This window comes from Odontesthes bonariensis, chromosome 8 (genome assembly GCF_027942865.1).
Source record: "Odontesthes bonariensis isolate fOdoBon6 chromosome 8, fOdoBon6.hap1, whole genome shotgun sequence".
Taxonomy (NCBI): Eukaryota; Metazoa; Chordata; class Actinopteri; order Atheriniformes; family Atherinopsidae; genus Odontesthes; species Odontesthes bonariensis.
The window spans coordinates 30004838-30144914 of NC_134513.1; the positions used below are offsets into that span (position 1 = coordinate 30004838).

At 41.6% G+C, this 140077-nt stretch overlaps 2 protein-coding genes across 8 annotated transcripts; one reads left to right on the forward strand and one right to left on the reverse strand.

Annotated features, from left to right (window-relative positions):
* Window positions 1-7087: 7087 nt before the first annotated feature.
* Window positions 7088-31750, forward strand: LOC142385544 (NLR family CARD domain-containing protein 3-like). 5 transcript variants are annotated; one of them, XM_075472168.1, is made up of 11 exons: window positions 7088-7150; window positions 7342-7529; window positions 13229-13348; window positions 19372-19494; window positions 20198-20433; window positions 20714-22667; window positions 24340-24513; window positions 26772-26945; window positions 29116-29289; window positions 29433-29606; window positions 29751-31750. In XM_075472168.1, the coding sequence occupies exons 3-11, from the start codon at window positions 13248-13250 to the stop codon at window positions 29779-29781; spliced, it is 3141 nt and encodes a 1046-aa protein (XP_075328283.1). In that variant the 5' UTR covers window positions 7088-7150; window positions 7342-7529; window positions 13229-13247; the 3' UTR covers window positions 29782-31750. The 5 variants fall into 5 exon arrangements, with proteins under 5 accessions (XP_075328283.1, XP_075328285.1, XP_075328286.1 ...); XM_075472170.1 differs by having other exon boundaries at window positions 7089-7150; window positions 20717-22667; XM_075472171.1 differs by lacking the exon at window positions 26772-26945 and having other exon boundaries at window positions 7089-7150.
* A 5487-nt stretch (window positions 31751-37237) lies between these two features.
* Window positions 37238-117361, reverse strand: LOC142385542 (NACHT, LRR and PYD domains-containing protein 12-like). 3 transcript variants are annotated; one of them, XM_075472164.1, is made up of 19 exons: window positions 117258-117361; window positions 109026-109139; window positions 107323-107436; window positions 97879-97998; window positions 93500-93619; window positions 90254-90402; window positions 87697-89530; window positions 72930-73103; window positions 61972-62145; window positions 61527-61703; window positions 61146-61319; window positions 58219-58392; window positions 56223-56396; window positions 51924-52097; window positions 46901-47074; window positions 41833-42006; window positions 39849-40022; window positions 37864-38037; window positions 37238-37710 (listed from the first exon to the last, which is right to left on the reverse strand). In XM_075472164.1, exons 2-19 carry the CDS (start codon window positions 109136-109138, stop codon window positions 37698-37700), a joined length of 4380 nt encoding a protein of 1459 aa, XP_075328279.1. In that variant the 5' UTR covers window position 109139; window positions 117258-117361; the 3' UTR covers window positions 37238-37697. The 3 variants fall into 3 exon arrangements, with proteins under 3 accessions (XP_075328279.1, XP_075328278.1, XP_075328280.1); XM_075472163.1 differs by lacking the exon at window positions 107323-107436 and adding an exon at window positions 102775-102894 and having other exon boundaries at window positions 117258-117360; XM_075472165.1 differs by lacking the exon at window positions 107323-107436 and adding an exon at window positions 102775-102894 and having other exon boundaries at window positions 87697-89527; window positions 117258-117359.
* Between the last annotated feature and the right edge of the window lie 22716 nt (window positions 117362-140077).

Consider the following 140077-nt stretch of genomic DNA (forward strand, 5'->3'; position numbering starts at 1 on the left):
ACATCTTATATCCAGGTATAGCAAGAAGCTCATTCATTCTTAGAGATTATAACAAATCTGAAAAATCAACTATTCAGACAAAATACTTAAAATTCCCCCAAAATGTAAAGAAGTTCATTTCAAAAATATAAACAACATCTATCCCTCAAATGAATTTTTAAAAAGAAGATTTAAATTTGTTGTAGAAAACTGTTATAATTGCAAAACAAATCTGGAAACAACAGAACACCTATTTTATGAATGTGAGACTGTCCAAAATCTGTGGAAATCTCTCCGTGATTTATCATCGTCCAGTTCCATAAACACGGATTTCTGGTCTTTTCAAAACATCCAAGTAGGTGTAATCCTTAAAGATAAAATAACAGAGTTCTTGGTAAATAACCTCATCATAATCACTAAATATTATATTCACAAACTCGATATGCCAAATCCCCACCTTCATGGCTTGCATTAAAAAATGATATATTCTCGTTCCAAAAATGTCTGAAACATGTAAATAATCCCCATGCAGATAAATTATACACACTCATAGCAAATCTTAACCTGTCCTAACCCCCCTGTAACTGTTTAGAATGGACTTACCTTTTCTTTTCTCCTTGTTTTTTTTATTATTTATTATCCCCTTTTTTAACTTGGGCATTTAAGATCTTTCAATATTTATTTTTCTATAAGAGATAGCCCACACTACAATAATTTATTTTCTTTCAATTTTTACTATATGTGGAGGTGTGAACATGTGAAGTTAAAATAACACAAACTGTTTACTTTTGAGTATGTCATTGTTCTGTCTATGTGACATGTTTAAATAAATAAATACAATTTAAAAATTAAATAAAAAAACTTTGTCAGTTTGAATGTTTTACTGACAGCATTGTTGTCCCGTTGTGTCTGAAATGGAGGGAAATCTGTTCCAAAGTCATTTTGTTCATATGATGAAGGCAGCCAGCTGCAGTCTGCAGGTTCAGTCTTTATGCTGTGAGCAGGGCGTTTCTGCCCTCTAGTGGCCACAGGTGGTATCTACAGAAAAGGTAAAGCTGGAGATGTTACAAATGACTGACACTTCCGGTGAGACCTCTCACAATAAAACGCCACTAACGCTGTGCTGCACTTCACAGACGTAATAGGGCTCGGGCACACGCGTTGCATTCTGGGATATGGTCGCCATATTGGATGCACAATCTATCGTAAACAAACCGAGGCAAGACAGAGCTCAAGGAACAAACAGTGAGAGAAAAGTGAGAGAAAAGCATGTTAAAATCAAAGAAAGGATGTTGGATATACTGGGATACATTATAGAAGGAAGCCAGAGATCGGTACATACAGAAGATTGGCGTTATAAACGGACTGGACCCTTATGAAATACCGAGCAAGGAATGGAGTGTCGACGAAGATTTACTGCCGAAGTTCACCCTTTCGGACATAATTGCGTATATAGTATGTGGTGTCAGTGCTTATACTTTGCAACAGTTTCAATTCTAATGACACTTTACACTTTTGTCATGTTACTCTACTTGTAAATAAATAATGAAACACACACACTTGGCTGTATCTCAAAGCATATTTATTTCAGACGACTTCAACTTTGCACAACAGTCCTGCTCATGGTGGTCAGAGTACAACATACAGACACAATCTTGTCAAAGAATGTTTTGTCTTCACCTTCGCATGGCAAAACTATGTTGCTTTTGCTGACAAAAAGGTGTATTTGTTTCTGACAGTTCCAATCGCCCTTTCCACGTGAATTCGGAGATGGGCAATTTTCCTTGTATTTTCCACATCCCTTGCTTCCAACCGACAGTGTCCTCTTGTGAAGGCGGGGATCTTTACCTCAGCACACAAAAGTCTGTAACTTACCAGAATGAAAATGCAGAGAACACACTCTCATCGACACCGGGATTGAGTGGAAAGTTATGCTTGGTCGTCTTACAGCAGCGATCCATGATAGTCGACGACGCTTTGTTATCTCGGACACTTGGTCTCCGTGGGTGCTCCTCCAAGCAGGAAACCGGTAAAAAGATAAACCATTTACGATCCCCCCCCCATTCCTGTCACGGCTTTCGCTATTGCACCCCACGACACAGCAACGTGCGACCATAGACAATAAGTAAGATAGATAAACCAACGAAGAAAGTTCCAAGGCCAGGCGGGAGTACGTCCTGCGCAGTGGAAAAGAATGTAAACAAAACAGTTCTGAGCCTCCAGTATGGCCGCCGCTCATGTAGTGACGTCACATGCCCGAGCCCTATATAAAGCTGTTTGATCTGTTAACAGCGGAAACTTGTTTTACTCAGGAGTGACTGAATGTAAATAAGTTGGTGGCCTCTTTGTGTAAAAGGCGCAGGTTTTTTCTTCAAGTGTATAAAAAGCTACAGTTAACCCTAGCTGGTTAGCAGCAGTTAGCTAGCATCTTTGTTAGCTCCGGTTCTATTTAGTTTAAAGGTTAAGTAGAGAATGAGTGAATGTGGTGCTAAAACGTGGCTACTTCATGTGACAGTAAATTTAAACAGAGCAGACTTTATAGTTCTCGCTGTACCGTGGTACTGGTGATCTGACTTCTGGTTAAATCATGAAGCATTGATTGATGTAGCTGTGCGGTTTAACCGCTAGAGGGCAGTAATAACGGCCGTTTCATTTCCCAGCGCTTCTTCATGGCAGATGTGAATGAATAAACACACACAATAAGGTCTGTGGAACACAAACATGATGCATGATGAACTTCTCGACTGTAACACGTGTTTAGGTAGAATTAAGACTCTTCTGAGGCTCCAACAACTTTCTGCTTTCAGCCTTTCTGCTGCACAGGATGCAGAAGCTGCAAACTCTCCTGAAAAACCTTGTTTTTAAAATGGAATTATTATGTTTCAGTGCTTTTGACAGTTTGGACTCTTTGAATACAAGGTGACTCAGACATATTGCATCATAATCAGACCTCTACGTGATGAAGGACACTGCTTGGCCACAGAGTTGGAAACATGGCTGCTGATGGAAACTGAAGTCTCAGCTTTTAACTCAACATGACACTTTTCTTTGGACACATTTCCCCTCCTGTGGGCTCATTCACTCCTTCAGGCATTAAGCTGCTGTGCTGCCAACATTTGGACACAATATAGATGCAGATGACTCTGAGAGCGTGTCCGATGGCACAAATGAAAAGTTGATCTGTATGGATGGGGAATATTTTGCTCAGTTTAACTGAATGCTCACATGTAAAGTAGAAACACACAGTCTCATGTGAGGGAAAGTCAATAAGTGTCCCAGTTAGAATTCATTTGGACAAATAAAAATCATGGTATGAATGAATAAGCACTAAAGGCGTTGATCTGATACGTGATTGATAACAGTCGAGACTGATGGACAATCCCTGCACTTACACACATCTCAAGTAGTTTGTAAAAGGGGGAATAAAAGGAACTTTAATCCTTTTCAATTCTCATATTGTTATGTTTTCATGTTGTTGTAGTGGCTCAGGTTTCTAGCATCTAATAATTACGCTTTGATTTAACTTTATTTCTCCCTGTCTCCAGCCTGTGAGCTTGTATTTGGGCCCTTCATTTCTCTTCCTTCACTCCTGAGTAAAACAAGTTTCCGCTGTTATCAGATCAAACAGCTTTATATTACATCTGTCAGGTGCAGCACCATACATTCCTCCAGAACCACTTCCGCTACACCGGCTTCAGGAGCCAATAGGAACTTTGTCCGTCTCTGGCGTCACATATAATGACCAATGGGAGAGCAGCTGAGAGTCTGGAACAAGCCCCGCCCCCTCACTGGCTGCATCTGCCGGGGCGAAGCACAGAGATCGTTCCCTCCGTTAAAGACACCGTTATTATGCCCACTAAATACAGTCTGAGGAACTGAGGAGGACTCTGAAATGTTTCAGCTCACAGGAAAGTTGTCCACAAGAACAAACACAAGAGGCTCCATGTTTTTAAGTGTTAGCTACAGCAGAAGGTTTTCAGCCGTTTGGAGGAGCAGACAGGAGTCCAGCAGCTGAGGAGTGAACCCCAAAAAACTGATTCAACACGCCTAAAAAGACAACATATAGAAACTAGTGTCTGCGACATTTGGGATGTTTTCTCTGCTGTACTTGGCTTCAGCAGCCGTTTAAAGCAGCAACTGACGCCTTCGCTCTCACAGCCACCAGACAAAAAAGCAGCCGGCGCAGAGGCGAGGGCCAAGGGACCGTCTACAAAGTGCAACACCTGCTACAGAAATATTCAATAACTCCGCTCTAACGAGTCTTAATGTCACTAAACTCACCGCAGACATCAACAGCCTCCTGTTGGTTCCACAAACACAACTTGTGCTTAATTTGGTGCGTGTGTGTGTGAGTATGTTGTTCTGAACAATTGACCAACATCTGTATTACAGTCTGCGGTGTCACCTCAGGAGACTCTGATATCCTGCTGGTTATCCTACAACAGGTGTGTGCAGCAGGAACAGGAAAAGGATGGATGGGATAACTCTATATATTTCCACATTTATTTTCTTCACGGAGTTTCTGCATCATGAAACTGACATCATGCAGTTTATCTTTACACCACAAGAGGGCAAAAGAGTCCCCTTCCTTCACAGTTCCAGCAGATATTAGTTACATTAGAGCTGAACTGAACATGGATCATTGACATTTATTCAGTCCTGATCATCAGAGTTTGTCCAGTTATGGTAACAAAGACAAACTGGTCACATGTGGCACCATTAAAGATGATTGACAGCCCTTAAATGCTGTAAATTGCTTTCAGTCTCTTCTGTAACTGATGACTTCAACATGTTGAAGAGCTGTTTGATCCAACCCTAAACTCATTCATTCATTCATTCATATATATCGTCTCACACTGATTCTCCACACTTTGATGAAAATGTGTCCTACAAAGAAAAGTGATCATTCATTTCTTTAGATCTAAAATAGAGGAAGCTGGGAACAGAGGGACAGCAAGACCCGCCAAGATACAACTCATGCATGTTATGGAAACAAGAAAACGAAAAGAATGCTCAGTGAGAGCAGCCAGACGACATTTTTTCACAGAGAAGAGATGAAGGTGTGGCTGCACACACGGATGAAGATGATGAAGATGAAGCTGGAACTAAAGTCTCTCTTTACTCAGAAAGATACAGAATTAAGAAGGTTAAAGAAAAAGTTGTTAGAGGACCTCTTGATAGATCTTCATCATTAAGGGACATCTTTTTCATCTTTGTTTCTGATCAAACCTTTACTCTGAATGTTTTATACTTTGGAGGGGTTGATAGATTTCTTCATGAGCTGGTTGAAAACAGCCGTTTCAAACAGGAATCTCAGCTTGTAAATTCAGACATGCAAAGATGGCCGATCCTCATCACATTCACAGCTCAGATGCTCCTGCTTTAATGTGTGAGAGCAGGAAAAGAAAGTCTGAAGTGTCAGATTACTGAAGATGTCAGAGTCCAGAAGAAGCTCTGTGACTGACATGAACGTTCGGAGTCAGGAACCATCAGCCATTCATCCAGAACCGCTTCCACCACACCGCCTCCTGGATTCAGGAGCCAGTAGAAATGTGTCCCCTGCTGAAATCATAGATGGTAACCAATGGGAGACCAGCTGAGAGTTTGGAATAAACCCCGCCCCTTCACTGTCTGCTTCTGCTCTTTCATGGCAACCTGCTCAGATACTTCCACTTTATTCATTTCACTCAGTTTGGAGCCTTCCTGAATAAGAAAGAATGTTGGACCCTTAGCAAAAAGTAGTACTTGAAGTTCATTTTATTAAGCATGCTTGAGTATAAGTATAGCAAGTATACTACGTACCATGTACTTGTAGTGTACTAGAAAGTATACTAATTTAATACTTCTTCAGACTAAATATGAACATTTTTCAGTTTATAAAAGTTTACTTTAAGTATACATTATAAGGTCATTTTAAGTTTACAAAAGTACACTCATCTATATACTACTGATGTACTAGGTATATACTTCCAGTCCACATTTTAGTTTTTTCAAGTATACTTTAACTATACATTTCTAAAACTAAAAAAATAATAATACTAAAAATAATACTTGTTGTATAACTTAAGTGTACTTGTAAGTTTGCTGTAGCATACTGGATATGTTTATGTATTTGTCAGACGCTTTTATCCAAAGTGACTTACACTGGTAGGCGGGTACGGTGAGGGGGTCTCGCCTAAGGACCCCTACTGCAGGTAGTGCCTTTCATGCAGGGGTTTAAACCCAGGTCACCCACATTAGATGTGACAGTCACTATCCATTCAAATATTTAAATACCGGAAATATACTTCTTAAAGCATTCTTAAAGTTAACTCATACTGTCTGTATACTGTAATGTATTTACAAAATCACAAGACAGAATTTTGAGAACAAGTTTGATATATATATATATATATATATATATATATATATATATATATATATATATATATATGTATATGACATTTTAAAATATACCATACAGTGTATTTACAGATACCTGCTGTTTAAATCATTAAAGATGTGCATTTAAAAAACAAAGAGCCTCAATGAAATAAAGTCTTTCTTCGCTGAGTCAATGACTTGACCTTATTCTGTACTTGGATCAAGATAAACTAAGTATTAGTACTTTGTGGCAGAAAGAAGTCAAAAGTATACTAAAGTACAATTATAAGCTTTAATACTAAAGTCTTAAGTCTTAGTATAAATGTTCTTAGTCTTAGACTTTTCTTAATACTTTTCAGTATTAGCCAAGTATACTTCACTATACTATTCTTAAGTATATAAAATATAGTATATAAAAAGTAAACTTCAAGTATACTGCCTCAGTTTTGATATAAAATAAGTATATTCATGGTACACTTGAATAAAGTACTTTTTGCTAAGGGAGCAGAGTGTGAGGTGGGTGGATGCAGCGTGACAGAAGGCAGAGGGAAGGGCGGCTTCAGACCAGAACCTACAGTGGTTCTGACAAAGTGAGGATGAGTATTATCCATAAGCACTGATCAGCTGACTTCCTTTACCTAAAGCCAAGCAGCTCCCTCATGACGGGTCACATGACATGTCAACAGGAATGAGAGGAAGCTGAGCTGTGAGCCTCTGCTGGTAGATGAGGTGGTGACAGAAATCTGACAACATTTCAGCTGACAGCAGCAGTTCACCTGCAACAATGTCAGGAAGCCTCAGTGTTCAGGTGGGAGTCGCACAGACTCACACACACACTGATGTGTTTGTTCAAAGCTTCCACCTGGTGAAGTGACCCACAGTTAAAGTTCTGACAGGACTGCTGCAGAACAGATGTTCACACATCTGTCAGAGTCTGTCTGTCTGTCTGTCTGTCTGTTTCTGTGTGTGACTTCTGCTGTTTTATCTTTCCTCCATTAGGAAACTCAGCGTTCCAGAGAACTGAACCTTCAGGTTTTACAGGAAGCTGGAACAGAGAAGAGGCATCTTAAAGGAGTGTGAGTCCGTCAGTGTTTCCAGCTCAGCTCGGATGAAATCCTCCGTCTGTCAGCGCTCTGCAGCTCCAACCACCCAACGCCTCCATCTGTGAGGAAAAGCAGGACTCTGCGGTGAGTCTCTTTCATGTTTCAGCCTCTTTTGTCTGTCAAAGTGTTGCTGCTTCAGCAGGAAACAGCTGATCAGAATGACTGCAGAAACCTTATTGATCCTGCAGGGAAACAGCTCTGTTACAACACTCAGTTAAGAAAGGAGGAAACAGGGGAGTGGAAATAGATCAGAATGTGAAGAAGGCAGAAAGTGTGAAAACATGATGAGACGTGTTTAGATGTTGGCTTGTGGGCTGGATATTAGTTTTTAAATGTGGGAATATGGAGCGTCCCGGCCTTCACAGGAGTGAACGTCAGACTTCAGCTCAGAGTCACAGACCCATCCCACCTGTTTACTGCCTCTGAGGCCCCATCCACAAGTAGCCGGGTATCTGCTAAAACTAATATATTTTTCTACGTTTGGACCTGTCATCCACATGAAAACGCATAAAAACGCATCGTAAACGAATGTTTTTAAAAACTCCGGGCAAAGTGAAGATTTTTGAAAACTCCGTTTATGCAGCTGCGTGTAGACAGAGACAACCGGAGATTTGCGTTTTCGAACGTCACAATATGCGCCAAAACAACAACAAATCTGCTTTAAAGTCTAAAGTGCGACCTTTGTTTACTGAAGAAGCATGGATGCCTTGAGAACTGTGGTGGTTATTATTGTGCAGGCGCTGTTTACTGCCTTGATTTTACACGCCCAAGTCGTACTCCCAGAGGAATGGCGTGACAATTTTGCATGTCCCGGTCCTCACTCCTGTCGCTGTCGGAATTATTACGTCCTCATATCGAGGGGCAGTCCACTGTCATGCGATCACCTGTCAGTGTGCTCAAAAAAGTTGCGTGCACACTTTATTATTTAGCTGACGAGGGCAGATTGCGCAAAACAGCAAATGCATTTGGGTTGTCAAGACAGGTGAAAACGCAGCTGTTCGGTTATGTGTGGAAGGTGTTTTTTTCGAAAACGAGGTAATATGGATACAAATTATTTTATAAACGGAGGGGGGTAAATATTCGGTTTTAAAAATATCCGGCTACGTGTGTACATAGCCTGAGTCTGTTCAGAAGCAGCTGGAGACAAATGGAGGAAGTTTTTAGACCAACAGCTGACAGTATGCAGCCAGTTGTTCTGTCTTCATCGGTGTGCCAGCAGCAGCTGTTTGCACATGCTCAGATCTGTTGTTGTGGCTGTTCAGACAGGGTGTGGTGTGGAGGAGGAGGAGGGCATTGTTCATAACGCCCAGTTCATGAAACACCTGCTGGCTTTATCAATGATCTCTCTGGAATGCAGTTTCAGTCAATATAGAGAAAGAAATACTTTCAGAATAATGTCAGTAAGAGAAATGAATAAACCTCTGAAAAGAAATCCTGAAATAAATACATCACATAAATATAAAGAAAGGATGAAGTTAAAGAAATAAAAGATTTATCGATATAAATCTCTGAATGTACATCACTTATTTATTTTGGGTGTCTGATTGACTAATATCATCAATATTTCAAAGCTGTTTCTGTCTCCATGTTTTAATTCCTTATGAGGATTTCAAAGAAGAAATCCACGTAGGGGCGTAAGTAGGGGCATAAGTAGGGGCGTGAGTAGGGGCGTAAGTAGGGGCGTGAGTAGGGGCGTGAGTAGGGGCGTAAGTAGGGGCGTGGACAGGGAGGAGTCGGGTACTCCGACATGTGCGCTCAATTCCACGTTGATTGGGATGTACAAACGAAATGTGCTTGGATTGATGCGTGCGCACAGATTCGTACATCCGACGTTGGAGGGCATTTGGGTTTGAGCGTACGCCATGTTTCAGTAGGAAATCCACACAAGTCTTTGTACATGAGGCCCCAGGTCTCTGCTGCTTCCAACACACCCACCACAGAAAATCTGCTGTTGTTAGAGGAGCAGTCAGAGGTCTCTGCTGCTGCTGGGACTCCTTACTCAGAGGATGTCCAGCTTGTGCAGAATCATCCCCAGGCCTCTGCAGCTCAACACGGCAAGAGGAAGGTTACAGATTCAGGAAGCTGTCCCACTCCCTCTGTGGGCAGCACTCAGAGGGAGTTTTGTTGTCGGCTCAGAGAGCTGGACTGGACAGAAACAGTCTAAATACAGATCAGGTTTCTACACGTACTTCTGCAGCTGCCACTGAGCACTGATGTTGAAGATGATCGTCCTGTGGTGACCAGTTGTGGGTTAGACTAAATACAGAGCACCTTGAACTAATACATATCATCCCTTTCTTCAGTAAAGCATAAAGTATGTGCTTTTATAAAGTCCTCAACCTTTTGGAAGATGCAGATTAGATAAAGTACTGTGGTCAAAAGTCTTAAAACACACCTCATTCCTTTATGTTTTGCCAGGAAAAATGGAAAAAAAGATGGAGCAATTTATTGTAAGACATGCAAGCATGAATGGAAATACAGCAGAGAAGATAATATATTTTTATATTTCCAACAAGACTGAATGTGGACGTTTGCTTTGAGCTCCTTTATTCTCCAACACAGCCTGAACCCTCTAAGATGAGCTTTCTGTCATTTCTTTAAGGAGTCTTCAGGAATAGTTCTCCAGGCTTCTTGAAGGACATCCCAAAGCTCTTCTTTGGATGTGGGCTGCCTTTTGTTCCGTTCTCTGCCAACATGATCCCACACTGCTTCAATAATGTTGAGGTTCGGTCTCTGTGGAGGATTCATCCCTCCATCAGACCTGCTGCCACTGATTTTCAGCCCACTTCTTGTGTCATTTGGCACAGCTCAGCCTTTTCTCCCTGTTTCCCTTCCTTAAGAACGGCTTCTTGACAGTCACCCTTCCATGGAGCCCATTTCTGATGAGGCTTGGGCCAACAGCAGATGGATCAGCTGAAGGTCCAGATGCATCTCTCAGCTCCTGTGTCAGGTCTATGCTGGATTTGTTCCTCTTTCTTAATACCAACACTTTAGAGACGGATGACAGGTAAGAAGCAAACCTACCGGGCACAATCCAGAAGAGAACAGGAGGAAGCCCCATCGCGAGCTGATCTGAGGGTAATTAAATGCTTAAAATAAGCAAATATTACAGAGTCACAACAATAACTAAACATCAGGGACACTCATACCTGCAGGAGCAGCGGAGCTCAGATAACAGGGCATGCACTCAACACCGGAGGAGAGCTCAAAGCGTGACAGGTACTCAAACTGCCATCGAGCAGTTTATAAACTGCAAGAAGACCCGATTGGTCAGTGATTGCAGCAATCAGGAAACTCAATAAAGTTCCTGCCACAGACTGTTTGGCTTTTCAAAGATCTGCAGGTTTCTACCTCTCAGAAAGTCAGAGCCGTCTCTCTGTGACATGAATGTGATGATCATACAGGGTGTAGAGTCTGAGCTGTCAGAGCAGACTGTCAGAGATGAAGTGAGACACTTTGAATGACGACTGGAGGAAGCTGCAGCAACAGCTGTTGTTTCTCTCTGAGCTGGTGAGAAAGAAAAGTCTCTGCTGGACTTTTTTGTTGCTGCAGCTCAAACTCTGAGTGTGATTTTGCTGTGTGTGAGGACACTTAGTTTAATGTGTGAGATGTGAATGGGAGTGTCAGTGTTGGGTTGGGCCCTAAAAAGGTATTTGTGAGCATCACAAACACACAGATATGAGCTCACCTGATTTCCTGTAGAGGAAAAGGGGCGGAGCCTCAGACCAGGCAAACCAGTTGTATCAGATTATGAAGGAACACAGACACATTCAGACGGTTCAGGCTCCATTTTGAGTCGACAGCCATAGGATGAAACCTGAAGTCAGAGTCAGGGTGAGTGTTAACAACATTATTCTGTCAGAGTCTCTGAGTGGGTTTTCTCTCTGTGGACTGCAGAGGAAGAAGAAGCAGAACTCAGCAGTTTGTGTCCGGTGTTAAAACCAAGCTGCTCAGACTGCTCTGAGACAAAGAACTGACCCAACTCAGGCGTAAAATCATCAAGTTCAGATTGTTTCAGCTTTCTGATTCACTCTTTAGTTCAGATTGTTTCAGCTTTCTGATTTACTGTTTAGTTCAGATTGTTTCAGCTTTCTGATTCACTGCTTAGTTCAGATTGTTTCAGCTTTCTGATTCACTTTTAAGTTCAGATTGTTTCAGCTTTCTGATTCACTCTTTAGTTCAGATTGTTTCAGCTTTCTGATTCACTGTTTAGTTCAGATTGTTTCAGCTTTCTGATTCACTCTTTAGTTCAGATTGTTTCAGCTTTCTGATTCACTCTTTAGTTCAGATTGTTTCAGCTTTCTGATTCACTGTTTAGTTCAGATTGTTTCAGCTTTCTGATTCACTGCTTAGTTCAGATTGTTTCAGCTTTCTGATTCACTCTTTAGTTCAGATTGTTTCAGCTTTCTGATTCACTGTTTAGTTCAGATTGTTTCAGCTTTCTGATTCACTCTTTAGTTCAGATTGTTTCAGCTTTCTCATTAACTGCTTAGTTCAGATTGTTTCAGCTTCCTGATTCACTGCTTAGTTCAGAGTGTTTCAGCTTTCTGATTCACTCTTCAGTTCAGATTGTTTCAGCTTTCTGATTCACTGCTTAGTTCAGAGTGTTTCAGCTTTCTGATTCACTCTTTAGTTCAGATTGTTTCAGCTTTCTGATTTACTGCTTAGTTCCGATTGTTTCAGCTCTCTGATTCACTGCTTAGTTCAGATTATTTCAGCTTTCTGACTCACTGCTTAGTTCAGATTGTTTCAGCTCTCTGATTCACTGCTTAGTTCAGATTGTTTCAGCTTTCTGATTCACTCTTTAGTTCAGATTGTTTCAGCTTTCTGATTCACTGTTTAGTTCAGATTGTTTCAGCTTTCTCATTAACTGCTTAGTTCAGATTGTTTCAGCTTCCTGATTCACTGCTTAGTTCAGAGTGTTTCAGCTTTCTGATTCACTCTTCAGTTCAGATTGTTTCAGCTTTCTGATTCACTGCTTAGTTCAGAGTGTTTCAGCTTTCTGATTCACTCTTTAGTTCAGATTGTTTCAGCTTTCTGATTTACTGCTTAGTTCCGATTGTTTCAGCTCTCTGATTCACTGCTTAGTTCAGATTATTTCAGCTTTCTGACTCACTGCTTAGTTCAGATTGTTTCAGCTCTCTGATTCACTGCTTAGTTCAGATTGTTTCAGCTTTCTGATTCACTCTTTAGTTCAGAATGTTGGGTGTGAGGTAGCTGTTGGTCTGACTAATGAAGAAGGCAACCACTTTCATCCTCCAGCAAAGATTTTCTTTCCTTTGGTGGCCATTTTCTCTTCTGAAGCTGTGTCACTGCTGGGGAACGCGTTGCTATGATCACCACTTTCAGAACATTTTTGTTCCTGAATCATTTCCACAGATTGTGAGACGTCTCATCAGAACCTGGATCATTACTGAAGGAGTTTACTGACAGAATGAGTGTATGAACATCTAAATAACACACAGATAAATACTGATGTGTGTTGTTCAGCAGGTTTTTAATCAGTCTTCTTTGATGTTGGAGGACTTCAGAGCAGCTTTGGCAGCAGTAACTCATCTTTAAATACAAACTCCACTCAAAGCTGCAGACTGACAGCTAATCAGCTGATCAGCTGGGTCAGCACAAACTGAGTCTGACAGCTCGGAGGAAAGAAATTATGTCTAATTTCTGTAAAGGTTCCTTCTGACATGGAACAGAAAGAAAAGCAGGAGGTAAAAAGCTTGTTTCAGTTTGGCTGTGAGACTTGAACAGACGTGTTTGTCTTCATTCTTTTCTTCTCTCAGACTGACTGAAGTCCAGAAGATGGACAGAGCAGAGTCTGCAGCGTGCAGCGGTCGCTCTATGAACAGGAACCCATCCAGACCTCCAGAACTCAGTGATGGACCTGGACCATCAGACACAAAGTAAGAGAACTGCTCCTGAAGGGGGGTCAGCTTATTATCTGGGACATCACCATGGCAACATATACTGGTAACCCAAACAGGGTGTGAAGCAGGTTGAACATATTCAGGGTGACAAGCTGACTTTAACCTTATTTTTAGGTGGTCTGGCTTAACTAACCGTAACAATGGAGATCTTGTTAAGCTGTAGTAGGATGCTGGTTATCAACCCAGGTTTTCTGACTCTGAATATGAGCGTGTTCATGTTCATGAGGAGGTGGCGTCAGCTGACCAATCAGAACACACAATTCTATCAGAGTGAAAGCTGGAAGGAAAGAAGACAAAAAGGAAAAAGAATGCCAGCAGTCATCAAAGCAGGAGGAGATGTGATCTGTTTGTGATGGTGTATTCTATTAAAGCATGTGAGAAGGTTTCACACTTATTCTGTCAGACTGAATTCTGCCTGTTTTAAATGATCTTTGCACAAAATAAAGAACAAACAGAAAAGAGATTGAAACAGCCAGAGGGCTTTCTGTAAATGTCTGAGTTCATTTTCTGTCTTCCAGCCTCTAAAATGCTTTTGAGTCGTTAAATGACTGTAGTTAGGTTTTCAACCCCTTTGTAAGATGTATGTGGATATGAATATGAACATACAGACATCAGCTGATTTAGCTTCAGGAATTTAATACCCTGCACACCAGCTGCGGCTATTCAGAGACAACAGGGGAAGCCGGGCAGCCTCTCCCATTCTCTGGCGAAATTGTTAAATTGACGATAAAACAGTTATTCACAAAACACAAGATATGCCCAATACTGCATTTACTTTCATAACTACAACATGTTGTCCTGTAGCTTAATGAAGTGATTTGTTCTGAAATCGCCGCCGTTCACTGAGGAAATCATGTTATGAAGCCGCCACTAACAGCCAGGCTTCCGAGCCGAGGGCTGCCCGGCTTCAGGAGGGGACGGGAGGGTCAAGTTTTTTTCTACAATTCTAGGTCATCATTGGCTAAATCCACAAAACCTCATCACTTCCGAGGCTGCTTGGCGTCTCTGGGGGTAGATTAAACGTGGGCGTGTCAATATGAGGGGCTGTGTCGTGATGATTGGAGTTAGTGTTTGTCCATCATGAGAGATTCTGTGGCAGCCAAATTTTTAAGCGGGGAGAAGCACGCTGGAACTTCAGTACCAAAGCGGATACGAAAGAGAATGGTTGTCTGTGAAAGTGCTGTCGGAGTTTCACTCATTTCCCATCGTTTCCATTTCCATTAAAGGTGCACTGTGTAATACTTTTAGTTGTTTCTTTCCAGAATTCATGCTGCCCATTCACAAATGTTAATTCAATTCAATTCAATTCATTTTTATTTATATAGCGCCAAATACAACAAATGTCATCTCAAGGCACTTAGATAGTAAGTCCAATTCAAGCTAATTGGAATTCAATTAATTAATAATAATCATAATTCATAAAATAATCCAATTCGTTCATATAGAGCCAATTCAAAAACAATTTCCTAGCTAAGAAAACCAACAGATTACACTGAAAACTTTTTGTTTTTCGGTCCAATCTCCCGTCCTGAGCGTGCCTGAGGCGACTGTGGAGAGAAACGACTCCCTTTTAACAGGAAGAAACCTCTGGCAGAACCAGAGTCAGGAAGGGTGGCCATCCGCCTCGACCAGCTGGGGTTTGAGAAGACAGAAAGGGGGGGGGGCAGCACTGTAACACCATTCAAAGGATATCTGTTGGAACAGGGAAACACAAGTTAATGACCACAATAATATCACATATACATAAAGAGAGTAAAGTGAGGAAAGGTGTGACAGATGAGGCCCCCCAGCAGTCTAGGCCTATAGCAGCTTAACTATGGGATGTTTCAGGATTACCTGAGCCATCCCTATTCAAGGTAAACACAAGAAACTTGTGCTAACGAAAAAATAAATAAATAAATAAATAAAGGACCGGACTCAGTGAGTAATTCCCTATACTCCCTATATAGATCTGCTCCTCACACCACAACAACCATCTTTTTACAGCCACAAGCTACCTCAGCCTCTCACCAACTGCACACCAGTCACAGCGGGGTGGGGATGCAAACCCTGGTTCGGGTAGGGGGAGAAATAAAAGAGGTAAGATAAGCGGGAATGGGATGCAAACCCTGGTTCGGGTAGGGGGTAATGAAAGTATAGAGGGTGCCAGAGGTGGAGGCAGAACAAGACACACTAGCAGATACACTATCAGATTCAACAGACCTAACTATAAGCTTTATAAAAAAGGAAAGTTTTAAGCCTGGTCTTAAAAGTGGAAAGGGTGTCTGCTTCCCGGACATTTACTGGCAGCTTATTCCACAATAGAGGGGCCTGATAACTGAAGGCTCTGCCTCCCATTCTACTTTTAGAAACTCTGGGAACCTCAAGTAAACCTGCAGTTTCGGAACGAAGTGATCTGTTAGGAAAATATCTTACAATGAGATCTTTAAGATATGATGGAGCTCGGTCATTAAGAGCTTTATATGTAAGGAGAAGAATCTTAAATTCTATTCTGAATTTAACAGGGAGCCAATGAAGAGAAGCTAAAACTGGAGAAATATGCTCTCCTGTTAGTTCTCATCAAAACTCTGGCTGCAGCATTTTGGATCAACTGAAGGCTTTTCAGAGAATATGTGGGACAGCCCAATAATAAAGAATTACAGTAGTCCAATCTTGAAGTAACAAATGCATGGACTAGTTTTTCTGCATCACTCTGAGACAAGATGTTCCTGATTTTAACAATATTACGAAGATGAAAGAAGGCAGTCCTAGAAACCTGTTTTATATGCGAGTCAAATGATAAGTTCTGGTCAAAAATAACTCCAAGGTTCCTCACTGTAGAACTAGAAGCCAAGGAAATACCATCTAGAGTAACTATATAGCTAGATAATTTCTCCCTGAAACGCTCAGGTCCAAAGATAACGACTTCAGTTTTGTCTGAATTTAGAAGCAGACAGTTCTGAGTCATCCAGGTCTTTATGTCTTTAAGACATGCTTGTAGTCTGACCAACCTATTGGGTTCATCTAGTTTTATAGATAAGTACAGCTGAGTATCATCAGCATAGCAATGGAAATTTATGCCATGCTGTCTAATAATGTTACCTAATGGAAGCATGTATAAAGTGAAAAGAATCGGTCCAAGCACAGAACCCTGGGGAACTCCATGACTTACTCTGGTGTGTGAGGACGATTCTTCATTTACAAGAACAAACTGAAATCTATCAGATAAATATGATTTAAACCAGCCTAATGCAGTTCCTTTAATCCCAATAACATGTTCAAGTCTGTGTAATAAGATACTGTGATCGACCGTATCAAATGCAGCACTGAGATCCAACAGGACAAGCACAGACACAAGTCCGCTATCAGAGGCTAAGAGGAGATCATTGGTAACTTTCAGCAGTGCAGTTTCTGTGCTATGATGCACTCTGAATCCTGACTGAAACTCTTCAAACAGATTATTTCTGTGTAAGTGATCACAAAGCTGAGCTGCAACTATTTTTTCAAGAACTTTAGACATAAAAGGGAGATTGGATATAGGTCTATAATGAGCCAACACTTCTGAATCAAGAGTAGGTTTTTTAAGTAAAGGTTTAATTACAGCAACCTTAAAAGTCTGAGGTACATATCCTGTCAACAAAGACAGATTGATCAAATCCAATATGGAAGTGTCAATTAATGGGAAAACCTCCTTGAACAGTCTGGTTGGGATTGGGTCTAAAATACAAGTTGATGGTTTAGAAGAGACTATTGCTGTTGTTAGTTCAGAGAGATCAACTGGGCAGAAGCCGTCTAAATATGAATCAGGTTCTAAAGATACTTCTAAAGCTGCTGTACTTGATGATACATCACTGATAATAGTGGGAAGGACTCCATCAATCTTCTCTCTGATAGAAACAATTTTATTAATAAAGAAGCTCATGAAGTCATCACTCCTGAGAGTTAAAGGAATAACTGGCTCAGCAGAGCTCGGACTCTTAGTCAGACTGGCTACAGTGCTGAAAAGAAACCTGGGATTATTCTTATTCTCTTCTATCAATGATGAATAATAAGCAGTTCTAGCTTTACGAAGGGCTTTCTTATACATTGTTAAACTATCTTTCCAGACTAACTGAGACTCTTCTAAATTAGAGGAACGCCACTGTCTCTCCAGCTTTCTTGCAGTCTGCTTTAAAGCACGCAGCTGTGAATTATACCAAGGAGCCAACCTCTTCTGACTGATTACCTTCCTTTTCAGAGGGGCAACATTGTCCAATGCTGTACGCATTGAAACTATAGTGCTGTCAACAAGAGAGTCAAGTGTTGCTGGAGTAAAGTTTAGGCAGTCGTCCTCTGTCATATCTGCACATGGCAGTGAAGAAAAGGATGATGGAATTAATTCTTTAAATCTGGTTACAGCATCCTCTGATAGACACCTTCTATATGTAAGTTTCTTCTCAGAAACTGTATAGTCAAGTAATGTAAACTCAAAGGTTATCAGAAAATGGTCAGATAAGACAGGGTTATGAGGGAACACTGTTAACTGTTCACTCTCAATACCATAAGTCAGAACAAGCTCAAGGGTGTGATTAAGGCAGTGAGTCGGTCCGTGAACACTCTGAGAAAATCCAATAGAGTCCAATATAGAATTAAAGTTCATATTCAGGCTGTCATTTTCAACATCTACATGAATATTAAAGTCACCCACTACAATGACTTTATCTGTACTCAGCACTAACTGGGATAAAAACTCTGAGAATTCAGACAGAAACTCAGAATAAGGGCCAGGTGGACGATACACAACAACAAACACAAGAGGTTTCTGGGATTTCCACTTTGCGTGGGAAAAACTGAGAATCACAGATTCAAAAGAGCTCAAACTATTCTTGGGTCTGGGACTGATTAGTAACCCTGATCTGAAGATAGCTGCCACTCCTCCTCCTCTGCCTGTGGTTCCAGGAACATGAACATTTAACAGTCAGAGGGAGTTGCTTCATTAATGCTAACATGATCCTCCTGCTGCAGCCAGGTTTCTGTAAGATAAAATATATCAATAGGATGATCACAAATCAACTCATTCACTAACAGAGACTTCGAAAGGAGAGATCTGATATTCAGCAAACCACATTTAATAGTTTGATGTTTTTGTTCAGTTAAAGTTTTTGTTTTAATAATTTCTTTTTGCACAAGAGGATTTGCTCCTTTTGTGTTAATTGATTGTGTGGGTAGCAGTAGGTGGGAAGCTGCAGAGAAGTGTGTAAGACTACAACTCTGCATCCTGGTCTGAGCCCTGGGTTGTCATGTTTTAGGGTGGCAAATAAATTCATCAATATTTCTAGAAATGAGAGCTGCTCCTTCCAAAGTTTTTAAGAATACTTACCACCACCATCAAACTCTAAGTATTTATTATGACAGGGAAAAATGCTCCACAGATTCTGATCCACCCACAGATCCAGCCATTTACAGGCCTTAGATTCCATCATACTTGATTTTGGCCTTGCTGTGTGAATTTTCAAAGTCTATACCTTCTTTCTGTGTATTTGCTGGGTATACTTGTCATACTAGACACAGCTATGTTATAACTAATTCTTTTTAACTTTGCTATCTTCTGCTTTGGGATGGCACGAGCCACTACAACCCTGAACACGTAATATGGGCACGTAATATGTTTTAAAAGTCAGCGGCCGCCACTACTGCACACTCATATAAGGTACAGGTGTAGGAAAAAGGCAGGGAAATCTTTTATATTTCAGAGATGATTCTGATTAAATGCTGGTTTTTAATCTTTAAAGGTAAACAGGAACAAGCTTAAGAGGAATCAATTCCTGTTTTACGCTCAGAAACATTCACTTTGGCTGACACGTTACTGATAAGGATGCTTCTGAGTCAAACAGAGAAATCTCTCTTTGTCTCCAGTCAGAGTCGGACAGAGACTCTCACCGTAAACGCACCGGCGGCCATTTTATTGCATCATTCTGTAAGTGAAGGGAATTTTTGTTATGTGTATGTGCATATGAATAACAGCATGTTTGTGTTTGCAGAGGTCAGCACCACAGACGGAGAGCAGAGTCTCCAACATCCGACTGTCTGTCTATGAAGAGTGACTGGTCCAAAGAAAGACCTCCTCCGAACCTCAGTGATGAAGCTGGACCCTCAGACACAAAGTAAGAGAACTGAAACACAGATTTTAGGATCTTTCATGATATATTTTACTTTTGTTAAACTCATCATTTACATCCAAACCAGCTAAATTTCCTGTTAACTAGGTTAGCACAGGCACTAACTTGCTTAAACCAAGGAGATGGTGGTGCACAATCTGATGTGGCAAACCCAAAACTCTGGCTACAGAGCTGAGTTTCTGATCATTTTGGTTTCTGTTGGAAATCTAAACTCTACTTCCAGTTCAGGAGCAACATGGACTCTGAACAGGACCACATGTCTGTCAGTGATGGTGTATTTTCTGCCTCCGACAGCTCAGGGGGTCACAGTGGATGGATGTGGGATGAAGTGTGATCATCTCAGAGTGAAGCTGCAGCCAGTGTTGTTAGAATCTATTTGATCAGCACACACTCTCAGCCCAGTTCTTTATCAGTACACTTATTTGTTATCTGTAATTACTACAGAGTTTTTTATTTCTTAATTCTAAAAGAGCAAATGTAGAATAGGATTAGGATTGATATGAAATGTTTTCTGTAGAGCAGCAGCAGTGATATTTACACAGTGAAGTCCCCACATAAACTGAAGATTGAACCAAATGTAAAATGTTGCTGCAGGAAGGGTTGAGTTTGTATTCACATCACACAGCAGAGTTAAGGCCAAACAGAGTTATTTTAAAGTGATTTTAGTGATGAAGACATGTGTTGACAGAGGGAGGAAGAGGAGTGGTGTTTGTGAGGAGGAGCAGCTGTCCTGCTGTGCTCTGTGTCAGGACGTCCTGAAGGATCCGGTCTCTGCCAGCTGTGGACACTGGTTCTGCAGACAGTGCATCACCTCATACTGGGACCAGTCTGCTCCCTCAGGAGGCTCCTCCTGTCCCCAGTGTGGAGAAAGATCCAGAACCAGAGCTGGACCACAGACAGCCAGTCAGAGCAGAATGGCACCAGGTCAGATATTCCTGTTAACCCGTTTAGATGCACACATCACATCAACATGTTCGAGATGCACAAACAATAATGTTTTACAAAAAATATGAATCACCATGACGACAAAGTCGGGGGTTTAAAAAAAGGAGGTTTGACTGCTGAAATGTGTCTGTTTTTATTTCATTTCATGTTTTAGTTTCTTCAGACGCTGAGAATAAAAGTTTCAGTGGACAGTTGTTAGTTTCAGACCCCCTCAAGTTTCAGAAGGACTTTAAACAAAACTCATTTGTTCTTTGGTCAGCAGATGTCGGTCTGCAGGAGGTTTTAGATGAACATAAGATGAGTCTGAGGAGGAGATGTGAATATGTGACTGAAGGAAGTGATGGAACAGGAGGTGGAACCCTCCTCAACAGGATCTACACTGAGCTCTACATCACAGAGGGACAGAGTGAAGAGGTTAATACCCAACATGAGGTGAGGCAGCTGGAGACGGCTTCCAAGACCCTCCATGACACTCCAATCAGGTGCCACGACATCTTCAAAGCCTTACCTGAGCAACAGGGAGCCATCAGAGTGGTTCTGACCAACGGCGTCGCTGGTGTTGGAAAAACCTTCTCAGTGCTGAAGTTCACTCTGGACTGGGCCGAGGGCCTGGAGAACCAGGATGTCAGTGTGGTGATCCTGCTTTCCTTCAGGGAGCTGAACCTGATCAGAGAGGAGCGGCACAGTCTTCTCACGCTGCTCTATGTTTTCCATCCAACATTACAGAAGCTCCCAGCAGAGCAGCTGGCCGGCTGCACACTTCTGTTCATCCTGGACGGCCTGGATGAAAGCAGACTGTCTCTGGAGTTCAGCAACAGGGAGGTTGTGTCTGAGGTCACACAGACGTCATCAGTCAGCGTGCTGCTGACAAACCTCATCAGGGGGAACCTGCTTCCCTCGGCTCGCGTCTGGATAACTTCCCGACCTGCAGCAGCCAATCGGATCCCTCCTACGTGTGTTGGCAGGGTAACAGAAGTACGAGGCTTCACCGATTCCCAGAAGGAGGAGTACTTCAGGAGGAGATTCAGAGATGAAGAGCAGTCCAGCAGAATCAGCTCCCACATCCAGGCATCCAGGAGCCTCCACATCATGTGTGGAATCCCAGTCTTCTGCTGGATCACTGCTTCAGTTCTGGAGCACATGTTGACCCCCGAGCAGAGAGCAGAGCTGCCCAAGACCACCAGTGACATGTACTCCCACTTCCTGCTGGTTCAGACACAGAGGAAGAAGAACAAGTACCACCAGGGACATGAGACGAGTCCACAGGAGCTGACGGAGGCTGACAGGGACGTTCTTCTGAAGCTGGGGAGGCTGGCGTTTGAACATCTGGAGAAAGGAAACATCATGTTCTACCAGGAAGACCTGGAGCAGTGTGGCCTGGATGTCACAGAGGCATCGCTGTATTCAGGAGTTTGTACAGAGATCTTCAAAAGAGAGTGTGTGATCTTCCAGAAACCAGTTTACTGCTTTGTTCATCTGAGTGTTCAGGAGTTTCTGGCTGCAGTCTACATGATGCACTGTTACACCAACAGCAAGGAAAAGGGGCCGAAGAGCTTCCTGGGATTCACCAAGAGGAAGGAAAAGGGGCCGAAGAGCTTCCTGGGATTCACCAACAGGAAGGAAAAGGGGCCGAAGAGCTTCCTGGGATTCACCAACAGGAAGGAAAAGGGGCCGAAGAGCTTCCTGGGATTCACCAACAGGAACACTGAGGTGCTGAAGAGCTTCCTGGGAGAAGACTACAGTGACTCATCTCTGGATGACTTCCTGAAGAGAGTGATGGAGAAATCCCTCAACAGTAAAAATGGCCACCTGGACCTGTTTGTTCGCTTCCTTCATGGCCTCTCTGTGGAGTCCAACCAGAGACTCTTAGCAGGCCTGCTGGGTCAGACAAAGAACAGTCCAGAAACCATCCAGAGAGTCATCAACAACCTGAAGGAGATGAACATGTCCAACATTTCTCCTGACAGAAGCATCAACATCTTCCACTGTCTGATGGAGATGAACCATCTCTCAGTTTATCAGGAGATCCAAAAGTTCCTGAAGTCAGAGAACAGATCAAAGAAGAAACTCTCTGAGATCCAGTGCTCAGCTCTGGCCTACATGCTGCAGACATCAGAGCAGGTTCTGGAGGAGTTGGACCTGGAGGAGTACAACACAACAGATGGGGGACGAAGGAGACTGATTCCAGCTGTGAGGAACTGCAGAAAGGCTCGGTGAGTTGATGTGTTCTTTGACTTCATGAGTCAGTGTAGATTAGTAGTTTAGTTCCCTAAAAGCCGTTTCTGCACATGAACACCAGAGATGTTCTGGAGATGTTTCCCACAGTTTCTGGTCACATGTGCTTCACAGCAGCAGACTTACTGTTGGAGGCAGAAAGCCAACATTAACCTGCTGGTTCTATTGTTTCCAATGTGGGCCGGCTTTACACCCACATGGCCGGTCCCCAACACAACCAGAAGCTAAGAAATCTGGCCAGTTTCTGAAGTCACCACAAAAAGAATGTTTCCATGCCAACCTGACTCACAGGAGAGAATATTTGACAGATTGGGCACAGCTCCCAGCTCACTGGAAATGATGCAACAGAAATCTGTGGGAATATGTTGAAAGAAGTATTTGGGGGGGTTTAAAGTTTTACTGAACTGGATCATTAAAATAAAGGTCAAAAGTTTTTGGTGGTAAAATTCTGATCATTGGATCAGCATAAGGTTTTATGTGTGAGCTGCCTCAGTCAGGTCATTTCATCGTTGGCTGTTGGAGGTATTGATTGTGAAAACTTTGGCTCAACAGTCTCTGCTGTCATATCTTTTACTTCATAATGTGCCGCATATTTTCAATGGGAGACAGGTGTGGACTGCAGGCGGGCCAGTTTAGTTCCTGCACTCTGTTACTATGAAGCCACGCTGCTGGCACACCTGCAGAATGTGGCCTGGCATCGTCTTGCTGAAATAAGCAGGGACGTCCCTGAAAAAGACGCTGCTTTGATGGCAGCATATGTTGCTCCTGTTTGGAGCTTTCAGCATTAATGGCGCCTTCACAGATGTGCAGGTTACCCACGCCATGGGCACAGCCCCACACTATCACAGATGCTGGCTTTGGAACTTCGCTCTGATAACAGTCTGGATGCTCCTTTTCCTCTTTAGCCTGGAGGACACGACGTCCATGATTTCCTTTTATATATACAGATTAGATATCTTAAGACATCGATCTGCAGTGAAATGTAGACGCCATCATCTAAGAAGACGGCATGAACTGTGGCCTTTGCACAGAATGTAAATGTACGAGTTGGAAGTTCAAAGCGTACAGCATACAGTGTTGGAACTGATATCTACGGAGACATAATGATGTTGCTCTGTGGCAGCTTTCACACCCACGGAGAAGCTAACTGGTGCTTAGAGGCTTCTTAGAGTGGATTCTTCCTGTATATGGGTGTGAACAGTCCCAGCTGACAGTGGTTAGCAAAGAGATAGTCTTTTAGCTATAAATGTTCACTAAGCTGAACTTTTTATAAAGATTGTGGAGCCATATAAAATATATAAGAATGTTAAAATGGTTTTCTGAACAAGACGTCCTTATTCTGACTTTAGGATCAGATCAAACATGTTTTCAGTCTAAATGTGATACCGCATTTCCTTCTTTATCTGCAGATTAGAGAAAATAATGAAGAACAGTCTGTTTAAAGGTGCTCAGGTTTGAGAAGAGATTAACGGTGTCGCGTCAAACACAGGAAGATGAGATGAGATCAATCACAGATGTGAAGAACAGATGTTCATGAGCGGACATTACATTCACATCACTGTGTTCAGTTAGAATATAAGTTCAGTTAGCGTTTATAGTGCAGATTGTCTGATTTTATTAGAACTGACTTTACATTTTCTCTCATCACAGACTTTATGCTTGTGAACTCTCAGAGTCTGACTGTGAAGTTGTGGCCTCTGCTTTAAAGTCCAACCCCTCCCATCTTAAACAACTGGACCTGAGTAAAAACAAGCTGTCGGATCCAGTAGTGGAACATCTGTCTGCTGGACTGGAAAGTCCAAACTGCAGACTGGAGACTCTGAGGTCAGTTCACTGCAGCTCTTTTAGTTCTTCTGTTTTAGTTGAAATGATTTAGTGATGTGTGGAAGTATCCAAATATTCAGTGTTTCCACATGTCTGAATTAATCTTCCCTTACATCTTTTTCACCTGCCAAAGCCATTCTTTCCTCACTTTCAGAGACTGAAGCAGAGCTGTTTCCACAGAGGCTGAATGAAGGAGACATTTGCACGCTCAGCAGTTTATCAGAGAGCAGAAACTCAGATTTAAGTTGAAGGAGAACAGATCTGTAGCTTCAGCTTTGTAGCTTCCTGCTGGAGATGGGGGAGGTCTCCCAACCATCAGCCTCAAACTCCACTGATTCTGATAGTTAGTCAAAGCGTCCATCAGCATCCATTAATCAGCCAAACTGATCAATCAGTCCACCTCTGGATGGTTCCAACACTTTTCTAAGGCTCTGTAATGTTTGCACTGACTGAAATAATCAAACACAACAAGTCACAGTAACAAGTTCTGCTGTGTCGACTCTTTAAAGAAGTTTGATTCCATGATTCCATTAAACATCACTGCACCATGTTTTTGTGCCTTTAACCTTCAATAAAACAGTGAACCTGGGGTCCGTTTCACAAAGCAGGTTCAACAAACTCTGAGTCTATTCCTGATCTCTGAGTTGATCTACTCTGAGATAGAAAACTCTGAGTTTTCGGTTCCAGAAACACTGATTTGAGTGAGGTTAATCAACTCTGAGTAGGTTCACCTTGAGTTTAGCGCGTGCACCACAACTTTAAAAAGCCAGCATCAATGGAGCCCCGATTCGACAAGTCACCATAGCAACGGGGAATAGGAGGGGCTACGTTTTTCACCAACCTCGAATTGGAAATCTTAATGCGCTCATACGGCGAGTTTCAATACGTTTTTAGAAATAAGTGCAACACCGTTGCAGCAGCAAAAGTGTAAGTTTAAATGTAGTCCTTTGCAATCACAATAATATTACAAGGAAACTGCTTGAATGGTAGCCCATTCATTTATTTCATTTAGGTGCAATCTCGCGGGGGAGAAGCGCACTTGGCAGCAGTTTAAGATGAAATATAAAAATATTGTTCAAACAGGTGAGACCTCGGCATGGAGGTACCTCATTTTGATCATGTTTTACACTGTAAAATAAATATTAAGTGGCTATTTGACTGTGCAGTTATTTTATTCCCAACATAATGCTGTTTTCACACACATAAACTGTCTTCTCATCTATATCATGTTCTGTTAAATAATTAAGCCTATTTAAACTAACACAGACTTCTACTGAGCCAACAGAAAGAAGGCAGATGCCCATAAAACAGGTGGTGGCCACCACCTCTAACAGGAGGGCAGTGGCTGAGGGAATCCACCCCCAAGACACGAGTGTCTTTATAAAATATAATAGGCCTATATATATTTTTTAAGCCTATTCATACAAATATTTATTTGTCTTTTATGTCTTTTTTTTCTTTTGTCCCAACAAAATTCTGATGCTGCCGCTCAAAAAGATAATTGTCTGTAAATCCAAAAATCTATGCGTGGTCTGATAACCATCTCCGACGAATATTTATTTCTCTGTGCAGTAATGCTGCACCTTCATCCACAGGATCGTTGTCAAAAGGACATGTTGGTGAAAAAAGTCGCCTCCTACTGTGCCTAAAGGACTTCTAGAAGTAGAAGAACTCGCTCTGCTGACTGAATGAATGAGGAAATCAAATGTCGTGTGTGGCTGAAAGAGGGCGGAGACAGAAAGAAACTCGAGGTTTCTTAAATAAAACCTGGTCCCGACCAGGTTAGGTTCAGAGAGTCTGTTACTACGGTAACTGACCGTGAGGTTAAGTTACCTCTCTTTGTGAAACAGGCTAGAGTTACCCCTCTTTCTCGGGGTTGAGTTACCTCCCTTTGTGAAACGGAAAACTCAGGGTTTCCCTCATTTCAGGGTTAATCAACTCGGAGTTTTCACTAAAACTGCTACGTGAAACGGACCTATGATCTCCATTTCAGTCAGTTTGTTCCCATTTGCTCCAAAGTTCCTCCTGACATGTTTGTTTTCTTTGAAACTTGAATCATTTGGCTGCACAACATGAGTTTGTATGGATGGAGCCACTGGTGGAGCTGGCAGAGTTTAAGAGCTGAAGTCACTCCGTCTTTATTGAAGCAGCAGCATGTTGTCATTAATATTAATGAGAGCTCTTTTTCACTTGTTCTGTTGGACTGTTTTAACCTGCATCCTGTTGGCTTCAGCTCACATGTTTTATTCTTTATTCAGATTGGAGCGCTGCGGTTTGTCAGAGATCAGCTGTGCTTCTGTGGTCTCTGCTCTGAAGTCCAACCCCTCCCATCTGAGAGAACTGGACCTGAGCTGGAACATCATCAGTGACTCTGCAGCGAAGGAGCTGTGCAGCTTTCTGCAGAGTCCTCACTGTGGACTGAAGACTCTGAGGTCAGACACCATGTTTTAGTTGTTTGTTCAGATTAATAATAATAATATATAAGTTTTATATAGCGCTTTTCCAGATGCTCAAAGACGCTTTACATAAGGAACAAACAGAAAGCAGAGACAAAAACAAGACATTATAAAGAAAAAGACAAGAGAAAAACACTGTTACAGACTTTAGGCACATAGGGTGGGGGTGGGGGGGGGGGGGTAGATGGCGGGGGAGAGGAACATCTTATCTGGTGTTGTAGGTGATTTGGAACAGGTGGGTTTTGAGCTGTCTTTTGAATGAGGGGAGTGTATCGGAGTTCCGGATGGCGGGGGGGAGGGAGTTCCAAAAGGTAGGGGCAGCGATGGAGAACGCTCTGTTCCCAAGGGTGCGGTACTTGGTCTTGGTGAATATGATGTGAAAGTTGTGCTGATCTTCATGGTAAAGTCTGTTTTCTTCTTCAGTGGTTTAGTTGATGAAATGATGATTCATTAAATAATGAGAAAACACAGTGAATCTGTCAGACAGAAACAAATCTAGAATCACTGGCTGATGCTTCTAGAGCTCCAGAGTTGGTGAATATTTCTGGCTGAAACAATAGCAACAGTTTGGAGCAGCAAAACTCCAAAAGCCCGTTAATCAGCTGATACTAACAAACTCCCCTCCAACACTGTTGGAAATGAACAATCTTTGACTTGGTTAGAAAACAGCTTTCATCACAGCAGCAGTTATCTTCAGTCAGATTCATTCATGATGACAAAATCCAGCCAAAAAGCTTCTCCCACTGATAACTGAAAGGAAATCACTTTCAGTTGAGCTTTATTTCATGAACTCTATCAATAATTCCCTCTGTTACACAATGTCAAGTCCAACTGAAAGTGATGCTGACATTTAGTGACTGGGAGGAAAACACAAAGAAGAGTTTATCAGAAGAAGAATAACATGATTGGACGATGGATGGAAGAAAAGCTGTGAGCTAACTTGTTGCTAGGTAACAGCAGATGGAAGGAGGCTGTGAGTGTGTGTGAGCAGCTTTCCATCAGGTGAGAAATGTGTGAAAACATGCAGCAGAGTCAGTGTTTGATAGCTGTGCAGCCAAAGAGAAGCTGAACAGGTGAAGTGCTGCGACCCTGTGCAGGTGAGCCCAACACAGACACAAAGGATGATCACTGAGCTGCCATGAAGGAGGGAGGCAGGGACTGCTGCATCACTGCAGATACATGCTGTTCTGTTCCCCTGCTGGCTGTATGGGAGCTGTTCCCACCTGTTTTATTCAGTAAGAGCTCAGAGTTGCTGTGAGCAGCATGTGAGTGAATGCAGGCTGAGAAACAGCAGATAAGAAACATGAAGCTTCATCAGTTTCTCTGAGGAACAAAAAAACAGATTCAAAGTGAAAAAAAGTGCAGCAGACGTTTATTTCAGTTTCAATGTAAAGTTCATTCTTCTTTCATAGTGTTTTATTTCCACTTTAGTCTCATTTCTTCATATTTGAGATGTTTTCTGTTTTCAGATTCAAACTTTCTGTCAGATTCTGAACTTTTTTCCACCTTCTTATCCATTTTTTCACTTTCAAACTTTTGCTGCTGACCTGCTTTGAGAGCCAGGACGTCAGCTGACAGGGGGGTTAAATCCTGACTGCCAGAATACCTGACTGATTCTGATAGTTGGTCAAAGCGTCCATCAGCATCCATTAATCAGCCAAACTGATCAATCAGTCCACCTCTGGATGGTTCCAACACTTTTCTAAGGCTCTGTAATGTTTGGACTGACTGAGATATTCAAACACAACAAGTCACAGTAACAAGTTCTGCTGCTGTCGACTCTTTAAAGAAGTTTGATTCCATGATTCCATTAAACATCACTGCACCATGTTTTTGTGCCTTTAACCTTCAATAAAACAGTGAACCTGATCTCCATTTCTATCAGTTTGTTCCCATTTGCTCCAAAGTTCCTCCTGACATGTTTGTTTTCTTTGAAACTTGAATCATTTGGCTGCACAACATGAGTTTGTATGGATGGAGCCACTGGTGGAGCTGGCAGAGTTTAAGAGCTGAAGTCACTCCGTCTTTATTGAAGCAGCAGCATGTTGTCATTAATATTAATGAGAGCTCTTTTTCACTTGTTCTGTTGGACTGTTTTAACCTGCATCCTGTTGGCTTCAGCTCACATGTTTTATTCTTTATTCAGATTGAGCGGCTGCAGGTTGTCAGAGATCAGCTGTGCTTCTGTGGTCTCTGCTCTGAAGTCCAACCCCTCCCATCTGACAGAACTGGACCTGAGCTACAACACCATCAGTGACTCTGCAGCGAAGGAGCTGTGCAGCTTTCTGCAGAGTCCTCACTGTGGACTGAAGACTCTGAGGTCAGACACCATGTTTTAGTTGTTTGTTCAGATTAATATGATGTGAAAGTTGTGCTGGTCTTCATGGTAAAGTCTGTTTTCTTCTTCAGTGGTTTAGTTGATGAAATGATGATTCATTAAATAATGTTTTATTCTTTATTCAGATTGACGTACTGCAGTTTGTCAGAGATCAGCTGTGCTTCTCTGGTCTCTGCTCTGAAGTCCAACCCCCCCCATCTGACAGAACTGGACCTGAGCTGGAACAAGCTGAAAGAATCAGCTGTGAAGGAGCTGTCTGATCTTGTGAAGAGTCCACACAACAAACTGCAGACTCTGATGTCAGTAGAGGGTTGGAGGTCCATGCAGCTCTCAGCTGTATTTTATTGGACTTTATTTATTATTTATTAAAGCTGATGGCAGCTGACAGCTGAGGATGCTCTGAAACACTCCTTTATCTCCTCTCTTCTTTCTTCTCTCTACAGATGGAAGCCATCTCTTCAGCAGTGGCGATGAACAGGACGATGTGAGCTGAGAGGATGAAGCAGCAGCAGCTTGTGTGCAGAGAGACTCTGACTGGATGATGATGTATATCATGCTGATATGTTTTTCTTCCTTTGGAATAATAAAGTTAAAGTTGTTAGAAATGATCAGTAATGAAATGATCCATAAATCCAGCTGCCATCACTACCTGCAGTTCCACCTGAATTTAAAGAAAAGCCAGCGTGTAAAATCTGTCACCTGTTGTATTCTCTTTGCTTCCAGCTTTACCTGGTTACATCTCACTTTGTTCGATTCTGATGGATTTGATAAACATCCATCAGTGGAAATGAGAAGCTGTCAGTGTGATTGCCTTCTTTTATGATTTTATTGCCTTCTTGTGATTTTATGTAGCTGTACAGCACTTTGAATTGTGCTCTAGAAATAAAATTGCCTTGCCTTGATTCAGTCAGAGACGAGCAGCTTTAGAGACAACTAAGCTGAATGAAATGTGGGGACCTGGAAGGAAGATCTTTCTCTCTTTTCACTTTGGATGTTTTCATCTGAAGGTTTTTGTACAGGCTGCAGGGATCATTTCTCCCTGTGGAGACCAGACTTCCAACACCTGCAGCAGTAGGTGGCTGAATGATGGAGTTTAACTTTCTGTATCTGCAACTCACAGCTGCTCTGTTTATTCACAGCTGAGAAATGATCTTCCTGGGGATGACCATAACCTTTATAAACATCACCACTATCTTTATTAATATCAAGAATCAGTCTGAATGTTTCTGGTTCTTTCTTCTGGTCCCAGAATACATCACCATTAATGACCAACTCTCCTGGTCAGTGTTAACTGGTCCTGAATCAGCTCTGCTGCCATGGCAACCAGCGCTGTAGAGACACAGACAGATGAAGTGACAGTGTTTGCTCCAGGTGGAGTTTGTTGGCTCCTGATTGGCTGGAAACAGTCACCTGAACACAGACAGCACAGAGCAGCGGCTGGGAGGAAAAGCATTTTGTGCAGCGCTGCTTCCTCTGGTGAACCTGGGGAGAAGTGACGCTCTGATGCAGCTCAGGCCAAACAAGGACGAGCTGTGAGATCAGAGCAGGGCCCCCCCCCCGTGCTTTCTAACAGCTCCTCAGAGCTCCCATCAGCCCCTGCGGCCCGCAGAGAAGTCCGCTGCTGCTGAGTGACAGCTCAGCTGAAGCTGCTGTGTGGTTTCATGGTCTTCATTTGAATCTGACGGCAGATGGAAAAAAAATCGGGGTCACATGATGCAGAAAGACTAAAAAACATTCATGTTCCCACAAACACATTCAGCTTGGTGGTGAATTTAGTAACACACTCTGTTATCTGTTATTTAACAGCTGGGATGAAAATGCACAACTACAAATCCACACAGCTCCTCAACTCTGATTGAACTCTTCAACGTGTTTGACTTCATTCAAACACATTGAACACATTATTTTTTTATTATTATTATTTTATTATATACTTATTATACCCTTATTTATCCAGTGTTTTTCCTCATGGGGATCTTCCACACCGGGGACTATGCCCACTCGGTCTGTGGGGTCATTACTGTGGGGATGGCCCTGGTTCGGTGTGGCTGGGGGATCCTGCACTGCAGCCCTGGCTGTGGTGTGGATGCCGGCCTGCCCTGATCTGGGCGGTTCCCCGTGGTGGCGGCCTCTGTGGTCATTGGTGGGCTGGCTCCCGGTGTGGACAGATCCCCAAGATACCGTTTCCTCACTTCAGCGTCAAGCCAGATTTTAATGTTGATTTTAATGATGATTTTAATGTTGATTGTTGTTGATATTGATGTTGCTCATGTTGGTGTGGTGGGGGGTGGTTTGTGTGCAGTGTGGTTGTCGGTGTGATGTCGTGTGTGAATTGATGCATGAATTTGATTATTGATTTTATTATGTAAAGCACTTTGTGCTGCTTTTTAGTATGAAAGGTGCTATATAAATAAAGTTTGATTTGATTTGATTCAATAATGGAGCTGAATTTCTATCGACTCATTCTTTTCCCACTCTGTCTTCTGACATGATGGATTTAGTCATGTTGTTCTTCATCGTGTTTCCATCATGCAAACAAAGTGCTGTCAGTGTTCAGCTCTCAGACAGTTCACCTTCAGTTCCACTGACACACTGATGCTGGGAATTCATTTTTATCAGTGCTGCAGTCTGTCCTTCACTCACATGGTGGGAACCTGAGATTTCCTCTGACTCCCAAACACAACTACATTGCTGTCACTGTGCTGCTTATTGGGCTGTGAATGTTGTCAGAGCAGCTTTTCAGCAACAAGCTGCAGATGTGGCTGTTGGGCTGCTTCTGATTCACAGTCAATTCATTTATTTTTATTTTATTCAATTAATTTTTATTTATATTGTGCCAAATACAACAAATGTCATCTCAAGGCACTTAGATAATAATGTCCAATTCAAGCCAATTGGAATTCAATTTATTGTAATCACAGTCAGTGTGGACAACATGGAATGTGGAGCTCAGGAGGAGCAGCTTCTGCTTCTGCTTCTTCCATCATTACTTAGAGAGATGACACTGGAATGACACTGAGATGCTTTGGTATTCAGAGCTTTTATGGATTCTTTAAGGGTGGCAGCTTCATGACACTTTCTCCAGTCTGACCCTCACTTGGAACACAATCAGACATACTGGGACATGTGGGAAAGGATCACAGTGTTCATAGTGTACATATCTGAGAACATCCACAGGAAGACACTTTATCATTTACATGTTGATTCTGTCTTTCAAAGTCAGATTTTTACTAGAATCCATGTTATACACTGTATGCTGACAGGTAGAAAAAATCCCATTCTGCTTGTAAGCAGCTCTTAATAGAAACCAGCATGACTACACTGTTATTACTGTATTATGTTGATGCATGAAAGCAGCTGAATGATTGTGCTGTAAACACTGAGAACAAGCTGAAGATGTGGCTGTTGTGTTACTTTTGCTTCACAGTCAGTGTAGACAACATACAAAACAGCTTCAAAGATACTTCCAGGTGAGGCGTGAAGAAAGCAGCTGTGAGCACCATAACATACAATAAGCACATTATTACTGTCCTGGACAATGATGCATTCAGGTTCAGTTACTGTTGTCCCATTTTTAATCACATATATATAAAGGATCCCTGCTTCTGTTTTCATTTACATCTCATACAGCATTCATACAACCCATGCCACCATTGCCTGGGCTCTATGAACATGTGTTGCATATTATTTACAGTTCAGATCATATAGCTGAAAAAGACAGCAAAACAGCACACGTGATGACTGCTGACTGAGAACAGAGCACCACTGCTTCTGAAATCACAACAAGTGATGTTATCACTGATTATGACTTCACAGTTTTGCATGACATCACAGTAGAAACATGTCATCAGAGGAGATGTATGGGATCAAATTAGGGTCAGAAAGATTTTGTACTTGTACAATGAAGTTTTGAAGTTGTAAAAATATTTTGTGTCTATGTAAAAACATTTTGTGCATGTGTAATAAAGTTTTGAAGTTGTAAAAACATTTTGTGCGTGTGTAATAAAGTTTTGAAGTTGTAAAAACATTTTGTGCATGTGTAACAAAGTTTTAAAGTTGTAAAAAAAAATTGTGTCTACGTAAAAACATTTTGTGCATGTGTAACAAAGTTTTGAAGTTGTAAAAATAGTTTGTGTATGTGTAACAAAGTTTTGAAGTTGTAAAAACATTTTGTGCATGTGTAAAACTAAATCCGACGGACACACAAATTTCCCACCTTCAAGTACGACCCAGAAGTTACAAGTTTACAAAAATCCAGTTACGAGTACGAATTTTGACCCGGTTTTGACGCCTGAGTGACTAGCTAATCAGCACGTTGCTTATTGACTTGCCAATCAACCCGGTGCCCACCCACGCGCCAACCAACCATCCAATCAAGGAGCAGCAATTTCTGCTGGCCGGGATCTGAGTGCCAACGACACTCAGTGGACACACGGAGGAAAAACAGGATGGAGTCAAACGCTTCTGCTCAGGTAAGTTAATTAAAGATATCGGCAATTTCACGATGTAGCAAAAGTTTCTCAATGTCGTCATATAAGCGGTCATATAGGCCTAACGTGAAATGACAGGTGCTGTGCCAAAAGTTGATTCCCGGTACGCGGGAGCGCGCACAGTCTGTTCAATTTGAAAAGCGTAGCTCATATCAGTGTTTCGATGTTTCCCTCCTCCACTCACCACACCCAGTGGTGGTCCGAACCCGGTGCTGGTGCCGTAAATGTTGCCGCGTCGAAATAACACAACGTTTCTTTGCGTAATTAATTATTTCCATCTACACGAAATGCCATCAAACATCCTGTTTTCTGTGTTTATTTGAAAGCCGCGCGCGTTCATCCCCCTCACTAAACATGTCCCGTTTCAGCAGTCAGGTTGCTGGGTGATTTCTACAACAGCTTCAGCCAATGATGGCCAGGCCCTGAGAGGCTTCCTTCAAGCCATGAGGAAAAGGCTCATATGTAGTTTTTCCTGTAGAATAATCTACAGTGATCGTTTAAGAAAAAGTGCAGTTTGCAGGCGTTCCTTCAGGCAAATCACCAGGAATGCTAAGGGGTTAAGGCAGTTATAATACTTTATTGTGTCATAATGATAATGATTACACTTGACACTTTTTTAGTTGTCACCCTGTGATTGAAATGAAAGGCTTGAAATCACAAATGACCGACCAAGGGGAAAGATACAATCAACAAAAGGAAAAAAAACATAATACAGTTTTTTCTGTTCGCTAAAGCACATTTTTTGTAACTTTGGCTGTTTAAGCTGAACTCTTCACACATATACACAAACATTTCACCAATGTAGCAAAACTGTGAGCACAAAAACTGATTTGCACTGAGTTTGAAATGTTAGAAAGCACAGTTTGCAAAATGTACCAAAGCAATCCATTGCACAACACTCTTTTTGCATAACTGTAAACACAACTCACTGCTTTACACACAATTTCCAAATGATGAACACACTCCTAGAAAAACTATACACATTAATGGATATTTTGTACACTATACTACTAATTATTAGACAACATGTGACAGGTGGACACAATTTTAGATAATCACTTCACCTCGCAACCAGCCTAGAAATAAGTCACAGGAAAGCTTTCTGTGTGGAGAACAATGGAAGGAGAAAGACTTGTCGGAAGAGTGAGGATCAGAGGAGGACGAGGCAGAGGACGTGAAGAAATAAGAGGGAGAGGACAACATGGACCGAGACAAGAAAATGAAGTCTTAGGAAGAGGACGAGGGGGGCAAGGAGCAAGAAGACGAGGAAGGAGAGGAAGGAGACAAACACACATAATTACAGATGACATAAGGGCCACATTGGTTGACCATGTCATCAACCATGGCATGAGCTACAGGGAAGCTGGAGAAAGGGTTCAACCCAATCTGAGACGCTACACTGTAACAAGCATAATCAGAACATTTTGCACTGAGAACCGGTATGTAGAGTCATTTCATACTTCATTTCAACATTGCAGTATAGGCCTACTTGCAATCTGTACATAGAAATACAGTGTACATGTTAGACAATATGTATACTTCTGTAATATGTAAAATACAGTAATGTACAAATGATGCCATTGCTACTTTACAGAATTGCTAGAATTCCGAGAGCTGGGGGCAGAGAAAGACTGTTCACACCTGAGCAGGAGATCCACATTGTGAATATGGTGATGGCGAACAATACCATAAGGCTGCGTGAAATTCAGCAGCGTGTAATTGAAGATGACACAACTTTTGCAAATGTAAATACTGTGAGCATCCCAGCAATATCACGCTTACTTGGCAGAAACAAAATTTGCATGAAGCAGGTCTACAGAGTGCCCTTTGAAAGGAATTCAGAACGAGTAAAGCAACTGCGTTGTGAATATGTGCAGGTAAGCAACAGTATTGGTGTTGAATTCAGAAGTGTATACATGATCCTTTTACATACTGAAGTGTATGTATTTTGTTTGTTTTTTCTTTTTCAGAGAGTAATGGCGCTAGAGGCAGATGCCATGGGCCATGAGCTCATATTTTTGGATGAGGCAGGGATCAACCTCACTAAAACAAGAAGACGGGGCAGGAATGTCATCGGATAGCGTGCCATTACAAATGTGCCAGGGCAGAGGGGGGGCAACATAACAATGTGTGCTGCGATCAGCCAGAACGGTGTCCTTCACCATCATGCCACACTGGGCCCGTACAACATAGACCTCATCATTGTATTCCTCAACCAGCTAAATGCCATCCTCACTAACGCACATCGAGCACACCAAACAAGATATGTCGTAATATGGGACAATGTTAGCCTTCACAGATCTGCTGCAGTCCGTAACTGGTGTCAGGATCATCCACATTTCACTATCCTCAACCTCCCACCTTACTCCCCTTTCCTCAATGCCATCGAGGAGTTCTTCTCTGCCTGGCGATGGAGGGTCTATGAGCGTAATCCCCAGCAGCGTATGGCCCTGCTACAGGCAATTGAGGAGGCATGTGGGGATATTGACCAGGCAGCATGTCAGGGCTGGATACGCCATGCAAGGCGATACTTTCCCCGCTGTCTTGCACTTGAAGACATAGCATGTGACGTTGATGAAATCTTGTGGCCAGATCCAGCAAGGCGTATGGATGTTCAGTAACTTCCTTTTGTTTTCAGTACACTTGTATTGCGTTTTCTTGTGTTTTTATTTACATGTAAAAAAATTATTTTTAGTTTGTTTTGGTGAATGTAAATAAACAGTCATGATTGAAGTGATTCCCTGTGTGTTTATATCAAACGTATTCATGATAAAAGTATGATTTACATTATGCAAAGAAAAGCATAAGCCAAATGTGTGTATCATTTCTACCATTTGTGTGTAGTTGCAGTGTGGGCGTGTTAATCAAAATGATAGGTTGTGTGAATGATTTGCCACAAAAATGCAATTTTTACAAAGGTGTATAATGTTTTTCAACCTTAGTTTGATTTTGCAATGTATCTACAATGCTTTGCTAGATTGGTGTGAAGTTCTTGTAGTTGCGTGTAGAGTTTTGAAAAAGCAGCCAAAGTTGCGAAAATCAGAAATAACTGTAACACTGAGCAGGAGAGTTGGTCATTAATGGTGATGTATTCTGGTACCAGAAGAAAGAACCAGAAACATTCAGACTGATTCTTGATATTAATAAAGATAGCGGTGATGTTTATAAAGGTTATGGTCATCCCCAGGAAGATGATTTCTCAGCTGTGAATAAACAGAGCAGCTGTGAGTTGCCGATACAGAAAGTTAAACTCCATCATTCAGCCACCTACTGCTGCAGGTGTTGGAAGTCTGGTCTCCACAGGGAGAAATGATCCCTGCAGCCTGTACAAAAACCTTCAGATGAAAACATCCAAAGTGAAAAGAGAGAAAGATCTTCCTTCCAGGTCCCCACATTTCATTCAGCTTAGTTGTCTCTAAAGCTGCACGTCTCTGACTGAATCAAGGCAAGGCAATTTTATTTCTAGAGCACAATTCGTACAGAAGGCAATACAAAGTGCTGTACAGCTACATAAAATCACAGGAAGGCAATAAAATCATAAAAGAAGGCAATCACACTGACAGCTTCTCATTTCCACTGATGGATGTTTATCAAATCCATCAGAATCGAACAAAGTGAGATGTAACCAGGTCAAGCTGGAAGCAAAGAGAATACAACAGGTGACAGATTTTACACGCTGGCTTTTCTTTAAATTCAGGTGGAACTGCAGGTAGTGATGGCAGCTGGGTTTATGGATCATTTCATTACTGATCATTTCTAACAACTTTAACTTTATTATTCCAAAGGAAGAAAAACACAGAATATAAACAGATCAACATGATATACATCATCATCCAGTCAGAGTCTCTCTGCACACAAGCTGCTGCTGCTTCATCCTCTCAGCTCACATCGTCCTGTTCATCACCACTCCCATCTGTAGAGAGAAGAAAGAAGAGAGGAGATAAAGGAGTGTTTCAGAACATCCTCAGCTGTCAGCTGCCATCAGCTTTAATAAATATAATAAATAATAAATAAAGTCTAATAAAATACAGCTGAGAGCTGCATGGACCTCCAACCCTCTACTGACCTCAGAGTCTGCAGTTTGTTGTGTGGACTCTTCACAAGATCAGACAGCTCCTTCACTGCTGATTCATTCAGGTAGTTCCTCCTCAGGTCCAGTTCTGTCAGATGGGAGGGGTTGGACTTAAGAGCAGAGACCAGAGAAGCACAGCTGATCTCTGACAACCTGGAGCCCCTCAATCTGAATAAAGAATAAAACATGTGAGCTGAAGCCAACAGGATGCAGGTTAAAACAGTCCAACAGAACAAGTGAAAAAGAGCTCTCATTAATATTAATGACAACATGCTGCTGCTTCAATAAAGACGAAGTGACTTCAGCTCTTAAACTCTGCCAGCTCCACCAGTGGCTCCATCCATACAAACTCATGTTGTGCAGCCAAATGATTCAAGTTTCAAAGAAAACAAACATGTCAGGAGGAACTTTGGAGCAAATGGGAACAAACTGATAGAAATGGAGATCAGGTTCACTGCTTTATTGAAGGTTAAAGGCACAAAAACATGGTGCAGTGATGTTTAATGGAATCATGGAATCAAACTTCTTTAAAGAGTCGACAGCAGCAGAACTTGTTACTGTGACTTGTTGTGTTTGAATATCTCAGTCAGTCCAAACATTACAGAGCCTTAGAAAAGTGTTGGAAGCATCCAGAGGTGGACTGATTGATCAGTTTGGCTGATTAATGGATGCTGATGGACGCTTTGACTAACTATCAGAATCAGTCAGGTATTCTGGCAGTCAGGATTTAACCCCCCTGTCAGCTGACGTCCTGGCTCTCAAAGCAGGTCAGCAGCAAAAGTTTGAAAGTGAAAAAACGGATCAGAAGGTGGAAAAAGTTCAGAATCTGACAGAAAGTTTGAATCTAAAAACAGAAAACATCTCAAATATGAAGAAATGAGACTAAAGTGGAAATAAAACATTATGAAAGAAGAATGAACTTTACATTCAAACTGAAATAAACGTCTGCTGCAGTTTTTTTCACTTTGAATCTCGTTTTGTGTTCGTCACAGAAACTGATGAAGCTTCATGTTTCTTATCTGCTGTTTCTCAGCCTGCATTCACTCACATGCTGCTCACAGCAACTCTGAGCTCTTACTGAATAAAACAGCTGGGAACAGCTCCCACACAGCCAGCAGGGGAACAGAACAGCATGTATCTGCAGTGATGAAGCAGTCCCTGCCTCCCTCCTTCATGGCAGCTCAGTGATCATCCTTTGTGTCTGTGTTGGGCTCACCTGCACAGGGTCGCAGCACTTCACCTGTTCAGCTTCTCTTTGGCTGCACAGCTATCAAACACTGACTCTGCTGCATGTTTTCACACATTTCTCACCTGATGGAAAGCTGCTCACACACACTCACAGCCTCCTTCCATCTGCTGTTACCTAGCAACAAGTTAGCTCACAGCTTTTCTTCCATCCATCGTCCAATCATGTTATTCTTCTTCTGATAAACTCTTCTTTGTGTTTTCCTCACAGTCACTAAATGTCAGCATCACTTTCAGTTGGACTTGACATTGTGTAACAGAGGGAATTATTGATAGAATTCATGAAATAAAGCTCAACTGAAAGTGATTTCCTTTCAGTTATCAGTGGGAGAAGCTTTTTGGCTGGATTTTGTCATCATGAATGAATCTGACTGAAGATAACTGCTGCTGTGATGAAAGCTGTTTTCTAACCAAGTCAAAGATTGTTCATTTCCAACAGTGTTGGAGGGGAGTTTGTTAGTATCAGCTGATTAACGGGCTTTTGGAGTTTTGCTGCTCCAAACTGTTGTTATTGTTTCAGCCAGAAATATTCACCAACTCTGGAGCTCTAGAAGCATCAGCCAGTGATTCTAGATTTGTTTCTGTCTGACAGATTCACTGTGTTTTCTCATTATTTAATGAATCATCATTTCATCAACTAAACCACAGAAGAAGAAAACAGACTTTACCATGAAGACCAGCACAACTTTCACATCATATTAATCTGGACAAACAACTAAAACATGGTGTCTGACCTCAGAGTCTTCAGTCCACAGTGAGGACTCTGCAGAAAGCTGCACAGCTCCTTCGCTGCAGAGTCACTGATGGTGTTCTCACTCAGGTCCAGTTCTGTCAGATGGGAGGGGTTAGACTTCAGAGCAGAGACCAGAGAAGCACAGCTGATCTCTGACAACCTGCAGTTCTTCAATCTGAATAAAGAATAAAACATGTGAGCTGATCCAACAGGATGCAGGTTAAAACAGTCCAACAGAACAAGTGAAAAAGAGCTCTCATTAATATTAATGACAACATGCTGCTGCTTCAATAAAGACGGAGTGACTTCAGCTCTTAAACTCTGCCAGCTCCACCAGTGGCTCCATTCATACAAACTCATGTTGTGCAGCCAAATGATTCAAGTTTCAAAGAAAACAAACATGTCAGGAGGAACTTTGGAGCAAATGGGAACAAACTGATAGAAATGGAGATCAGGTTCACTGTTTTATTGAAGGTTAAAGGCACAAAAACATGGTGCAGTGATGTTTAATGGAATCATGGAATCAAACTTCTTTAAAGAGTCGACAGCAGCAGAACTTGTTACTGTGACTTGTTGTGTTTGAATATCTCAGTCAGTCCAAACATTACAGAGCCTTAGAAAAGTGTTGGAAGCATCCAGAGGTGGACTGATTGATCAGTTTGGCTGATTAATGGATGCTGATGGACGCTTTGACTAACTATCAGAATCAGTCAGGTATTCTGGCAGTCAGGATTTAACCCCCCTGTCAGCTGACGTCCTGGCTCTCAAAGCAGGTCAGCAGCAAAAGTTTGAAAGTGAAAAAACGGATCAGAAGGTGGAAAAAAGTTCAGAATCTGACAGAAAGTTTGAATCTGAAAACAGAAAACATCTGAAATATGAAGAAATGAGACTAAAGTGGAAATAAAACACCATGAAAGAAGAATGAACTTTACATTAAACTGAAATAAACGTCTGCTGCACTTTTTTTCACTTTGAATCTGTTTTTTTGTTCCTCAGAGAAACTGATGAAGCTTCATGTTTCTTATCTGCTGTTTCTCAGCCTGCATTCACTCACATGCTGCTCACAGCAACTCTGAGCTCTTACTGAATAAAACAGGTGGGAACAGCTCCCACACAGCCACCAGGGGAACAGAACAGCATGTATCTGCAGTGATGAAGCAGTCCCTGCCTCCCTCCTTCATGGCAGCTCAGTGATCATCCTTTGTGTCTGTGTTGGGCTCACCTGCACAGGGTCGCAGCACTTCACCTGTTCAGCTTCTCTTTGGCTGCACAGCTATCAAACACTGACTCTGCTCCATGTTTTCACACATTTCTCACCTGATGGAAAGCTGCTCACACACACTCACAGCCTCCTTCCATCTGCTGTTACCTAGCAACAAGTTAGCTCACAGCTTTTCTTCCATCCATCGTCCAATCATGTTATTCTTCTTCTGATAAACTCTTCTTTGTGTTTTCCTCACAGTCACTAAATGTCAGCATCACTTTCAGTTGGACTTGACATTGTGTAACAGAGGGAATTATTGATAGAATTCATGAAATAAAGCTCAACTGAAAGTGATTTCCTTTCAGTTATTAGTGGGAGAAGGTTTTTGGCTGGATTTTGTCATCATGAATGAATCTGACTGAAGATAACTGCTGCTGTGATGAAAGCTGCTTTCTAACCAAGTCAAAGTTTGTTCATTTCCAACAGTGTTGGAGGGGAGTTTGTTAGTATCAGCTGATTAACGGGCTTTTGGAGTTTTGCTGCTCCAAACTGTTGTTATTGTTTCAGCCAGAAATATTCACCAACTCTGGAGCTCTAGAAGCATCAGCCAGTGATTCTAGATTTGTTTCTGTCTGACAGATTCACTGTGTTTTCTCATTATTTAATGAATCATCATTTCATCAACTAAACCACTGAAGAAGAAAACAGACTTTACCATGAAGACCAGCACAACTTTCACATCATATTAATCTGAACAAACAACTAAAACATGGTGTCTGACCTCAGAGTCTTCAGTCCACAGTGAGGACTCTGCAGAAAGCTGTAGAGCTCCTTTGCTGTAGAGTCACTGATGGTGTTCCAGCTCAGGTCCAGTTCTGTCAGATGGGAGGGGTTGGACTTCAGAGCAGAGACCAGAGAAGCACAACTGATCTCTGACAAACTGCAGTTCTCCAATCTGAATAAAGAATAAAACATGTGAGCTGAAGCCAACAGGATGCAGGTTAAAACAGTCAAACAGAACAAGTGAAAAAGAGCTCTCATTCATATTAATGACAACATGCTGCTGCTTCAATAAAGACGGAGTGACTTCAGCTCTTAAACTCTGCCAGCTCCACTAGTGGCTCCATCCATACAAACTCATGTTGTGCAGCCAAATAATTTAAGTTTCAAAGAAAACAAAAATGTCAGGAGGAACTTTGGAGCAAATGGGAACAAACTGATAGAAATGGAGATCAGGTTCACTGTTTTATTGAAGGTTAAAGGCCCAAAAACATGGTGCAGTGATGTTTAATGGAATCATGGAATCAAACTTCTTTAAAGAGTCGACAACAGCAGAACTTGTTACTGTGACTTGTTGTGTTTGAATATCTCAGTCAGTCCAAACATAACAGAGCCTTAGAAAAGTGTTGGAACCATCCAGAGGTGGACTGATTGATCAGTTTGGCTGATTAATGGATGCTGATGGACGCTTTGTCTAACTATCAGAATCAGTGGAGTTTGAGGCTGATGGTTGGAAGACCTCCCACATCTCCAGCAGGAAGCTACAAAGCTGAAGCTACAGATCTGTTCTCCTTCAACTTTAATCTGAGATTTCGCTCTCTGATAAACTGCTGAGCGTACAAATGTCTCCTTCATTCAGCCTCTGTGGAAACTGAGAAATGGATAAGGAGTTGGAGGAAAACATGAGAGAGAAGCACAACTGAACCGGATACAGACGTGAAGCAAGTTCTCCCAAATAAAATAGGAAGTAAAGCTAACAAGATACAGAAGAGGAGCTGATTTCATTAGAAACATGACTGGAATACAGAACATGGAAGTAGAGCAAAAACTGAGTCAACACAAAACAAAAACTTTACAAAAGTAAAAGAAAGACAAACCAAACAGACATTTTCCTTCTTTTCCTTTAAAATCATTAACCTGGAGGAAGCTAATGTGGTACAACATTTGCATCAGGGTGTTGCACATCCCCATATGTCCTATAGGTCTGTGGTGGAAAGTGTGACGTGCCTGGCAGCATCTGTTGGGGCAGCAGCATCAGAGCCAGAGAGACAAACAAACTGCTCTGGAGCCCCAGGAGCAGAGTATGGAAGGAAGAATGTTACTGAGGCTGCTCAGTAACCCGGAAAACACTTCACACCCTCAACATAACCCTGTGAACAAACCAGTTTTAATTGACTATGTGCATTTCCAAAAATCATATTTGAATCCAGCTCTGTCACTAGTGTGTCACTTACATCTGCCACTTGTACGGTCACTTTATATTTTTAAATAGTTTATGGTTGTATGAAACATTTTATTGTTATGTTTTGCTACTGGATTTAAGGTAAACACAAAGAAACTTGCGGCAAAGAAAAAATGAACCACTCAGTGAATAATTCCCTATACTCCCTATATAGATCAGTGATCTATCAATTCCTTAACCAATTTCTCCATCTCTTTTTGCCTTCTAGACTTAGCTAAATGTACCCTTTCAACTCTCTATCTTGCACCCCAAATCTTTCTACACCATAGGAGTAAATTATATATCCCATCTTCTCTAGCCTATCGCTTGTATTTCCTCTTAATCTATCTAATATTATCGATAAATCTTTATTGACTGCCTCCCATTCTTTGTTGCCATTTGCCCTAGGCCACAACTCTAGCTTTCCGCTCCATATTTCTCTCTATAACTGGCCTATTCACCTCAGTATCAGCTGCATCCCTTCTTAGAACCTCCTCCTCCACCATCAGGATGCTCTCTATGGTGGTCCTGTAGAGGTTAACCAGCAGGTGATGAGGGAGGTGGGCCTGGTTTAACGCCCTGAGGAAGTAAAGGCGCTGCCCTGCTTTCCACCTGCCAGGAGATGGTGGTGGACCAGGTCAGGTTAGCCCAGATGTGGACTCCGAGGAACTTAAAGCTCTCCACCCTCTTGACTTCTTCTCCCCTGATGGAGGGAGGGGAGCATGGACTTCTTGGATCTCCTAAAATCCACAATAAGTTCCTTATTCTTGGATGTGTTTAGGCCCAGATTGTTGTGGAGACACCGGTGGGTCAGGTGCTGGACCTCCTCCCTGTTGGCCGGCTCGTCATCGTTTGTCCTACAGCGGTGGTGTCGTCAGCTAACTGGGTGGGTGGGTTTACTTCAGAACTAGTTGCCACACAGTTAAAATGCAAAGAGGTCTATAACTCGGAGCTTTAGTCCCTGGGCTACAGTAAAGCACTGGGTTGAAAGTTGGACGAGCTTCCAGTGGCCTGATAGTGTAACCATGGCTTATGGTGAACATGCTTCTCTCCCTTTTCTGACTCTTTCTACATTAAAGTCCACATTTGAAGTTGGTCAGTGAAACACTGTCAAGTTATTTCTATCACATTTTAGAGAAAAAAAATCCAAACTTTTCTGGAAAATGAAATCTAATGAAAACATTATTCCATTCTGGTTAAATGTGATGATTAAAAAGGTCAAACTTCATCAGTACTGACTCAACTTGCTGCACTCTGACCTGTTATTGTGCAGCTGAATCATGGATTTTCTGTCAGTTATGGCTGACAATCTGACATTTTTAACATTGATCAGAACAATCTTTGAGTTTGGTTTTAATGTCAGAAATAAACAACAATGCATCACTTCTGCCTGACCACATTTAAATGATTTACTGTGTTTATCTTTTTAATCTGGGACATCTGGAAATTCATCAGTGAATGGGTGGAGCCTTTCTGTTGGGAACTTCAGATGAAATGTTGAACAGAACCTGCTTCAGAGCAGGTCATGTGATCACCACCTGTTACCACGGTGATCTGACACTGAAAACTCTGACTGACTTTAGGCCCAACAGTCCTCGGTAAGCCATAAATCTGTCCTTGTAGCACAGCCCTCTGAAGAGGTGGCACCATCTCTCTGTGCTGGCAGGGCTCTGCTGCACATCTGTTACTTCTGGATTTTTACATTTTTAAACACAAATCAAACAGCTTCTTCTTCTTTGGTGTAATTCTGAATTCCACTCTGGTTTCTGCACACTTTTTTATGGATTCTTTTAGTAGGTGATCCTCTCAACTTTGGTGATTTTTCATCCTTCATGTTTAGAATAAAGTGCTGAGTCAGTGCTTTGCCATTTCCTCCAGTCTGTCACTGATTACTGGGTGAAGGCTAAAACCCAAAGGAGACTGAGTCATTGTAGTTAAAGTGACTGAACTCTGCACATTTATCATGTTCAAATGAGCAGCAGAACCAGCAGATCTGTCAGTTTGGGTTGCAGTTTAATCTTCATCCAGCTTTCCAAACTTTACTGATCAAAGATCTCTCAGATGAACCCAGAAAGGTGAGACAAAGCTACATTTCAGCTGCTCCATTTTTACTTCTGATAAAGTGTTTTCTCTCCTTTTATGACTTAAGAAAAATGTTTTTTACCAGGGTGATTTTTCTAAGGAACAGCTCTGCTTCAGTCTCTGAAAGTGAGAAAAGAATTGCCTTTGCAGGTGAAAAAGATGTAAGGGAAGATTAATTCAGACATGTGGAATATGTCTCAATATTTGGATAGTTCCACGCATCACTAAATCATTTCAACTAAAACACAAGAACTAAAAGAGAGATGGTTTTAGTTTGAAGCTAACTTTGATTTGATATCAAATCTTCTCTTTTCTGTTATTCTTCATATTTTAGTGGCTGGCCTTCTCTTCTATGCCGTGGTGTGCTGGGAGGCAACTTTGAGATGAGAGATGTCAGCAGACTGGACAGGCTGCTGAGGAAAGCTGGCTCTGTGGCTTCTGCAGAGCTGGAGTCCTTAACATCAGATGCAGAGAAAAGGACTCTGAACAAGCTGCTGTCCATCATGGACGATGAGCAACTGATCTGTGCTGAGTGCTGACAGAAACAGCTGACATTAACAAAGTGTGTCAGTGCTGCAGGTTATTTTAACCAGCACTCATGGAAATATAGTGTAGAGGAAGTGTCCTATAAAGGATTGCAGTTCCCACAGTCCCTGAAGGCAGCATGATGGGGGTCCCTTCAGCCTCCTCTGTTATTCTGGCAGTCAGGATTTAACCCCCCTGTCAGCTGATGTCCTGGCTCTCAAAGCAGGTCAGCAGCAAAAGTTTGAAAGTGAAAAAACGGATCAGAAGGTGGAAAAAAGTTCAGAATCTGACAGAAAGTTTGGGAATCTGAAAACAGAAAACATCTCAAATATGAAGAAATGAGACTAAAGTGGAAATAAAAAAGCTGCTCACACACACTGACAACTTCCTTCCATCTGGTGTTACCTAGCAACAAGTTAGCTCACAGCTTTTCTTCCATCCATCGTCCAATCATGTTATTCTTCTTCTGATAAACTCTTCTTTGTGTTTTCCTCCCAGTCACTAAATGTCAGCATCACTTTCAGTTGGACTTGACATTGTGTAACAGAGGGAATTATTGATAGAATTCATGAAATAAAGCTCAACTGAAAGTGATTTCCTTTCAGTTATTAGTGGGAGAAGCTTTTTGGCTGGATTTTGTCATCATGAATGAATCTGACTGAAGATAACTGCTGCTGTGATGAAAGCTGCTTTCTAACCAAGTCAAAGATTGTTCATTTCCAACAGTGTTGGAGGGGAGTTTGTTAGTATCAGCTGATTAACGGGCTTTTGGAGTTCTGCTGCTCCAAACTGTTGTTATTGTTTCAGCCAGAAATATTCACCAACTCTGGAGCTCTAGAAGCATCAGCCAGTGATTCTAGATTTGTTTCTGACTGACAGATTCACTGTGTTTTCTCATTATTTAATGAATCATCATTTCATCAACTAAACCACTGAAGAAGAAAACAGACTTTACCATGAAGACCAGCACAACTTTCACATCATATTAATCTGAACAAACAACTAAAACATGGTGTCTGACCTCAGAGTCTTCAGTCCACAGTGAGGACTCTGCAGAAAGCTGCACAGCTTCTTCACTGCAGAGTCACTGATGATGTTCCAGCTCAGGTCCAGTTCTGTCAAATGGGAGGGGTTGGACTTCAGAGCAGAGACCAGAGAAGCACAGCTGATCTCTGACAAACTGCAGAGCTCCAATCTGAATAAAGAATAAAACATGTGAGCTGAAGCCAACAGGATGCAGGTTAAAACAGTCCAACAGAACAAGTGAAAAAGAGCTCTCATTAATATTAATGACAACATGCTGCTGCTTCAATAAAGACGGAGTGACTTCAGCTCTTAAACTCTGCCAGCTCCACCAGTGGCTCCATCCATACAAACTCATGTTGTGCAGCCAAATGATTCAGGTTTCAAAGAAAACAAACATGTCAGGAGGAACTTTGGAGCAAATGGGAACAAACTGATAGAAATGGAGATCAGGTTCACAGTTTTAATGAAGGTTAAAGGCACAAAAACATGGTGCAGTGATGTTTAATGGAATCATGGAATCAAACTTCTTTAAAGAGTCGACAGCAGCAGAACTTGTTACTGTGACTTGTTGTGTTTGAATATCTCAGTCAGTCCAAACATTACAGAGCCTTAGAAAAGTGTTGGAAGCATCCAGAGGTGGACTGATTGATCAGTTTGGCTGATTAATGGATGCTGATGGACGCTTTGACTAACTATCAGAATCAGTGGAGTTTGAGGCTGATGGTTGGGAGACCTCCCCCATCTCCAGCAGGAAGCTACAAAGCTGAAGTCAAGGAGGAGTTAGAGTGTTAAGTTCAGTGTTTCCATTCAGTCTTTAAACATTCCAGCTTCCATCAGAGTCACATAATTTAGAAGCAGACAGAAACACAGCAGGCAGCAGCTCAGCTTAGAGACTCATCTTCAGGAAATCCAAACACTGGACTAATGAGCAGATCAGTACAGATGCTCGCTACCAAAGCTGTTTCTCCATGGAGTTTAACTGGGCCGAAACATGAGTTTTTCCATCAGTTGAAACTGAAAGTCAAGTCTTATTCTTTAAAAAGAAATTTCATTCAAACTTAAAACAGATGATTTTACTTTGTTGTTATTTGATGCATGCTTTACAGCTACATAAAATCACAAGAAGGCAATAAAACCATTAAAAAGGAATAAAAAAATAAATAAAATAAAAGAAAGAAATTAAAAAAGAAAGAAATTTAAAACCCATTAAAATAATCATTAAGTAATTAAAAAGTGAAGAGTGCAGATAAAATACTTTCAGGTGTCATATGCACAGCTAAACAGAACTGTTTTCAGCCTGGATTTAAACATTGTCAGAGTTGAGGCCTGTCTCACATCTTCTGGAAGACTGTTCCAGATTTTAGGGGCATAAAACTGAAACGCAGCCTCACCTTGTTTAGTCCTGACTCTGGGCACCAGCAGGAGACCCCTCCTTGAGGTTCTCAGAGCCCGAGTTGGTTCATATGGCTCTAACATGTCAGAGATGTACTTTGGCGCTTGACCGTGAAGAGACTTGTACACAAGCAGAGCTGTTTTAAAGTCTATTCTCTGAGCGACAGGAAGCCAGTGCAGAGACCTGAGCACTGGACTAATATGGTCGTATTTCCTGGTTCTAGTCAGGACTCGAGCAGCAGCGTTCTGGATGTACTGCAGCTGTCTTACAGCCCGTTTAGAGAGCCCAGTGAGCAGGCTGTTACAGTAGTCTAACCTGCTGGAGACAAACGCATGGATCAGTCTCTCTAAGTCTGGTTTAGACACTATTCCTTTGATTCTGGCAATGTTTTTTAGATGGTAAAAAGCTGCTGATGTTACAGATTTAATGTGGCTGTTAAAGTTCAGGTCTGAGTCCAATATTACCCCGAGATTTCTAACTTGATAGTTAGGTTTTAGAGAGAGAGTCTCAAGGTGACTGATAACACTTTCTCTTTGTTTCTGTGGGCCACTGACAATGATTTCAGTTTTGTCTGAGTTTAGCTGGAGGAAATTGTTTTGCATCCACACACTGATCTGTTCGATGCAGCGACACAGTGTGGACTCCCAACACTCATGCTGCTTGATGTGTGTGCTGAGAGTTAACGCGGACTGGGTTTTAACAATGAACAACTTGTTTAACCCCTTGTGTTCGTCTCCATTTTATGTTCACGAGCCGGGCCGTAACAGTGAACATTAGAGACTATGGGTTAACGGTGTTATTGGAAAAAAAAGGTGATCACTTGTTACTTCTGGGCTCTCCTCTATGGAGGACTGAAACAGCCATAATCTGAAATATATACAAAATATATAAATAGTTTGATAAATAATTTTGTAAGATGATAAATTCAACTAAAATAATAAGAAAAAACAGAATTTGTGCCTAAACAAACATAAAGAATGTCATTTTTCTGCGTTAATTCTATTGTTTCCTGGTTTAATTGTGCTAATGTTTCCATTTATTTACTTTGTGACTCAGTTTTGAATTGAATACATTTTTACAATTAGAATATATTTATTTTTCTTATTTTGATTTATTATTCCTGTATTAGTTTCCTTTGCAATGTTGATCTATTTAATCCCTCCAAATCATTAATTTCTTCATTTATTTTGATTTCTCCATATTTTCTTTTTTTATTCAGTTTTTGTGTTTGTTTGAAGATATAAATGAAAAATATTACAATTAGAATGAATTTCTTTAACTTTTGTGGGAGTCTCTTATAGTTTCTGATAATGTTCTGTGCTTACGTGATGAAATGAATACTTAAAGATCTGGAAACTGTCTGAGATCTTCTGATTACATCTTTAAAAGTATGGAAATAAATTCAAGTTCACTTCTGAAAATCCAAGTAAGGTTCTATTTAGGGAACATTCTGGAAGCACTGAAACCACTTTAGCTGAAACCCCCAAAAATGAACCAACTCAACACGGTTAATGACAGTTTTATAAATTCTCTCATAATTTGATGCAGTTACATTTGGAATAATTAAGGTGGAATGAAAGTCAGTTCCCACTGAACCCCTCAGTTAAAGCTATGGTAGGTAATCCTAGAGAGCTAGCAAGAGAGCTAGCAAGATTCGAAAGTGTCCCCTCCTCTAAGCTCCAACCCCCCTCCCCATTCCGTCAGTGCTTCATCCAAAGCCGGTAGAACCGCGTGCGCACACGGAGCAGGGAGCCGACAGAGGGGGGCGTAGGCAGAAAGCAGAGGCATCTGATTGGTTTTTTGTAGGCGCTCCAATCCGAGATCAGCGGGACTGGTCAGCTTTTTCTCAGTCCTGCAGCTGCCACAGAGGTCTGATTATTTTCGTCCCTTTTTCTAAATACATCTTGTATAGATTTCTCTCAGGATAGACGGACCATTTCACCCAGTATTACACAATGTGTTTCTGAACAGGATTACCAACCATGTCTTTAAGTCCTGATGGACTGGAGAGGGTCAGAGGTAAAAATGGGTGCCTGATTATGTTGTAAAATGGGGGAACAAACAGCTCTATGACAATATTCTCAATCCAGAACCATCTTTAGAGGCCAGTTGTTGCCAGATTAAAATACACGTTGACTTGAAACTGCACAACACAATTGGCTGAACGGGTGTCACATTTTTATGAATAGTGAACTTTTAAAGTTTTCAATAAAGCTTTGTACAGCAAATATGTATCTATATCCATTAGAATTTGAGAGTTATGCAGAAAAAACAACATAAATAAGCTAGATGCCTTCAATGTGAACACCGAGGTGTTGAAACACTTAGTAATCTTCAGTTATAAACTGCCTCGATCTGGTGATACTAAATTCAGTTTTAAAGGAAATACGACAGCATTTTAAATGAATAAAGATCATTCTTTTCCCTGTTCTCTGTCCTCACCTCACACTCCTCTGGCCCACCCGTCTCTGCTCCTCCCTCTTAGGGTCATTGATGATAATGGGGAGGGTGTTACACCAGCTTTTGTGTCTTTAGTCAGTTACTTTGTATAAAAATACCTTGCACACTTACAGTTGTCTTCTTTTAAGACAAAAAAAGAAGGAATTATGCCTTTTCCCTCCTCCTGATACCTTGTTTTTCTTGGAATGTTCTGATACAAACCAGAGAGAAGAACACATTGTTCAATGTCAGTGGATGAAGAAGGATGATTTTGTGCTGAAAACAATCAGAATTTGGACTAAAGCGTTGCCTTAGAAACAGAAATATGTTGCTTTCATGAAACACTTTAAGTTTCTTATTATTAGATGTGAGGTTGAAGAGATTGATTTGAGAAAAGAAATTGAGAGGGACGGAGGGTGGGTGACTGGAGCCTGAAGGCCAACATCTGTGCTGCTCCACCACGTTCCACTGGAGACCCAGTGGGAGAAATCTCAATGTCTGCTACCAAAGCTGAATGCTATCATTTTCATTCAGCTTCACATTCAGTCCCACATGGAAACGGAATTTCTAATAAAGAATAAAAAGGAACTTGGTGGTTTGGTGGTAGCTTGGCATTCTCTCTGTGTGGCCTGTAAACTTGGTGTTGTTATAAATTTGGAGTTATGCAAAAAAACCTTTTTGCTGCAGGACTTTTCTACTTTTAGCTAATTTATCATTTGAATAAATTAAGTGGAGCAAAAAGGTCCAAACTGAAAATGATTTACTTTAAATTATTAGTGGGAGAAGCTTTTTGGCTGCATTTTGTCATCATGAATGAATCTGACTGAAGATAACTGCTGCTGTGATGAAAGCTGCTTTCTAACCAAGTCAAAGATTGTTCATTTGCAACAGTGTTGGAGGGGAGTTTGTTAGTATCAGCTGATTAACGGGCTTTTGGAGTTTTGCTGCTCCAAACTGTTGTTATTGTTTCAGACAGAAATATTCACCAACTCTGGAGCTCTAGAAGCATCAGCCAGTGATTCTAGATTTGTTTCTGTCTGACAGATTCACTGTGTTTTCTCATTATTTAATGAATCATCATTTCATCAACTGAACCACAGAAGAAGAAAACAGACTTTACCATGAAGACCAGCACAACTTTCACATCATATTAATCTGAACAAACAACTGAAACATGGTGTCTGACCTCAGAGTCTTCAGTCCACAGTGAGGACTCTGCAGAAAGCTGCACAGCTCCTTCGCTGCAGAGTCTCTGATGGTGTTGTTGCTCAGGTCCAGTTCTGTCAGATGGGAGGGGTTGGACTTCAGAGCAGAGACCACAGAAACACAGCTGATCTCTGACAAACTGCAGCCCCTCAATCTGAATAAAGAATAAAACATGTGAGCTGAAGCCAACAGGATGCAGGTTAAAACAGTCCAACAGAACAAGTGAAAAAGAGCTCTCATTAATATTAATGACAACATGCTGCTGCTTCAATAAAGACGGAGTGACTTCAGCTCTTAAACTCTGCCAGCTCCACCAGTGGCTCCATCCATACAAACTCATGTTTTGCAGCCAAATGATTCAAGTTTCAAAGAAAACAAACATGTCAGGAGGAACTTTGGAGCAAATGGGAACAAACTGATAGAAATGGAGATCAGGTTCACTGTTTTAATGAAGGTTAAAGGCACAAAGACATGGTGCAGTGATGTTTAATGGAATCATGGAATCAAACTTCTTTAAAGAGTCGACAGCAGCAGAACTTGTTACTGTGACTTGTTGTGTTTGAATATCTCAGTCAGTGCAAACATTACAGAGCCTTAGAAAAGTGTTGGAACCATCCAGAGGTGGACTGATTGATCAGTTTGGCTGATTAATGGATGCTGATGGACGCTTTGACTAACTATCAGAATCAGTGGAGTTTGAGGCTGATGGTTGGAAGACCTCCCACATCTCCAGCAGGAAGCTACAAAGCTGAAGTCAAGGAGGAGTTAGAGTGTTAAGTTCAGTGTTTCCATTCATTCTTTAAACATCCCAGCTTCCATCAGAGTCACATGATTTAGAAGCAGACAAAACACAGCAGGCAGCAGCTCAGCTTAGAGACTCATCTTCAGGAAATCCAAACACTGGACTAATGAGCAGATCAGTACAGATGCTCGCTACCAAAGCTGTTTGTACATGGAGTTTAACTGGGCCGAAATATTACTTTTTCCATCAGTTGAGACTGAAAGTCAAGTCTTATTCTTTAAAAAGAAATTTCATTCAAAGTTAAAACAGATGATTTTACTATGATGCAATTTGATTGTAGATTATTTGATGCATTTTCATTTCAAATCTTATTTTATGTGTTTTTTCGTGTTTGAATTCTTTTTCCTTCAGATTCAGATTTTAATTTTCAGATTTTTCTGATTTTCAAAATTGAAATTTTGGAAACAAAATAACATTTTATAGATTTGACATAGAAATGATACTTTATTTACAGGCAGGGAACTGACCCCAGAGTCTTCTGTTTACAGTGTGGACTCCCAACACTCATGCTGCTTGATGTGTGTGCTGAGAGTTAATGCGGGCTGGGTTTTAACAATGAACAACTTGTTTAACCCCTTGTGTTCGTCTCCATTTTATGTTCACGAGCCGGGCCGTAACAGTGAACATTAGAGACTATGGGTTAACGGTATTATTGGAAAAAAAAGGTGATCACTTGTTACTTCTGGGCTCTCCTCTATGGAGGACTGAAACAGCCATAATCTGAAATATATACAAAATATATAAATAGTTTGATAAATAATTTTGTAAGATGATAAATTCAACTAAAATAATAAGAAAAAAACAGAATTTGTGCCTAAACAAACAAAGAATGTCATTTTTCTGCTTTAATTCTATTGTTTCCTGGTTTAATTGTGCTAATGTTGCCATTTATTTACTTTGTGACTCAGTTTTGAATTGAATACATTTTTACAATTAGAATATATTTATTTTTCTTATTTTGATTTATTATTCCTGTATTAGTTTCCTTTGCAATGTTGATCTATTTAATCCCTCCAAATCATTAATTTCTTCATTTATTTTGATTTCTCCATACTTTCTTTTTTTATTCAGTTTTTGTGTTTGTTTGAAGAAATAAATGAAAAATATTACAATTAGAATGAATTTCTTTAACTTTTGTGGGAGTCTCTTATAGTTTTTGATAATGTTCTGTGCTTACGTGATGAAATGAATACTTAGAGATTTGCAAACTGTCTGAGATCTTCTGATTACATCTTTAAAAGTATGGAAATAAATTCAAGTTCACTTCTGAAAATCCAAGTAAGGTTTTATTTAGGGAACATTCTGGAAGCACTGAAACCACTTTAGCTGAAACCCCCAAAAATGAACCAACTCAACACGGTTAATGACAGTTTTATAAATTCTCTCATAATTTGATGCAGTTACATTTGGAATAATTAAGGTGGAATGAAAGTCAGTTCCCACTGAACCTCTCAGTTAAAGCTATGGTAGGTAATCCTAGAGAGCTAGCAAGAGAGCTAGCAAGATTCGAAAGTGTCCCCTCCTCTAAGCTCCACCCCCCCTCCCCATTCCGTCAGTGCTTCATCCAAAGCCGGTAGAACCGCGTGCGCACACGGAGCAGGGAGCCGACAGAGGGGGGCGTAGGCAGAAAGCAGAGGCATCTGATTGGTTTTTTGTAGGCGCTCCAATCCGAGATCAGCGGGACTGGTCAGCTTTTTCTCAGTCCTGCAGCTGCCACAGAGGTCTGATTATTTTCGTCCCTTTTTCTAAATACATCTTGTATAGATTTCTCTCAGGATAGACGGACCATTTCACCCAGTATTACACAATGTGTTTCTGAACAGGATTACCAACCATGTCTTTAAGTCCTGATGGACTGGAGAGGGTCAGAGGTAAAAATGGGTGCCTGATTATGTTGTAAAATGGGGGAACAAACAGCTCTATGACAATATTCTCAATCCAGAACCATCTTTAGAGGCCAGTTGTTGCCAGATTAAAATACACGTTGACTTGAAACTGCACAACACAATTGGCTGAACGGGTGTTACATTTTTATGAATAGTGAACTTTTAAAGTTTTCAATAAAGCTTTGTACAGCAAATATGTATCTATATCCATTAGAATTTGAGAGTTATGCAGAAAAAACAACATGAATAAGCTAGATGCCTTCAATGTGAACACCGAGGTGTTGAAACACTTAGTAATCTTCAGTTATAAACTGTCTCGATCTGGTGATACTAAATTCAGTTTTAAAGGAAATACGACAGCATTTTAAATGAATAAAGATCATTCTTTTCCCTGTTCTCTGTCCTCACCTCACACTCCTCTGGCCCACCCGTCTCTGCTCCTCTCTCTTAGGGTCATTGATGATAATGGGGAGGGTGTTACACCAGCTTTTGTGTCTTTAGTCAGTTACTTTGTATAAAAATACCTTGCACACTTACAGTTGTCTTCTTTTAAGACAAAAAAAGAAGGAATTATGCCTTTTCCCTCCTCCTGATACCTTGTTTTTCTTGGAATGTTCTGATACAAACCAGAGAGAAGAACACATTGTTCAATGTCAGTGGATGAAGAAGGATGATTTTGTGCTGAAAACAATCAGAATTTGGACTAAAGCGTTGCCTTAGAAACAGAAATATGTTGCTTTGATGAAACACTTTAAGTTTCTTATTATTAGATGTGAGGTTGAAGAGATTGATTTGAGAAAAGAAATTGAGAGGGACGGAGGGTGGGTGACTGGAGCCTGAAGGCCAACATCTGTGCTGCTCCACCACGTTCCACTGGAGACCCAGTGGGAGAAATCTCAATGTCTGCTACCAAAGCTGAATGCTATCATTTTCATTCAGCTTCACATTCAGTCCCACATGGAAACGGAATTTCTAATAAAGAATAAAAAGGAACTTGGTGGTTTGGTGGTAGCTTGGCATTCTCTCTGTCTGGCCTGTAAACTTGGTGTTGTTATAAATTTGGAGTTATGCAAAAAAACCTTTTTGCTGCAGGACTTTTCTACTTTTAGCTAATTTATCATTTGAATAAATTAAGTGGAGCAAAAAGGTCCAAACTGAAAATGATTTACTTTAAATTATTAGTGGGAGAAGCTTTTTGGCTGCATTTTGTCATCATGAATGAATCTGACTGAAGATAACTGCTGCTGTGATGAAAGCTGCTTTCTAACCAAGTCAAAGATTGTTCATTTCCAACAGTGTTGGAGGGGAGTTTGTTAGTATCAGCTGATTAACGGGCTTTTGGAGTTTTGCTGCTCCAAACTGTTGTTATTGTTTCAGCCAGAAATATTCACCAACTCTGGAGCTCTAGAAGCATCAGCCAGTGATTCTAGATTTGTTTCTGTCTGACAGATTCACTGTGTTTTCTCATTATTTAATGAATCATCATTTCATCAACTAAACCACTGAAGAAGAAAACAGACTTTACCATGAAGACCAGCACAACTTTCACATCATATTAATCTGAACAAACAACTAAAACATGGTGTCTGACCTCAGAGTCTTCAGTCCACAGTGAGGACTCTGCAGAAAGCTGCACAGCTCCTTCGCTGTAGAGTCACTGATGGTGTTGTAGCTCAGGTCCAGTTGTGTCAGATGGGAGGGGTTGGACTTCAGAGCAGAGACCACAGAAGCACAGCTGATCTCTGACAACCTGCAGTTCCTCAATCTGAATAAAGAATAAAACATGTGAGCTGAAGCCAACAGGATGCAGGTTAAAACAGTCCAACAGAACAAGTGAAAAAGAGCTCTCATTAATATTAATGACAACATGCTGCTGCTTCAATAAAGACGGAGTGACTTCAGCTCTTAAACTCTGCCAGCTTCACCAGTGGCTCCATCCATACAAACTCATGTTGTGCAGCCAAATGATTCAAGTTTCAAAGAAAACAAACATGTCAGGAGGAACTTTGGAGCAAATGGGAACAAACTGATAGAAATGGAGATCAGGTTCACTGTTTTATTGAAGGTTAAAGGCACAAAGACATGGTGCAGTGATGTTTAATGGAATCATGGAATCAAACTTCTTTAAAGAGTCGACAGCAGCAGAACTTGTTACTGTGACTTGTTGTGTTTGATTATCTCAGTCAGTCCAAACATTACAGAGCCTTAGAAAAGTGTTGGAACCATCCAGAGGTGGACTGATTGATCAGTTTGGCTGATTAATGGATGCTGATGGACGCTTTGACTAACTATCAGAATCAGTGGAGTTTGAGGCTGATGGTTGGAAGACCTCCCACATCTCCAGCAGGAAGCTACAAAGCTGAAGTCAAGGAGGAGTTAGAGTGTTAAGTTCAGTGTTTCCATTCATTCTTTAAACATCCCAGCTTCCATCAGAGTCACATGATTTAGAAGCAGACAAAACACAGCAGGCAGCAGCTCAGCTTAGAGACTCATCTTCAGGAAATCCAAACACTGGACTAATGAGCAGATCAGTACAGATGCTCGCTACCAAAGCTGTTTGTACATGGAGTTTAACTGGGCCGAAATATTACTTTTTCCATCAGTTGAGACTGAAAGTCAAGTCTTATTCTTTAAAAAGAAATTTCATTCAAAGTTAAAACAGATGATTTTACTATGATGCTTTTTAATTGTAGATTATTTGATGCATTTTTCATTTCAAATCTTATTTTATGTGTTTTTTCGTGTTTGAATTCTTTTTCCTTCAGATTCAGATTTTAATTTTCAGATTTTTCTGATTTTCAAAATTGAAAAAAGTTTTGAACTTGACAAAGTTTCTGCATGTGAAAACATCTGAAATATGAACAGATATACTAAAGTGGAAATAAAAAACTGTGAATGAAATTGACTTTGAAAGTGAAATAAAATCCTGCTGCACTTTTTTCATGTTGAAAACCTTTTTTTAGTTTCTCAAATAAACTGATGAAACTTCATGTTCCTGATCTGCTGTTTTTCAGTCTACATTCACACACGTTATTCACAGAAACTCAATGTTCTCCTCATAAATGAATGAAACAGATGAAAACAGCTCCAATAAAGCCAGCAGGTGAAGAGAACAGCATGTACCTACAGTGATGAAGCAGTTCCTGCCTCCCTCCTTCATGGCAGCTCAGTAATTATCAGTGAGATTATTAGTGGGAGAAGGTTTTTGGCTGGATTTAGTCATCATGAATGAATCTGACTGAAGATAACTGCTGCTGTGATGAAAGCTGCTTTCTAACCAAGTCAAAGATTGTTCATTTCCAACAGTGTTGGAGGGGAGTTTGTTAGTATCAGCTGATTAACGGGCTTTTGGAGTTTTGCTGCTCCAAACTGTTGTTATTGTTTCACCAACTCTGGAGCGCTAGAAGCATCAGCCAGTGATTCTAGATTTGTTTCTGTCTGACAGATTCACTGTGTTTTCTCATTATTTAATGAATCATCATTTCATCAACTAACCCACTGAAGAAGAAAACAGACTTTACCATGAAGACCAGCACAACTTTCACATCACATTAATCTGAACAAACAACTAAAACATGGTGTCTGACCTCAGAGTCTTCAGTCCACAGTGAGGACTCTGCAGAAAGCTGCACAGCTCCTTCGCTGCAGAGTCACTGATGGTGTTCCTGCTCAGGTCCAGTTCCGTCAGATGGGAGGGGTTGGACTTCAGAGCAGAGACCAGAGAAGCACAGCTGATCTCTGACAACCTGCAGTTCTCCAATCTGAATAAAGAATAAAACATGTGAGCTGAAGCCAACAGGATGCAGGTTAAAAAAGTCCAACAGAACAAGTGAAAAAGAGCTCTCATTAATATTAATGACAACATGCTGCTGCTTCAATAAAGACGGAGTGACTTCAGCTCTTAAACTCTGCCAGCTCCACCAGTGGCTCCATCCATACAAACTCATGTTGTGCAGCCAAATGATTCAGGTTTCAAAGAAAACAAACATGTCAGGAGGAACTTTGGAGCAAATGGGAACAAACTAATAGAAATAAAGATCAAATTGACTGTTTTATTGAATGTTGGCAGATTAAAGGATGCTGATGTATTATTAGTGGGATTTTGTCTAAAATGGTGGTGTCATTAAGTTTGCCAATGACACCACCATTTTAGGTCTCATCGCAGAGAAAGACGAGACCACCTACAGAGAGGCGGGAGCAGCACTTACCGCCTGGTGTCAGGTGAACAAACTCTCTCATAACATTAGCAAAACAAAAAAGAGATGGTGGACTTCAGAAGGAGACAGTGAGAGAGGGGACACTGAAAGCTCTACATCAGCAGTGCCATGGTTGAAACGGTCAGCAGAGGGCAGATCACAGAGGACCTATCCTGGACTCTGCTTGTGGATATGTTGTGCAGGAAAGCTCCCAGTGGCTCCTCCTCCTGAGGAAGCTGATGGAGTTTGGCATGAATCTCAACATCATCACCAGCTTCTACAGGAGCACAACCGAAAACCTGCTGACGGGCTGTGTTATGGTGTGATACTGTCTGCCTACAGCCGCAAAACACTGCAGAGAGTGGTGGAAGCAGCACAGCACAGGGGAAACTCTTCCTGCCATGCAGGACAAACCCCACAAGCGATGCTTTGGGAAGGCACGCAGTATCACCAAGGAGCCAACTGTTCTCCTTGATACCGGAAGGCAGGCAGTACAGGAGCCTGGCAGTACAGGAGCCTGGCAGTACAGGAGCCTGGCAGCACAGGAGCCTGGCAGCACAGGAGCCTGGCAGCACAGGAGCCTGGCAGCACAGGAGCCTGGCAGTACAGGAGCCTGGCAGTACAGGAGCCTGGCAGCACAGGAGCCTGGCAGTACAGGAGCCTGGCAGCACAGGAGCCTGGCAGTACAGGAGCCTGGCAGTACAGGAGCCTGGCAGCACAGGAGCCTGGCAGCACAGGAGCCTGGCAGTACAGGAGCCTGGCAGCACAGGAGCCTGGCAGCACAGGAGCCTGGCAGCACAGGAGCCTGGCAGCACAGGAGCCTGGCAGCACAGGAGCCTGGCAGCACAGGAGCCTGGCAGCACAGGAGCCTGGCAGGACAGGAGCCTGGCAGCACAGGAGCCTGGCAGTACAGGAGCCTGGCAGCACAGGAGCCCGGCAGCACAGGAGCCCGGCAGCACAGGAGCCCGGCAGCACAGGAGCCCGGCAGCACAGGAGCCCGGCAGCACAGGAGCCCGGCAGTACAGGAGCCTGGCAGTACAGGAGCCTGGCAGCACAGGAGCCTGGCAGCACAGGAGCCTGGCAGTACAGGAGCCTGGCAGCACAGGAGCCTGGCAGCACAGGAGCCTGGCAGCACAGGAGCCTGGCAGCACAGGAGCCTGGCAGCACAGGAGCCTGGCAGCACAGGAGCCTGGCAGCACAGGAGCCTGGCAGCACAGGAGCCTGGCAGCACAGGAGCCTGGCAGCACAGGAGCCTGGCAGTACAGGAGCCTGGCAGCACAGGAGCCTGGCAGCACAGGACCCTGGCAGCACAGGACCCTGGCAGTACAGGAGCCTGGCAGTACAGGAGCCCGGCAGCACAGGAACCTGGCAGCACAGGAACGTGGCAGCACAGGAGCCTGGCAGTACAGGAGCCTGGCAGCACAGGAGCCTGGCAGCACAGGAGCCTGGCAGTACAGGAGCCTGGCAGTACAGGAGCCTGGCAGCACAGGAGCCTGGCAGCACAGGAGCCTGGCAGCACAGGAGCCTGGCAGCACAGGACCCTGGCAGTACAGGAGCCTGGCAGCACAGGAGCCTGGCAGCACAGGAGCCTGGCAGCACAGGAGCCTGGCAGTACAGGACCCTGGCAGTACAGGAGCCTGGCAGTACAGGAGCCTGGCAGCACAGGAGCCTGGCAGCACAGGAGCCTGGCAGTACAGGAGCCTGGCAGCACAGGACCCTGGCAGTACAGGAGCCTGGCAGTACAGGAGCCTGGCAGCACAGGTGCCTGATTGATTAAAATATGTTCGGGATGGTATTTTGTAACGTTTGTCTAGCGTCCAAAGCATTTTCTGAAAGTTTGTGACGGTGTACACGGGCACCATGTGGTATGTTGCAGCATCTGTAATGTCTTTGTGCCTGGTGGACGTCGACTCGTATGGCGTAACGCTACTGAACGCATCAGCGACCAAACTTTGGTGACAATTTTTGGTGATGTTGTCAGAGAAGTAGGACTTTCTTGCATTCCTCAGTTGTAAATTATAAGAGTGAAGTTTCTCTTTATAGATGTTATAATGAACCTGGAGATTTGTTTTTCTCCATCTTTAGGACTGCAGGATGCTGAGACTTTGTTCCATCTTCTCATCCAACACATTTCATTATGATGCTGATCCCCTGCTGCACGTTCAGATGCTTATGAGAAAAAACACTGAAAAAACAGACTTACTGTGATGGTCCTCAGTGTGGATCAGTATAACATCAGTCTAATATGTAAAGTTTAGTGTCAACACAGCTTTCACATCACATTAATCTTGGAACACAACTAAAAGGTGGCGTCTGACCTCAGAGTCTTCAGTCTGCAAAGTGGACTTCCCAGAAAACCACACAGCTGTTTCACTTCTGAATCCTTCATGGTGTTCCAGCTCACGTCCAGTTCTGTCACGTTGGAGGGGTTGGACTTCAAAGCTGAGGCCAGAGAAGCACAGCTGATCTCTGACAAACTGCAGTGCTCAAATCTGAATGAAACACAAAAACATGTAGAAAAAATGGATTCAAATGTGCTTTTATATCTTTGCAGGCCTTAAATATTAGTGTCAGCATCAAATAATTATTCAATGTGTTTTCTTACATTTGATGAACTAGAAATTAAAAATGAAGATGCAGGAGAATTAATTGTGTCTGAAAACGTGAAGACCTCCAACAGTTCCATTCAGTGAACTGACCTCAGAGTCTTCAGTTTGTAGTCTGGACTCTCCACAAGATCAGACAGTTGCTTCGCTGCTGATTCCTGCAGGTTGTAGTTGTACCTCAGGTCCAGTTCTGTCAGGTGGGAGGGGTTGGACTTCAGAGCTGAGACCAGAGAAGCACAGCTGACGTCTGACAATCCACAGCACTGCAATCTGAATAAAGAATAAAACATGTGAGCTGAAGGCAACAGGATGCAGGTTAAAACAGTCAAACAGAACAAGTGAAAAAGAGCTCAAACGTTACAGTTTATGTGGGCAGTATTCAATTTAATCACCTAATTTGCACGTGATGAGTGAGAGTATGAGTAGTACTGTGTGGCAGCATCTATATGGATCTTTAAACGTCTTATATCTACCATTTAATGTCAGCACAGCTTACATCATATTAACGTGAACACACAACTAAAAGATGGTGTCTGACCTCAGAGTCTTCAGGCCACAGTGTGGACTCTGCAGAAAGCTGCACAGCTCCTTCACTCCTGAGTCCTGCATCATGTTCCAGCTCAGGTCCAGTTCTGTCAAATGGGAGGGGTTGGACTTCAGAGCAGAGACCAGAGAAGCACAGCTGATCTCTGACAACCCGCAGCCTTCCAATCTAAATGAAGAATATATTGTTATAAATTGGCTTTATTCTTAGACTTTATGTATTCATATTCTGTAGTTCACTAAATAATCTATGTTCCTAGTTTGTACGTGTACACTCTGCTCATACAAATGCAATGTATGTCCAAGACTTTAAGATGACGTAGCGGGATAAAATAACTGGGTCAGATAAAGCGTCTCTATTAGGTCAGATAGGTCTGGTACAGTAGATGCACGCCTGAAACAACACTCACACATCGCTTATCACATCCAAAGAACATGACGAAGATGGTGGATGGCCTGCTCAAATAACTAGTAAATGTTCAATGATACGTTGTCAAGTGTAAGTACAACCTCTGAGATAAAGGTGGACATAAATATGAAATGTTTCCGGATATCGGGACTTGGTCGGATGGATTTCATGCGAGAACTCTGTCTCTCCAAGTCCAGCGCTGATACTTGACCTGTGACCTCCAATAAATACTTTGTTTAAATTAAGACTTCTCCAGCTTGTTCTTGGGCTTCCAATAAAAGAATCGGGCTAACAATATCATGTTGATCAATTCTAATCAAATCTGTCTTCCATGTGTACTTTAAAATGTAGAAGAGGTTTCAAAAAGTCAGCGATTCTCACAGTGAAACAAACACTATGAGCAGAAAACAACTCCTCCTTTAAAATAGAATAATAGAATTTATTAAAGTTGGCACAATGATTAAATCAATGGCGCTTCTATCAATAAACACTATTGTGGACTAAGCTAGTCCTATGTACAAAATAAATAACTGAGAAAGCCAGCAGGTGAAACGCCATCTACTGGTGAAAGAAAGTAACGCAGCTGAACAGGTCAGGGCATGTTCAGCCACACAGACAGTGCGTTCACACCAGACTCACACCGCATTACTTGCGCGAGTGTTGCCGCGGGTGTAAATTGAATTCACTCGCCTCTTTCGCGTGAGTAAAAAACGAGTGAATAGCTCAAGGGGCTATCCATGGCTGATATAAGTACCATCGCGTCCTTGTATCTGCTGTGGCAGTCCGAGATTCGTCTGAAACGCACACGCCGTCGTGTCTGGGTCAGTGACATCATCCGGTGGTGCATTCAGCTCGGATAATTTCACCGCCTTCTCCAGGAGTTGCGTCTGGGTGGCGGCCGCTTCCAGCGGTGTTTCGGGCTCGCCGGGACCCAGTTTGGTGGCCTGCTCGGGAGGATCGGTGCCGTGGTCTCTCGGCGGGACGTCGGCTGCAGGCTGGGCCGCGGCTCCGTTTCAGCTGCGGGGCGCCTGTGGCTGGTGTCCTGCCGAGAGATCGCGGCGCCGGTCCTCCCGAGCGGGTCGTTGGGCTGGGTCCTGGTGGGCCTGGGGTGCTGCTGGAGGCGGCCGTCATCCAGACGGAACTCATGGAGGACCGGCGCCGCGATCTCTCGGCCCAGCTGCGGAGCGCCTGCAGCCCGCGTCCCGCCGAGAGATCGCGGCGCCGGTCCTCCCGAGCGGGTTGTCGGGCTGGGTCCTGGTGGGCCTGGGGTGCCGCTGGAGGGGGCCGTCATCCAGACGGAACTCCTGGAGAAGGCAGTGATTTCATTTTTTTATTTTATTTAGTCAGGGACCATGTGCAAAGTACATTAATTACAAAGTAAAGAGATGACCTGCACCAGATTGTAGTTTAGAAGCTAATTTCCATCTGCAGTCCCATCTGCATGTCACAGACACGATTCCATTTCAGGTGCGGAGCGCCTGTCCATCTGTCTCCACGTCACTGTCGTCCAGAATCTCAACGCTGATTGGCTGTCTGACGCAATATTCGCCAAAGTTGGATTTTTTTTAACTCACGTGGATCGCATATTTTCACTTGCGCGGCGGCAATCGCCTCACTGCGCCGCCGGCCCGAATCCGCATATATTTGCGTCTTTGCATTGACTTTGTATGTATATCTATCTATATATATATATATATATATATAGAGATATATATATATATATATAGTTAGCTGCAGCTCTCTGCCAGTCTAAAGCACTGGCACTGATCTGTTATAGGTCTGTTAGCGCATTAGGTCCAACCCCCTATGGGCGGTGTTGAAGGGTGGGAACTAGCGCTTGTAGTTTCAACAGAAATCCACCCCTCTTACTCTTCCGCCTACAATGACGCAAAATGACGATTTTTGCGTCATTGTAGGAGGAAGTGTAAAGAGGTGAATACGGATTTCTCCCGTCTCAGGGGGAAATGAGAGAGTGTTGCATGACCATTCAAAAGAATGACTGGGTTTGTAACAATGCAAAGCCTAATGCAAATGGGTGGAGTGTCCCTTTAACAGATTTATCAGGGCTGCTCTGGACATTCGAAAGTTCTCGCGCCATTCTTCGGCGACAACTTGGTCCACGAAATTGTCCCACCATGCGCTGCTTCTTCCCGGTCTAACCCAAAAGCGGCGCTCCATGTACGGCTTGCGTTGCTGCAGTGGCTGGGTTCTCATTATAAAAGCCGAGTAGCTAGAGCTCAGCACTGCGGATCCTCGTTTTTCACCGTTTACAACTGCTAAAATCAGCATCGTATGCGAATGCTTACGTGGGCTCCGGCGTCTTTGAATCCTTCCACCTATAAAGTCGTATTCCAGTATTTTAATGTAAATGGACAGTGCTTTCGCGACAGAAACAATATGGAAACAGATTAGTATAAATGGCACCTAAGAGCAGCAGACCAGCAAGTGAGCAGACTGTGAGAAGCTGCATGGACTTTCTCTGGTTTTCTTATCCCTTGTGAGCGTTCTTGAGGACATGTAAGTGCTTTCTACTTCTTAGTCATGGATATGTTGATAATTTATTCCAGTTTGTGTTACGTGGCAGTATTTTGTGTGGTTACTTTGATATGTGAGGCTCCAATGCTGTTCAGCATGCTTTGCATCTGCTAACTTTATGTTGGAATTTTTAGTTTCCTCCGCCAATTATATTGCATTTCTGTTGTTGTGTTATGCTTAAGAAACAGTTTGTACATAAGTGAGGGATATTACTTTAAATCATATGGCAGTTTATTTATGTTTATTTTGATTTAACTGTTGAATGATAATCTGAGCAGATTTTCTGATACATTTTATGGCTTTTCTATATATTTTCAGACCGCACACATTCATATGTTGTTCAATGATGTTAAAGTTCAACAACATTCATTAAAGGAGAACTGCGGTATTTTCAACATTAAGCCTCTTTTCTGAGTCGTCTGCAATGTTTTAGAACCCCCCTCACCGCTTTTTTGATGTTTACTGCTGTCTCCGGTATTTGCCTAATTTTGATTCTTCTCAACCTGCTTCAGAATGGCAAGTCATGCGCATGTCTAGAAAGGTCCGTAAAAGCACAATAAACGTCCGTTTTCAAAATCATCAACTCACCGGAGTGGTTACTGGTGTGCACTGGTAATCCATATCAAATTTTGTGGCAAAAAGTTGCTTCTGTCGTGTTTTATTTGACATTTTGTACTGGATGTTCGTTGATATTACTTCGCCACCGCTAAGAAAATAGTTCGAGCATGAACTAGCTGCCAAATAAAACACGACAGAAGCAACTTTTCGCAACGAAATTTGATATGAATTACCAGTGCACACCAGAAAAAAACAAACAAAAACCTCAACAAAAGGAAAGCCCATAAAAGTAGAAGAGTCCAAAGAGTCCAGATGTATTGTCCATTGTTCCTCAAGAAAGAAAGATTAAGAAAGAAAAATAATTGGGGGGGGGGGGGCTGCCATATTATACAAGACATTATACAAGACATTCTGAGTGCATTGTAAGCTGTTCCACATACGCAATGAATGAGTGCCATATAGCCTGAAATTTGTCTGTTGACCCGTTTAATTAATATCTAATTTTTTCAACCTTCAGGAAAAACATGACATCACAAATCCATCTACCAAAAGATGGAGGCTTGTCACTTTTCCAATTCAAAAGAATGAGGCGTCGTGCTAGAAGTGAAGAGTAGGCAATGCAATTTAACTCAGGCTTTTGTATGGGAAGAATTTCTGCGGGTACACCAAAAAGTCCAATAAAAGGGCAAGGATCAATATTCACACCTGTAATTCTTTAATATGCTTCAAATATAGAGGCCCAGAAAGAAGTTAGACTGGAGCAGGACCAAAATGTATGGAATAGAGTAGCTGGTGCCTGTTTGCATTTGTCACAGATAGGACTTACCTCTGGATAGATTTTGGATAACTTAACCTTAGACATGTGAAGCCTATGCACAATCTTAAATTGAATTAAGCTATGTCTAGCACAAATAGACGTGGAGTGAATTCTTTGAAGTATATCAGACCATTGTTCATCTGTAATATTAACACCCATATCCTTCTCCCAGTTTTCCTTTATTATCATCAATAAACAGGTCTCCAAATCAAATATCCTTGCATACAACCTTGTCATGGCCCCTCTAATTCCAGGCTGTACCTCTAAGATTGCATCCAAAGATGTTGTCTGTGGTATTGAGGGGAATTCAGTAAAGTGACTCTTTACAAAATGTCTGACCTGCAGATATCTGAAAAAATTATTTGATGACAAATCAAATTTTTTCCTAACTTGATCAAAAGACATAAATATGCCATCCTTATATAATGTTTTAATATTCAATACCCCACTTTGAAACCATTGACAGAATGTATGGTCCAAAAGTGAAGCTGGGAATAGGTGGTTGCCCGTAACTGGAGCATGCACTGACATGGATACTAGACCATAATGTTTACGGAACTGAGACCAAATCTTCAAGGAATGAAGCACAACTGGGTTCTGACAAGCCCGAGGTGAATGCAAGGGAATCGATGAACATAAAAGAGCAGACAGTGAAACTGGGCTGCAAGAGTTAGATTCCATATGTAGCCAGCCTGGAGCGTTATTTTGGGATGGGTCCCAAAACCAATGCAAAAGACTTCTGATATTGGCTGCCCAATAGGACATTTGGAAATTTGGTAGTGCCATCCCGCCAGTCATTTTGGGGCGTTGTAAAAACAACTTTCTAATCCTTGGCCTTTTGTTATTCCAAATAAAAGAAGAAACAACACTATCAATTTTAGCAAAAAATGTTTTTGTGAGAAAACATGGGATACATTGAAATAGAAATAAAAATTTGGGGAGGATGTTCATCTTAATTATCAGTGTTTCCCGCAGTGCATTATAGTCAAGGTGGCCGCCTTAGCAAACTCGCACTGCCGCCTTCCCAACGTTTCCCAAAAAAAAAAAAAAAAAATGTTTTTTTTTTTTTTTTTTTAAACTGAAGTAATAATGCTTTGTCAGGCTCAGACATTAAAGCTGGCGTCAGCAGGTTTTCAAAATTGCGAGTCTAAAGTCGGAAAATTCGAACTGACACAACTTTCAGGTCCCTCCCCCAACCTCTAACAAGCTCCGAATCGCCCCCCAAACCCCTCCCCCTCTGTGGACGAGGTTGTGCACGTGAGTTCACACCAGTGTGAGCGCACACAAGCTGGGGCGGACTCACGCTCAGCAGCGTGTGCACAAGCTGTGATTGACAGGTAGGATTCCTCCACCCTAACTTGATTGGTTAAAAACAGCCGGGAGCGCTCGGTTTTTGTAAGCATGATTACAGGCTTCAGAGGGAGCTACAGATTTCGTTATTTTTCCTAAACAGACTATTTAATATTCTACTTCCAGAATCCCATGACAGTTCAAGCTAATATGACTAAAAAAAACGTAGCTTTAAAGGATAAGACCGGTTTTTTGACATTGGGCCCTTGATTTCACATTATAACATGATGTTCTACTCACCCCTGCGTGTTGTTGAACATTTGGAGCTGTTCCGAAGATATTCGAGAGGCGTCTGGCTGCTCTCTTGAGATATTCAGCCATGAAACGGTTTCCTATGGGCAAGCTTATACAGGCACAAACTATGCTGTTTATAATTTATTAATTACTGTACACTAGCACTGATAACGTGGAGGTGCGTCGCTTACTTAAAAAAATCCGGGTTACTAATTTTGAATTTTAGCCGAATGAATAAATAGGCAGCAGGTCTGTGGGCTGTCTGTGGCAGTAGCACGACGAGGACGTCAGTAACACCCACTTTACGACAAAAAAATCAAAATTACAGTAACCCGGATTTTTTTAAGTAAGCGACGTACCACCACGTTATCAGTGCTAATGTACAGTAATTAATAAATTATAAACAGCATAGTTTGTGCCTGTATAAGCTTGCCCATAGGAAACCGTTTCATGGCCGAATATCTCAAGAGAGCAGCCAGACGCCTCTCGAATATCTTCGGAACAGCTCCAAATTACCAACAACAAGCAGGGGTGAGTAGAACATCATGTTATAATGTGAAATCAAGGGCCCAATGTAAAAAAAACGGTCTTATCCTTTAAAAGATAGCATTGATAACATTGAATTGCGACACCTACTGGTTGTTAATGTTAATAGTTAATAATGTAAATAAAAAAGTGTTACAGCTCTTAAACAGCTTTGTTATTGCTCTAACAGCCCCCGTCCCATCCTCCCTCCTCCTCCTCCCTCCTCCCTCCTCCTCCTTCCTCCTCCTTCCTCCTCCTCCTCCCTCCTCCTCCTCCCTCCTCCTCCTCCTCCCCCCGACGACTCACCACCTTGACTAAGCAATTTCCTGCGGGAAACACTGATTATACTGATGCGCCCAGCTAGGATAAAGGCAATGTAGACCAGCGGTTGAGATCCTGTTGAGTACGCTCCAAAAGTGGGTTGAAATTGGCCTTAATAAGCTGAGAGTGAGACTTAGCAACATACACACCCAGGTATTTTAAACCTTCGTAGGAGACTTTAAAAGGTAATGAATGAAATGAGAGTTTTCTAGCAGCTGTGTTAATAGGGAGGAGCTCACTTTTGTCAAGATTTAGCTTATAACCAGAGAAGCTACCAAAAACACTTAAAGTGTTAAGGATATGTGGAATGGAGGTTGCAGGATCGGATATAAAAAGAAGGACATCATCAGCATACAGGGAGATTTTGTGTTCCCTGTGTGCCCTTGAAATTCCCTTAATATTTGTTTGCCGTCTAATAGTAGCTGCAAGAGGTTCCATGACCAGTGCAAAAAGTAATGGGGACAGGGGGCACCCCTGTCTAGTCCCACGCTGTAGGGGAAAGTAAGTGGAGTAAGTGTCATTAGTCCTAATTGAAGCCATAGGTGAGGTGTACAGCAATTTCACCCAAGAAATAAAAGTGGACCCAAAACCAAACTGTTGAAGAATATAAAACAAATATTCCCAATTCACACGATCAAAAGCAGAAGCCGCGTCCAGAGACAAAAGTGCCTCAGGCACCTGAGTTGACGACGGTGTGTGAAGAATATTAAATACACGCCTAATGTTGAAAGAAAATTGTCTATTTTTGATGAAACCAGTTTGGTCGCAAGACACAAGTGAGGGCAGGACAGTTTCAAGATGGAGAGCCAACACCTTCGCTAGAATTTTGACATCAACATTGAGAAGGCTTATGGGACGATACGAAGAACATTTAAGAGGATCCTTGCCCTTTTTCAGTAGCAAAGATATTGACGCTTGGCGTAAAGTTGGAGGAAGGCTCTGGGAATAAGAGCTGTCATCAAATACTTCCATTAGCAAGGGGCTAAGCTTTGCTGAAAACTTTTTATAAAATTCTGTAGGAAAGCCATCTGGACCTGGGCATTTTCCACTCTGCATGCATCTGATGGCATCGTTAATTTCGTCAAGAGAAAAAGGGGCATCTAGTGACTCTTTAATGGTCAAGTCTACAGTAGGTAGGTCTAACTCTGCAAAAAATGACTTCATCACATTCAGATCAGACTACTCTTCAGATGAATATAATTTTCTATAAAATTCACTGAACTCTCTATTGACATCTGAAGGATCTGACACAAGCCCTGTTTCAGATTCAATTTGATCAATTACATGGTTTGTAGATATCTGTCTTAGACTGTAGGCAAGGGCTCTACCAGGTTTCTCTCCATGTTCATATGACCTATGCCTATTTCTCAATAGGGCTCGCTCTGCCTGACCAGTTGAGAGCATGTCAAATTCAGCCTGATATATTGTTCGCTGTTTGAACAGCTCTGGGGTTGGGGCAGTAGCATATAATTTGTCCACACCTGAGATAAGCGCTGAGAGTTCAGTCTGTCTGGCCAATCGCACTTTTTGTGCTGAAGCGTTGTAAGACATAATTTGTCCCCTCAGGTAAGCTTTCAGGGCCTCCCAAAGCAAGGAGGGGGAAGTTGTTTCATTTACATTGGTTTCCAAGAAGATGTCTATATGAATATTAATGAAGGTAACAAATGATTCATCTGACAAAAGTAGTGGGTCAAGTCTCCATCTAAATCGACTAGGCCTTTGGTTGGGGATGATCAAAGATAGTGTTACAGGGGCGTGATCAGAAATTACAATGCTATTATAATCACATTTTTGAATCAGTGAAAGTAAAGACTTATGTATGACAAAATAATCTATGCGGGAATAGGTATGATGAACAGGAGAAAAAAAAGAATATTCCTTCCTTGTAGGATAAAGGAATCTCCAGGGGTCAGACATGCCATAAGATTGTAGAAATTTCTCCAAACATTCAGCTGTCTTAGACTTATTAATTGAGCGGGTTGATGATCTATCTAATACAGGATTAATTACACAATTACAATCACCAGCTAAAATAAGTCGATGAGTATCCAGGTAAGGTAAGCGTGACAGAAAGTTGTTCATAAATTTAAAATCATCCCAGTTGGGAGCGTAAAAACAAGCCAATATGACAGGCCGATTGTAGAGTTTACCCACAACAATAACAAAACGTCCCTGTGGGTCTGAGATGGTTTCAGAAGCTGCAAAAAAAACTGATTTGTTAATCAAAATTCCAGCCCCCCTGGCTTTGCTCGTAAAACATGAGTGACATACCTGTCCGACCCAGCCTCTCTTCAGACAAATATGTTCTGAACTGCGCATATGTGTCTCAGTTAAAAATGCTATATCAGTTTTCAGACTTTTAAGATGGGCTAGGACCTTAGTGCGTTTAATAGGGTGATTAAGTCCCTTCACATTCCAATTAGTAAAGTTAACAGATTGGCCTCTTCCCCCAGATGGTGTATGTGGATTATCTATATTCAATACTATAGGTTATATGACATGAACATATTGATCTTACAAATGGCATTTTGATTTTGGCTCTGGCAAATGGACACAATTGGGCACAGAGAAGAAAAAAAACAAAAAAGAAAAGAAAAGAAAGCAAATATACACAATACTTAAAAGGAATATATAGAAACACACAACATTTACCCTCCACCCACCAGCACTATCCCAAACACAGTGCTTAAACCCTTGGGCAGCAAGGCCCACACATCTCACATCTCTAGCTTGGGTCTCTAACATAACCAAACTAAACCCAAAGCACAGCGGGCAAAACAGAAACGAAAGTGCATAAATGGCAAATGCTGCTACCATTCTTAAATATACCACAGTAAAAGGTGAAGCATATAAACTGAGAGAAAAAAAAAAAAAGTATGCTACGTCATAAAAGAAAAAATGTATCTGTTATAGTGGTGTTCGACAAATATTAGGGCTTCAGGTAGCTTACAAGGAAAGAAATGACGGCCTCTGAGGGCTCAAGCATAAACCACAAAAAACAAGTCACAATATATTTTTCATTTTTTTGCATGAATGTGTGGTCAATATATTCAAGAACTAAGAAAGAGGAAAAGAACAGTCAATTAAATGCAGACTTGTAGTAGGCTAACCTACGGTACCTCGACATGCGGCAAAATGTTCTCCTTAATGTAGGAGACGGCTTGTACAGGAGCGGTGAAGGTTTCTTCCACCTGTTTAAACGTGATCCGGAAAGTGGCCGAGTAACGAAACCCAAACCTGACATCCTTCACATTCTTAAGAAGCTGACTAGCATCCGTAAAAGCTGCTCGCTTCTTGGATACCTCTGGGGGGAAATCCGGAAAGTACACACGTTTCTCCTCGTAGCACAGCTGTTTCTTCTGCGCTGAAAGGCGGAGGATGTGATCCTTGACGTCTCCATGATGCACACGGATTATGAAGGGTCTTGGCTTTTCTCCGGGAGGCGGCCTAACCGCTAGTGAACGGTGGCCACGGTCGAGGCGTGGAGTTTCATCCAGACCCAGTATCTCCTTCAACACTGTCGCACAGAATAGCCGCGCGTTGTTTCCTTCTTTGCCTTCCTTTATTCCCACCAACCGAATATTCTGTCGTCGGCTACGGCCTTCCAAATCCAGACATTTTTCGGATAGCCGGCACACCTCAGCCTGCAGCTTTTCCACTGTAGATTCCACACTCATGACAGTAGAGCTCCACTCCGTGGTAGCTTGCTCGAGGTCGTCAACGCGCTTGGAGGTCTGAGTGTTAGCAGACTGCAATGAGCTGACATTCGTGTGCAACTCATGGCAAACTGAGGCTATCTCTTGACGAAGGGCAGTAGTTTGAGTGTCAATTTTAGTGCCCAACGATTCAATTGCTGCCATTATTTTCTCAACGAAATCCGGGGAAGGTTGTGCCTCAGCGCTAGCTTTTTTGCTAGTTGTAGCAGGTTTCTGTCGGCTAGCCATTTTAAAACCAAAGTTGAGGAAAAGAGGAAAATAGTCCTTGCTGCAATTTTAGTCCTTCAAAAGTTCCTCAAAGCACTCAGACGCTCGATTTCACTATCAATGACCACTTAGCACATTGATTAATACAATTAAATAAGATATACCCGCTGAGCTCGAGAACCACGCAGCCTCACATGTCGAGCGCGAACCGGAACCCTCTATTTTCATCATTTTAACATAACAGTAAATCATTTAAACTAAAAGAGCTGCAGTGAACTGACCTCAGAGTCTTCAGTCTGCAGTTTGGACTTTCCAGTCCAGCAGACAGATGTTTCACTGCTGGATCCGTCAGCTCGTTGTTACTCAGGTCCAGTTCTTTCAGATGGGAGGGGTTGGACTTCAGAGCAGAGGCCACAACTTCACAGTGAGTCTCTGAGAGTTCACAACCAGCAAGTCTGTGATGAGAGAAAATATAATAAAATCTGCACAGTAAAAACTAACTGAACTCATATTCTAACTGAACACAGTGATGTGAATATAATATCCTCTGATGAACATTGTTCTTCACATCTGTGATTAATCTGATCTCATCTTCCTGCATTTGACGTGACACAATAGCTGGGTTTCAGTTACGTCATCACGGGAGCGCGCAAATTTAAGTTGGTGGGCTGGACGCTTGACTACAGCATAGCAACAACATGGAGAATATGGAGATGAGTGAATATTGTAGTGGTTTGGAGCCGGCACATAGGGAAAGGTATTTGGCGTCCGTAGGGAAATACATTGGGCGTGACCCACACTTAATGAAAATGTCTGAATTTTCGCAAGACCGGAACGATTTGCCGAAAATAGAGGCTGTGGACATAACGAGCTACCTGGTTCTTCTAAGTTTGTTTTCTGTGTTGTTTATGGTGCATTATCCCAATGGAAAATGCAGTGTGTAGTGCAGGGCTGGGCATTAAAGCAGAACTTAACATGCTGAATGCCGAGCTGTGAATGTTGGCACTCAAATAACAAACAAAAATGTTTATGTTTTGATAAAATGCCGAGATCCAAATATCCAAATATGACGTCGGAGCCCAGTCCACTGACTCAGCAGTCAACAACGCGCTGGGACAGCCTTCAAAACAAAGCCCAAACGTAGCCCGTATTACATTACTGTTGATTGGCATTTAACAACATAATACTTTACTGCACTACTACTAAACAGTTAGATTTCGCACATACCTTTGATAAAGTGGTCACCGCAGACACGAGCATTTGCAGATTCAGCTCCTCCAGTCTGTAAACGTAGGTTAGCTATCCACTTTTGGCGGCGATGTTCTGTGAGTTTTTTCCATTTCTCACCTCTATGGGCGATTACTTTAGGTACTCGATAGTAACCCTTTCCCTTCTCTGGTTAGACCGATTGCAACATCCAAAAACGGCACAAAACTGAGGCATTTTGGGCAAAAAAGTGGCAGACAAAACTAGTGATGCTCCGATCGATCGGCTGCCGATCATGATCGGCCGATAATGCCCAAAAATAGCCTGATCGGCGATCGGAAATATATGCCGATCAAAAAACCGATCACGTGACGTAAATTACTAGCTTCTTTTTTTTTTTTTGACGTAAATTACTAGCCACCACTTTCTAATGTGGTACGTGACGTGTGTACAGAACCGAACAGGCAAAACCTCTACAGTGCATCTCGACAACATGACCTCTCCTGTCTGGAATTTCTTCAAAGTGTGTCAGAAAGATGTGAAACTTACTGCGGTCACGCCATCTGCGCTTCGGAGAGGCACGGTCGCGCTAGCTACACTTGAAAATCGAGTGCCCGTTTACATTGTGTTGTACGGTAAAGCGTGTGAGCGGATTTATGGTGCATTCAAGTGCACCCCGTAAACTCAGAAATCTATATCGAAGTTGATTTTTCATTTGTTGGAATACATACACCTGTCGTTACTTGGTTGTTTTTTTACTACATTCTTTTTAATGATTAAAACAAAATGATAGAACAAAATTATTGAAGCATATTCAGAATCAAACTCATTTCTGCATAGTCAGATTTGAAAACTTCATTTAGAACCAAATCAAAATGTTCTCTGCTGACTCCACCAGATTCCTGTTCTACATGTCCCCAGCTACCTCTGTGGTGATTTTCAAGTCATTTCACTGCATCATTGTTTAATAATCTGATGCTGAAATCATACCCAATGGATGATGTATATGGGCAGATTAAAATATTAATAGAAAATAAAAATAAAAAATTGTTTTCTGTAAACTCCACCAGATTCATGTTCTACATGTCCCCAGCTACCTCTGGCAGTGTAATTTCTATAAATGGTGCACTCTCTGCTAGATGAAAGGCATGGAAATGTCAGATTTCTTCCGTGATCGGCAATCGGGCAGATCATGATTTTGGTGATCGGTGATCGGTCCAAAAAATGCTGATCGGAGCATCACTAGACAAAACACAGGGTTTTCAATGGGCTCCAGCTCCAGTTGCCCACCACTTAGGTTTGCGCGCTTACAAAATATGGAAGCGACGTCAAGTGAAACCCAGCTATTGTTCTCTTCAGTCTCGTAGACCGGAGCACTTTTAATGGATTTTTCTGAATTATTTGATCTAATCTGCTGATAAAGATAGAAACATGGTGACCGGTATGGCAACCAAGCAAGAAGCAGCAGAAATCATCTCACTCCCCCCGACCACACTCACTGTGAAAGTTGACCTAAAACTATTAGATTATTAGGATATTAACACCTGTTAGAATGAAAAGGGGAATTGAAAGAAAAACAAGAGGAAGAACTCGGCTCGACTCAGGAATAAATTACTGGATAAAACAAGTTCATTCAGCAGGAAAATACTAAAATGTGTGGTTAGCTCGTTTTTGAGGTTCGGTTGATGTCTGAGGTGATAATGCATCAGTCTGAGGTGATAATACATCGGTATGAGGTGATCAGGGTTCTAGCTAGCGCAAACTTGCGTCGCGGCCTGCTACGCTATAATTTTGGACCGCTGCGCTTATTTTTGGACCGCTACGCTTATTTTCAATACAGCGTAGCGGCATTTTGTCTGTATTTATTTGTAATATAAAGCCAGATCAATGCCATTTTCACCTTTCTGACAAACTTGACACATTTTTCGCGATGGCAGCCAAGAAAGGTTGCGCTGCCTGTCAGTACAACCGCAGACAAAACTGTAGCTCCAGGCAGAGGCACTCCGCGTCCGCGGCTCCTAGAATCTCTGGTAAGAGTGCTCTGTAGCCATGGTTACTCACACACGCAGAAGCGCACACGTAAGGGGATTCGGCAGAAATCATGTTAGAATAGCTGTAGCCTATTTTACCCGTCCCTATTTGAAGTAAGCAAAAACAGTCAAGGTTGCTGTGCTTTTTCAAAGCTTCTAACGTGCAGTTGACTTGGCGCTCGAGAAAAGAACAGAAAGCAGTCCTCTCCACGAGGCGCGATTGACTGAAGGCGCTAGCATGGTTGCCGCGTCTGTCACGGTGGTGGCAGACCGTGGCGTCAAAATGACGTTTCAGGCATGGCGCTTGCCTTGAAAAGACGGCGCAGCGCGTTGTCGTGCACCAGTCGATTTTTGTAACTTGGCTGCGCCGAGAACGACGAATCGAATGGACCGATGTGAGACTGGCTCAGTCAGGAGGTGCGTTTGTACAGGCACCTGTACGAAACTGCAGTGAAACAGCACAGGGAGCACGTAAACTCCCAAAACTGGTGCACAAAGATTGGCAGAACTTTGGGGAAAGAGGGAGAGTTCTGTAAGAATGTGTGGAGGAAGCTACGGGACAGATACGTGAAGGCAAAGAAGAGGGCAGACACTCTGTTGATGCCGGGGGCTTCAAACCTTCACCTCTATTAACTGAATTAATTAACCAAAAGCAAAGATGGGAACATCTCCCATTAAGACTTTATTGTTTTTAAAGAACAATTTCCCCCTTTGGGTACCCCTAGAATGGCCAAATTTTACCTTAAAGTGATACTCCGGAGTAAATTCAACCTGGGGTCATTTGAACCGTGATATCCAGCCAAGTAGCCCACCCGCAGTTTTTTCGATTTTGGCTGAACATCAGCTGAGTTACTGAGTTATCCCGAATAGCTTCGTACAAGGGTTAATGGATCCAGGTCCGTATCTCCAAAATTACCACACTAAAATCACATGCCATGACACCAAACTTCTACAGTAGTACAAATATGGTCTGTACTCACAAAGCGATGCATTTGGAAGTTTGAAAATAGTCCAGGAGTTTATTATTATCAACACAAGCCTGACAGCTTCTCTGCAGCTAAAGCTACGTCGACGTCACTCCAAGGCGCCGGGAGCTTCAAAGTAAGATGAGGGTTGATCTACTACTGTAGACAACAAAGCAAGGCTGCTCAATTTCTCCATTGATAAAATAATTTCACAACTCTACAACATAAAAATTCATAAAAAAAACATGTAGAATATAGCATATACTTTGTTGTCTACAGTAGTAGATCAACCCTCATCTTACTTTGAAGCTCCCAGCGCCTTGGAGTGACGTCGACGTAGCTTTAGCTGCAGAGAAGCTATCAGGCTTGTGTTGATAATAATAAACTCCTGGACTATTTTCAAACTTCCAAATGCATCGCTTTGTGAGTACAGACCATATTTGTACTACTGTAGAAGTTTGGTGTCATGGCATGTGATTTTAGTGTGGTAATTTTGGAGATACGGACCTGGATCCATTAACCCTTGTACGAAGCTATTCGGGATAACTCAGTAACTCAGCTGATGTTCAGCCAATATCGAAAAAACTGCGGGTGGGCTACTTGGCTGGATATCACCGTTCAAATGACCCCAGGTTTAATTTACTCCGGAGTATCACTTTAAATTTCCAAAATCTCCGCAGGTCACCCGCCCTTCCATACCATCCCCCCCGGGCTTGGTCGCTTCGCTCTCTCGCCTACACCACTACGCTATAATTTCATCCTAGCTAGAACCCTGGTGATGATACATCAGTCTGAGGTGATAATACATCAGTCTGAGGCAATGTTCCCTCTAATTTTTCATGTTTCTGGGCATACACACAAGCTCCTTGAGCACACTGAGGACCACTGTGAGCAACATGAGATGTGCACGCTGTGGCCACACACCAGTATCACACCTGTTCAAAACCTTGGATCATAGCAAGTTACATGGCTTATTAAAAGAATCAAATCACAGCAGCAATTTTCATTAGTTTACTTTTAATATAAGTGATTTGGCCCACTTAAAATGAAAAAGACAAAAATCTTGTTGTTCATTAGATGTGTAGTATGTTATCTGTTATATGTGAGAGTCATGCTTGCAGCCTGCATGTTTTGCAGAGTAGACCTTTCTCACTCGAAAAAGAAAAAATCTCACCCAGTTTCACCGCTTTTTCTTCTGTTTGCAAATAGTCAGACAGCCATTCCATCCTAAAAGAACCGCATTTCTTTTTTACTTTGGCTTGGTGAAGGGATGTGTCGCTGGCGCTGCCCGTTCGTTTCGCCATGATAAGGGGTTGCGTCTCCTAACTCCGCCGCAATGTTGTTAGCTAGCTAACCTGCACGGCGCGTATGGGCAGGGCACATATGCAACCACTATCAATGCTCTGATTGGCTGCATAGCTTAAAGGGACATTATGTAATTTCTTCCCCCATCTAGTGGTGCAATTTTATTTTGCAAATTTGAATGAATTTGCTCTCTAGCGCCTCACGTTTTCAAATGTGCGTTGCAACTTCTTGAACTACGGCAAGCGGATTGTGTCAAAATTCAAGAAGCTATAGCTTCAGACTCAAGGTCCATACAAACAAAAAGAAATCAAGACACGCAGTACAAAGGATTACATAACACACATACAACAACACTATAAATACAGATGACAGATAACATGTCAGATAACATAAGTTGACATAGCCTTTGGTGTGCAAGCAATGCAATGAGTCATATTCCGGGAGTTACCGGAAGTGACGTCGACGCAGCATTAGCATTAGCAGCATTAGCATTAGCAGCATTAGCAGCGGTAAATAAACTCCCGGTAAACTTACAAACTTTCTAATGCCTCGTTTTGTGAGTTAAGAGCCTATGTGTACTACGGCAGAAGTTTGGTAACAATCAATGCATTATTAGTGGGATAATTTACGAGATAAAATCTATTTAGCATTAGCGGCTGTAAAAAGACCATTCGGCGGAAATGACGTTACAATGACGTCATTTCCGCTTGCAGGCCTGGCGGGGAAATCGCGATTCGAAGTGCTTTATGTCCCTCTCGGCACTTCGTCATTTTTCATAGACCAGAAGGACATGGCAGCCTCCATAGAGCTTGCCCGCTCTATGTAGATACAGACAAGTTATTCTTCACTCAGGAGGATAAGTGAGATTTTTGACAGAGATCATTTTACACCAATGAGGACTAACTCATGAATGAATATGTTGATTTGAGCTAATAAATTACTTAATTTATTACATAGTGTCCCTTTAAGTAAACCGAATCGTATCATTGGCTGAACACCTGTCACTCACTGCGTTATATTGAAAAATGGTACAGAAAAAAAACACATTATTGGTCTAATCAATTAGATTAAATTAGGTCTAGTATTAGATATTAATACGTTTATACAAATTTTATTTTATGCGCTGCATAGATTTTCTTGTGCGCTGAGAAGCTGTGCGAGCAGCTTAGAGGGAACATTATTCTGAGGTGATAATACATCATTTTAACACTGCAGATAAAGCATGCCTTCTTCTGCCTGTCTCGACCAAGTGCTCCTACGCCTTGGTTTCCTGGTTCCAACCTGTACCCGGCTCTCCGTAGTCTGGATATCCCCACCAGCCACATATCCGCACCTGCCTTCCCGCCTAGCCTCTGCTGGGACTCCTACCGACACAGCCAGTACCCAAGGGCGGACTGGAAATCGGGAGTACCGGGACTTTTCCCGGTGGGCCGGTGGGTCAGTGGACCAGTGGAGTTTTAATGTTTTAATGTAGTTGGGCTGGCCTTTAATGTGATAACCAATGTTAACAGTTCCTCTAGTGTCTGGCTAATCAACATTGGAGGGCCCAGGGTATAGGCCCCTCCTCCTCTTCATCTGTCAATTCATCAATCAATCAGCAGAGCCGGACAGTAATGGAGTACATTTACTTGAGTACAGTACTTAAGTACAATTTTCAGGGATCTGTACTTTACTCAAGTATAATTTTTGGGCAGTACTCATGACTTTACTCAAGTACATTTGAGAGGCAAATATTGTACTCTTTACTCCACTACATTTCTATCCATAACCGTGAGTAAAAAAAAAAAAACTAAATTTGTCGTTTCCCTCTCAAACGTGATTGGATTGTGCGGGCACCACGTACTGATTGGGACAGCCTATCAGCAATCACCTTCAGCTTTCCACCAAAGTCAACTCCATGGTCAGATTAGATGAGAGAAACCATGGAATGTGGAATCCCGGGAATGTGCCAACCCGTGGTCCCACCTCTCCAGACTATTTCAATTTTCTGAACAAGTTAATGATAGTTTTCGCAAGTGTTTGCTCTGTTTACCAAAAGAGAACTTCATCACCTCCTACAAAAATTAATCCTCCAATTTGCAGAAGCATGTCATTTCTAAGCTAGATTCTAGCTACAGAAAAGTGCACTAAATGATTGGCTATCTACGATAATGCAGCTTTTTACATTCTCGGTTACGTTTGAGTAGTCGAAGCCACATGCACCCGCCAATTTGCCACCTATAGCTAGCCATTCAGATGGCTAACTTTGGCCTGCCAATAGTGAGCATAAGCCGAGACAAGCTAATCATGTAACACCTGCTGCAAGACAGAAGCCCGTAACATCAGTTAAGGTTTTTTTAGCTTTGTTCCGCTGCACTTTAGAACGCTGGAATTAAGTTACAGCGGAGTTACGGCCATGGTTACGGCACTCTGCCTTTGTTTTACCATGCACCAATGTTAAGATAGGGTTCGAGTTTTGTTTACTGCGCTGGAGTTACGGTGTTATGGTGGCTAGCTGCCTGTCAATCTGAACTCACTGACAGAAAACAACGCGAGTGGGTTGCTATGCTGCGTGTATAACACGGTCAGGTTCAGAGGTGTGTCAACTCAGAACTCTGCTATATTGCCTTCTTTGCTGGTTTAGGTTCATTGATTTGCTTGATGAAAAAACACATACATACAATTGCTAGCTGAATTTTTTTTTCTGATATTACATATTTATGTAAGCTGAGCATTTGTTTTTAAGTTCTTGAGTATACTGTGTGTTCAACAGTCAGGTTCAAATATGGATGCAAAAATCCATTAAAACTCTAGCAGAGGTTTGTCAGTGTTGCCATTGTGCTATTGCCTTGCAAGTGAGAAATGTTAAATAAAGCAACATGGTAAAAAGATGAAAATGACTTGTTTTTACTTTCAATTCCTTGTACATTCTCCAAGGTAATAACATTAATATTTTTCATAACTCCATGTAGGACGTTTCTATACATAAATGTAAGCACTGTGGCAATAGTAATGTACTCTTGTAAATGTACTCTTGTACTCTTGATACTCAAGTACTTTTAAAAACAAGTACTTCAGTACTTATACTTAAGTAGACATCTGACTGTAGTACTTTTACTTGTACTTGAGTAAAATTTATCAAGGGGTATCTGTACTTTTACTCAAGTAAGGAAGCTGTGTACTCTGTCCGCCTCTGTCAATCAGCAGTGCAAAAATGGAGAAGAAACGTAAAGGAGGAGAGCAAAAATTGAGAGAAAAAAAAAGGCAACAAACTACAAGCTACAAGCAGATGCGGCCAAGTGTCAGAAAATTACAAATATATTTTCTGCTGGTGCATCATCCTCACCAGGACCCAGTTTGATGACCTGCTCGGGAGGATCGGTGCCGTGATCTCTCGGCAGGCGCTCAACTACAGGCGCTCCGCAGCTGAAATGGAGCGCCTGTAGTTGAGCAGGTGGGTGTCTCAGAATCCAGAGTGGAGAACTAAAGCCTTTAGCTTGGAAATCCAGAGTGCAATGAACAACGAAGGAGCAGACACACTGTAGCAGTGAGACAATCTGGCGAAGATTGGTTGCTCCTGCAGATCCTTATGAAGGCGCCTTGACGAGCGCAGATGGAGAGCAGGTGCGAGTGCAGGAGCTGAACCAGACTCTGCCCCAGGCTTCCTGGAAAGCTGCTCGACCCCGCCTGAGACCCAGAAACCAAACAAACACCACAGCAGGGCTCTTGAGTGCGACCAATTTGGTCGCACGTGCGACCTATTTTCTCAATGGTGCGACTAAAAAAAAAATCTCAGGTTGCACCGGTGCCACCCGTTCCTGGAAAAAAAAAAAAAAAAAAGTCTACGCGACTCTGAATGTCTCCCTGTGGTTCAACAACAGACACACGTTAGACCCATATCGTGGTCTAAACCAATCAGAGATAGTGAAAGGCGGGACCCCCTTCTGATTGGCCCATGTACGTGTGTACGTTTGAACATGTGCTTGCTAGTCAGACAGAGAGGTGATGAACCTCGGCTCGTCATATAAGCAGTGGATGTAGCCACGGGTGATAAGATGAAAAGAACGATTGACAACTTTTTGGTTAAGTTAAGGCCTGATTCGTCCAAAAATAATCACAATCAATGCTCTGACACGGAGCCATCAACCTCCTACGTTATGTCAAGCCCTGGTCCGGAGCTAGCATCAGATAATGAGCTACATACGATCGACTCCGAGCCTGAACCAACTGAAAATATAGCTGCAAGCAGCGATGTGGGGGTCCTAGCAGAATGGCACAATAGACAAGGCTTGGGCTGCTCAGGAAGGCGTTGTGAGTCCATGCAACAAGTTTGGCATTGATACATCAATGCATCGCAGAGATTTGGCCAAATGTCCTGTTTGCGTGTCGGCATAGAGTTTGATTGGTTGCCACGGTTAAACGGAAGTGTAATAAAAAAATCCACATGATAACTTATGTGCGGCTTGGTCTGAAGATTCTATGTGCCAAGTCCTGTGATGATTAGGCAATCTGCGTGGCCTGAAATGCTTTTTTTTAAGGTTTTCAATTAAATTCAAAATGGTGGAAGATAAAAGATGGCGCAGATGACGTCATGAGGTTCGTTGACCTCGTCTATATGCAGGAATTCCAACGGTACCTTATTTGTGACATTTGGACCAAGGGGTCCAAAGATATGAGCAAAAATGCATTTTTGCTACATATAGCGCCACCTATTGGCCAAACGTCACCAACCTTCTTGGGCCAATTACCTTAGCGGTCTTAAGTCTGTGTTAGAAGTTTGACGTCATAACATCAAATGGTTGCCAAGATATGACCTCACTTCCGGTTTGGCGGCGTCAACCTCGAGTTTGATTGGCTTATATGGAAAAACGGAAGCCTAATTAAAAATTCCACATGAAAACTTTTGTGCGACTTGGTCTTAAGAATCTATGTGCCAAGTTTCGTGAAAATTGGACAATCTGTGTGACCTGAAATGCTTTTTTAAGCTTTTTGATAAAATTCAAAATGGCGGAAAATCTAAGTATACGCAAATTGACGTCATAGGGTGCGTTGGACTCGTCATGATCCAAGGATTCCAACGTTACCTCATTTGTGAAATTTGGACCAAGTAGTCCAAAGTTATTAAGCTGAATGCATTTCAAACTTTGACGTGTTGGTGGCGCTAGAGTAAGCTCTTGGGCCATGAAAATTCTTGAGTTTTACTTTGGCACTTGGCTGATTACGTGTGCCAAATTTCACAACTTTTTACAATAGCGTTCATGGGGCTGCCATAGACTTCAATTACAGCGGAAACGGATCAATAGGAAAAGCTACTAACACAATGGGTTCCTGCAGCTTCGCTTCTAGGACCCCCAATTAAAAGGGGTAAAGTGTATACATTTACAACAGTGGCTCGACCAGTTTCCCTGGCTAAGATGCAGTAAAGCCGATAATATAATGCACTGCATTTACTGTAAAGTGTGGCAAAATAGTGCATTTGTGACTGGTTCTAATACATTTCGAATTGAAACGCTGAAAAAGCACAACGCATCTATGAAACACATTACCTGCTCAGTGTCCCCTGTCCCCGCTGCCTTTCAGCGGCAGGCAGCAGCAAACACATCATCGGACGAGGCCGAGATGATAATCAAATTTAACGTTGCCGACCATATTGCAAAAGTTCCCTTCACTAAGTTCAAGTCCGAAATAATTCTTCAGAAGAAAAATGGCTTGAACGTAAACCCGACGTACAGCAATGTCATGTGCGCGCAATTTATAGGAGTCAACGTAGATTAGGGATGTCGAAATTTAAAAAAAGTCTTGACCGACCACTGAGCTTCATCAGTCGATTAACACTCTGGAGTCTAAAACCTGCCGGCGGGATTTTTGATACATCTCCAAAAACACATCTGTAACTCTGTGAGTTTGTGTCATTCAAACATATAAGTGACACCATTAAAAACCTTGAAACTTCTAGTTTTCAAATATATATATTTTAAAATAAATTATATAGGTGGCCCTTTTTAAAAAGAGTGAACAGAAATCTTTGGATTTTTTGTAGTCTCAGACTGCAGCAGCTTCCTAGGCCACACCTATCGCTATTCACATGTTAAGTACCAGGTGATTGAGTGGCTATTCACAGGTGAGAACACGCCCCATTCAGCCAGCATGTGGGGGAAGGCAGCAATGTCCTGCCAGTGACAGACAATTATCACATGGAGAGTGACAGGGGGTGGGGGGAATCAGGGGTGTTACACACCCATCTAATTAGTATTCAACTAACAGAGACACTACCTGGAGTTACAATGACTTTTTTACAGTTTGTGTGAAAACAAAAAAACATTTCTGACTGCACTTTTTACTTTTATGCAGCCAACACTTTTGTTTACAAGGTTCAACCTTCAAAAGTCTTGGCTAGATATATTGATAGTGTGTTTTCTTGCACTGTTTGAAGACCTCTAAAACTTGTTTTTTTTGTACAGTTGTGTTTCCCCTCAATTTAAATAAAACTCGTTTGTATTACATTCACTTTACTCTCATATTGTTTTTTGTTAGGCTTTTCAGAATACAACCATATGTGTCACTTTTGCATAGATGTTTACAGTTAGTTGAAATACTTGAAAATGTCAAGGTGGTGAGTCTTTGAAAAGGCCTTAAGGCTGATTCTTACTCGGCGCAACCGCGCAACTGTTCTGGCTCGAGAACCATTAATGACGTCATCGAAAGCGCCAGCCCCTTCACAGTTCCTTCAGCTCATAAGCGCAGTTTGTGCCGAGTATGCGTCACATTTGCAGTTCTCTCCAGACCAGCGGGCGTCACTGTTGAGGAAACAAGCTGAAGAACCGGACGAAGAAAAGCATACGAAGAAAGCATACACAATGCCACCTGTGGTGTCACGTCAGCAGAGTCTGGCACATCTGATGCGGAATGAATTTACTCTGGGTGTAGAACTGAATGTATCTCAGAGCTGACAACTGCCGTGTTGTCCCAGTGTAACTTCATAGACGTGTCGTACAGATGTTTGTAGAGGCGCACCCTCTCGGTCACCGCGGTCTCTGCAGTGTTCATGTTTCCTTTCTCTTGGTCAGCTGTTTCCGGTTGAGCACGCGCAAAGTCAGAAAAAAAGTTGTGTGCGCGACCTTGCGCCGCGTGAGGATTTTCTAGCTTGCGACGGGGGGCGTGGTGGAATTTTGGGTCACGTGACCGTTTGCGCCATTTGCGACCAGCTAGTAAGAGCGAGGTTGCGCCGAGTAAGAATCAGCCTTTAGACTCCATACGGTTAAAGTCGGTCACCGAAAATTCTACAAGTGCCATTTATGATATCTGTGTCCTGTCGCGCGTCTTTCTCTACCTCGTGGAACAAGTTATGCCCCCCTTTTAGACTGGTTAGGCTCCCATCACACAATCAATGTTAGTTCGTGCCCTTGGTATTATACATTTTCCCCAATCATTGACCACTAGTTCTAGGCGTACTTGTGGAGGAATAAGGGTTTTGGGTAGAAAAATAATTGCTGTGCCTGCGCAGACACGCACAGCCACACATTACGCGCAACAGCGCCCTTCCAGTCACGGTACTTTTTAAACACGAATGAAACGTGGCACCGAACTGGGGCTGTAAAAAGCCCACGTTACAAAGTCACAAACAGAGAACGGTGCATTTGGCGGTGTTACAGGAAAGTAGGTTAACCAATGACTTCGTTAAAAAAAAAAAATTACCGAATGCCAACAGCCTCTGTGGCGTAGCCTATGCTGCACAAAGTCCTTTGCAATAAGTTCCTGTCGTCATGCCATTTAAGTACAGATGAATATATCACAACAAGTAGGCTAAGTTAGTCTTGTGTCTTTTGCCATTACAGTGTTACAATTATCATTATGTCGTAGTCCACACGCAGCCACTAACAAGCTGGCAGTGAAGGTTGTCACACTATTGCCGTCAGGATACATTTGCATTAGCCTACACGCAACACTTAACTTCTCACGTCAAAATGAGAGGATCTCTGAGGAGGGCGCTACGTGAGCTCTGCTGCGGTTGTTCTTCCATCGTGGGATGGCTCATGCTCACATATCATTTCTAAAGATATAGTGAGGGTTTTTTTTTTTAAACCGACGGCAGAAAAATTCTAACCGGACGACGTTGATTCGGTCAACCATCGGCCATACGGTCATTGGTTAACATCCCTATCGCAGATACATTGAAAAAAAAGAAGTCTGTGCTAATTGCGAACAGTGAGTACATGGCATTCCTGATCGTTCAGGAATGCGTCATTCTGTACGGCCGTATCTTGAGGAGAGGAAGACCGGTGAATACACTGATATATATTTAACCCAAGTACAGGAGTTGGCCATCCAAGGGGCATGTGACTGCAATGGAGGATAGACCAGAAGACATTGAGCCATGAGATGTTCAGTTTGAAGCCCTTAAAACACTTGCAAATTTAATTTACATTTTCTTTTTATTTAATTTATCTTGAGATGTTTTAATTTAAATTTCAGGTCATTGAAGCACTTTAAGCTTTAAGTTTCAGTAAGTAGTTAGAAAGTTAAGTTCAGTAAGTTTGTAAAATTGTGCTTCAAATAAAGAACTTTATTTTGACCAGATTGCTAATAGACATATATGGGCATCGATTTAAAAATAAATAAATAAATAAAGTGAACCTGTAAAACTGCAGTTTTAAATGCAATGCGTTTGAAAATTTGGGTGCACCTAACTTTTGTGCTGGTGCACCTAAGAAAAAAAGTTAGGCGCACCAGTGCAACCAGTGCAAAAAGTTAGTCTAGAGCCCTGCACAGCCAAGCAGGATCATGACAGATTCAGTGTCTTGTCCAAAGTCAGTTCTTCCACATGTGGACTGTGGAAGCCGTGGGTCAAACCACCGACCTTTCAGTTAGCACACCGACCAATAACAATCCAACATCTGTAAGCAGCCTGTTGAACCTGGAAACTTATCAATAATTTCCATGAAAATGTTTCGTGTGATACAGATGAAAATGTGGCTGTTAGCTAGGGTGGCCATGCGTCCGTATTTCCCGGGACATGTCCGTATTTCACGTCCTGTCCTGGGCGTCCCGTGAAATACGGACATGTCCCGGGAAATACGGACATGTCCCGGGAAATACGGACGAATATGTTAGCTTGACAGAAACATAACTCCCACATGGCTCTAATACTTGCTGCTGGTCAGAGGTGCTGCTTCATTCTCCTTTCTGCTGACCTGTATGTTGCTTTCTGTTCCCTCATCACTTTTGTAAAACTCTTTACATACATGCAGTAATGATATTAACACAACAAGGAGCCTCTTCTGCTTCTCAGTGTGCTGGAAAGTAAACACAGCAGTTTCCACAGCCTAATATTTGGAGCGTGTCCTGTGCACTCTACAGTTATCTCCCACCACCCCTCCCTCACATCTCCAACAGGAAGTCTCCTGCTGTGAAGCACATGTTACCAGAAACTCTGGAAGAGGTCCAGATGAACCTTTCTGCAGATTCTCCAGAACATCTCTGGTGTTCATGTGCAGAAACGGCTTTTAGGGAACTAAACTACTAATCTACACTGACACATGAAGTCAAAGAACACATCAACTCACCGAGCCTTTCTGCAGTTCCTCACAGCTGGAATCAGTCTACTTCGTCCCCCATCTGTTGTGTTGTACTCCTCCAGGTCCAACTCCTCCAGAACCTGCTCTGATGTCTGCAGCATGTAGGCCAGAGCTGAGCACTGGATCTCAGAGAGTTCCTTCTCTGATCTGTTCCCTGACTTCAGGAACTTTTGGATCTCCTGATAAACTGAGAGATGGTTCATCTCCATCAGACAGTGGAAGATGTTGATGCTTCTGTCAGGAGAAATGTTGGACATGTTCATCTCCTTCAGGTTGTTGATGACTCTCTGGATGGTTTCTGGACTGTTCTGTGTCTGACCCAGCAGGCCTGCTAAGAGTCTCTGGTTGGACTCCACAGAGAGGCCATGAAGGAAGCGAACAAACAGGTCCAGGTGGCCATTTTTACTGTTGAGGGATTTCTCCATCACTCTCTTCAGGAAGTCATCCAGAGATGAGTAACGGTAGTCTTCTCCCAGGAAGCTCTTCAGCACCTCAGTGTTCCTGTTGGTGAATCCCAGGAAGCTCTTCAGCCCCTTTTTCTTGCTGTTGGTGAAACAGTGCATCATGTAGACTGCAGCCAGAAACTCCTGAACACTCAGATGAACAAAGCTGTAAACTGGTTTCTTGAAGATCACACACTCTCTTTTGAAGATCTCTGTACAAACTCCTGAATACAGCGTTGCGTCTGTGACATCCAGGCCACACTGCTCCAGGTCTTCCTGGTAGAACATGATGTTTCCTTTCTCCAGATGTTCAAACGCCAGCCTCCCCAGCTTCAGAAGAACGTCCCTGTCAGCCTCCGTCAGCTCCTGTGGACCCGCCTCAGGTCCCTGGTGGTACTTGTTCTTCTTCCTCTGTGTCTGAACCAGCAGGAAGTGGGAGTACATGTCAGTGGTGGTCTTGGGCAGCACTGCTCTCTGCTTTGTGGTCAACATGTGCTCCAGAACTGTAGCAGTGATCCAGCAGAAGACTGGGATTCCACACATGATGTGGAGGCTCCTGGATGCCTGGATGTGGGAGCTGATTCTGCTGGACAGCTCCTCATCTCTGAACCTCCTCCTGAAGTACTCCTCCTTCTGGGAATCGGTGAAGCCTCGTACTTCTGTTACCCTGGCGACACATGTAGGAGGGATCCGATTGGCTGCTGCAGGTCGGGAAGTTATCCAGACGAGAGCCGAGGGAAGCAGGTTCCCCCTGATGAGGTTTGTCAGCAGCACGCTGACTGATGACGTCTGTGTGACATCAGACACAACCTCCCTGTTGCTGAACTCCAGAGACAGTCTGCTTTCATCCAGGCCGTCAAAGATGAACAGAAGTGTGCAGCCGGCCAGCTGCTCTGCTGGGAGCTTCTGTAATGTTGGATGGAAAACATGGAGCAGCGTGAGAAGACTGTGCCGCTCCTCTCTGATCAGGTTCAGCTCCCTGAAGGAAAGCAGGATCACCACACTGACATCCTGGTTCTCCAGGCCCTCGGCCCAGTCCAGAGTGAACTTCAGCACTGAGAAGGTTTTTCCGACACCAGCGACGCCGTTGGTCAGAACCACTCTGATGGCTCCCTGCTGCTCAGGTAAGGCTTTAAAGATGTCGTGGCACCTGATTGGAGTGTCATGGAGGCTCTGGATCTTGGAAGCCGTCTCCAGCTGCCTCACCTCATGCTGGGTATGAACCTCTTCACTCCACCCCTCTGTGATGTAGAGCTCAGTGTAGATCCTGTTGAGGAGGGTTCCACCTCCTGTCCCATCAGTTCCTTCAGTCACATGTTCACATCTCCTCCTCAGACTCATCTTATGTTCACCTAAAACCTCCTGCAGACCAACATCTGCTGAACAAAGAACAAATGAGACCAAACACAAACACAGTAGATTCAATTCATCAGGACTTGTTCTTCTTTATCTTTCTGACCCCAGTTGAACATGTTTTTGGCTTCACACAGAAAACTTTTCTTTTCCTTCCACCTCTCAGTAAAATGATCAGTAAACAGGAAAACAATGCTGATGGTAAATGATGTTCCTGATGACCTTTGTGATGACCCCGTGGGTCCTCTTGTGGTTGGCTGTGGTATTGACCAGTGTCTGTCTGTCCTGCTGGGAGGTGATTTCTGTGATTTAGGACACCTGTTGCTCCTTCTGTGTTACTTTGGCCCCTTTAGTCCTGATTTCAGTCTAATCACTCTGCTCTTCTACACAATGTGCTGCCATCTTGGTCATTGTGTTCGTTTAGTTTAATTCTACTCATTTGATCCACCTCTGATTTAACTGATTTCCACACCTCGTGATATGAAGGTTGGATTTGGCGTATAAATTCAGTCTGATGATAGTTATTAAAATGATTCTCTAACTTTAATTCATGGTGTGTCTCTTCTGTTGTGTCCATGTGAGTCAGGTCCTAACAACTGTTGTTGTTCTGTTTGACACCACAATGTGTCTGCATTAAAACAGCAGGTTAACCATCAGACCCAAAGCTTTGTGTAAAATCAAACTTGATTTCATGAGGTAAAAACACACGTGATGCATCAGTTAGTAACGGGTTAACAGAAATATCTGACCTGGTGCAGCTCTGGTTCTGGATCTTTCTGCACACTGGGGACAGGAGGAGCCTCCTGAGGATGCAGACTGGTCCCAGTATGAGGTGATGCACTGTCTGCAGAGCCAGTGTCCACAGCTGGTAGAGACTGGATCCTTCAGGACGTCCTGACTAGAGGTGGGGGAAATTTCCGATTTTTAGATTAATCTAGATTCGGCCGTGGAAGAATCGAGAACGATTCACAAACATCCAAATTCCGATTATTCAAATATGGTAAGTAAAGCAGAACTAATACAGCAAGTGCGGTCTTCGAGATACTACAGGGTACGGACCGAGAGCACACATCCACCGCACACGCCCCCAGAAAACAAAAACAACAAGCATGGCTGAGCTAACCAACCCACCTCGTCGTGAGATCCGACCTGCTCCTAAACATTTAAAAGCAGATGTGTGGAATAATTTTGGATTCTACAACGTTGATGGAGGAAAAGAATTGGACAAAAGCTACGTTGTGTGCAAGATTTGTCGCGCTAAAATAAAATACTTTGGCAACACAACGAACATGAGAAGTCACACAGCACGATTCGACCCGACGGAGGAGGTGGGAAAGCCGGCTGCTGTTGCTACTAGCAGCCAGAGAACAATTGAGGACGCTCTGAGTAAGCTGCCACCCACATCGGCAAAAGCCAACCGAATTACGAAAGGCATCGCGGAATTCATAGCCATGGGTTTGCAACCTTACTCGGTTGTAGAAAATTGGGTATTTCGGCGAATGATGGAAGCAACGGAGCCGAGGTACATCCCATCCCGACGCTATTTCACCGACACGGCCATCCCGGCACTCTACAAGCAGACTAAAGCAGAAATCACATCATCGCTGTTAAATGCAGACAGAGTCGCCGTTACATGTGATGCGTGGACATCTGTAGCCACCGAATCATTCGTTACTATTACTGCGGTTGTACACTAAGGTTCAAATGTTCATGAATTTCCATTGGATATTTCCATAAAGGTTAATAAAATATAATGGAAATGAATTCAACTCTTTGTTTCTTATTACAAATGCACTGTTTTTTGAACTGCAATTGATGAATGCTCATTCAGTGAGACAAAAAGAAATGTGGAAAAAGTGCATCAATATACATAAATTAAAAATGCATCAATAATCGTTTTATAATCGAATCGTAGCCTCTGAATCGAATCGTGAGGTGCCCCAAGATTCCCACCCCTAGTCCTGACACAGAGCACAGCAGGACTGCTGCTCCTCCTCACAAACACCACTCCTCTTCCTCCCTCTGTAAACACATGTCTTCATCACTAATATAACTTTAAAATAACTCCCTTTGGCATGAACTCTGTTTTTATGTGAATATAAACTCAACCCTTCCTGCAGCAGCATTTTACATTGGGATCAATATTCAGTTTATGTGCTGACTTCACTGTGTGAATATTACTGCTGCTGCTCTACAGAAAACATTTCATTAGATTTTAAATTCATTCTAACCATTTTCTACATTTGCTATTTTTAGAATTAAGAAATAAATAAACTCTTTAGTAATCACAAAGAGCCAATAAGTGTACTGACATCACTGACGAACACGTGGTCTTGTTCAGGGTCCATGTTGCTCCTGAACTGGAAGTAGAGTTTAGAATAATTTAACTAAACTTGAAATGATCAGAATCTAAAAGAAAAAGTTCTGTGAGAGCCACAGTGCGCCTGAGCAGGCAGCATCTACCCTCCTGTAAAAAACTTGGGCCACGTCAGATTGTGCGCAGCCATCTTGGTTTGACATCACACTGAGTGCTGTTCTCCCATCTGTTGCCATGGCAACATGAGACAGCAGCAGGTTAACCTCTTTATCAGGACATTTTGCATGTTTGGACTTAAATGCCGAGTTTGAAAAATCCTAAAATATGGAAATCTTCAAAGAAATCTCTGTTTCAGAAGTCTGTAAACTTATCAACAAGTTCAGAGTCATGAAACAGCTGCAGACTCACCTGGACCAACCAGGACAGGTGGTTTCAGGCTGTAACGGACGCTGCATGTTGAACCAAGCAGAACTCCATGAAGGAGGACCAAAGAAGAACTGATAGAAAAACTTTTTATCCTTTATGCTCACATAATCATTTCTACCTCCGTGTAACTGCTCATGCTGCCACTCTTGTGCCAATGCATGAGAATAACAGCTGCACTCGGAGGTTGCCCCTGCCTGCTCTCAGTGCTCTCAGAGGGGAATGTCCCACAGCCTTGCTGGCATCAGCGGCACCGTCTGCTCCGAGAAGAGGATATTCCACAGCCTCGGCACCACTGTCTGCCCCCAGAGGGGCAGAAGGGAATGTCTCATGACTCGTATGAACAAAATGTGAACGTCTGTTTACCCTGTAGAAGCTTGTTAAGAACTTAGTATCTTTGAACATCTGCATCACAGCCTCTGGATGCAGATGTTTCCATCCATCCATTATCTTCCGCTGGTCCGGGGATCGGGTCACGGGGGCAGCAGCTTGAGCAAAGAGACCCAGACGTCTCTGTCCCCGGCCACTTCCTCCAGCTCTTCTGGGGGGACCCCGAGACGTTCCCAGGCCAGCCGAGAAACATAGTCTCTCCAACGTGTCCTGGGTCTTCCCCGGGGCCTCCTCCCAGTGGGACGGGCCCGGAACACCTCACCGGGGAGGCGTCCAGGAGGCATTCTCACCAGATGCCCGAGCCACCTCATCTGACTCCTCTCGATGCGGAGGAGCAGCGGTTCTACTCCGAGCCCCTCCCGGATGACCGAGCTTCTCACCCTATCTCTAAGGGAGAGCCCAGACACCCTGCGGAGGAAACTCATTTCGGCCGCTTGTATTCGCGATCTCGTTCTTTCGGTCACTACCCACAGCTCGTGACCATAGGTGAGGGTAGGAACATAGACTGACCGGTAAATCGAGAGCCTCGCCTTCTGGCTCAGCTCCTTCTTCACCACGACGGGCCGGTGCAGAGCCCGCATCACTGCAGACGCCGCACCGATCCGTCTGTCAATCTCCTGTTCCCTTCGTCCCTCACTCGTGAACAAGACCCCGAGATACTTGAACTCCTCCACTTGGGGAAGGATCTCGTTCCCGACCCGGAGAGAGCATTCCACCCTTTTCCGTGGAATGAGTTTTCTTATTCATTTCCCATCATGAACTACAGAAAGAGAGACACTAAATAAACCTTCATTTACAGATAATATAATCTCACTGGGACCTTATTTAAGATGAATCATAAGTCAGTTATTGACTCTTCTCTTACTTTCTGTCTGAGGGTCCAGGTTCATTTCTAAAGTCTGGCTGAAAATCCATGGACCGGTCACTCTTCATAGACAGACAGTCAGATCCTGGAGACTCTGCTCTCTGTCTGTGGTGCTGACCTCTGCAAACACAAACATGTTGTTATTCATATCACATCAATCTCTGAGAAATTCTCTCATTAAAACCATTTAAGAAGCTGTGAACACACAAACTGCTGCAGAGAATCAGAAGCTTTCCTCTGTGGAACAGTCCTCTGAGATCACATTACAGCTTTTCTATCTGACTGACATCAGAGGCCACGTTTCCTCAGCAGGAACCTTCCACAGAGACCAGGAACCTCTGGAGGGTTCTGTCATGAGCCGCTTTCGGACTGTAGGAACCTTTGGCAGTTCTAATAACCTTTTAATCCGCGGGGCCGTTTTCTCCCGTGTTCGGACATACAGGAACTCGGGGCTTTCTCCCTTAGTTCCTATAACTATTTAGCTCCTTCTCCGAGGTCGGGTCTTTTCATGGTTCTATAGAACTAATCTAACGGAGGTGTGTGGTGGTCGGTAGCTACGCCCCATGTAATTCTATCACGGCTGAAATGTCTCCTCATATGACACAGACACAACTGGCGGGTGTTTAATAAGTTAAACTTACACTGGTCTCATTTGTCTGCAGCGCTCTGCTCTCCTTTCTTCCTTCATGACATAAAAAAGTATCTCCTGACTCTCTCTGTGAGCTCTTCCAGCCTCGATATTTGACGCCTGATGTGATTGTCCATGATTAATATCACCATCATGCAGACCATAAACACAGTGGCCTCCCCGCTCTCCATATTAGCTTCTTGGTGGTGTTTTTTCTACTCTCATTACTTTTACCGTTTTGTTTTGTGTTTGAATGTAGCGCTAAACGGCTAACGGCTAACACGTCACTGCAGCAGACGGCTGCGCGCGGCGCATCAGTCCCTATCAGGTCCCGACTCATGTGCGAATGCAGACTGAAACAGTTCCGCTGGGGAAGGACAGTTATCAGAACGAAATTCGAGGAGGGTAGTTCTGATAACTACTTTCTTAGAACTGTCTGTCCGAAAGCGGCTATGGTGAAGTGTGGCTGATTTGTTTTAAGCTCAGTTGGTCCCACAGAGTGTGGGTAAATGAACAAAGTAAGTTCTCACTGAGTTTTACTTTGATTAAACACACATATAAGAAGACATTTCTTTAGCTTCTGTAGAACTCTATGATCCAGACTTTAGTAATCCTGAATATGTTGATCACCATCTTCTTACGGCAAAGAAGCCTGGTCATTTATTAAACAGATACTGTCCACGTTAGCAGTTACTTAAGTCATCTGTTCATTTGTTTCATGTAACTAATCTGTAAATTAAGCATGATTTTATTTCATTTAAAGACAGAACGGCATCTTGAGGGCAGCTCACGGTCAGCTGTGCCTCTGAGTGAACTCTCCATACATTGCACAGAGTAGCATGGAGTGTTAAACTTGAATCCTCTGTTTGACTTGAGCTGATTGTTTCCTTTCTTGTGGCCCACACTGGGCTGCAGTTTCTACTGTTCTCAAAGATTTAAAAGAACTCAAATGTTGCTGTCTTACTTTACTGGATGTCTGGAAGCAGCTAGAAGTGACTGGAACCTCACTTCCCAAAGACTTCAGAACAGCTGTCCTATTGACAGGCTGGTCTGAGTTGTTGCTAAAAACATGACTTTCTTTCCTTTGTTGATGGCAAGGCCGGATTAACTATATGGGCCTGCGGCACAGTGCCCAGGGGCACCAACCATTCACAGCCAGTGGGGGGGCACCACACGACAAACTTTAAAAATAGTTTTTTCATGAATGTTTGTACACTTAAAATGATTACACTTGACATAAATATTCATATAAAATTCATTATTAAAACTAATGTGATAAGAACAGCAACGATATATCATAATTCTGAGCAATAGTGGCCTAATGTGAACATTAACCCCCCTCCCTCAACCTGTCAGTTGAGCCAGTCCACCTATGGTGAAATGCATCATGTTTTTTAAAAAACGCGGTAAAAATAAAAATAAATGGATAGACATCAATTGAGTGGTTGTGCGAAGAGAAAAATAAAAAAATAAAAAGACTCCAGGCGTTTAGCGGCAATTAAAAATGTTCCAGTGTTAGATCGTTTCTTTATAAAAACATCGACAACTGCTGACAACCAGCTGGCTATTGCTAACGGTCCCACCATCTACCACAACCGGGCGGCTAAATATGCAGCATCAGCACGGCACGACGGTAAGAAAACCAGGTTTCTTACAAATGATCTCTTCCAATGCCAGCTGCCGAACAAACAGTCAGTGTCTAGAGATTGGCTAATCTATTCCCCTTCAACCGGCATGGTGTATTGTTTTGCGTGTAAATGCCTGGCCGGGCAGCAAAATGCTTTCACCGAGGGGTACAGTGACTGGAAACACCCGGACAGAGTCACAGCCCACGAGAAGAGCGCAAGCCACCGCGAGTGTCTGCTCTCACTTCTCAGGAGGTCACGGAATGCGGTACGGTTGATGTTGTTCTCAGACAACAAAAAGAGGATGCGGCGAAGTATTGGAGAGAGGTGTTGCGACGCATTGTGGCCGTGATTAACAGGGTGCTTGCGCAAGTCTTGAAAGTCTTAATAAGTATGGAATTTTGAAGCACTGTTTTCCAGACCTTGAAAAGTCTTGGATTTTGTGTGAAAGTCTTAATAAAGTATGGAAAATAAATGTAAATGTAGAATGTTACAGTATGCTCAAAGGCATTGTGAAATGAGAAATAGGAAGGTGGGCTATAAAACTATAATTTTACTAACTGGTCACTTACTGTATTAGTAAGTAAGTAAGTAAGTAAAATTTATTTATATAGCACTTTTCGCAGAAAAGGATTCACAAAGTGCTTCACAGTGAGATCAGAATAAAAAACAAGGAAAGAAAAACACTGAACACACAGCTACACATACACATCAAAACACAACATCAAACATAAAACAAAATGTCATAAAAAACCTTCACCTTAACTAAAGGTCTGTCTGAACAGCAAGGTCTTCAGCTGCTTTTTAAAAGGCTCCACAGAGTTTAAAGTGCGCAAAGAAAGTGGCAGTGCGTTCCACAGTCTCGGGGCCACTGATTGAAAGGCTCGATCCCCTCTGGTTTTAAAGTGCGTGTGCGGAATGACCAGCAGGCATTTGTCAGAGGATCTTAAAGAACGTGCAGGATTATAAAGTGTCAACAGGTCAGAAATATAGGCAGGGGCCTGATTATTCAGAGCTCTAAAAGTGAGCACTAGAATTTTAAAATGAATCCTGACACGGACTGGGAGCCAGTGTAGTTTAGCTAAAACCGGTGTGATGTGCGCTCTTTTCTTAGTGTGGGTTAAAAGCCTAGCAGCAGAGTTTTGAACAGCCTGGAGACGATGAAGATCCTTCTGGCTCAGGCAAGTAAAAAGACTATTACAGTAGTCTAGGCGGGATGAAATAAAAGCATGGATGATGCATGTATTAGCCTAATGGGATGAGATGTGAATGAAGAGACTGAATTCTACATTCATTCATCCATCCATTCATTTTTATAGATAGTTTTTGTGACACTTGTTTGATGTGAAATTCATGTACTTGTGATTTTCATGTTTTGAAACGTTTTCATCAGTAAAAGCATAATTTACTGTGAATAATGCATTTGTTCATTGAATACTAGCCTATGAAAATTAACATTTCTAATAAACACAGTTGGTACAATCTCAACCAATGAAGTAGGCAGTAGGCACACAAGTTACAAGTACATAAAGTTAAGGTCTTGGGGGAAAAAAGTATCAGTTTTAAAAAAGTCTAGAAAAAGTCTGGAATTTTGATTTGGAAAAAGAGCAAGCACCCTGATTAAGTTTTTAAGTGTGCGTGGTTTGGCATTCCGGGGAGACAACTTATGGTGCTCTGGGACGGCTGTGGCAATGACGTCCCCCTGGATAATAGGAGTGTTGTTAGTGCTGCATAGGTGGATGCTCTTCGAATTGATACAGATTTTGAATCTGTACATTTTAATATATGGATGCTGTTTGGATTGATAGTGAATTGAATTGATTGGTTTTAAATGGAGATATTTGAATAATCCTACATACTGTATATAGATGGATGCTGCTTTAATTGTTACTGATTTTGAATGAATACGTTTGAAAATGTAGCCTAGGGGCACTTGAGGTTTAGTGCCCAGGGGCACCACATTGACTTAATACGGCCCTGGTTGATGGGGCAGCTGGAAGGTCAGCGTGCTAACCTTCTTAACTGGATATTTTTACTCTTTTCAACATTAAAGCTGAGTTTAAAAAAATCCAAATGCAACAAGAAGATCATGGGAGATGCTGAAATCTCTGTTTCTGTTCTCTTACTTTCTGTCTGAGGGTCCAGGTTCATTTCTAAAGTCTGGCTGAAAATCCATGGACCGGTCACTCTTCATAGACAGACAGTCAGATCCTGCAGACTCTGCTCTCTGTCTGTGGTGCTGACCTCTGCAAACACAAACATGTTGTTATTCATATCACATCAATCTCTGAGAAATTCTCTCATTAAAACCATTTAAGAAGCTGTGAACACACAAACTGCTGCAGAGAATCAGAAGCTTTCCTCTGTGGAACAGTCCTCTGAGATCACATTACAGCTTTTCTATCTGACTGACATCAGAGGCCACGTTTCCTCTGCAGGAACCTTCCACAGAGACCAGGAACCTCTGGAGGGTTCTGTCATGGTGAAGTGTGGCTGATTTGTTTTAAGCTCAGTTGGTCCCACAGAGTGTGGGTAAATGAACAAAGTAAGTTCTCAGTGTGTTTTACTTTGATTAAACACACATATTAGAAGACATTTCTTTAGCTTCTGTAGAACTCTATGATCCAGACTTTAGTAATCCTGAATATGTTGATCACCATCTTCTTACTGCAAAGAAGCCTGGTCATTTATTAAACAGATACTGTCCAGGTTAGCAGTTAAGTCATCTGTTCATTTGTTTCATGTAACTAATCTGTAAATTAAGCATGATTTTATTTCGTTTAAAGACAGAACGGCATCTTGAGGGCAGCTCACGGTCAGCTGTGCCTCTGAGTGAACTCTCCATACATTGCACAGAGTAGCATGGAGTGTTAAACTTGAATCCTCTGTTTGACTTGAGCTGATTGTTTCCTTTCTTGTGGCCCACACTGGGCTGCAGTTTCTACTGTTCTCAAAGATTTACAAGAACTCAAATGTTGCTGTCTTACTTTACTGGATGTCTGGAAGCAGCTAGAAGTGACTGGAACCTCACTTCCCAAAGACTTCAGAACAGCTGTCCTATTGACAGGCTGGTCTGAGTTGTTGCTGATCACATGACTTTCTTTCCTTTGTTGATGGCAAGGCCGGATTAACTATATGGGCCTGCAGCACAGTGCCCAGGGGCACCAACCATTCACAGCCAGTGGGGGGGCACCACACGACAAACTTTAAAAATAGTTTTTTCATGAATGTTTGTACACTTAAAATGATTACACTTGACATAAATATTCATATAAAATTCATTATTAAAACTAATGTGATAAGAACAGCAACGATATATCATAATTCTGAGCAATAGTGGCCTAATGTGAACATTAACCCCCCTCCCACCCTCAACCTGTCAGTTGAGCCAGTCCACCTATGGTGAAATGCATCATGTTTTTTAAAAAACGCGGTAAAAATAAAAATAAATGGATAGACATCAATTGAGTGGTTGTGCGAAGAGAAAAATAAAAAAATAAAAAGACTCCAGGCGTTTAGCGGCAATTAAAAATGTTCCAGTGTTAGATCGTTTCTTTATAAAAACATCGACAACTGCTGACAACCAGCTGGCTATTGCTAACGGTCCCACCATCTACCACAACCGGGCGGCTAAATATGCAGCATCAGCACGGCACGACGGTAAGAAAACCAGGTTTCTTACAAATGATCTCTTCCAATGCCAGCTGCCGAACAAACAGTCAGTGTCTAGAGATTGGCTAATCTATTCCCCTTCAACCGGCATGGTGTATTGTTTTGCGTGTAAATGCCTGGCCGGGCAGCAAAATGCTTTCACCGAGGGGTACAGTGACTGGAAACACCCGGACAGAGTCACAGCCCACGAGAAGAGCGCAAGCCACCGCGAGTGTCTGCTCTCACTTCTCAGGAGGTCACGGAATGCGGTACGGTTGATGTTGTTCTCAGACAACAAAAAGAGGATGCGGCGAAGTATTGGAGAGAGGTGTTGCGACGCATTGTGGCCGTGATTAACAGGGTGCTTGCGCAAGTCTTGAAAGTCTTAATAAGTATGGAATTTTGAAGCACTGTTTTCCAGACCTTGAAAAGTCTTGGATTTTGTGTGAAAGTCTTAATAAAGTATGGAAAATAAATGTATGGTAGAATGTTACAGTATGCTCAAAGGCATTGTGAAATGAGAAATAGGAAGGTGGGCTATAAAACTATAATTTTACTAACTGGTCACTTACTGTATTAGCCTAATGGGATGAGATGCGAGTGAAGAGACTGAATTCTACATTCATTCATCCATCCATTCATTTTTATAGATAGTTTTTGTGACACTTGTTTGATGTGAAATTCATGTACTTGTGATTTTCATGTTTTGAAACGTTTTCATCAGTAAAAGCATAATTTACTGTGAAAAATGCATTTGTTCATTGAATACTAGCCTATGAAAATTAACATTTCTAATAAACACAGTTGGTACAATCTGAAGTAGGCAGTAGGCACACAAGTTGCAAGTACATAAAGTTAAGGTCTTGGGGGAAAAAAGTATCAGTTTTAAAAAAGTCTAGAAAAAGTCTGGAATTTTGATTTGGAAAAAGAGCAAGCACCTTGATTAAGTTTTTAAGTGTGCGTGGTTTGGCATTCTGGGGAGACAACTTATGGTGCTCTGGGACGGCTGTGGCAATGACGTCCCCCTGGATAATAGGAGTGTTGTTAGTGCTGTATAGGTGGATGCTCTTTGAATTGATAATATATTTCAATATAGACAAATGCTCTTCGAATTGATACAGATTTTGAATCTGTACATTTTAATATATGGATGCTGTTTGGATTGATAGTGAATTGAATTGATTGGTTTTAAATGGAGATATTTGAATAATCCTACATACTGTATATAGATGGATGCTGCTTTAATTGTTACTGATTTTGAATGAATACGTTTGAAAATGTAGCCTAGGGGCACTTGAGGTTTAGTGCCCAGGGGCACCACATTGACTTAATACGGCCCTGGCAAGGCCGGATTAACCATATGGGCCTGCGGCACAGTGCCCAGGGGCACCAACCATTCACAGCCAGTGGGGGGGCACCACACGACAAACTTTAAAAATAGTTTTTTCATGAATGTTTGTACACTTAAAATGATTACACTTGACATAAATATTCATATAAAATTCATTATTAAAACTAATGTGATAAGAACAGCAACGATATATCATAATTCTGAGCAATAGTGGCCTAATGTGAACATTAACCCCCCTCCCACCCTCAACCTGTCAGTTGAGCCAGTCCACCTATGGTGAAATGCATCATGTTTTTTAAAAAACGCGGTAAAAATAAAAATAAATGGATAGACATCAATTGAGTGGTTGTGCGAAGAGAAAAATAAAAAAATAAAAAGACTCCAGGCGTTTAGCGGCAATTAAAAATGTTCCAGTGTTAGATCGTTTCTTTATAAAAACATCGACAACTGCTGACAACCAGCTGGCTATTGCTAACGGTCCCACCATCTACCACAACCGGGCGGCTAAATATGCAGCATCAGCACGGCACGACGGTAAGAAAACCAGGTTTCTTACAAATGATCTCTTCCAATGCCAGATGCCGAACAAACAGTCAGTGTCTAGAGATTGGCTAATCTATTCCCCTTCAACCGGCATGGTGTATTGTTTTGCGTGTAAATGCCTGGCCGGGCAGCAAAATGCTTTCACCGAGGGGTACAGTGACTGGAAACACCCGGACAGAGTCACAGCCCACGAGAAGAGCGCAAGCCACCGCGAGTGTCTGCTCTCACTTCTCAGGAGGTCACGGAATGCGGTACGATTGATGTTGTTCTCAGACAACAAAAAGAGGATGCGGCGAAGTATTGGAGAGAGGTGTTGCGACGCATTGTGGCCATGATGAACAGGGTGCTTGCGCAAGTCTTGAAAGTCTTAATAAGTATGGAATTTTGAAGCACTGTTTTCCAGACCTTGAAAAGTCTTGGATTTTGTGTGAAAGTCTTAATAAAGTATGGAAAATAAATGTATGGTAGAATGTTACAGTATGCTCAAAGGCATTGTGAAATGAGAAATAGGAAGGTGGGCTATAAAACTATAATTTTACTAACTGGTCACTTACTGTATTAGCCTAATGGGATGAGATGTGAATGAAGAGACTGAATTCTACATTCATTCATCCATCCATTTATCCATTCATTTTTATAGATAGTTTTTGTGACACTTGTTTGATGTGAAATTCATGTACTTGTGATTTTCATGTTTTGAAACGTTTTCATCAGTAAAAGCATAATTTACTGTGAATAATGCATTTGTTCATTGAATACTAGCCTATGAAAATTAACATTTCTAATAAACACAGTTGGTACAATCTGAAGTAGGCAGTAGGCACACAAGTTACAAGTACATAAAGTTAAGGTCTTGGGGGAAAAAAGTATCAGTTTTAAAAAAGTCTAGAAAAAGTCTGGAATTTTGATTTGGAAAAAGAGCAAGCACCCTGATTAAGTTTTTAAGTGTGCGTGGTTTGGCATTCTGGGGAGACAACTTATGGTGCTCTGGGACGGCTGTGGCAATGACGTCCCCCTGGATAATAGGAGTGTTGTTAGTGCTGTATAGGTGGATGCTCTTTGAATTGATAATATATTTCAATATAGACAAATGCTCTTCGAATTGATACAGATTTTGAATCTGTACATTTTAATATATGGATGCTGTTTGGATTGATAGTGAATTGAATTGATTGGTTTTAAATGGAGATATTTGAATAATCCTACATACTGTATATAGATGGATGCTGCTTTAATTGTTACTGATTTTGAATGAATACGTTTGAAAATGTAGCCTAGGGGCACTTGAGGTTTAGTGCCCAGGGGCACCACATTGACTTAATACGGCCCTGGTTGATGGGGCAGCTGGAAGGTCAGCGTGCTAACCTTCTTAACTGGATATTTTTACTCTTTTCAACATTAACGCTGAGTTTAAAAAAATCCAAATGCAACAAGAAGATCATGGGAGATGCTGAAATCTCTGTTTCTGTTCTCTTACTTTCTGTCTGAGGGTCCAGGTTCATTTCTAAAGTCTGGCTGAATATCCTTGGACCAGTCACTCTTCATAGACAGACAGTCAGATCCTGGAGACTCTGCTCTCTGTCTGTGATCCTGACCTCTGCAAACACAAACATGTTGTTATTCATATCACATCAATCTCTGAGAAATTCTCTCATTAAAACCATTTAAGAAGCTGTGAACACACAAACTGCTGCAGAGAATCAGAAGCTTTCCTCTGTGGAACAGTCCTCTTAGATCTCATTTTGGGGCGCGGCTCTGCTGCTGACCCTGTGTCTCACCTGTCTGTGTGTTCTCGGCGTTTTTATGTATTTAGTCCGTTTTTGTTGTGTTTTAGTACGCTTGAGTGTGTAAGTGAATGTCCCGAAGTCCTCTCATATACACATCTTATCGCAAGGATGTACTTTTCCGCCCTATATATCGCTATATTAACTCTCCTGACATCTCTACCTGAGGCAAACGCGGCCAACAATGGGCCTAATAACCACGGGATTGCCCTTCCCCGCATCGTTTATTCCAAGGATTTTCTTCTCTCGTGTCGGCCGATTGCAAGACATTTGAGTGCTGGATATATTCCATATGGATTACAATCATTGAGGATTAATAAACCAAAGAAGAAACGCGGATCCAGAGGAGGTGTTCGGAATCGTTTGAGGAGACGCGGAAGTCGGCACCCCTTGCCAGTGGTAACCCTTTCAAATGTAAGATCGATTAACAACAAGTTGGATGAGATAACACTTCGTATTAAATACGAGGAGGACTTTCGATGTAGCAACCTCATTTGTTTTACGGAAACATGGCTGAAGCCGGACTGTCATTTTAGCATTGACGGATACACTATAATAAGATCCGACAGAATTAAGGCCATGTCTCAAAAATCTATTGGAGGTGGACTTTGTATACTTGTGGATAATAAGTGGGCGACGCAGTTCACTATTTTAGAAAAGATTTGCACAAGATACTATGAGATCTTAATGGTATCATTCAGACCTTTTTACCTGCCCAGAGAATTTGGGCAGCTGACTGTCATCCTGGTTTATGTGCCTGGCCCCAATAACAAAGAAGCAGCAGAGCGCATATTGAACTGCTACAACTGCGCGCTCTCTCGCTCAGCTGACCAGCCTGTTTTTATTTTGGGAGATTTTAACACGTTATCCCTCTCAACATATCTCCCAACGCTACAACAATATATAGACTGTCCAACCCGCGCATCTAATATCCTGGATCACTGTTATGGCAACATAGAACACGCTTACAAGACGAGGTGCCGCCCACCCATCGGGAAATCAGACCACAATGTTATTCACTTGCTGCCAAAATACAGACAGTTAGTGAAGCGCGAAATGCCTACCATAAAATTCGTCAAAGTTTGGAATGGGGAGACAGAGAATAAATTAAAATGCTGTTTTGAAACAACATGCTGGGACACTTTCTTCGACTCATGTGAAAACCCTCATGAGTTAACAGATTGCATCACATCGTACATACAGTTCTGTGAGGAAACTGCAACAGAGACTAAAAGAATAGTCACATTCCCCAATAATAAGCCCTGGCTGTCAAAAGATTTAAAAACGTGCCTTAATGAGAAAAAGACAGCTTTCATAAGGGGGATGTAGAAAAGGTGAGAGAAATAAGGAGGGAGTTCAGAGGAAAGCTGCAAAAAGCAAAGACTGATTTTAAAAATAAAGTTGAGGAGAAATTTTGCACAAATAACCCTAAGCAAGCATGGGAAGGGCTTAACAGAATGATGGGTAGAGAACGCAAGGAACCAGTGGACACTTTTATGGACCTCCCCTTTTTAAACAATCTCAATAGCTTTTATGGAAGGTTTGACTCTACTGGCAACAAAGCCAAATGCAATGTTTTGACCAACACTCCTCAAACCACCACAATCCACCTGTCAGTGGAGGAAGTCAGACATTGCCTCTCAAAAACGAATCCACATAAAGCGCCTGGACCTGTTGTCCTCCATGGAAGGGCACTGAAGGCATGCACGAATGAACAAGCACCAGTTTTTACTTATTTATTTCAACTTTTACTGTCCACCTGTACTGTTCCGAATATGTGGAAGTTGTCAGTCATCAAACCACTCCCAAAGAAGCCGGGGTCAAAAGAACTTAATGACTTTCGCCCGGTTGCCTTGACCCCCATTCTAGCAAAATGCATGGAGAGGGTTGTAATCAAACACCTTACTGCATCCCTGAACCAACACCTGGATCCCATGCAGTTTGCATATAAGCCTCATAGAGGGACTGAAGATGCCACCCTCATTCTGACTAATATGCTCACAGAACACCTGCAAAATGCTAAGGCTTATGCACGGATTTTATTTATTGATTTTACTGCAGCTTTTAACACGATGCAAATCCACATATTACTCCAAAGGCTCCTAGACCTATGGGCTGATGGAGGATTGGTGCACTGGATCAAGGACTTTTTAACTGACCGCCCACAGCGAGTATGCACCAGAGACTTAGTCTTAGATGAACTGGTCCTCAACACGGGGGCACCACAAGGATGCTGTCTGTCCCCTGTGTTGTTCTCTGTGTATACAAATGAAATGTCACTGCACCACAATGATTTTAATTTAGTGAAATATGCTGATGATATGGCTCTTTTATCAGGATGACAGCATATCTGACTATGTGGATCATGTTTTTAAACTAGAGCAGTGGTGTAAGACTAGCTCACTTTTACTTAATGTATCTAAAACCAAGGAGCTAATTCTTAACTATACTGGTGTTCCTTCACCACTTTTAATGTCTAACCAAAATGTTGAAATTGTCAACTGTTTTAAGTATTTAGGCACATATATTGACTGCAAGCTTAACTTCACAGATAATGTTGATGCCATATGTAAAAAGGCCAATCAAAGGCTGTTTTTAATCAGGAAACTGAAAGGCTTTGGAGTAAGCTGCAACATCTTGGAGAGGACTTATGTAAGCCTAATAGAGAGTGTCCTTACCTATAATATATCTGTTTGGTATGGCCACCTCACCCTACTGAACAAGAACAGGCTGTCCAGAGTGGTGAAAATGGCAGGAAAGATTATAGGACAACCCCAAAAACCACTGGACAATCTATACAGGACTGCAGTTCACAGGAAAATTATGAACATTTTAGATGATTCTACCCATCCTCTTCACTCTGAATTTGAACTGCTGCCCTCAGGGAGGCGCTACAGATCACTCATTGCAAGGAAAAACATCTACAAACACTCTTTTATACCAAATGCAATTTCCATGGTCAACAAGCAATGGAAAAGCTAGAGGTGTATAGGTCTGGAACTACTGTCTGACTTGAATACGATGTGTATGCTGGGAGGGGTGGTTGGAAGGGGGTGTGGATGCAACGATCTGTATATGTGTTTGTCTATTTGTGTTTTTATTCAGTGAGACCAAAGGCAATTTTCATGCTGACATGACAATAAAGTCTATTCTATTCTATTCTATTCTATTCTATCACATTACAGCTTTTCTATCTGACTGACACCAGAGGCCACGTTTCCTCTGCAGGAACCTTCCACAGAGACCAGGAACCTCTGGAGGATTCTGACCCTCTGAGTTTCTCTGCAGTGACCAGGAACTAATAAAGATATCAGGAGATATTCTTCATAAGTGAGAGTTAATCCATATCATATCCACACCACATACTGTCTGCTGAGCCTGAGGTCAGGGTGTTCTCTGCTCAAATAAACATGTTGTGACTCATATCAGACAGAGACTGCAGACATAGCGGTAACAGGAAAGGAGGAGGATCACAGAGCTGGTTAACAACAGATGCTGTAATCCTGGACATGTCACTGAGAAGCAGCGTCTCTGCACCCCAGATGTTGAACTGCTGGCTGTGAGTTTCTGTCCGTGTTGTCTACTGAGAGGGTTCACCTGAGTTAGCTGCTGACGCTGTGTGTGACATCATCAGCTAAGTTGTTGCTAAGCTACAGAAGCAACACCCCAACCCACTGATGGAGACCTCTGAAGGTTTTTCTACCACACCTTCCTCTCTGCTCCACTTCAACTTTCTACATGTTTGTCAGATTATTTATGTTTTATTATGTTATCTATAAGAACAGCTGATCTTGGCTAATGATTGATGCTGCAGTGACATAATTTCCCTTCAGGCAACATTTACCACTCCTGTAATACACTCAGCTGTTTCACTGTTTCTGCTCCTGATAATCTCTAATATGGAGAACTGAAGCTGCCTCATTTAAAAATAACATAAATATATATATATATGATAACATAGAACATGAATCTACCAATAAATGCTACGAAATAAAGGTACAGATCTTTTTACTGTTATTAATGTACCAACTGTGAAATAATTTGATATTTCTGCCTTCATTTAACTGTGTGTTAAAACCTGTTTATTTACCCTGACATTTAATTTTCTATTTGTTTCATTGATTTAATCCTTTATTCATATATTTATGATATTAACCCTGAATTAATTTGTTCTTTATCTATTCATTTATGCAACAAGTCGATCACGGAAGATGCTGAAATCTCTGTTTCTGTTCTCTAACTTTGTGTCTGAGGGTCCGGCACTGAAGTCTTGAGCTCCTCCTTTGGACCAGTCACTCTTCATAGACAGACAGTCAGATCCTGGAGACTCTGCTCTCTGTCTGTGGTGCTGACCTCTGCAAACACAAACCAGGAAATATTCTACACCCTAAAAGTATTTATTTATATCTTTACATTATCAGCTGCTGGTATTCTTTTTCCTTTTTGTCTTCTTCCCTTCCTGCTTTGTCTGCAGCAGCTGCTGCTTTTCAGTGTGATAGATTCATAGATTCTGATCAGTCAGCTGATGCCAACTCCACCTGTTTTACCTGAAGGAGCACATGTAAAACAGAGTCAGAAAACTTTTTGACTTATGGAGTGGATAACTAGCATTGTAGTACCACTTGGTTGTCACACCGAGGGAATGGAGGACGCAGGAGCAGGAGATATTGTATCCAAAGCTTGTAGGAGCAGATGTTATCAAGACTCTCCAGAGAGAGAAACAAAACAGGCTATAGAATTTTATATATATATGTATATATATATATATATATATATATATATATATGTGTATATAGTTATACACTTCTCCAAAATCAGAAGAAGTATATCTATGAAAATTTATCAAGGAAATCAAAATCACTCCACTATGCGGAGGAACAAACAAAAGGGTCTATCAAACTTTATCTTTAATTAAAAGTCACTCCTGCTACGGAGGAAAAAAACAATTCACAGGAACTACACTATGAAAATTTACAAAACAGAAATCCCTCCAACTGGGAGGAAAAACAAGAATGCTATAAAAATAAACTTACACTGTTACTTTAACAGGATTAATTTATCAAACATTATCAAAAATCAAAAACCAAAAGGCAATACTTGAAAACGTGGCTGTGGTCAGGCTTGGAACAAAGGCGAGAGTGATGCACGTCAATCAGACAGAAATGACACACTGGCACAAGACGGGGGAGACGCAGACTCTTATGCACACAGGGATAACAGGGAACAGGTGGAATCATTCATATGACAATCAGACGGAGCACGAGAGGAAGGGCGAGTGACCTGAAACGAGAGGAGAGTTAACCTTTCAAAATAAAACAGGAAATGACGAGACAAAAAGCCACTTGACTTCACCGCAGTGTGACATTGGTCAGATATCCATGGTTTGGCTTAGTTAACCAGATCACTTAGACAGATAAACTGGATATATTGATCCTGCTTCATAGAACCCTGAGCTGCTGCCTATCTTGGTCAAGACATTTTAAAAGAGAGAAAGGATTTCCTTTTAAAATGACGGTTTGTTACTTCCTGTTTAACATCATGTTCTGTACCTGCAGGAGATTGTTGCTGTGTATGTAGCTCAGAAGAATCCGTTTTTAAAAACATTTTAACACACTTTTAGCCTGGGTCACCAAACTCAGACAAGATTAAAACAGCAGTCTGCAGCAGTGAGTGTTACAGCCTCTGACCTCCACCTCTGTGTGTTTTGTTGACTGTTGCCACCTGATCAGGAGTCTGAACCATGAAGCATGTCTCAGAATAACGGAGTTGATGACCTGCATCCTGACGCTGCTCAGACTGATCTGATTGGTAGTTAATCTAAATAACCAAAATATACCCTGAATATGTTCAACCTGCTTCATACCCTGTTTGGGTTGCCTGTATACATTGCCATGGTGATATATCCAGATAATAAGCTGACCCCCTTTATGAGCAGCTCTCTTACTTTGTGTCTGATGCTCCATCACTGAGTTCTGGAGGTTTGGATGGCTCCCTGTTCGTAGACAGACCTCTGGATGCTGCAGACTCTGCTCTGTCCATCTTCTGGACTTCAGCCATTCTGAGAGAAGAAAAGAATGAAGACAAACACGACTGTTTAAGTCTCACAGCCAAACAGAAACAAGTTCTTAAACTCCTGCTTTTCCTTCTGTTCCCAACCCAGTCTCACAGAAAAATGTGTAATAGCTACGTTGGTCCACAAGGGAAAACGTGTTATTGTCACAATTTGGCCCCCAAAATTGTGACAATACCACGTTTTATTTGGCCTATTCATTTACATTGCTTCGCAACCAGGTCACGTGACTATCAAGTTTCCCTCAGCTAAAAAAGGAAAATGGCCGACTGTCAAACTTTTTTCTGTGAAAAACATAACATTTTAAGAAAGCATCTGCATTTGTCTGCATTTCGATGGCATTTCTAGCGAGAACTATGCATAATATTTTGTTTATTAGTTTCGCCGAAGATTTTGGCATCTCCTTGAAAAAACGTTAGAATAACACGTTTTGTACCGTTGTTAAGGTGGTTGCTATGGCTATCTCAACGTCACCGACCAGCGCCGACATTCTCCGTACTTTAAAAAAAATATATATATATATATATATATATATATATATATATATATATATATATATATATTAGCTCATCATATATATTTGGTTTGGTTTTTTGGTGGTTTTTTTTTTTAGATATAGCCACACTATATCTGCTTGGCGCATGCGCCAGTGGCTGAGGCACGGCAACCCGACCAGGACAATGCAGAGGAATTTAAGCCTGATTCTTACTCGGCGCAACCTCGCTTTGACCCATTCTTACTAGCTGGTCGCAAATGGCGCAAACGGTCACGTGACCCAAAATTCCGCCACGCCCCCCGTCGCAAGCTAAAAAATCCTCGCGCGTCGCAAGGGCGCGCACACAACTGTTTTTCTGACTTCGCGCGAGCTCAACCGGAAACAGCTGACCAAGAGAAGGGAAACATGAACACTGCAGAGACCGCGGTGACCGAGAGGGTGCGCCTCTACAAACATCTGTACGACACGTCTATGAAGTTACACTGCGACAACACGGCAGTGTCAAATTGATGGGGGGAAATCGGAAGGCATCTGGGGCAGTCGGTGGTGGAGGTGAAGAAAACATGGAAATGCATCCGTGACCGATTTGTGAAGGCGAAGAAGAAGGTTGCGCACAGAAGTGGTGCAAAGGACGAACATTCCACGTTCTCTTCCGTTTTTGCCGCAGCCGCTTAGCTATGAGATACATATACAGTTCTACACCCAGAGTAAATTCATTCCGCATCCGCATCAGATGTGCCAGCCTCTGCTGACGTGACACCACAGGTGGCATTGTGTATGCTTTCTTCGTATGCTTTTCTTCGTCCGGTTCTTCAGCTTGTTTCCTCAACAATGACGCCCGCTGGTCTGGAGAGAACTGCAAATGTGACGCATACTCGGCACAAACTGCGCTTATGAGCTGAAGGAACTGTGAAGGGGCTGGCGCTTTCGATGACGTCATTAATGGTTCTCGAGCCAGAACAGTTGCGCGGTTGCGCCAAGTAAGAATCAGCCTTTAGGCTGACATGAAGGAACAACAATTTAATTGTGTGTAGTTACAAATGACACAACAGAACTTCTGTTGTGTATGCATTCTAATATGCTTTACTCTGTTCATTTTACATTTTTATGGAATATGTATTTACAAAAAGCAAAAGATAATTTTTTGATCATAAATACAGTAATAATATAAGTATTAAGTACCCTATTTGACTGTTATCAGTCTATTCAATAGACGTTATCAGCACACATCAGTCCTGCTGCGTTTTCTTTTTTTTATCAGGTTGCCAGATCTCGTCTTTTATGTTTAGCTTGCCTGGTAGTTATTGTAGCAGTGTGGTTGTTGACCCAATAGAGGCGGACTGGTCACGTAATGCGTAAAAAAACGCAGGTACTAGCGAACCTGGCAACCACTCCGAGCTGGTTAAAGAGCTACTTACCAAAAAACATGACTCCTATTTATGTATGTATGTATGCCGACATAAACATACATATGTCTATTTGGTTATATGTGTATCTGATTTGATGGAAGAAGTTGGGCTGATTAATATAGTGATGAAAGAGTAGTAGTATTATACTAGTGAATATCGCGGACAAATAACATACACACACACACACACACATATGTCTGTCTTTACAGAAGATGCATGGCGGGGCAGGGTAGGATAATTGAGGTGCTGAGAGGGCTACCTGTTGAAGAATGATCTTTATTGTTATTTTTTATAATTTTTGTGAAGTGAGTGCCCTGCCATAGGGGTTTGGGATGTTTACATACCCATGCCTAGGGGCCCATTGTCACCCATCTATGAGTAAAATAATCCAAATCCAAAATTATGAACATGATTAGGAAAAACATCAATACCTTGAAGGTTCTTTCTGACCAAAAATGAAAAAAAAATCCAAAGACTTGATTTCATCCAGGCTGGACAATCAAATGGTCTTAGAACCAACACCTGAAAGAAGCTTACACCAAACAGAAGTGAAAATGACACTTTGTTGTAGGACAAAATGAAAGACATTTTTGAAAAGACCTTGACCTGGTGGTGAGTAACATATGTCAGTGTGAAGATTATAACTTAGTCCTGCCTTGAAATATTGACTTCTGAACGTTGACCTCAGTGCAATTTAGAAGGCTTGTTAATCATTAACAGAAGAGGCTACAGATATGGAACCAACTGTTATAAAGAGCTCTTGACTTCAGCTATGTGACTATACCCATATGGATGTTGTCACCAAGTGGGGGCGCTATCAAATATGGTAAGAAATCATTTTCACCAATTTCACAATTGCATATTTAAAATCTGATGACATAAATGTGTTTTCCACCCCTTTAAATCTCTCCTTGTACTCTCAATTTAGTATTTACCACTCCAAATTATAAGAAATACGCACGTTTTTAAAATAAACTACAATTTCTTTTTGTCGTGCTATGTATCTGATCCAAATTTGCGCCATATTTGTAGTTCTTCCCACTTTGCAAAGTAGGGTTTTAAAAACAGAAATATATTGAATATATCAAATATCTAGTGCAGCCGAATTAGTAATTATACTTCATCTATATGATTGAGGTTTGAAAAAAGTCAAGATGTTGGTATATGTTAGATATTCTAACTATTATTGTCGAAATGTGGTTTTGGGTTAGCAGCTTCTTCCGTTTTGCAAAGTAGGGTTGTAAAAACATACATCAACTAAATATATCAAATATCAAGTACAGCCGAATTAGTAATTACACTTGACATCGATGATCAATACAAAGAAAAATTAAATAAATTTACTTCAGATACTTTTAGAGCCGCACCATGTAATATCATACAAAATCAACACGGTACTCGTAGTACTTCCAGTTTGCAAGGGTTATAGTTGCATAAAGACAGATTATATGTAAGTATAATATATTTATGATGAATATATTATGAGAGATACACGTTTGGTCAATAAAGTTGAAAAAGAAAAAAAAGCCCATGCCTGATAACAGGCCTTCTCTCTCTCTACTGGCTCACTGAAATAATGGCCCACTGATAGAAATGGTAGATAATGTTTTATCAACCATTTCTATGATAAGGTCACTATTGTTATGTGGCTATATCTAGAAATGCCATCGAAATGCATATAAATGCAGATGCTTTCTTAAAATATTATGTTTTTCACAGAAAAAAGGTTGACAGTTGGCCATTTTCCTTTTTTAGCTAAGGAAAACTTGATAGTCACATGACCTGGTTGCGAAGCAATGTTAATGAATAGGCCAAATTTTGGGGGCCAAAATTGTGACAATACCACGTTTTCCCTTATGGACCAACGTAGCCATTACACGTTTTCTGTGATACTTGGTTGCTGTTCCATGTCAGAAAGAACTTTTAGAGAAATGAGACGTCATTTCTTTCCTCCGAGCTGTCAGACTCAGTTTGTGCTGACCCAGCTGATCAGCTGATTAGCTGTCAGTCTGCAGCTTTGTGTGGAGTTTGGATTCACAGATGAGCTACTGCTGCCAAAGCTTCTCTGAAGTCCTCAAACATCACAAAAGCCTGATTAAAAACCTGTTTTATGTTAAACTCAGTTTGTTAAACTTGATCAACTTCACTGTATTTATCGTGTGTGTTATTTACATGTTCATTCACTCATTCTGTCAGTAAACTCCTTCAGTAATGATCCAGCTTCTGATGAGACGTCTCACAATCTGTGGAAATGATTCAGGAACAGAAATGTTCTGAAAGTGGTGATCATAGCAACGCGTCTCTCAGCAGTGACGCAGCTTCAGAAGAGAAAATGGCCGCCAAAGGAAAGAAAATCTTTGCTGGAGGATGAAAGTTGTTGCCTTCTTCATTAGTCAGACCAACAGCTGCCTCACACCCAACAATCTGAACTAAAGAGCGAATCAGAAAGCTGAAACAATCTGAACTAAACAGTGAATCAGAAAGCTGAAACACTCTGAACTAAACAGTGAATCAGAAAGCTGAAACAATCTGAACTAAACAGTGAATCAGAAAGCTGAAACAATCTGAACTAAACAGTGAATCAGAAAGCTGAAACAATCTGAACTAAAGAGTGAATCAGAAAGCTGAAACAATCTGAACTAAAGAGTGAATCAGAAAGCTGAAACAATCTGAACTAAAGAGTGAATCAGAAAGCTGAAACAATCTGAACTAAACAGTGAATCAGAAAGCTGAAACAATCTGGACTAAACAGCGAATCAGAAAGCTGAAACAATCTGAACTAAACAGTGAATCAGAAAGCTGAAACAATCTGGACTAAACAGCGAATCAGAAAGCTGAAACAATCTGAACTAAAGAGTGAATCAGAAAGCTGAAACAATCTGAACTAATCAGTGAATCAGAAAGCTGAAACAATCTGAACTAAGCAGTGAATCAGAAAGCTGAAACAATCTGAACTAAGCAGTGAATCAGAAAGCTGAAACACTCTGAACTTGATGATTTTACACCTGAGTTGGATCAGTTCTTTGTATCAGAGCCGTCCGATCAGCTTTGTTATAACACCTGAAAAAAACTGCTGAGTTCTGCTTCTTCTTCCTCTGCAGTCCACAGAGAGAAAACCCACTCAGACTCTGACGGGAAGATAAGAATAATGTTGTTAACACTCACACTAACTCTGACTTCAGGTTTCATCCTGCTGCTGTCCACTCAAAATGGAGCCTGACGCCAAGGTAATATACATGATAAGTTTCTAACAAAGAGTGTGTTTGTGTCCTTTCATTATCTGATGCAACTGGTTCGTCTGGTCTGAAGCTCCGCCCCCTTTGATTTACATTAAATCAGGTGAGTTCATGTTAGCGTGAGTGTGTTTGTGGCGCTCACAGAGCAGCTCAAAGACGCTTCTGAACATCTGGTTGGAAAATGATTCTGTCTGTTGCACCATGAAAACATTCAAACCTCTTTCAGCAGCTGGGAGTTCTTATCACCCAAAGATGTTGATCAGAAATCACATTTCTGTCGTTTATTTCTACAATATAAAGCAAAAACAAGAATGGCATAACTGCGACTCAACTTTTAAAACAAATATTTCATATTTTCATGGAGATAAGTTGCAAATATTTTCTTAAAAAGTCTAAACGACTGTCATGTGATCAGACTAATAATAGTCAGGGATATTTCCGTGCACAGACATTTGGGGGGCAAGTGCTCAGGGGGGGAAAAGGGCACTTTTTAGCGCACGTAGAAGACTATATTGTAAAAAAAAATGACACGCACATGTTGAATGAAATTAAAGTGTACTTCTCTAAAGCAGCCTCCTCCTTGGTGCCATGTCTTTAAAGATGTTAATGACCTCGCTGTGATTTATCGCAATGTCTTTTTCAATGGCAAGCAAGAGAAGGTCAGAGAGCCTTTCTTCACCACACAGGCTTCTTAGTTTACTTTAGATGATTTTCAGCTTGGAAAATGATCTTTCAACTGAAGCAGTCGTCACTGGTAATGTTGCATATATTTGGATCATTTTGACAAAGGCAGGAAAGATCAGCTGGCCATTGTTTCCCCTCAGTATTGAAAGTATTTCTTGTAGGTTCTTTGAAGTAAAGCTGGAGTGGAAGACCTTTAGTTCTGTCTTTAGCTGCTCTTTAATTGCTTACTTAGCTGCTTTGCTTTCATCCAGGAAAGTAGAGAGGGCTGCCTGCTGTAGTTCCTTTACCTTTTCTCTCTTTAGCCTCTCCTTTCTTGGCATTCTGCTGCAATTAGTAAATCAATATACAGACAGAGACAAAGACAATAAAGAGACCAAAAAGTACGAGAAGGAGTTATAGGCTACTGACTGTTGTCATTACATGAAGGCAGATGGGTATTTTTTTATTTGGGCTAGAGCGTTAAACTAGTTTATCAGGTGACCAGTCGGCTAAAAATGTTTAGTTGTTTGGTGCTGTATGAGACTTTATGAGACTGTATGAGACTTTGTATGAGATTTTACTTCACAACAAAGTGATTACACGTTAGGCTTAGAGGGAAAACGGTACGATTTTACTTGATCTGTATGTTACCTGGCTGGTGGGGCAGGGGAGAAGAAGCCTGCCTGCCACCTGCCTGAAAGTGTTATCAGTCACATTGAGACTCTCTCTCTTAAACCTAATAATCAGGTTAGAAATCTTGGGGTACTATTGGACTCAGACCTGAACTTTAACAGCCACATTAAATCTGTAACATCAGCAGCTTTTTACCATCTAAAAAACATTGCCAGAATCAAAGGAATAGTGTCTAAACCAGACTTAGAGAGACTGATCCATGCGTTTGTCTCCAGCAGGTTAGACTACTGTAATGGCCTGCTCACTGGGCTCTAAACGGGCTATAAGACAGCTGCAGTACATCCAGAACGCTCCTGCTCGAGTCCTGACTAGAACCAGGAAATACGACCATATTAGTCCAGTGCTCAGGTCTCTGCACTGGCTTCCTGTCGCTCAGAGAATAGACTTTAAAACAGCTCTGCTTGTGTACAAGTCTCTTCACGGTCAAGCGCCAAAGTACATCTCTGACATGTTAGAGCCATATGAACCAACTCGGGCTCTGAGAACCTCAAGGAGGGGTCTCCTGCTGGTGCCCAGAGTCAGGACTAAACAAGATGAGGCTGCGTTTCAGTTTTATGCTCCTAACATCTGGAACAGCCTTCCAGAAGATGTGAGACAGGCCTCAACTCTGACAATGTTTAAATCCAGGCTGAAAACAGTTCTATTTAGCTGTGCATATGACACCTGAAAGTATTTTATCTGCACTCTTCACTTTTAAATGAATGAATGAATTATTATTTTTAATGTTTTTTTTTCATTTTTATTATTATTTTTTTCATTTCTTTTTAATGCTTTTATTGCCTTGTGTATGAATTGTGCTCTATAAATAAAATTGCCTTGCCTTGCCTTGCTAAGCTGCTGTGCTGCTGCAGCGCATCTGGTGCGCCCTGCGCGCGACCGCGCGAGTTCACGTGACAAAGGAAGAGAGACAGAGGTCGGGTGTGCGCGAGGAGGTGGCTCATTTCGGGGCATTGTTTTCAGTCGTTTTTAATCGCTCAGGTTTTCAAAAGATCATTTCAAAACCGGCCTCAGTAAAATGTTAATAATAATATTTTTTAAATAAAAACAACGAAGTTACAAAAGGGCACTTTCGTTGATAAAGGGCAGAGGTAGTGGTGCTTCAGCACCACCTGATGTCTATGTATGCACGCCACTGCCCTGAAATGAGTTTTTGGAACTTGGGATGTCTGAACTTTACATTTCCCAAACACGGAGGAAAATAAGATCTAAATAAGACAAGCAGCGCTTGTTCTGGTCACAGCGCAGCGCGTGCGCTCCTGCGGGGTGCGCACAGTTTCAACTCAAACTATTAATGTTTAAAGTGTTGAATACCACATGTTTATCTGTGGGAGGAAACACGAGAGATGAGGAGATTTCAACATGCTATTAAAAATAAAAAGACGCTAAAATGTGTTTGTATGGAGATAAATGTTCAGTTATCTGAACGGACATGTCAAATTAAGGAGTGTCTCTCCTCTGTTCAAAGTCTCACCGAGCCGGAAGTAACACCCTCACAGAGACTCCACAGTTCAATAAAAGCAGTTTGTGTGGAAGATGAACCGAACCGAGTTCAGCCTGTAAACGCACTCAGACTCTGGAGGAATAGAAGAAGAATGTTGTTCACACTCACCCTGATGCTGACTTCAGGTTTCATCCTGCTGCTGTTAACTCAAAATGGAGCCTGAACACTTTAGTTTCATTTCTTCACTTCACTTCACTTTTTATTTTTCTCACGACCACAAGCCGAGCATTTATTGGAAATCACGTGCGCCGCGTGCACGTGTATATGTGCGTGGGTGTGTTAGCGCGCTGGGATTTTCTATTTTAATTGTCAACTGCATTAAGTGTGTTAAAGTCCCTCAGTTTTCAGTTTGATTCTCCTTTACATCATATTGATCCTTATTCCTTTAAAATGATTTATTTATTTATCTTATTTTGACCTCGTCATGCATTATTTTTATTCATTTTTCAAACAGATTTCATTCATAGATGTATTTACTTCAGTTATTTCCCATTTCTCCCCGTAGTTATTGTCCCAATAACAGCCCATTATAAATAGATCAGTATAATACAAGGGAACATTATGCAGAAATAAATACAGGAAAAAAACAAATTAACACAGAAATAAATTCAATACATTCCAATTGAAATAACAAATGAAATTTAAATCTCGATTAAATGAACAATTAAATGAATGCAGTTTCAAATTAAAGCAAAAAATATATATATATACAGTGGGGTGCGAAAGTTTGGGCAGCCTTGTTAATTTTCCTGATTTACCTTTATAAAGCATTGATTGTTTAGATAAAAAAAAAAATTTGTTAAATATATCATATAGGGGACAAACACAGCAATATTTATTAAGTGAAATGAAGTTTATATGAATTACAGAAAGTCACCAATAATTGTCTAAACAAAATTAGGCAGGTACATAAATTTGGGCACCAAAAATAAAACCTTAGCTCAATATTTAGTAGATCCTCCTTTCGCAGAAATAACAGCCTCTAAACGCTTCCTATAGCTTCTAATGAGAGTCTGGATTGTGGCTGTGGGTATTTTAGACCATTCTTCTCTAGTTCATTCAGGTTTGATGGTTTCCGAGCATGGACAGCTCTCTTTAAGTGACACCACAGATTTTCAATAATATTCAGGTCTGGGGACTGAGATGGCCATTCCAGAACGTTGTACTTGTTCCTCTGCATGAATGCTTTAGTAGATTTTGAGCAGTGTTTAGGGTCGTTGTCTTGTTGGAAGATCCAGCCCCGGCGCAGCTTCAGCTTTGTCACTGATTCCTGGACATTTGGTTTCCAGAATCTGCTGATATTGATTGGAATCCATGCGTCCCTCAACTTTAACAAGATTCCCAGTCCCTGTACTGGCCACACAGCCCCACAGCATGATGGAACCTCCACCAAGTTTTACTGTAGGTAGCAGGTGTTTTTCTTGGAGTGCTGTGTTCTTTTTCCTCCATGCATAGCGGCCCTTGTTATGCCCAAATAACTCAATTTTAGTTTCAGCAGTCCACAGCACCTTATTCCAAAATGAAGCTGGCTTGTCCAAATGTGCTTTAGCATACCTGAAGCGGCTCTGTTTGTGATGTGGGCGGAGAAAAGGCTTCCTCCGCATCACTCTGCCATACAGCATCTCCTTGTGTAAAGTGCGCCGAATAGTTGACCGATGCACAGTGACTCCATCAGCAGTGAGATCATGTTGTAGGTCTTTGGTGCTGGTCTGTTGGTTGACTCTGACTGTTCTCAACATCCTTCGCTTCTGTTTATTCGAGATTTTTCTTGGTCTGCCACTTCGAGCCTTGACTTGAACTGTGCCTGTGGTCTTCCATTTTCTCACAATGTTTCTCACAGTGGAGACTGAAAGCTGAAATCTCTGAGATAGCTTTCTGTATGCTTCCCCTAAACCATGACGGTGAACAATCTTTGTTTTCAGGTCATTTGAAAGTTGTTTTGAGACTCCCATGCTGCGACTCTTCAGAGGAGATGCAAAGAGGAGAAAAACTTACAATTGCCCCCCTTAAATACCCTTTCTCATAAACCTGTGTATGGAGGTCAAGGGTCACTGAACTTACCAAACCAAATTTGACTTCCAATAATTAGTTCTAAAGGTTTTGAAATCAATAAAATGACAACAGTGCCCAAATTTATGCACCTGCCTACTTTTGTTTAACCAATTATTGCACACTTTCTGTAATTCATATAAACTTCATTTCACTTCTCAAATATCACTGTGTTTGTCCCCTATATGATATATTTAACTGATTTTTTTTATCCAAACAATCAATGCTTTATAAAGGTAAATCAGGAAAATTAACAAGGCTGCCCAAACTTTCGCACCTCACTGTATTTCACATTCTCCACATTAACTGATTATTTATTTGCATCGACAGGAAGAGCACAAAATTTCTCTTTTTTAGCTGGAGGAAGAAAAAAATATAAATGTACAAAGAGTATAGAAGCATCATGTATTAAAATTGTATCACTGTAAAGAAAAACATATTAATTCAATAAGTTTTTACAGTCTTGGGAATTTCTACACCATTGATGTCGGTGCTGTATTGATATAGTTGTTTAAAAAAAAGTGGAAAAAAATGGTTTTCTGTCAGTCCATTTCCTTTTTGTGGATATGAAATTTAGCTAAAAATATAACAATTTTTGATGGATATATTTTGTGTTTAATTTTGAAAGACACTTCCTTGATCTTATTGTTTAGACAGAATTTATTCCTGATCAACCACATTTTTTCCATTCCACATCTCTATAAAGAGATTTCCCCCCAAAAATGAACTGATCAAAGTATCCAATGGCTCCCACTGAAGAGATGTCTCTCTCTCTCAGATCATTCATCAGGTCCATCCAGAACAGGACATTTTTGCCACATGAGTGACAGCACACTTGAACTGTCCTCAGATCTTGGCTGCAGAAAGGGCAAAACATGGCAGCCTGGAAAAATAGACAATTATATGCTATGATGAATCCAATCAGTCAATTTAATTTCAAAATTGCATCGTGATCATTACTACATAAAAACACAGGGCACTTTGTCACCTTTCTGTTCTTTTTATTTAATCTTGAGCTTGCTTGTTCAATGCTCTCCACATCTCCTCATCACCTCCACATTTTGCCCTAATGCCCCGTCTCTGCTTCCTGGCATTGCCTCTGTTACTCTTCTTCACATTTGTTCTCTTTTCTCTTCCCTTGCCATATCCCTGTACTCTCTCTGTAATTTCCGTGCACTCGGTTTGTCATCTCTCACCATGTGAGTGTCCAATATGAGGAGACGATGTCCCCGAGCGAAAGCTGACATTAAATTAAATTAAAGCACGCTAACATTAGCGACATAACTCCGCTGCTCTTCTATAATAAGGTAAAGGATTACGGCCAAGTGTTTAAAAAAGACTTTGACTTTCTTCTCTTTTGTTAATATGCTCGATCTCCCATAGTCGATAATCGATCCCCTATCCCACAGGTCGAGACCGCCTCGTGGCCTGGTGAACTTCCGTTGTGTTTTGGAGTTTGCAGTGCGTGTGCTCCGGTCGTTTTTGTGATTGCTGCATTTTTCTCTCGCAGCATTTTTACTGTTGGATTTGTTTTGCCGTTTGCACGTGTCGGCCACCGTAAAAAATGTATCTGATACTTTGGGAGTCTTTGCTTGTTGGTCTTTGACGATTAATTATTTGTGAAGCTTTTATTTTATGTCCTCACCGGAAGTGATATCTAATAGCGTCTCTGCTAACTTAACAACCTCTTTGCATCTGTCTCTATGCTTCCCTCTGGTGGCCATAAGCTGTAACTACACCCTCAGTCAGGATGAACATTGAAATGTGGGAAATTTTTCTAAAATGAGGTTTTATGATGGAAGAGAGCAGTCATATTAATACTTTAACAACACTGTCATATTTAGTTAATGCTGGAGTTTTACCACAGCTCACATTTCTCATCATTACTCAGTGAAGATGCAAAGTAGGAGCAGTTTCAAACCTGCACAGTAACTGGTAAAAAGCTTTAAGGATGAAACTTCTCCTAAAGATTGTTGTACTTTGTCAGTTTTGAATGTTTTACTGACAGCATTGTTGTCCCGTTGTGTCTGAAATGGAGGGAAATCTGTTCCAAAGTCATTTTGTTCATATGATGAAGGCAGCCTAGCCTGGCGACGCCATCCTACGTACTTCCGCCCAAAGATTTTGGCTCCGCACATAGTCTGGCCAAATCCCCCTACCTCGGTTCGCTCAGTGTTTTGCCAATCAGCAAACAGTTGCGAGTGGTGACGCAGAACTTACGCGCGGAGTCCATTGTAGTCCATATAATTGTAGTTCAACCGCAGCGGAAATAAACATGGCGACGGAAGAACGCTAGAAGCTATCCATGAAGTTATCTCAACTCTCGAGATCATTACACAATTAAAACGAGAGCAAGAGGAATGCCTCGTCAATTTTGTTAGTGGCAAGGATGTCGTAGCTCTCCTTCCAACTGGCTTTGGGAAAAGTTTGATTTATCAAATGGTACCGGTATAATGAAAGCGGATGTGGGAAGCGTGATTCGCGAGCTAGAGCCTCGTGAGAGTAAGCATGAACCTCGGCGCATAACCTACGTCCTTTCTAAACATTACTGATTGGTTAAGGGAACTCCAATGAATTAAAGTTGCTGAGTAAGGTCCCACCCTTCATGGAAACAGATTCCTATTGGGTTTTTCCAGACTGTTTGACGGAGTCAACAGTCGGCTTTCGCCCAGGCTAAAGGCAGCCAGCTGCAGTCTGCAGGTTCAGTCTTTATAATGTGAGCCAGAGCCGTGTATAGAGAGAGTTCGGCCAACTCGAATCATGGGCGCCATGTTCGCTACCAACGGCGAAGATTCCCCAGCTTAATTCTATCGGCCGCATATGTCAGAATCGCTGAATTTAAAATACAAATAAGGCTCAATATATCATCAAACTTCGCTTGTAGTATTATCAATATCCCTACATATGAACTCAAACATTAAAAACATTGTTTGTATACAAGTTTAGTTTAGTTTAGTTTAGTTTAGTTTATTCCAAGCAAAAATAATATACTGAACAAGCGACATTACAATTTTTTTTTTTTTTTTGTGAAAATTCAAATAAGCTTGGAAAGGAGTGGGATGAAGACAAGCTTATAGATTCCCACCCCCATTCAGTTCTTAATAAATAATAAGGCCGCCGCCATTTACATAATTTGTTCTCCATCAAATGTGTACAGTTGCAAAAAAGGAAAGGAAAAAATACATACACATTCACACATACATACACACAGACATATATATATATATGTATACATACATTTCTCTTCCCCCCTTTCTTCTTCCTTAAAAAATACCAGCAATGGCAATAAGAGTACCCCATGGGTAAGGCCTTTGAGTAACTGATTATAACATCTTTTACTGTCGTACGCAGCGATCTTCTTGCGCACTGTACTTTAATAATGTAGTTTTTTTGTATCTTAGTTTGAAAAGGTGAATGGATGGGCATTGTTTAATATTGGCACATAGACTGTTCCATAGACGGACACCACATACAGATACACACATGGTTTTCCTCGTGGTCCTCACTGCTGGTACTTTGAATTTGCCACAGCCCCTCAAATTGTAGTTACCTTCTCTTTTTAAAAATATTCTTTGTATATAGAGCATCATCTAGAGGGGACTGCACAAGTGGGTAAGAAATTCCACTTTTGGACAAAGTGCCTTCTCAGTAAAAACATCAGGGCTGTGGAATAGCATCCCTGTTGGTATCAGGGAAAGCACCACACTTAGTACTTTTAAATCAGGTCTTAAGAAGTGGCTAAAAGCAGGGCAGCACTGTGGACATTTTTAGTCATTGATTTTGTGTACTTGTGTTTACTTTATAATATATCATGTTTTTGTTTCTTTAGTTTATTTTTAAATTGCGTTTGCCTACTTGTTGTTATAATTGGCTTTGTTCTTAGACATTAGGAATGAAATAAGTCTCAGTACTTTTCCATATGACCTTAAGTGATGCAGGAGTAGACAGACAAAACAATCAGGAAAGTCTGGGAAACCAAGGGCAGATTGATACACACACATTATTTGAATTCCTCACAGACATTATTTGAGTTAGACAATTCATATCCAATCACATTTGATCAACAAGGGATCCACCTCGGGAAACTAGGAGACATATATACGAGGTGTAACCGGGGATACGGGGCTCGGTCTGACGGATTCCTGCGAGAGTTCTGTCAGACTGAGACCAGCGCTGAAATGCTCCACTTGTTGCCATACCAATAAAGACTTCCTTTTCACTTGAATTTACTCCGGTCCGTTCTTGAGCCTCCTACTAAAAGAACCAGATCTAACAAATGGTGCCGTGACACGAGGTTTGAAGGCTAAAGGACCACCGTGCCGTGCGACCGACCCCGTCCGAGGGAGGACGCGTCGAGGTGATTGGAGGGACAGCTTTTTTCAGACAATCAGGCGCCAGAGAAAAGGTGAGCAGAACACCACTTGATGACTAAATGTGAAATATCTGCATATTGGGTAAACTAAATGAAGTTGTCTGAATTAAGTTGTCCTCTGGTCATAGTGAATCCAAGTGTTAATGTACTGTCTGATGTTTGCATTGAATGGTAACACGTGAAGTATAATACACATAGTCTCACATAGGGAAAGCAAATAAGTGTCCTGACAAGTGAATTCGAACAAAGTGACAAGATAAATTCATTTTATAAATGAATGTCCCATGCGGGGAGCTTGTCTTCAAATTGTTTCCGTGCACTAATAGCTAGGTGTGGCCGAAGTAGTTTATAAAATCCCCAAATTGAGGGGGTCAACTAAGTAAATAAATAAAATTAGTGGAATTCCGACACGGAAGGTTTCTCCTCTGACGAAAGTTAGAACGAGGGATTGAGACCTCCGGGGTGCGAAGCGGTCTATAATCCCGAGACAGTCGGTCTGACAAGAATAAATTTATACTGTAGGACACAGGGTCAGATTTTTTTTATTTTCATGCAACTGTGGGGTGGGGTTCGCCGCTCGAAGATATTTGACTGCGCCAGCAGATCTCGAGTGGTTTCTGTTCAATATTGGGGTTTCTATAGATAAAAAGGGGGAGAACAAGTGGCTGCGCGTGCTATACGGGTCGCTTTGTTCGGGGAAATCAGTATTTTTATGGTGTGACCCAAAGTTTTGGAATAAACAAATGCTTTGAAAAGTGGGGTAACCCCGAGAGGTGGAGCGCACAGAACACAGCGTTCTGCGTAGAAGTTTCTTCACTACTTTCAGCATTTGGGCAACTAAGGCCTTCCATATACTTTGAATAACACGTGTATAACTTTTGAATATGTCACAAAAATTGATTGACGACTAGAAAAAATGCAAATCCGGCTCGCTGGGGTCGGTGCTGGTTGACACGTTAGAAAGATGGAAGAAATGGTCCCGGGGTGAGAAGAAAAACGAGGGACAGATAAATTGGACTGGAGAAATGCAGAAAAAAGAGTGTGCGGGTTTGCTCCACTGAGGCTGAGTGTGTGTGTTCAAAATGTTTTCAAAACAAACGAGAGAGTAAGAATCAAGCACATGCATAATACAGAAGGAAAAAGTTGATATATGATATATTTGATCCCAAAGTTTATTGACAAAAGTTAATAATTGTTTTTCAGCATCAACGCACTAATAAGAGACCTGTAAGAAAGAATTAACAGATTTGGAGGCTTGACCTGAGGCCTGAAGTTACTAACTAAAGATCAGCTGTGCAGCAGCATTACAGGAAATAATGAATAATGAATAATGAAAAGCCTCAAACACTTTTTGAGCCATAATATTCCCAATTTATTTTTATAGTTGTTCTCTTTGTCATAAATGCGCACACCCTAAGATTGTCTTTTCTCAACCCTGCTTTTTCTCTCATTCAGCACTGAGAGTGAGAACAATCCAAACAGACTCTGGGTGATCATTGGCCTATGTTTATAATGATATACTGATTATAATATAGGTTTAATTTTGTACTAGAGCAAATAGTAATGATTCATCCATCTATTTTAAAGTGCATATGATTAGGAAAGACACCAAAATACGTATATAAACTGAAAACAGCTTTACAATGAAAAAAATCGCAGAGATGAGATAAGAAACAATAAAATCCAGGAAGAACATTGTTTGAGACATTCATAAAAACTGTTGCTGAAATAGGATTTAACAGCTCTCTTAAAGAGCTAAAGTCAAATACACAAGCAGAGTGTTTAGGAGATTTGCTCCTTTAATTAAAAAAAAAAATATCTGAAAAAATTTTCTACAAAGTGAAACTTTATGATTCCACCTGCAACAGGACTGAGATCAGACAGTCAGACCATACGACATAAGTTAAAAAACCAGGATTTAGGATTTAATATCACGGCCAGACAGTCAGATGTCAAACAATTTGATATCATATTAAAGTTATTGAGGCTTAGCCTTTATTGTTATTAGGAGATATTAACTTGACTTTAAAATAATTTTAGCTGCTCTAAATTTCCTCAGCCTCAGATCACCAATTCTGAGTCAAAAGTTATCACCAATATTTAGATTCAAACTAAACCATTTGACTATTTAACTAAATCATTAAACTACTTAAATGCAGCAGATCTAAGAAACAATTAATATGCTAACTTAATAAAGCAGCAAAGTGCTTCATAGAAGTTTAAATAAATTAGGGCATTGGAAAAATACAGAAAGGACAGCTGCAGCAAAGACTGAGCCATAACAAGACAAGTCAAGGTTTGTTTTTATGGCGCATTTAAAAACAGTGAGCACAGGGCAGCTTAGAAAGCCAAAATAAAGATCTATGCAGACACAGACTTAACTTTGGCTGAAGCTATTCCCTATTAAGCATTATATTATGCATTATTTAACCTACTATTTTATATGATATATAATATATGACCTATATATGAATGTTTTCAGGTTGTCCTATATGAGGCCTGGACGGGGAGAAAAATACCCTGTCCACACCCTTTTTTGGGACAGTATGAGGACTTGTGTGAATGTGGGAAAAAGGTTCGGTTGCCAAGCGATGGCCATGGTGAGTGGGGGCTGAGGAGATCCCAAAGGGGGTGTTCCCAAAGGGGGCACTAACGGCTTGGGGGACAAGGGCTACCTGAGGGAGAAGGAGAAGAACGCCAATAGGTGGCGTGATGGTTGATAGAAAAAGGATATGAATGGGATGAATGAAATGTTCTGTAATTAGTTGTTTTGGGTCATCGGAAGACGTTCCATTAGAGATGACCAGAAAGTTTTTAATCTACAACACTAAATCGATCAATCAATCAGACGTTATTTATATAGCACTTTACATAGCACTTCTCATCCAAGACAATATTTCAGATAAAACAAAGCAGTGAAACCCAAGGCCACATACAGACACATGCACACTCACATATACAGCCACGCACACACACACACATGCCACACATACTGGAAACAGGGACCACAATGTGATCCTCAAAGAAAAATAAAGGATGAATTAGGATAAATAAAGAAATAAAATGAACCTATGGTTTTAATATCTGTATGAAAACATGTTATGGTATCATGTTATGGTCAGGAACAGCTCTGATGTCACACCGTTGGTACCACATGAGGTGTTTCTGATTCAGTTAGAACCGGAAAAAACTTAATGCTATTCCTGAACTGTCTGTGTACGGCTCAGCATCAAAAAACGCAGCCACTGGTAAGAATTAAACAACATTATTACTAACTAACAAGTAAGAATAAAGCAGATTATGCTGAAAGTTTATTTTTAACGCTCTGACCTGAATTAAGAGAGGACAGACAATATTTAACCTAAACAAGTTAATCAGTTAGTCATTGGAAAAATGTCTGCTTTCTTGATGCTGTGCTGCTCCCAAAATGAGATCTAACCACAAATATTTCTGTCCTGCAGCAAACAACAACACAGGAGGAGAAACTGCAGCGGAGCAGTTCGGCAATAAATTAACAATTAATCATGGTTTACTAAAACTTCTCCAATTTTCCCAAAAATTCTGTGTGTGTTTGTGTCTTCTTTTGCATTAAGACTTCCCGGACCTGGAAAAGGAAGACATGGAATCAAACTCATAATATGAAAACCACTGTTTGTATACTTAGGCCCCAATGAAAATATGACGTTTGCTTGAGCAAACCCAGAAATGCAATATATGTTTGTCATCTGTTATTTGTTTTCCTAACCTGTGGTGTCTGGTGTTGAGTGTTGTTTGTGTGTTGTCATGATCCCAAAACTGAACGATGATTTTTCCACAGCAGAATTATCCTAAAAACAAGGATTATACCAACTGTGCTCATGTTGATGTTGATTGTGATGATGTGTTCCCTAAATGATTTGAAGTTTGTCACAGCAAAATAAGGAGATGGTACTGGATTTCTCATTAGGGCTGCACAGCAGTTTGATGACTATTCTGGTTCCTAAAAGCAAGGGTTATACCAACTGGCCAGTTGTTTTGTTTTGGTTTATGTTTATTTTATGATTTTTTATTTGATTTTTATTTATTTAATTTATTTTGGTTTGGTTTTGTTTGGGGTCCATATCAAAATTAAATTAAGAATGAATTGGGCATTGAAATTGAACCTTTCAAAGAGAGATGCCCTAAGTATAAAAATACAGTGCAAATGACATTTTGCACTACTGCGCTGCGAGATTCCCAAATATTATTCCACAGATTCAGAACCACTACAGGACGTACGGCCGGAGGACTCATAAGTTTGAGATCTGGGAGGCCTTTCCCATCATGCCAAGATGATGGTGGAGAACTACACAACGAAATTGTCACAAAAGAAAATTAGTTAGGGAGGGGATGCTGAATATCCCTCAGGGAAGTGATGTACTGGTGACCTCTCCTTCCAAGATTAGTTCCGGATCAGAATGCTGAACAGACGTTCAGCCAAGAGGAGAACCGAGCACCGACAGGATTGGACCACAAGAGACCCCACGACTCGTCACGTGGTCATCTAAGAAAGATATATCATCTAAAAGAAAAGTTAATCATAATTGTTCAAGAGGCTAATGTACTCATATAGTCGAGCCTTGGTTAAAATTAAATATGTTGTATTTCATTTGTAAAGTGTTTAGTTGATTCCTCTTAAAGGCTGATAATGAATCATTTTTAGAATGTCAATTGCCAGTGGGGTGACTCGGCTGTTTGGAGCGGGACCTTAGACTTTGAACGGTAATAAGTTGGTCGGTCGCCAAGTGCAACTAGGGGCCATAGGTGAATTTTTCCCGGATACATCGGGTTTTCGCTCCTATTCGCTGCAAACGGTGGACGAACCTGCTGGTGATGCTAATTGCCTTATGCAATGTTTGAGTGTCAGTAGAATAGAAATGATGTGAAAATGTTTGATCAATCAGTATTCTGTTGTTATGGTACTTATGGGGGAGCAAGGCCTTGCTAGCCACATAAGCTTTTAGGCAATAATGAACAAAGAGTCCACACGGAGGATGGGTTCGGGGCCACATACACACAATACATATAGCAATTAGTATTTTCTACATATAATCTATTAAGAAATGTGCTCATTGCGGAGTTATTATCAGTTGAGTGAGGAAGGTTTTAAACTTACTAGAAAAGAGTCTCTATTTCTAGAATGTTGATTAATACTCCTGATATAGAAGGTTTTGCTAACGCATCACAATTATTTTCTAAATGTGCTTATTTGCAGAGTTATAATCAGTGACTTATGAAGGTCTTAACCCTCTCGGAAAGAGTTTCTGTTCCGAGTAAAATGATGGAATAGTCCTGATTTGAAAGTGTAGCTTAAGCATTACAATTATGTTTACTATTTCCATGCCTGTGCAATGAAGATTTGCTTGCTGCTTTTTATTGCAAAGAAGACCAGCTTACACATGAGCTTACATAATGATACATGAAGTCACTTCAAAAGGGGGATGACAGATATCTCCTAACTGGTTGTGCTACATCTCAAAAGGTAAGTGGCTCTTGCAGTTTGGGGGGTGGCTGCTAAAGTCTTGCTACTGCTAATACAGATGTGACACAATACAGAAGAATACATTCCTACCTCAGTTATTTGACTGAATTAGTTGAAATGATGAAATCACTTCAAAAGGGGGATTGTTATAATTGGCTTTGTTCTTAGACATTAGGAATGAAATAAGTCTCAGTACTTTTCCATATGACCTTAAGTGATGCAGGAGTAGACAGACAAAACAATCAGGAAAGTCTGGGAAACCAAGGGCAGATTGATACACACACATTATTTGAATTCCTCACAGACATTATTTGAGTTAGACAATTCATATCCAATCACATTTGATCAACAAGGGATCCACCTCGGGAAACTAGGAGACATATATACGAGGTGTAACCGGGGATACGGGGCTCGGTCTGACGGATTCCTGCGAGAGTTCTGTCAGACTGAGACCAGCGCTGAAATGCTCCACTTGTTGCCATACCAATAAAGACTTCCTTTTCACTTGAATTTACTCCGGTCCGTTCTTGAGCCTCCTACTAAAAGAACCAGATCTAACATGGTTTTCCTCGTGGTCCTCACTGCTGGTACTTTGAATTTGCCACAGCCCCTCAAATTGTAGTTACCTTCTCTTTTTAAAAATATTCTTTGTATATAGAGCATCATCTAGAGGGGACTGCACAAGTGGGTAAGAAATTCCACTTTTGGACAAAGTGCCTTCTCAGTAAAAACATCAGGGCTGTGGAATAGCATCCCTGTTGGTATCAGGGAAAGCACCACACTTAGTACTTTTAAATCAGGTCTTAAGAAGTGGCTAAAAGCAGGGCAGCACTGTGGACATTTTTAGTCATTGATTTTGTGTACTTGTGTTTACTTTATAATATATCATGTTTTTGTTTCTTTAGTTTATTTTTAAATTGCGTTTGCCTACTTGTCATGCAATATACTGTAGGCCTATTCTGCACATAGTCTCACCCAATATTGTGTTTTGTTGTTATATTTTTGTATTATTATTAATTTTAATCTTTTTTTTTATTTTTTTTTATTTAACATCAATTCCTGTCCAGGGACTACAGATGAAAATTAACCTTGTGGCTATAATCTGGCTCAATTGTATGTTGTGCACTGTCCCTGTTAAATAAACATTAAACTAAACTAAACTAATTTGTTGGTAATAATTCCTTACTTGCTTTGAACAATAGCTGTGCTGTATAGAAATCAATTAAATCTTGAAGTTTTAATATTTTGGACTGCAGAAACAATGGATTTGTGTGTTCAAGGTAACCCACTTTATTAATGATTCTTACTGCTCGCTTTTGTATTGTTACTAGGGACTGAAGCGAACTTTTATAGTTATTTCCCCAGACTTCAATTCCATAGGTTAAGTATGGCGATATCAGGCAGGAGTACAATATATGCAAAGCCTTAGGATCTAGAACATATTTAGCTTTGTTCACTATTGAAATATTTTTTCCTGCCATTTTCTGTATATGTCTGATATGTGATTTCCAGCTCAGTTTATTATCAATTATGATTCCTAAGAATTTGATTTCGGCTATTTTCTCTATTTCAGTGCCATTTATGTTAATTGCTGATTTATCTTTTTCTCTATAATTTCCAAATGTGATAACTTTTGTTTTGTTTAGGTTGAGTGATAATTTATTCCTATTCAGCCATGTTTGTACTTTAGTTAATTCATGATTTACCTCTTCTATTAGCTTACTGTAATTCTCATCACAGTGAAATAAATTTGTATCGTCCGCGAATAATACAATTTTTAGTACGTTAGAGACCTTAAATATGTCATTAATGTATAAGTTGAACAGTAATGGGGCCAGTATAGAACCTTGAGGCAGACCACAAACAATGCCCATTCGTTCAGACTCAAACTCACCCAACTTCACAAATTGCTGTCTCTCTGTTAAATAGCTTTTAATCCAGTTCCAGGCCACTCCCCGAATGCCATATTTTTCTAATGTTTGGAGTAGGATACCGTGATCAATTGTATCAAATGCTTTCTTCAGGTCTATGAAAATTCCGACAGCGTGCTTTTTGTTGTCTATTGCATCAGTGATTTCTTCTACAGCGTCTATGATTGCCATTGTGGTTGATCTCTTTGGTCTAAATCCGTATTGTCCATCATTAAGCAGTTTATGTTTCTCAATACATTTTTCTAGTCTGGTGTTGAACAATTTTTCTAATATTTTTGAGAACTGGGGTAGAAGAGAGACTGAAGTTTGCTTAAAAAAGGTTCTTGTTAACACAGGACCTAACTCGCGTTGCTTTCCGTGTTGTTGCCTTAAGTAAGGCAGTGCATTCAAAAAGGCAATTGAAGAAAATGTGATAGGCCTATACTGCCCTACAAAGGCAAAGTGTAGTAACTACGTCTATGTTGAAACTGAGAAAAATGCCTTCAATGCCTTGGTATTGGGTTGGATTTTGTAGTTACTGCAAATTTGACATAGCAATATCTCTAAAACAGGTCACATTTAATATCCCAGCCTCTACTTACCTTGAATATCTTAAAAGTACTGTACATGCATTGTAGTCAGCCTAGGCACATCTCCATCCGTAACAGAGGAATTATTAATATGTAGAAATAGAATATGTAGAATAATTATTAATTGAATTATAATTATAATAGAAATAGAAATAATACAAATAAAACTTGTGTTACTTTCTGTGATCATTATGGTCATTAGTATTATTCACACACCCCCCCCTCCCAAAAAAAAACAACACACACAGTTGTATCAAATGTATCAAAATTGATGAAAGTTTTGATTGTTCTGCAGGGAGCAAGTGTAATAGAATTCTCACATATTTACACATTCATTGAAACATAAGGCATGCAAAGTGCTATATAAAATAATGGGAGTCATTAGGCCTAACAGACCTATACAAATAGATATATAAAAGATAATATATATATATTTTTTATTAGCCAGTTGGGCCTAAAAGTGCAGATAAATCATTAGATTAAATTTAAACAAATAATAACATCCAGTACAATAAAAAAACAGATTAATTTGTTATTTTTTGATAGCCATATTATGCTTACAAATGCAGATAACTCATTAGATTGAGTTCAAACAATCACTAACATCCAGTGCAATATGAAATCAGTTCAATATGTTCTAGTTTTGATGGCTACAGTAGGCTATATTATTCTAACATGTGCAGATAAATCATTAGACTAAATTCAAAAACACTAACACACAAAGTAAATATGTTCTTCTCCTGGAGGGTCAATGTGAAAGTGCAATGTAATAATCAACAATCAAAAACAAGCTGTTCACTTCACACTTTATCATCTCAGCTTTTCAACCATTTCCCGCATGGCCATGCTTTTGCTCCCTCGTGCTCCCGTTGACTTGTTCAGTTTAGCTTTTGGGATTTGTCCCTGCTTCCGAGCATGAAAGTGTAACCGTGTAGTGAAAAACTGGACTAAAAGATGGTGTTTGATACCATGACAGGTTGGTAAATGGATGTGCTGCATGAGATGCTCTGCTTGACTTACAAGTGTCAGTAGAAGATTCTCTTTACCAGCAAAGTGGTCTTCACTGGCCCTAAACAGCTGTTCTGCCTTTTCAAATAGCTCCCAGCAGACATCTGTGCAGAACACCAAGCAGCCTTCCTTGAATTCTTTCAGAGCTGTGAGCCTCTGAACCTGACGCAGAATCCTTCACAGCATTCACACACACTGAACAGTTTTTTCAGCTTTACCACTTTATTGATACAGTACCCGCCAGCATCATGCAGGCTGCTCCTCTCTGCATCTACTAGCCCTGAAAATGATGGAAGGTGCTGCAGCTCCAGATCCACAGGCAGAGTAATGGCATGATTTCCTGGCTGATCAAGGAACTCAGCAAGAAAAGCACCATCATCTTCTTCGCAACTACCTTTTGAGGGGCATTTCAAAAACTGTGCAACGGTTCTGATTTTGAGTGCTTGCTTAAATTCAAGGTGTTGGGTTTCTCATCCTAATACAGCCAAAGAGGTTTTCCAGGCAGTCCTGGGAGAACTGAGATGTCAGGACGAATGGAAAGCCCTGCGAGAGAAGCTCAGCCTGAATATCCAGAATTGATGACGTGGAAAGTACGACAGCTGACTGCACGGGTTTCCAATGGCCTTTTGCCCCGATAGATATGTTCTTCATCCCACATATGGCCGAGCGCAGATGTGACAGTGCAGCTGTATGAATCCTGGTTGACCTGACTCAGTGCCAGACAGGGTGTCTACCTGACATGAGATCAAACCATCTGTTGAAAAAATCTAAGAACCACACTGTGGTAAGAAGATCTGTGTCAAATCCTTCTGAATGCACTAAGTAGCGCAGTGTGGAACTCACTGAATGACTGAAACAGTGTAAGGCATTGGACACCTTCATTTTACCAAAGTGGGATGGTGTCAGTGTGTGTTCCTTCAGTTTTGGGGCAGGCTTCAGGTCTTTATCTTGCTGAAAATCGTGGAGCATTTTGACATGCTTGACAGTGACTGTGTTTGATGTTAAATTAAACTTCTCAACAACCTCCTTCCCTAAAATGATGTCATTTCCATTGACAAGTGCCGCTTTCATATTTTTGATGATGTGGAGAACATCAGCAATGAAATGCAGAAACCTGCCCTCTTCCATGGGACGGGGAACTTTGTTTACAGTCCTACTGAATTTAGAGCAAACAATGCCAAAACTTAGCCAAAGTGCACGATTTGAAGCACCCATGTCTGATGTTATTGCTGTCACATGTAGCCCAATGTCTTTGGCCTTCTTCAGTACCCGCTTCCAGCCTTATCAGTGCATGCATTGTCCATCAGATCCAACTGGTCATGGTCAACTTGAATATCTGAAAAAGAATCAGAAGAAAAGAACACACACTCGTTAAATGTGGAAACATGTATGCAAGCCAACTAGACATGGGTTGAATTGGACACTATCAATTCAGTATTGTTTTCAGACTGCACAGAGAGTGAGAAAGATTTAATGGTAGAATATCAGTCATGGTCAGACTTCACGTTTGCAATTGTAAACATTAGTAAACATTACCAAAATGAATAATAATGGTGTCAATTATTATTTTGATTAGCCAAAAGCATTTTTAGTGGAAATAAATACCTACATATAAAATAAAGCAAGAATTTATAACATCCAATAAATTGATATTTATGTACATGTTACATTAACTTTGTGGCTGCATTTTGCACTCCTGTCCTTATGGGGAAACCTCATTTTCAAATAGACTAACTTCAATCAGTTCTCACTTTGAACACCTTGAACATATTTACCTGTTTGAACTTCAACAGATGTATGGCTTTCTGTAGAACAATAGGAACGGTCAACATGTATGTGTTCCTGTGCACCAGGACACAGTTCATCTTCTGTCCTGCTGCGCTTGGTGGGTCTCTCGGGGCACTCTGGTGGTGGGAAGATGAACTTGGTTGGGACGGCATTCGGTTTGAGTCTCCTCAGGCCATCTGCTCTGCCACTCTCATACTGTTTTTCATCAAAGTGCTCCTAAAAGGAAAATGACAGTGACTTTTTAATGGAAGTAAATGAATTGCAGATAAAAGAAAAATGCTGATTTATTTACAAAAGCTATCAATAAGTTATCTTGTATTCTTAACCAGACATCTCTTATTTCACGAACACATGCATGAATAAAACTCTCATTTCTAAATTGGCCAAATACACACAAGTTCAATACATCCAAAATGTTCATGACTAACTACTGAATAACAGTAATAACTTAGTAACTGAGGCAAAGTTATGTGTTACCGAAATGTGGCTGTCTACATCCACATGAATTAAATGCACACGTCGTTTTCACAGTAGGTGTTATATTGCATCCGAGTTACTGATGTTATGACAGTAACTGCTAATTTTCTAACTAGCATAAGGTTAGCATAAGGCTTGACTAACTTCAAACTTAATTCATTTCAGGAGTTTTTGAGAGCATGGTATATATTAATGCTATTATGACTTTATTTTTTTAAGTAATTGTTAACAAAAGTCAGAGAAAAAAATGACATTTACCTCACACAACACGGAGAAATCTGTCGCTTTCCAGTTCTTCCTTCTGACCTTAATCTCCCATCATTTCCTCCGTTTTTTGTCACGGGGGAAACGGTGTAGTTGTTTCCCCTGACCCGGTCTTACACTACAGCCATATGCACTGCAGCGTGGCATTATATTGGCATAACAACTAATAATAATTTAATAATGTATTTGAAGTGTTCTGATATAGCTCACTGTGGGGATCGCTGTATGAAATATGAATACTGGTAGCAAACATGGCGTCCACGAAACATGTGACCAGCCCAGAACCAATCAGCATAGCGGGATAGCTCAAACGTTCGAACCCATAGTTGGCCAAACTCTCTCTATATATGGCTCTGCTGTGAGCATGGCATTTCTGCCCTCACATGGCCACAGGTGGTATAGAAAAGGTCAAGCTGGAGATGTTACAAATGACTGACACTTCCGGTGAGACCTTTCACAATAAAACGCTATTAACCCTGTGCTGCACCTCACAGACGTAATATAAAGCTGTTTGATCTGTTAACAGCGGAAACTTGTTTTACTCATGAGTGAAGGAAGAGAAATGAAGGGCCCAAATACAAGCTCACAGGCTGGAGACAGGGAGAAATAAAGTTAAATTAAAGCGTAATTATTAGATGCTAGAAACCTGAGCCACTACAACAACATGAAAACATAACAATATGAGAATTGAAAAGGATTAAAGTTCCTTTTATTCCCCCTTTTACAAACTACTTGAGATGTGTGTAAGTGTCCATCAGTCTCGACTGTTATCAATCACGTATCAGATCAACGCCTTTAGTGCTTATTCATTCATACCATGATTTTTATTTGTCCAAATGAATTCTAACTGGGACACTTATTGACTTTCCCTCACATGAGACTGTGTGTTTCTACTTTACATGTGAGCGTTCAGTTAAACTGAGCAAAATATTCCCCATCCATACAGATCAACTTTTCATTTGAGCCGTCGGACACGCTCTCAGAGTCATCTGCATCTATATTGTGTCCAAATGTTGGCAGCGCAGCAGCTTAATGCCTGAAGGAGTGAATGAGCCCACAGGAGGGGAAATGTGTCCAAAGAAAAGTGTCATGTTGAGTTAAAAGCTGAGACTTCAGTTTCCATCAGCAGCCATGTTTCCAACTCTGTGGCCAAGCAGTGTCCTTCATCACGGAGAGGTCTGATTATGATGCAATATGTCTGAGTCACCTTATATTCAAAGAGTCCAAACTGTCAAAAGCACTGAAAAATAATAATTCCATTTTAAAAACAAGGTTTTTCAGGAGAGTTTGCAGCTTCTGCATCCTGTGCAGCAGAAAGGCTGAAAGCAGAAAGTTGTTGGAGCCTCAGAAGAGTCTTAATTCTACCTAAACACGTGTTACAGTCGAGAAGTTCATCATGCATCATGTTTGTGTTCCACAGACCTTATTGTGTGTGTTTATTCATTCATATCTGCCATGAAGAAGCGCTGGGAAATGAAATGGCCGTTATTACTGCCCTCTAGCGGTTAAACCACACAGCTACATCAATCAATGCTTCATGATTAACCGGAAGTCAGATCACCAGTACCATGGTACAGCGAGAACTATAAAGTCTGCTCTGTTTAAATTTACTGTCACATGAAGTAGCCACGTTTTAGCACCACATTCACTCATTCTCTACTTAACCTTTAAACTAAATATAACCGGAGCTAACAAAGATGCTAGCTAACTGCCGCTAACTAGCTAGCGTTAACTGTAGCTTTGTATACTTTTGAAGAAAAAACCTGCGCCTTTCACACAAAGAGGCCACCAACTTATTTACATTCAGTCACTACTGAGTAAAACAAGTTTCCGCTGTTAACAGATCAAACAGCTTCATATTACGTCTGTGAGGTGCAGCACAGCGTTAACAGCGTTTTATTGTGTAAGGTCTCACCGGAAGTATCAGTCATTTGTAACATCTCCAGCTTGACCTTTTCTGTAGATACCATCTGTGGCCACTAGAGGGCAGAAACGCCCTGCCCACAGCATAAAGACTGAATCTGCAGACTGCAGCTGGCTGCCTTCATCATATGAACAAAATGACTTTGGAACAGATTTCCCTCCATTTCAGACACAGCGGGACAATAATGCTGTCAGTAAAACATTCAAACTGACAAAGTACAACAATCTTTAGGAGAAGTTTTGTTTGAAACTGATCTATCTATATATGACAGTGTTGTTAAAGTATTAATATGGCTGCTCTCTTCCATCATAAAACCTAATTTTATAAAGATTTCCCACATTTCAATGTAGTGATGGGATACTCGATTCCTTTTACTGACTCGAGTCACTCACTACAGTGAATCGGGTTCTCGAGTCACTTGAATCAGTCACCCAAAGTGTGCGCAGGAATGTACAAACAAGTTCCAAACCACGTCCCAAATCATTGTGAAAAAGGCTAAAAGTCCAGAAGTCTCCAAGGCGAAACATTTATTTTTCTTTCTTTCTTTCTAAATAAATTACAATAACCCAAACAGCCAATAAATGAACATTCAGTGCGAAACAGTGCAAAATTATAATAAAATGTATTAAACTGTGCACAAATAGAACATTTAAATAACCTAAACAATAGTGCAAAAGTAATAATATTCTAACATTCAACACTGCACCATTAGAATAAAATAATTATGTACAAAATGAAGGAACTCCCGCTTCCTTCAAAATAAAGCCGGGAGGGAGAGAGAGCTGTGAGCTGTGAGTCGGGTAAAATAAATCCTGGAAATATAAATACTGTTGGAGCTAGTTATTCCTGATCTTCATTACTTTGAATTTGGTTCAAATGTATTCTTAGTTTACTTTATATTTTTGGGGGGTTATTGACAGAGTTTAATTGTAGGTTAATAATTGTTTGTTTTGTGTTTCTTTGTTTCTTTGTTAGACAGGAAGAACTGTGGGTCCATTTCCTGTAAGTACAGGGACTGGTATAGGACCAGGATGGGTTGGGCTGGGGCCTGTGGTTTTTTACCAGAGCAGGAGAAGCAGCAGAGGACAAAGAAAAGTAACATCTGTGTTATTTGCTTGTTGAGTTTATATTTGTGAGTTGTAAACCACATCCCGGAGAGATGTTCCAATAGTGGAAGGAGTGTTGTTGTGTTGTAAAGGGGCGGGGCATTATTCAGACGCACTCAGCCCACGAGCAGCAGAGCTCCTCAGCTGGCTGTTACTCAGAAGATGACGTCATGAAGCTGCTGAATAAGGCTTCGGAGATTTGGATGAAGTTTCCTTTCTTGCTGCCCTTGAGTTAACGCGGCCAATGAGGTCTGCAGAGTGGTGTTCACATGATGTTCCCGTGTTTAAGATGCTGCACAAACGCTTTCACATCACCTGTTTCACTGCATGCAAACACGGCACATTGCAAGCAAATGGAGTGCATTATGGAAGCTGTTTATGCTTGAGATGTTTCTTTAATGTTTATTCTCTTTGGAAAGGCTTTGTATCCTGTGAAGTTCAGTTTATGATTTGTTTGTTTTCATTTCTCTAGTTCTCGCGGCATGACTGACCACAGCCATGTGCAAATAAATGCCCGTGCATGAGAGGAAGGACTTGTGTTGGTGATTCCAACTGAAGGGAGTAACACTCAGTAATGTCAGTGATGCGTCCCTCAGGTTCAGCCTCGGTGAACACCTTTACTTTCTCTCACAGCCTTCTGTGTTTTTCACTGACTGATTCCATCTGAGTTATGAAGCCAAAGCAGGAAACCGTGAAAAGATGTGAAAAACATCTGGATTGAACTGATGTGTGTGTTTAGAAAGCCTGAACTTCTAAAGGTCCATGTGGTGACAATGTGTTCTGATGGTGTTGTATGAGTTTTATAAACTCTGAGGTGTCAAACAGAAGCTGTGAACATTACAAGCGGCTCTGCTGCCATTCCTCCAGAAACACTTCCGCTGCTCCGGCTTCAGGAGCCAGTAGGAGCTTTGTCCGTCTCTGACGTCACGAGCAATAACCAATGGGAGAGTTTGGAACAAGCCCCGCCCCCTGATTGGCGGCTCCTGCCGGGGTGAAGCACAGAGATGAAACCAGAGAGCAGAGCAGCCTCGTTCCCTCTGTTAAAGATACCTTTATGTCCACTGAATCCAGTCTGAGGAGAACTCTGAAATGTTCCAGCTAACAGGAAAGTTTTCCACAAGAACCAACACAAGAGGCTTCATGTTTTTAAGGGTTAGCTACAGCAGAAAGTTTCAGCGCTTTGGAGGAGCAGAGAGGAGTCCAGCAGCTGAGGAGTGAACCCCAAAAAACCCATTCAACACGCCTAAAAGGCAACCTACAGAAACTCAAGTGTCCGCTACATTTGGGATGTTTCCTCTGCTGTACTTGGTGTCGAGCAGCCGTCTAAAGCAGCAACTGACGCCTTCGCTCTCAGCCACCAGACTCCATTGAGAAAACCCCTCATTTTAGCTCCCCGGACACCGCAGTCGTTGGTCCGTTTGTGTGACTCTGGTGTTTCACATGTTGGTTAAAACTCCAGAGTCCCACATATTAACAGGAAAACCACCCACTGAGGCAGCTGCAGACCAACGACCAAAAAGCGGAACTTTGGAAGGTGAAACAGCTGGTTTTCTCTACAGTCTGCTAACCGCGGCCAGAACCACTAAATGAAGAAATGGGTGAAAATAGTGGAACTTTAGCCGTAAAGGGATCCAGACTAACCCCTCCATGCAGCTGCTGTGTTTTTATATCGTTTTATTTCACTTTAGTAAAACACGGAATGTTTTTTGTCAGCATTTTACATCAGATTGCTTCTCTCTGTGTGTAATATAACCGAATTGTCAATAAATCTCTCTATCTTATTGAAATATTCATCTGCTTTTCTTGTTTGAATCCAGATCAACTCAGACATACTGACACAAATGTGGTCCGTTACGTCCACGTTAACACTAAATAAATCTTCAGGAAGTCATTTTCCGGCTTCAGCTCTGCACCGTCCTATTAAATCCTGATTTTACAGC

Bases quoted from the DNA above. Each gene is read 5' to 3' on its own strand.
- LOC142385544 (XM_075472168.1), top strand. From the start codon at position 13,248: ATGGACAGAGCAGAGTCTGCAGCGTGCAGCGGTCGCTCTATGAACAGG. The intron at 19,495-20,197 runs GTAAGAGAACTG...ATGTGTTGACAG, and splicing joins GCTGGACCCTCAGACACAAA to AGGGAGGAAGAGGAGTGGTG. The intron at 29,607-29,750 runs GTCAGTAGAGGG...TTCTCTCTACAG, and splicing joins AACAAACTGCAGACTCTGAT to ATGGAAGCCATCTCTTCAGC.
- LOC142385542 (XM_075472163.1), bottom strand. From the start codon at position 109,138: ATGGCTGAAGTCCAGAAGATGGACAGAGCAGAGTCTGCAGCATCCAGA. The intron at 56,397-58,218 runs GTCAGACACCAT...TTCTTTATTCAG, and splicing joins TGTGGACTGAAGACTCTGAG to ATTGAGGAACTGCAGGTTGT. The intron at 42,007-46,900 runs GTCAGACACCAT...TTCTTTATTCAG, and splicing joins TGTGGACTGAAGACTCTGAG to ATTGGAGAACTGCAGTTTGT.